This window comes from Citrus sinensis, chromosome 3 (genome assembly GCF_022201045.2).
Source record: "Citrus sinensis cultivar Valencia sweet orange chromosome 3, DVS_A1.0, whole genome shotgun sequence".
In the NCBI taxonomy this organism is placed as follows: domain Eukaryota; kingdom Viridiplantae; phylum Streptophyta; class Magnoliopsida; order Sapindales; family Rutaceae; genus Citrus; species Citrus sinensis.
In genome coordinates, this window is record NC_068558.1 from 18,709,669 (window position 1) to 18,853,847 (window position 144,179).

At 33.1% G+C, this 144,179-nt stretch overlaps 11 protein-coding genes, 1 long non-coding RNA gene, 2 other non-coding genes and 1 pseudogene across 23 annotated transcripts; 7 read left to right on the forward strand and 8 right to left on the reverse strand.

Annotated features, from left to right (window-relative positions):
* Nucleotides 1-10,400: 10,400 nt before the first annotated feature.
* Nucleotides 10,401-11,306, forward strand: LOC107178850 (uncharacterized). The gene has a single exon (XM_052435802.1). It carries the CDS (start codon nt 10,401-10,403, stop codon nt 11,304-11,306), a length of 906 nt encoding a protein of 301 aa, XP_052291762.1.
* Nucleotides 11,307-18,698: 7,392 nt separating this feature from the next.
* Nucleotides 18,699-18,895, reverse strand: MIR171B (microRNA MIR171b). Its single transcript, NR_130586.1, is given in 2 exon segments — nt 18,699-18,849; nt 18,879-18,895. It is a non-coding gene; the product is annotated as a microRNA MIR171b (primary transcript).
* A 16,603-nt stretch (nt 18,896-35,498) lies between these two features.
* On the forward strand, nt 35,499-37,350 carry LOC102628800 (hypothetical protein). Its single transcript, XM_006491898.4, has 3 exons — nt 35,499-35,722; nt 36,673-36,832; nt 36,941-37,350. The coding sequence occupies exons 1-3, from the start codon at nt 35,644-35,646 to the stop codon at nt 37,161-37,163; spliced, it is 462 nt and encodes a 153-aa protein (XP_006491961.2). The 5' UTR covers nt 35,499-35,643; the 3' UTR covers nt 37,164-37,350.
* Nucleotides 37,351-37,534: 184 nt separating this feature from the next.
* On the reverse strand, nt 37,535-40,991 carry LOC102628497 (uncharacterized). The gene is made up of 8 exons (XM_006491897.2): nt 40,724-40,991; nt 39,872-40,016; nt 39,615-39,783; nt 39,107-39,377; nt 38,653-38,918; nt 38,347-38,562; nt 38,111-38,213; nt 37,535-37,956 (listed from the first exon to the last, which is right to left on the reverse strand). The coding sequence occupies exons 1-8, from the start codon at nt 40,872-40,874 to the stop codon at nt 37,898-37,900; spliced, it is 1,380 nt and encodes a 459-aa protein (XP_006491960.2). The 5' UTR covers nt 40,875-40,991; the 3' UTR covers nt 37,535-37,897.
* A 10,661-nt stretch (nt 40,992-51,652) lies between these two features.
* On the reverse strand, nt 51,653-53,574 carry LOC127901251 (uncharacterized; annotated as a pseudogene).
* Nucleotides 53,575-54,588: 1,014 nt separating this feature from the next.
* Nucleotides 54,589-58,128, forward strand: LOC127900631 (uncharacterized). The gene is made up of 4 exons (XM_052435804.1): nt 54,589-56,721; nt 56,830-57,392; nt 57,438-57,762; nt 57,901-58,128. Exons 1-4 carry the CDS (start codon nt 54,589-54,591, stop codon nt 58,126-58,128), a joined length of 3,249 nt encoding a protein of 1,082 aa, XP_052291764.1.
* Nucleotides 58,129-60,919: 2,791 nt separating this feature from the next.
* Nucleotides 60,920-62,145, reverse strand: LOC127900632 (uncharacterized). Its single transcript, XM_052435805.1, has 4 exons — nt 61,969-62,145; nt 61,730-61,891; nt 61,194-61,277; nt 60,920-61,104 (listed from the first exon to the last, which is right to left on the reverse strand). The coding sequence occupies exons 1-4, from the start codon at nt 62,143-62,145 to the stop codon at nt 60,997-60,999; spliced, it is 531 nt and encodes a 176-aa protein (XP_052291765.1). The 3' UTR covers nt 60,920-60,996.
* Nucleotides 62,146-68,339: 6,194 nt separating this feature from the next.
* Nucleotides 68,340-70,929, forward strand: LOC102619773 (rhodanese-like domain-containing protein 14, chloroplastic). 2 transcript variants are annotated; one of them, XM_006491584.3, is made up of 6 exons: nt 68,340-68,844; nt 69,120-69,166; nt 69,752-69,844; nt 70,022-70,160; nt 70,248-70,353; nt 70,677-70,929. In XM_006491584.3, exons 1-6 carry the CDS (start codon nt 68,619-68,621, stop codon nt 70,789-70,791), a joined length of 726 nt encoding a protein of 241 aa, XP_006491647.2. In that variant the 5' UTR covers nt 68,340-68,618; the 3' UTR covers nt 70,792-70,929. The 2 variants fall into 2 exon arrangements, with proteins under 2 accessions (XP_006491647.2, XP_006491959.2); XM_006491896.3 differs by having other exon boundaries at nt 68,345-68,844; nt 70,251-70,353.
* A 429-nt stretch (nt 70,930-71,358) lies between these two features.
* LOC102627912 (vacuolar protein sorting-associated protein 26A) lies at nt 71,359-75,874 on the reverse strand. Its single transcript, XM_006491895.4, has 12 exons — nt 75,707-75,874; nt 75,404-75,463; nt 75,235-75,309; nt 75,019-75,093; nt 74,834-74,906; nt 74,401-74,445; nt 74,045-74,156; nt 73,447-73,513; nt 73,135-73,179; nt 72,812-72,867; nt 72,356-72,531; nt 71,359-72,041 (listed from the first exon to the last, which is right to left on the reverse strand). The coding sequence occupies exons 2-12, from the start codon at nt 75,404-75,406 to the stop codon at nt 71,863-71,865; spliced, it is 906 nt and encodes a 301-aa protein (XP_006491958.1). The 5' UTR covers nt 75,407-75,463; nt 75,707-75,874; the 3' UTR covers nt 71,359-71,862.
* Nucleotides 75,875-79,822: 3,948 nt separating this feature from the next.
* LOC102627619 (AAA-ATPase At2g46620-like) lies at nt 79,823-81,611 on the reverse strand. The gene has a single exon (XM_006491894.4). The coding sequence runs from the start codon at nt 81,427-81,429 to the stop codon at nt 79,987-79,989; it is 1,443 nt and encodes a 480-aa protein (XP_006491957.2). The 5' UTR covers nt 81,430-81,611; the 3' UTR covers nt 79,823-79,986.
* A 10,407-nt stretch (nt 81,612-92,018) lies between these two features.
* On the forward strand, nt 92,019-92,125 carry LOC127901611 (small nucleolar RNA R71). The gene has a single exon (XR_008053855.1). It is a non-coding gene; the product is annotated as a small nucleolar RNA R71 (small nucleolar RNA).
* A 9,841-nt stretch (nt 92,126-101,966) lies between these two features.
* On the reverse strand, nt 101,967-105,312 carry LOC102627124 (uncharacterized). The gene is made up of 5 exons (XM_006491892.4): nt 104,956-105,312; nt 104,560-104,860; nt 103,674-103,832; nt 103,192-103,487; nt 101,967-102,509 (listed from the first exon to the last, which is right to left on the reverse strand). The coding sequence occupies exons 1-5, from the start codon at nt 105,163-105,165 to the stop codon at nt 102,285-102,287; spliced, it is 1,191 nt and encodes a 396-aa protein (XP_006491955.1). The 5' UTR covers nt 105,166-105,312; the 3' UTR covers nt 101,967-102,284.
* Nucleotides 105,313-108,801: 3,489 nt separating this feature from the next.
* LOC102625694 (metal-nicotianamine transporter YSL3) lies at nt 108,802-112,885 on the forward strand. Of its 9 annotated transcripts, none has more exons than XM_052438700.1 (9): nt 108,802-109,070; nt 109,436-109,519; nt 109,594-110,042; nt 110,152-110,324; nt 110,498-110,595; nt 110,684-110,833; nt 110,995-111,184; nt 111,322-111,436; nt 111,700-112,885. In XM_052438700.1, the coding sequence occupies exons 3-9, from the start codon at nt 109,658-109,660 to the stop codon at nt 112,623-112,625; spliced, it is 2,037 nt and encodes a 678-aa protein (XP_052294660.1). In that variant the 5' UTR covers nt 108,802-109,070; nt 109,436-109,519; nt 109,594-109,657; the 3' UTR covers nt 112,626-112,885. The 9 variants fall into 9 exon arrangements, with proteins under 9 accessions (XP_052294660.1, XP_052294661.1, XP_052294662.1 ...); XM_052438701.1 differs by having other exon boundaries at nt 109,613-110,042; XM_052438702.1 differs by lacking the exon at nt 108,802-109,070 and adding an exon at nt 109,084-109,324.
* Nucleotides 112,886-131,428: 18,543 nt separating this feature from the next.
* On the forward strand, nt 131,429-139,095 carry LOC127901422 (uncharacterized). The gene is made up of 2 exons (XR_008053568.1): nt 131,429-131,701; nt 138,615-139,095. It is a non-coding gene; the product is annotated as an uncharacterized LOC127901422 (long non-coding RNA).
* A 2,088-nt stretch (nt 139,096-141,183) lies between these two features.
* On the reverse strand, nt 141,184-141,915 carry LOC127900634 (protein FAR1-RELATED SEQUENCE 5-like). The gene has a single exon (XM_052435809.1). It carries the CDS (start codon nt 141,913-141,915, stop codon nt 141,184-141,186), a length of 732 nt encoding a protein of 243 aa, XP_052291769.1.
* Between the last annotated feature and the right edge of the window lie 2,264 nt (nt 141,916-144,179).

Genomic DNA, 144,179 nt, shown 5'->3' on the forward strand with positions numbered 1-144,179 from the left:
AATTTGTTTGTGTGTGCGAAGTGTTTTTTCTAATTCAAGATCTATAGGTTCAAGATTAGGTAATAATAACCTACGACCATGCATGCAAAACAAATAAAATAAAAATAAGGATGAGAACAAAACAAAAAAAAATAAAGAAGAGGGAGAAATTACGATACTAACCTTATTGCGCTATTAAAACCTTTCTATAAAAATACATAAAAACAAATACGTGAAATAAATTAACTAAAAATTAAATTAAAAATAATAATAATAAATTACAAAGAAAAATAAATTGAAAATTAAATTACAGAATTTTAAAGAAGAGAAAGAGAAAAGAAATACTAACCTTTAAATGTAGATTCACTCTTTTTTTTTATAATAAAAAAAATACAAGAAAACAAATAAAAGAAATTATTCACAAAAATTAATTCTATTAATTAAAATTACTTACCTCCCCGGCAACGGCGCCAAAAACTTGTTGTGCAAATTTTAATGTACTCGCAAGCGCACGAATCTATTATAGTATAGATCAATGGTGACGAGTGTCGATCCCACGAGGAGGTGGATTTTAATTGTGTAGAATTAATTTTGTGAATGGGTGATTGGATTTGTGGTGGAAATGATTTGGAATATGCTACAACTTAAATTAAAATGGCGAGAATAAATTCTAAAATTGGTATTGAAATGGCGAGAAGAAATTGAAGAGAATTCTATTGAAATGACGTACTTGGGTATCTGGATCCGTATGAACATGCATCATGGGCTAAATATTCCTTATTAATACCAATTAAATCATGAGGGGGGAATCCACACCTCATGAACCACATCTAATCAATATGGTGCTAAGGGCTTATCGTGCCAAATAATAATAACCTTATACTAGAGAGTCGGTGTAACCAAGGCGGTATCTAGACAAGATTATTATTATTTGTCGACGAGAAGTCAAAACATCCACAAAAACTAGAGGGGAAGAAAAAATAAATTTACCAAATTAAGCCCATGACACATGTTGAGATTGCACCTTAAACCCAAGCTTAAAAGAAAATTAGCCACTCATAATTGAACTAGGGGCAAAATAGGAATTTATTAAAATACGAAGAAAATACAAGATGGAGAGGGAATTACAGAAAATGGATCCCAAAAATGGATTCAGAGATATCAAATTAGGGGGGGAGGCCCCCTTTTTATAGATACATGGAGTAAATCATGGCCATCGGATTAAAAACAGTTTAGACGCTCAGGATTGCGCCACGTCATCAGTCAACAGTCCACGGTTTGACCACGCGGATGAACAGTAACGCGGTTTGACTCGGATGAACAGTAACGCGATTTGGTTGAAAATAATCCTGTGTGATGCATGTACCGTACGCGAGATTTTTCATCAACTGATATGCTGCCACGTCACCATCAACAGTACATAAGAATTTTAGTCCAACAGGATCGTGACACCTCATCAGTCAATGCCACGTCATCGATCCGTCTATGTGAACAGTGCTGTGAACAGTACCGTATACGTGAATAGTACCATACATGTGAATAGTGCCATTTTTCCTTTTATGCTCCTCTTAAGGTTTTCGACCGTCCTGAGTTTAAAAGTGATGTCCGTTTTGCCGTCTGATCTCTCCTTTATTGTGAAATGACTATAATGCCCCTAAAATACATAAAATACTTAATTAAAATAAAGCACATGTAATTAAACCACAAGAAGGTTAAATACATAAAAGTAAGGGTTGTTAGTAAGACTTGAAATGTAAAATGACGGTTTTCTCCTTTAAAAATATGCATTTTCTAACACTCAACAACTTCTAAAACCAGTCACACACCTCTCTCATTAACAATATAGGATATTACAATTACATTATGCAACCTTAAAAAAAAAACATGAAAGAGATGAAAAGCTTGATTGAAAAGCTCTCTTTCATCTGAACGTACACTTGAGTGGAAATAAAAACAAAAGAATCCTTCAAATTTTGACAAACAGTGAAGACCCTTCCCACAATGAAAGCACCGATTCAAGGAAAATTCTTCGATGGCTTACCTTATAGTATCTCCTATTGCCAATTTGTCATACGAGATATGTTGGCACAACAAGGTGACACTAAACAGGAACACCTTGTATATCATTGGGATATAGTGCCCCTAATTCATCTTTTTTTTTTATTTTGTTTATTTTCTTCTATTTTTAGCTTTAAAACTGAAAAATATAAATAAATTGGGCAATACAATGTTTGAAGGTATAATGAAGCTTATTTATGTGTTATCAATGAGAGAATGCATTGTTTTATGTAAGAGATAAAATTAATATATAATCCATGATGCAATAGAAATGGAATAAAAGAAAGATTTTATAAGAAAATCTAATATACAAATAGTTTATGTTTATGTCAAATTTCTAAATTAAAAAAGTTTGGTAATTTAACTTATCAACAATCATATCACATATCACAATTTATTAGATGTTATGGTTTGTAAAATAGTTTAAATTGATTAAATGTATTTCAGAAATTATATTATAATTTAACATATATCAACTGCTATTAGTGTGAGAGGGTAAAGTGTGCCATTTTTAAATTTGAAGGAATGAGTATCACAGTCCATTTAAATTTGAGTGTAAGTGTTTCTTACCTATATTTGAGGGAGAAATCTATTAATTAATTACCAAAAGCATTAAACATAAAAAAAGATACAAGATTTTGTTATATAGTTACAAAGATCAATCCATATAATTAGCCTCTATCGAAAAAAAAATCTATACAATTAAGGCCACAGTAAATGTTGAATTATCCCAACTTAAATAACTATCTTCAGTTTTAACAATTGATTGTTTACTAAAATACAATATTACCCATAATAATAACATATTTCACTGACAACTATGTTAAGGATCTTCATATCAAAATTGGCAGATGGATTAAAATATTAAAAAGTGAAATGTAATAATATTTAAATGTTAAATATTAGAACTGAGTTAATGGTAAAAACAAATATTCTTATTCCATTAGGGCATTTAAATTAAAGAAATTACAAGATATACCATCCATTTAAATTTGAGCCTCAATAAAAGGAAAAAGAAATCATATTTTTAATTGTAATTTCTCGTTTAATTTTTTTTCCGTTCTTTTTTTTTATTTCTGTTCTTTATGCCTGTTTGGTATGGCTTGTCTAGTGATTATAAGTGTTTATATGATTTCATAAACTCTTATCAAAATTTTTGTCATTGTTTGGGTTTTTTTTTTAGTAGAGCTTTTAAAGATTAAATAAGATATTTTGCCTCTACTAGTAAAAGCCCAAATTTTAGGATTTTGGGAGTAGAAGTTGATTTTTTTTAATTATTAAAATGTCCAAAATATCTTTTACTTATTTTACAATCTTATTTCATTCTTTTTATAACATAACTTTAAAAAATTTTCCTATTAGGGTAATTTTATAATTTTTAATAAAAGCTCTCATTGACAATCAAACAACTAAATTTTTTTGGGGTAAAAGCTCTAGTTCGATAAGCTCTATTTGAAAAGTTGTACCAAACTGAGCCTTTGTCTTCTTCAACCTAGTTCTTCTCTCCTTTTTTTTCTCTATCTTCCTCTCTAGTGTTGGCTCATAGCAGCTACAACTAACAAGCGATGGTGGCAACATGAGGCTGCAATGTCGGCACGGCAACATCGCAGATCAATGCTGCCATGACGGCAGCAATCACTCTGGACTGTGGCATCTACTACCTACTTGCCATCTTCCTTTAATTTTTGTGGAATTCTTGGTTTAGGGTTTTGTTGGTTTTTTTATTTTTGGGGGTTTTTATGAGTGTTTAACTAAACGAATGTTCATTTGGGATTGATTTTTTTGTGTTTGAGATTCTTATGTACTAGTCCATTGTTTGTAATTATCATAGTGTTGCAATATATGGCGTTAAGTTCCTTAGCTTGTTTCCTAGCTCTATTACTGTAAGCAAAATTTGTATGGGGGTTTTGAGGTTTAGTCTTTGAAAAGATTAGGATCTTATTTGGTATTGAAGTGCAAGAATTTTTAAATCAAAATTATTGTAGAAAAAATTATAGTTATAATATAAAAAATGATAATGTCTAGTGTTGTAAGTGGATTTTGGGTGCAAGTGAAAGAGGCAAACCTCATTAAAACAATGAATTTATTTTTTGGAATACAAGGTACCTCACTTAATCGAAGTATGTGGGTTTTTTTAGGACTTTTAAAGAGATGAAGAAGAGTGGGAGAAGGATAATAATGGTGAGAGGTCAGATCTGGAGTGTGAGAGCTTGAAGGAACGCCTTTAGACCTGCAAAACAACAAAAAGAGATTAGAGGTGAAGCCAACGGTGGTCAACGACCACACTCCGATGCTCAAGTTAGTTACTTAAACTATTTATGGAGTTGAGAGCTTGCAAAGTCTCTAAAATGGAGGCTAAAGGTTGAACTCCGATGCTCAACAATTTTAGTGGAGTGTGTGTGTTTTGTTGTGTGTGAAAAATAGAACCTTAGTGTGCCTTGTATATGGAATACCCTGGCTGCCCCTGCCATGTGGCACCTTTCTAGCGGTGATTTGATTGTCCTTTTCAAAATTCTCCTATCCTTTTACCTTTATCATGATTTTTTGTTTGTTAAGAGAATGCTTGGGGAGTAAGAAAGATGCTATAAGGCGTGGGTTATTTTCTTGTACATGTGGTGTATGTTGTAGTGTGGTCTAGGACAACTTTACAAACATTGTTTGGGCAGCTTTTGAGCATGGCAGCTGAGGAGCACTGTCCTTGATGTGTTATCCTTTGTTTTTTGCAGGTGTGATAGCTTGCTGTCCCATTTTTCCAGCAAGATATTCCTCATTTAATCTTGCCAAATTAAATATTCTTTATGGGCGATGGAGATATTTTACATGATTGATATTTTTGGGAGGCTTTCCTTTACCACTTTAATTATGTCATGGCATAGCCCATGTATGGGCTCAACATCAGGTGTATATGGGCTCAACATCAAGTGCATCTAGTATAGGTTGGGTACCTCTTGAAAACTACCAACAATCTTAAAATCTTAATATTAACACGTGGCACTTCTTTTCCAATTTCTTATTTATTCCCAAAACATATAGTAAATATAATAATTTCAACAAAATAATAAATATATAACAATTTTTTATCATATAAATATGAAATTAAATTATTTTAACTATCAAATAATTTCAAGAACAAACAAGCTTATGGTAGTGTGAGATTTATAGCTACTGCGTCTGAATAGTTATGTGGGTGGTTGATCGTGAGATGAGTTGAATTTATTTGGTCTATTGTTTGCATGCTAAATTTTCTTATTGTATCAACAAAACTAGGAATTATTGCTCTTAATTTTACATTTTTTTTATTTTGTTGGTTTCTTTTTTAATTAATATTTCGCGTATTATAAATTCCAATTTTACTTATTTTTTTATTTAAACAATAATTTCTTTTATTAAAATTCGTTTGGTATATTCATCTTTAAATCATGAATTTAATGGGTAAATAATATAATTTATAATGAAATTATAATTTTACAATCATATGAATTAGAAAAATAAGCAATTCAAAATAAAATAAGAGAATTAGTAATTTAGGCGCCAAGTGAAATTTTAGTGAAACATTTGAGGGCATGTTGAAATTTGTTGAAACACTTGGGCTCAGTTGAAATTAGCCTATATAAAAAGGTTGAAAAGATAAGAACTTTGATATTTTTCAGTTACATGACCGTTGGGACATTTGTTCAAATATGAATTTATCCTTTTGGTGGTTAAATTTCATGAAGAAATCATGGTATTTGGGGGTAAATTGAAGTTTTGCGTACTTTTATGGAGTGTCAAAACACCCAATCGAAATACAAGCAATGTGTTTATGATGGACCTAGGCCACTATTCCAAAGTATTTTACTTTAGAAGGCACAGAAGTGTATAAATGAGGCATAATGTGCATTGAACTCTTAGTTAATCTCACTTGGTGTATACTTGGCATATAAGGGAATATCTTGTTCAAGCTAGTGGAAAACCTATAATTGTAGAAAATCCACAAGAGATCCAATCCTATACAATGGTGCACAGGCCCACAAATGAGTTTAAGCAAGATGAGTGTCTTCGATCTTGCGGCAATCTCTAACCCAGGCTTATTAAGCCTTCTAGAAACTCTGATTCCGTCCTAAACTTAACATAATTTTATAAGTGATACTACTTAGTGGATAAGTAGAACAACTGAATCCCTAAGGGAATCATGATCATATCTAAAGAGGAAAACACAACTGAATTCCTTTTCATTGAAGGATTGCATCTACCTTGTAGGATTAAGGTTTACTGAGCCAAAACTTATAAACAAAGTCTTTATTCACCATTCAAAAAGAACCTTCACTCTAACAATTAGATCTTTGTGATTCTCTACAATTCTCAGCCATGAACAACAACTTTGCAACATGTGCATGATTAATCATGGAGAAAATATCTCTTTTGATCAAAACCACCATTATAGGCCTATCTTAAGCCATAAGTAATCCTAAACAAACCCCATTATGTTTCCTTCACCATCGTAGAGTCTTTTCTAGTTACGAACAAGCTTCCATTCTTAATCAAAGTCATTGAAGCCAGTGATCTGCAGCCCTATTACCAAGAATAGTTACAACCATATTAGGTAAAGTCAGCCACTACAATTTTTCAAAATCACTGTCCCGCATTAGAAACACATCCAAAACTCTATAATTACATATTTCAATTACCAAAACTCTCAAACACCATCTTTAAATTCAAGTTTGCAATTAGAGTTTTCACTAGTTTACAACCATATTTTATAGTCACATTCCATAATAGTATTCTCCATATTCCATAACCATGTTTTAAAACCATATCAACCCTAGGTCACCAACACAATTGCTCTTACACCACTATTCTATGCAAAAAGTGCCTAGTCTTCGCAAGTCAATAAACAGAAGTCAAAGTTGCAACATGGGGTATATTTGGGCCATACTAACACTTGGATGCATTCTTGGACCTTATTGTGGATTGTAGACAAAGCCTATCAATCCAGCCCATTTCTATCCTATTGAAGGGGACCTTGTAGCCAATCCAGAAGTGACACTTGGCCTAGTGAAACTTTCTCCCAAACAATAGTCATTCTAACTACAGGTAATTCAAAATTTGCTCTAAGGCTAATTAGATATAGACTGATCTTTGTTTAACAATTACCAATAACAAAAGTGAGTTTTAGAGAGAGAAAGAGTTATATAGTCTTGTTCCCTATAACTTGCTCTGTCATGTGAAGTCCTTGAGTGACGCTATTAATAAAAGTTTTAGTGCAGATGTCGGTCCATAGTGACTGAACCGCTTAAATTGTTGTCTTCTTAATTTATTGCTTCTACTTTCTTGTTTTCATTGATTTTTGGTTTTGTCAACTTGTTTAATATTGATTACTTGAATTGATGTCTTGGAATGGTTAATATCTAGTTGTAACTAGGATTAATCGTAATAATAGTTGAAGATTGAAGACTCAAAGATTACAAAACCATGAAGTTTGCACCAACTCTAGTATTTAGGGAGGCACGTATCAATTTACTTCTCTACTTTTTTTCGTGTCCCCTTTTGTTACATGCCAACCTTATTGTGTGTAGCACTAGGATTTCACCTTAAAGAGTCCATAAAGCCTTAAGTATCAAATCCCGTAACAAAAAGGAGTAGGATTCTTCAATTAATGAAACCATTCACTGTTGTCCCACAAGAAATCATGCCAACTTGCTACATCTATGTCTGTCATGCTAATATCAAGTTAAGCAGACTCCTTGCGCGGCCTAAGAACCCCACACACTAATAAATACAAAACCTTATTACAAGTTTAGATAACATTGTGTTACAATAGAAAGGTGAGCAATAAGCATAGTTACAAGGATATAACTTATACATTTAGTCTGTTAAAAGAAAAAATGTATACTATATAGAGAATTGCTCAGTATGTGAGAACCATAAAAATTTGTAGTTCTCCCTAATTTACAATCGTTAAAAACAAGGTAATCTAAAAACTGCCTCCACCTGGCCCGCTTACTTATCACTCATTTTTGTCTTATTTTCGTTGGGTTATTTTTGGATACCTCCCCTGAGGTTTGCTCTTGCTACACTTAGAGAGAAAATATGCATATATTGACATATAACACCCCTAAAAGTGTATAAGCGTTAGGGAGCCGTTTGGTTTGTAAGGATAATAATGTAATTGTAAAATTTTAAAATTTTTAAATCGTTAAGAAATAGTAAACTGATTAGACTAGACACTGTGCATACTGTATGCACAGTGACAGAAAGCATGGAGCACGGTGAAAATTGAAGGGATGGCGATCCATCTCCACTTCTTCTCATCTACTGACTTTCATTCCCCCATAATACCCACTGGTTTCAACTTATATGAACTTGAAGATACAGTAAGAAACACTATGAGATTAAGCATGTTAAGAACTAAATTGCAGCCACGGTCGACGTCTGAGCAATATGTCAATGAAGAGCGTACCAGGTGCGTATTTTCATAAAATCTAGTTTAATTGCTTTAGGTTATGTTTCAATTAATTGAGATGATATTTAGGGTTATGAAAAATTGAAGTAATGATCAAAATAAGTTGATGATCATTGGAAAATTATTTGTAAAGTGCAAAAATGATTTGTTAAATAGTAATGTTTATTGCATTTTGTATATTCTTGTTTGATTTTAAGAATTTAACCCTGCAATTGGCAAAATTCCTTTGGAGATGGTATGCCAGTTTCAGGAACTTGCTGCAATTGGCAAAATTGAAAGGATTGCTTATTGCATTTTGTATGCTATTGTTTGATTTTAGGAATTTTACTTTATATTGTAAGAAAAGTTACAAAGATTTACACATTTGCATATAGTCAATATGCCCAATTACTAATAATAATAATAATAATAATAATAATAATAATGATAATTCATTCATCAGTTATGTAATGTGAGAGCTCAGTATTATGTGAACAATTTTTTTTCAGTTATTTTTATTAAGGCTAATTATTTTTGTCATTGTTTATACAGCTTGCTATACTTTGACATTAAGGCAGTGATAGATAGTAAAGTTTTTGCAGTTGGTTTAGCTATTCCAAAGCAGTATAGCTTGCACAAAATGTAGGTTGATATTAGAGATGCTTGCTGGGGTCATCCTATTAGGAATGCAAATGGGATAATGGTTCAAGTGATGTTTCCATGGCAGACTGAGCAGCAAACAATTCTGACTGACAAAGACTTGTTAGAGGCATTTGAACAGTTAAGAGTAAAGGGGTACATTTGGGTTAGGTTTGCAGTGACTCCTGATGAAGTGATTCCAGATTTGAATAGGGTTGAAAGTTCAGCAGATAAGTGCACAAAACAATTGAATTATGATGTGGAAAGTGGAAATGAAGAGTTGGATAATTGTTATGATGCATCTGGAGATGAATTTGAGTATGATTATGAGACTGATCCACATAATTTTGATCCAATTGGCTCTTATCCAAATGATTCTGATCCAAATATCTTTGATCCAGATGATGGTCTTGGAGATTGAGGTAACAGTGGTAATGATCTTGATGACTACGAATCTGGGGATGAGAGTGGAGTTGATTCAAATGATGATGTTGTCCAAGAACAAGCTTGCATCACATATGAAAAACATGCAGGTGGATTTGAGTTTAATTCTATTAGTGATGAGATATTGTTGAGGCCTGGACAACTGTTCGTTAATGTGTGGGAGTTTAGAAAAGTGTTGAAGGTGTTTGCAATTAAAAATGGATTCAAACTGAAAAGGTTAAATAATGAAAAAACAAGAGTGACATGTGTGTGTGTGTTGCACCAATTGCACTTGGAGAATCCATGCAAGTCCTAATTGGAACAAGAGATCATTTCAGATTAAAACTTACTGACCAGATCATTCTTGTCTTAGAGTTGATGACAATTATGAGGCAACTTCAGATTGGATAGCAGCCACATATCTGCATCTGTTCAAAGCAAATCCTGACATCAAGATTTCTGTTATTGCTGCTGCTTTGATGTAGAGGTATGGAATTGAATGCAACAATCAGGGGTTGTACAGGGCTAAAAGGAAAGCACTTGAGTTACTTAGTGAAGACCATAAGACCTGTTACAGTAATTATTGAGGTACATGCACGCTTTATTAATTTCTAATCTTGGTTCTACTATCTCTCTTGAAAGGGATTGGCTTGGTGGTGCTCAATTTCTGACATTCAAGACGTTTTTCTTCTGTATTGATGGCAATAGAAGAGAATTTTTTGAAGGGTGCAGGCCATTTATCGAGGTTGATGGTTGTCACTCAAGAGGACCATATAAATGAGTACTCTTAACGACTGTCAGCATTGATGCAAACTATATAATTTACCCCTTGGCTATGTGTGTAATTGACACTAAGAATAATAAGTTTTGGCAGTATTTTATGGAACAATTATATGACCAAGTAGGTTGTAATGGTGGTGAAGGGTTGTGCTTCATGAGTGATAGGCAAAAGGGTGTCCTCGATGCATTGGATAAGGTGTTTCCCCTGTCATTAAAGAGGTATTGCTACAGACACATCTATACAAACTTTAAGAACAAGTTTCCTAGATTGTTATTGAAAACACTGTTCTGGAGGGCTTGTAGGAGTTCTAGCGCTGTTGACTTTCATTTTCACATGGAAGAATTGAAGAAGATAACTCCCGATGGTTATGAATGGCTGATGAAAATTTCCATTGCATGTTGGGCAAAGCATTTATTTCCCCCACACACGAAATGCAGCCATATTACTAATAACATGATTGAATCTTTTAACAATTGGATTAACAACTACAGAGGTTTGCCAATTGTGAGGAAGTTTGAGGAGATACGAAGGAAAATCATGCCCTTAATTCACAAGAGGCATGGGACAGCCCTTGGATGGAATGATGAGCTTCCACCAATTATGAAAATAAAGGTTGTTCAGGGAAGAGTAGAAGTAAGATCAATGTCTATCATTTTCGGGCATAATGAGACATTCAAGGTGGTTGAAGATGTGACAAAAATTAATATTGTTGATTTGCCGAAGAAGAATTGTGACTGTGGTGAGTGGGGAATCTATGGACTTCCTTGCAAACATGCCCTTTGTTTTATAGATGCAAAGAGATATCATGTTGAAGACGATGTGCATCCATATATGAAAAAGACAGCTTTTATTGGGACTTATAAACATCAGTTTAGACTAGTTCCAGATGAAAAAAAGTGGCCGCTTGTACTTCACAATAATTTGCAGCCACCAACAGCTATAAAATCAGTTGGTAGGCCTCAAACTAAAAGGAGGAAAGAGGAAGGTGAATCTTCAACAGGATAAAAGAGGACTTGCCTAAAGGCGACTCGTGATCATGAGAAGAAAAGAGCCAAGACCAAGGTAAAACAAATTTATTGAAATTATTCTTAATGAAGACTACTGCAGACAATTGATTTATGAACTAATTACTAATTTTCATTTTCTAGGCACCAATTAGTAAGACCAGTTCACAAGATTTAGGTAATCGACTGTCATCTGCCCATGATAATGGTAATAATGATTCTGGAAACATTTGTAGCCATTTAATTTTCTTAATTTTGTGGTTTTATACTAAATATGCAATATGCTTTTAGGGCATTTGACTCAAGAATGAAGTCTGATTATTGAAGTTAAGGCATCCAGCAGATTCAAGAACATAGAGCTGAAAGTATATCATAAGGCAGAGCACATATCTAACCCCATACTCTATTTTTTTCTAGGGATCGGATGATACAACACCTTTGAAATGTCCAGACCATCAATAGATGATGTATCATCTCTTACTCACCTAACATATGGGTTTGAGTTCTTTTGATTTATATTTTGATTTATAACTATCTATATACGGTGTGCTTCTGTCACTTGTAAAGGCTAGGTGTGTTGTAGCCAAAGAATGAATGTTCAAACTGAGTTTCTGCTGGAATGCCAATTATCCATATGGCCATGCTTTGTGGTTTTATATTATATATTGTGCTTTGATTTACATTTGTTGTTTTAATGCTCTGATGATGTTGAGATGGAGTTAAGTTAGCTTGGAGCTGAACAAACTTGAATGGGATAATTACCAACTAATTAAAGTTTATTTTATACTGATTTAGTTTTAAAATCTTTGATCATGTTTTCTTCTGATTTTGTTGACTTTATATGTATGAATTTTTATAGTGAATTGCATTCTTATGTAAAGAACTTATCTTATATGACTTTTGAATATGACTTCTCAAAGCAAACTTGCAAAGGTCAATATATGCCCCCCAGATGGAACTACAAAGGTCAAGTAGCAAACCTGTTCTGTTCTAAATGTCTCTTGTTATGTGGTTTCCTGGAAAGCTGCGGAATATTATTCTCCCTTCTAGTTTCTTTTTGGAGGCTGGTAGCTGCTGTCAATATCCTACAATTCTTTAATTCTTGTGTTCATTCACACAATTCTTTAATTTTGGAAATGTTGTTTTTCTACTGATTGTGTATTGAACTAATCTGGATAATGAACTTGAATGTGACAGTTATTTGTATCTATATTCAAAAGTCATACACATTAGGAAAGCTTATTTTATATTCATATTGATGTTCAACTAGTTATAATGGATATTTTATATTCATGGTAGTAATAATACATGCATTTGTTGCATAATGGCTACTTTGCAGCTAAAACTACACCCATTATTAAAACTACAACAACACAGATGAAAAAGAACATGTTTAGGAAACATATTGTCTTCATACCCCAGAATTTCTCCTTTGTTTAATGTGTTTTTTGCAGCTGCAATTTCAAATCTGTCAACTTTTTTTGCATGGTCAGCAACAACTCATAATTTGCTTGACATGTTCCTACACCTTCAAATATTTCACCTTTGTTGAAATCATTAGAGGATGGAATCCAGAACTTGAAGTAGCCACAGCCATGTCTGTTGTCCATACAAAAATAGTATAACTTGTATGGGTTGTCATCTGATTCTGAAATCTTCACACTAGCTCTTTTGTTGCACCTACAGATCTTATTTGCAAATCGAATGAAGTTGCCGTTAATCTCATCCCTCCATCCTCTGCATTCATAGCTGCTTGACCCTCTTGTTTGTTGTGAGCTTGCTGAATCCATACTAAGTATTAGGCAGTGGTGAATCTTGGCAAAAATATGAGTGTTATTTGCCCTTAAATATAGCTCAAGAGAGCTGATATTACCGTTGGTTTCCAACGGTAATATCAACCTTGCTTTGTTACTTTTAAATTGTTCCTTGTTGAAATGTTTCAGATATTCAGCAACTGTAAGTACATCTTGTTGAAATGTTTCAGTTATTCAGCAACTATAAGTACATTTTTAAAGGGGTATATTAGTATTTCCACCTATCACATGAATTTTGTCTCATTATGTCATTTATTTATTCTCAAATTAAATTATTATAAGGGTATAATTGCCTTTTCAATGCTCTTATGCATTTGGCGCCAAATAACAAAGGATGGCTTGACAACTCCGGATTGTAAGAACAATTGTCAGTTCCTGTACTTTGGAATGAAGGGCATTATTGTATTTTTCCTTACAAACCAAACGGCTCTCTAACGCTTATACCCTTTGAGGGGTGCTATATGTCAATATATGCATACTTTCTCTCTAAGTGTAGCACGAGCAAACCTCAGGGAAGGTATCCAAAAATAACCCTATTTTCGTTAGTTATAAATTAAATTGTGCGTTTGCTTCTTCGGACTCTAAATAGGTAGAAATTGAAATGTTTTGCAATCAAAATGGGAAATGATAATCAAAATGAATATTTTGGAAACAAACATGCACATATTCCCGGTGATGTGTTTACTTTGTCTTGTAATTGGATTGGATTGTTTCAAGTTATAATGCCCTTAGTTAAAATTATGAATTTGTTCGCTAACAAAATAATAAGCAAACATTTTAAAATAAAGAGTTGAACTATTGGCACCCCTTCATTAATCTTATAAAACCCCTGTTATATTGCAATTACATTTAAGGACAAATATAAATAGGATTAAACCCATTTATGTTTTCTTTCTCTCTTCAATTTTATTTTGCTTGCACAATATAAATTTCTTTCATTATCATTAAAATAATATGAATTTAATAAGTAATCCTCTAAGCCAAAATAATATTCTTGGAATATACATAGCAAAAAATTAGGATACAACATAGTGGGAAAATAAATTAAATAAATTTTATCTTACAACAAAATTTTTTTAAGGATTCTCAAACTAATTGTTGCACCCAAAGTTTATAGGTACGATAAAATTGTATTAGATTCATAAAATATTCATTATGTTCTAAGGTTTTTCTTATTTTTCCTTTTCGATATTTTTCTTTAGAAATTAAATAATAAAGAAAGGAAGAGAGGAATACAATTATTAAGACGGAAAGAGTGAGAAACTTATTAGAAATTGCAAGACTTATAAATGAAAAGAGTGTTTATTAGAAAAAGGGTATTTTTGCCATTAAATAGAATATAATTGAAAAGGGGGTTTTGAGAGGATTTTAGAGGGGTGCTAATAGTTCGACTCTAAAATGAAATATGTGGATGTTTGCTTTAATATTGAGCTTAATATTATTTTTTAAATAAATTAGTTATTATTACTATTACTACTTATCATTATATTTGTAATAATAATAATAATAATAATAGTTGTAGTAATAGTTGTAGTAGTAGTAATAACAATACTTTTTTGAATAATCCTATCTATTATTATTATTATTATTATTATTATTATTATTATTATTACTACTACCACGATGATGATGATGGGGTAAAAAAATAAATTTCCTATTTTATTTAAGGATAAAAATATTAATTCATTCTCAATTATCATTCCTACATCCCCATTGATTCTCATTATTCCTTACCTCATTTCTAAATCTATGGGTTCCACCCAAAATTCATTCTCATTTTTTATATTTTTAACAAATAAACATAATTAATCATTCTGCTTCCTCATCCCAATTTTTTAATCCTTAGTCCAAGAAATATAAATGTAGTAAAAATATACCTTAGGAATTGCCTTATAGAATAATAGAACACTCTAAATGTATAGATAAGATGCCAACATTAAATATCCTAATAATATATAACAATGTAACAAACAAAACCAAGGCTTTAAGGAAAACAAATAAACAATATTAATAAAGAACGAAACGAAGAGTTGTCGGAGACAAGATGATAAACATTGATAATGTAGTGGTCGTTTAATTCAATTAATAAATCCACAGATGCTTTTACTTGGGAAGTTACCTTGTGGGTAAAACAAGAATCGAGGGAAGTAGCGTGGGTGAATAGTGAAAATTTTTCTCTTCTATCACATGCTTTGAACAGTACAAAATAATAGCAATATATAATAATAAAAATGGCTTTACTTCAAAGAAAGTTTAATTTTCCAGGTTACGAAAAAATATAATACTAGATAAATAAAAGTTCGATTAAGGTGTGTTGAATTAAATCCAAGAATCTGTGCTTTATTTATTTAGTTTTTTAAATGAAAAAACTACGGCCTAACAATAAGAAAGAAAGTCTATGTTATTAACAAAATTAGTCTAATTCTACAGTTAATGCTAGATTCCAAGCATGGCCTAAGGGGACATGTAGTCTCAATAAGTAAGTTATATTATATGAATTATGATGAAAAGTGAGAAACAATATATATATATATATATTAAAATAGATTATCAAAAAAAAAAAAAACTCAAATAATTTTAAAGAACCAATTAACCAAAGACTCACGCAGAAAACATTAATTTTACTTAATTATAAATATCTTTGTGTAACAATTTTCTTTTCTACTAGAAAAGAATCCCAACGTAGGAACTAGGATGCAGTATTTGTAGGGGTAATAAAACACCAAAATGATAAGGGGAAAAATTTAAAATTTGAATTATTAGTAAAAAAATTTATTTTTGATCGGCGTGCTCTGTCTGTGTCGTATTACACTCACCAAAATTTATAGTAGTCCAATCATTTTGTAGGAAAATGAGGATACTAAGGGAAGAAACTCATGGACCCAAAATGTAATGTGTTATTTATTGTCCTACTTTTTTCCCCCTTTTCTTTCTTGAGAATTTTAATGTTGTTTTTTAATTCAATGAATAAGGGTGAGCCGAGATTGGCCCCCTGAAAGTTTAGTATTTTAACTGTTTAACCTTATATTCAAGTACTTTTTTTTTTAAAGTTTTTCTTAAAATTCTTAAGCCTATGAGTTCTACCTAAAATTTTTTTTTATTTTTTTATTTTTAACAGGTAAACATAATCAATCATTCTATTTCCCTATTTCAATTTCTTTAATTCTTAATCCAAAAAATAAATGTAGTAAAAATATACCTTAGGAATTGCCATATAGAAGACTCTAAAATGTAGACATAAGATGCTAACATTAAACATTCTAATAACATATAAAAATGTAACAAAAAAAACCAAGGCTTTAGCGGAAAAATGACAAACACACCTCCAACTTTTAGGTAAATGACAAAAATTCCCCTTAATGTTTCAAAAAAAACATTTACACCACCATTTATTATAATTTTAATATGTAATTACCATTATACCCTTCTAGTATATAAAACAAATATTAGATTATTCAATTTGTCCATATATTGTTAATAAAATTATAAATATACCCTCATTTCCCCATTCCTCTATTTAATTTTTTATCAATAACCAATTTTTAAAAAAGACATCTACACACCTAAAAACAATTGTAAGTAAATTATAATTTTAAAAATAAAATTGGTTATTAATACCATAATAAATAACATAGAAAATTGGTTATAAATGTACAAGTTTAAATGATTGAAATGTGAAAAATTGTTAAATATACAAGTTTAAAGTTTATTATTGATAAAAAAAAATTTAAATAGAGGAATGGGGCAATGAAGGTATATTTATAATTTTATTAACAATACATGGACAAATTGGATAATCTAACAATTTTTTTATATGCTAGAATGGTATAATAGTAATTACATATTAAAATTATAATAAATTAGGGTGTAAATATCTTTTTTGAAATATTAAGGGAGTTTTTATCTTTTTGTCTAAACGTTAGAGGTGTGTTTGTCTTTTTCCCTTAAGGAAAACAAATAAACAAATTAACCAAGAACGAAACGAAGTGTTGTCATAGATAAGATGATAAAAATTGATAAAGTATTGGTCATGTGATTCAATTAATAAATTCACAGATGCTTTTACTTGGGAAGTTACCTTGTGGGTAAAACAAGAATCGAGGGAAGTGGCATGGGTGGATAGTGAAATTTTTTCTCTTCTATCACATGCTTTGAACAGTACAAAATAATACCAATATATAACAGCAAAAATGGCTTTACTGCAAAGAAAGTTTGATTTTCCAAGACATGAAAAAATATAATACTAGATAAATAAAATTTCTATTAAAATGTGTTGACGTAAATCCAAGAATCTATGCTTTATTTATTTTTTTTAATAAGAAAACTACGGCCTAACAATAAAACATAAAGTCTATCTTATTCATAATATTGGTCTAATTCTACAGACAGTGCTAGATTCCAAACATATCTTAAGGGGACGGTTAGTCTCATTAAGCAAGTTATATTATATGAATGGGTCCAACTATGGTGCAATTGTGGTACCAATTATTATATGAATTATGATGAAAATGTGAGAAATAAAACATAATTTAAAAAATATAGATTACCAAAAAAAAAGAAAAGAAAAACTCAAATAATTTTAACGAACCAATTAACCAAAGGCTTACGCAGAAAATATTAATTTCAATTAATTATAATTATCTTTGTCTAACAATTTTCATTTTTACAAAAAAAAAGAAAAAAGAATCCCAACATAGGAATTAGGATGCAGTACTTGAAAATTTAGGGGTAATAAAACACCAAAGTGGTAAAGGGACCAAATTTAAAATTTGAATTATTAGTAAGAATTTTATTTTTGATCGGCATGCCGTGTTTGTGTCGTATTACATTCACCAAAATTTTTAGTAGTCCAATCATTTTGTTGGAAAATGAGGATACAAGGGAAGAAATTCATGGACTACAAAATGTAATCTATTATTTATTGTCCTACTTTTTTTTTCCCTTTTCTTTCTTGAGAATTTTAATTTTGTTTTATAATTCAATGAATGAGGGGGAGCGGAGAATTGCCCCAGCAAGTTTTAGTATTTTAACATTTTAACCCAATAATTATGTACATTTCTTTTTAAGTTTTTCTTAAAATTTCATTCTTTATCAAATTTTGGCAGCACTAAAATTTTAATTCGAGCTCATCCGCCCCTCTGAATGAGGGAGAAGGATTGCCAAAACAAATTAAATCAATAAATCTCTTCAAGCTTTTGACGATGATAAGGCATATTTACACTCAACAACTTATTAAAACTTTTTAATTAATTACTAAAATCTGAGAAAAACAAATGTACATGATGAATGTTGTGTGATTGTGATAAGGGAAAGAAATCATCTGAGTAAAATATATAGTTTTTTATTTTTATTTTTATTTTTACTTATATTTCTATTTTTTTAATTTTTGGGATAGAAGTAAAATATATAGTTAATAAAAAAGAATTAGTTAAATAAAAATGGAGATTAATTAATTAAAAAAAAAGGTGCTTTTGCATGTACATATAAATCAAAATTAAACCACGTACCGGAAGAAAACAAAAGGAATGAAAAATCTGCAAGGCATGCATATACAGCATATGTATATAGAGATGGTGCAAAATCAAAAGAAAGAAGCATACAAGAGTGATATTGATTCGGCTCGTCTAGATATATACATGTAAGAACCTTAAGGGCTGAAATATGAATCTATTAATTAAGATGAGCCGAACCAATATCACACCATGTCTACTTCTCCAATCGCCAAGAAGTGCTTTCTCTGCCTGCTGCTTCCTGCTTTCTGCTTTTGCTCTCCATGGAGCTAGTCCCTTCTCTTTATATACAAGCTGGTGGAAGAAATAAAGGGCTTTTCATCTAGTCTCCGCATATGGAATATTGGAACCCAACCCCATTATTATTTATTTTATTTTATTATCATAGGCTATCTAGATATCTTTATCTATCTATATCTAATATCTTGATTTTCGGAATCCCACCACTTAATAATCAATCACTTTCATCGTCTGAATACATTGGTCGTGGCACGGGAATGTGATCTATACTTATTGTAATAAGTATATATAGCAATGACATGTCATTGATGTCGAAGACATGCTAATGTCATTCATAATTCTGGTTAATAAATGTAAACCATTCAATTCTAAATTTGGTTTTCCTAAACAATTTTCCAATTTTAAAGCATAAAGCAAGCCTTTTATTATAGAGTGGAGATAGAAATTCTAAAATTTTGTCCGCTGAATAATGTGACATTAATTTACTAGTTTATGAAATAACGTGATTAATTAATTTAAAATTTATGAAAAATTATCAATTACTTAATGAATGACACCTCACATACTACATTATTTGAGATAAAATTTATAATAAATTTTGGAATATCAACATTATTATTTAGTATATATCTCAAGGTGGATTACATTTCTCAAGTTTCAAAAGTTATTAAAATATGAAATAAATAAATTATGACTAGAACAAAATGTTTCAGATATGTAATAAGAGACTGAGAAATGTAATAAAAAGATTTGGTGTAATGTATTGGCGCTTTTGATTCGTACACTGTAGCCTGACTCATATCATTTACTTAACATGATTCTTTCAAAAACAAAATAAAATTCTTTTAAGATTTTGATCTTCACATTAAAAAAAAAAAAAAAACACTTGCTATAAAAATTAACATACTGACTTCACCTCAGATAAGCCACTCACATTTATCTTTAACATAGTTTATAGAGGGTATTTAAATTACATATATGGTTAATTTTAAGGAACATTGCTTTCTTTTTATTTATCTTTTTTGGGTGTGTGAATTTTTTTTCATGCTAAGATACTTTATAAAGCTAAGTAGTAAACAAAAAATGTGCAACGCTCCGACCTTCAAGGGTATATAAACTTTTTACTTTGTTAATCTAACTTCTAGGCTATTGTGACAAATTGATAGTATGGTATAATTTAATCCTTCAAAAAAATTTATTTAATTTTTCAATTTCTCATAAAAAGAACAATTAGCTGGAAAGACATAAAACAAATATAATAATGCTATGTTTACTAAATTTCAATGCTTAATTAATATACTCATTAATCATTTAATATCATATGTATGATATTAATCGATTTAATTACATACTCCTCTTGTCATCCAATGCTTTAGCCTATAAGGATAAGATTACTTATTTTAAATTTTTAATTACATCCATAGGAAAGTGTGTATGTGTATAATACTTAAGGAAAATCAAAGGGTAGACAAATCTTAAAAGAGGGACAAAATCCTCTTCTCATACTTTAGGTAATTCAAATCAAGGTTCCTCTTTCTTTTGTTTCTTATAAGTATTGAACCATATTTTGGCTGAGTTTATAATTAAAAGCAAATCCTATATGTATGTGTTTACGAGGACCGCTGATTAAATTACTTTAATTAGTAATTAAGGGTAGTCTAAGATTCTCGCTACAGACATGATTAAATCCATTGATTGTTTTCAAGCACGTGCCACACATAATCTTCATCTTCATCAAGTGGCAACCGAATAAGATAAATTGGATTACATTGTAAAGTAAATCTTACACTAGACAAAGAATTGAAATCCCTTTATTCTTATAATGTTCGGTTAAGATTTTGCTTAACAGCCATAGTGTTTGTAGTAATGCTAGACATTCCAACATCCAAATCTCAATTTGAGTAATAAATGATGTGACATTCATTTACTAGGTAATGGTTAAGCAATTTTATAAACTATAAAATTCGTTATCTAATAGATAAATAACACATGATATTAAAATTTATGTTAGGACTCAAATGCTAGGATCTCCAATATTATTGTAGTCTTTGAAGTTTGCAGTATAAATATTATCAAAAGATAAAAGCTACTTCCACACAAAGAAAATTTTTTCCCCCATAATATGAACTTAGCCATGAAAATACATATATGCCCTTAGCTGAGATGGAAAATCGCCGATCAGATTTTGCTATGAATCCTAAAACATTTCCTTCGTATCGTCGAGGTTTGTGAATAGTTCAGAAAAAAAATGGAGGAAGAGAAAACAAAAGTTCAAAAAAAAAAAAAAATGGAGGAAGAGAGCCCATACATACCAGTAATAGAACTCTGCCCTTACGTTACAATATTATTAAGAAAGTTGAAGAAGCAGCCACTTAGTCACGTCCATAATTTTTATTTTTGGATGAAGATTTAACTTCTTTATTTTTTTATTTATTAACCATTAATTAATTTATGAATTTCTACTCAGAACAAGCTTAACTTGATCCATTATTTTTAAGGCAGGTAAAAAGTCATTAAAAATTTGCTTGCTTTGTCGTTAATTGGGGAATTTAATTCCACTCTAGGGTCTAATAGATTCCATTTCTCATTTGCTATCAAATTTTTATATATTTTAGTACAATAAGATAAGATTTATAATTCGATTACCGCACGTTAGCTACTCACACTCACCATTTTTATATCTATTAGACTTTTTTTTCCCCTTGAATATATGTCTATTAGCTAGATTGACTACAAATAACTTATTGAATAATTTAGAGGACACCGAATGGGCCATGCAGTTATGCTTATTCGACAATGTTTACACAAGTCAGGTGTTATATGTGATTAATATGACATAGTAATGCCATTAATTTAATCTGTGTCGCCAATTTAACTGCAATTTTAGTTATGTATTATTACTAGTTGCAAAATAAATTAGTAAGTTCTGATTTTCTATAACCTTACCATGCATAACCTGTTTTTAGTACCACAATTGAACACTGTTTTATAGGTTTTTAATTATATTGTTTCTGGGGATTTGTCTATTTTGCTTCTGTTCTTGGCCCGATTTTAGGTGAGAATATTATGAGAGTAAGGTTGGGTTTTTTGAAACCCTAAAAACAATTTTTTTTTAATTAACCCTAAAAACAAAGTTGAAGACGAGTTCAAAGTATAAAAAGAGACCTACTATTTGGGTTATTGCCTAACCTATATATAGGTGTCCCTGAAGGCATCTTGGTGTCCTCGTAACATGTGGCATGTAGTGGTTGGTTGTTTCCCTCCTAATTAGGCGCATATGAGTAATTTCTCGTTTGATTTGAATTGATTAACCTCAGCTGGATTCAATACGTGGCGGTGCTTGGGGAGGATATCCTTTGTAGGGATTGTCCTTTTGATAGCAGGTGTTTGTCCATGATTGCCTCTTTTATAGTAGGTTAGTAGAGTTGAGAAGCAGTTGAATTTTTTGTTGTTACTGTTTATCAACTAGTGTAGTCCCTCTCCCATGTATGTCCCTCATGAGCATTAGAGATATTTTTGAGTGTTATTGGACTAGCTATCATTTTACAGACAAGATTAGATATCGCGTTGATTCAAGTGGCTTGACAAAACAAATGTCAAGTAAATATCCCATAGCAGAAGTAAAAAAATTCATTGAATCAAATATGTTGTTAAACAATAAAAAATCATCCATGTTTATAATAGGATAAACCAAAGTTCATTGGCTTAAATAAGAAAGACGAATCATAGTCAAACAAAAAATTGAAAGTCCTAAATATATACCTAATTTCACTCTAATTAAGATGATAAATATCAAAAACATCCAAAACAATTAGAATCCTAAACTTGTTCTGGATCACTAATCAAGACAACCATGAGAGCCACTCAGTAGTTAATATCTGAAACGAAATAAAATGAGCCTTTTGATTCCAAGCATTAAATATCCACAAACTTTATATAATTAAATTGTAATGTAAAAAAGAAAAACTCAAAACAACCTTCAACAAACGCCCAATCGATCATGTCGGCTCTAGAAAACAGAAATAAATAAAAACGTTTTCAGTTTCTATAGAAAAAATATGGTAAATAAATAAAATATGTAAATAAACTTAAGCCAAATGGTTGATAACCCCACTAATTTAAGAATATTTTAAATATCTTATAAAGTATGAAGATGCATTTAATTTTTTTTTCATACTAATTTAAGAATATGTTCTATTCGACACTTTGTTCTAGTTATTGTCACAGAAACTCATGATTCGAGAGCAAAAAGAGATGAGGGAGCTGTATTGACTTTGTTTGGAAGTGGAGGTCACTGTTATATTATTACATACACAATCCTTAAAGAATCTGGACCATGGATAGCTGGCCTAAATCGTTTATAAACAATTATTTGCCCGTTAATGTCAATTTCTGCATTTTGACTTCGATTTTTGTGGGGGAATACTCTATTTTTGGATAATGTTTAGTGGGGAGAATGAAAATGGAATGGGAAAGAAAGAAAAATTCTTATGTCTTATTAAGGTATGGAAGAGTCCAAGTAAAGAAATCACATATATTTTAATTAGTTTGATGAATACAAATCTCAAATTAAATTAAAATATTTCGTTTCTAAATATATATAACTTAACATAATTCTAGAAATATCATAATTGAAATCAATGAAAATAAATTACTTTTGTTTCAAGTTTATTAATTTTTTTTCTTAACATTACAATATAATTTTATTGACATTATAGTTAGACGTGTAACGAGACTTGGCTTGACTTACATCCATCTGAAGCCTAGTTCAAAAACCTACTAAATACAAAGATGGGCAGACCTCTTGAATTAGAAAAAATTCTAATCCAACAACCACACAAGAGGAGACTTAAATCCTTAACCTCAATTTTGTATTTTTTTTTTTTTGTGATTTCTACTTATATCCTTTAATTTATGCTTACATCTTCAATATGTTATCAATGGGAAGAACTCTATTATAATAAGTATCATATTCTATTATAATCCTATTTTATCTTACTATTTAATTCAACTACTCTTGCAAGTATTACTGGAATTTTCGGTTGGAAAACAACGAAAATTTGGATGGAAAACATGTAACAATCAAGGCGTGTGACAGCACTATCCTTAAGACCAAATTCCGCTTCTCAAGATACAACATCTTTGTGTAAGAAGGATTGAAAATGGTGGTTTGATCTCTAGGACATAATGACTACTATCATGATGTTACACTTCAATACAATAGTTTAGAACAACAAAACGTACAATGATGAAAGAAAGGAAAATAGAGATCAACGAAGAACAAAGAGGAGGTTTTCAGATGATCAAAATGTGATATATCAGTTCTTTAAATAGATACAAGGCTTAGCCCTTTTTTCCTCTCTGAATTCAAATTATAATTATACAAAGATTTAGTAAATCCTAATTCGATTAGCAATCGAATTCTCAATATAATTCGAATTAAAATAAATAAAAAATAAACCAAGGGCAAAAACATTAAAAAAAAATGGCTAAGCGTACACATAGAGACGATACCCCCGTGGATGGGGGGGTCCCCTCCATGAATGAGTTATTGGGTGCAAGCAGCCAGTTAATAGATTCCCCGAATAGGTTCCTCTCTTAGTCTTAGTATTGTGCTCATGAGCCTCCTCTTTATAGGCTTATTACACGCTATATTTGGCTTCTATATATAATCCAACTAATGTTCTCTTGTATAAGCAATGTTGGATATTGATACAGTGAAATACTAAATCAATCTCTAACAATCCCCTGCATATTTCAAAATATTCAATTTTTTTCAACTTCATCATTGTCTGTAGAGCATATGAATTGGTGCTTTTTGGGCTATGAACGAACCATTGAACAATTAATTGTGTCTTACAGATACTTGCTGAAACGCATAGTTTTTATAAACCAATATTCTTTTTGTATAAGGCAAAAGACTAACAGCTCATATTAAACTCTCTCAATAAGTGCTCTAAAGAAGCCTGTCTAACCCTTATAGGAGCCAGCCCAATTCCACAATTATATAAGTGAACCTCCATCAAGTGTGTCATGGAGTTTTAACACATTATTATACACAAAATGTGGGCTATGGAATTCATTAAGAGCTCAATTGTTTAACCTAAATCACTGCACTAAGCACTATCTCACCATAAAGATGACCTATAAATAAAGAAAATCTTTATTGAATAAAAAAAAGATTACACAATATCGTTAGTGTTACAAGACAAAACTTGCTTTACCCTGATGAACCTACTTTATGGTATCTTTAATCACATAGGTAGAGTTACCATCACTTTTGTCTTCTGATCTAGACAACAGTCCCATCCCCCTTGACATGATCTCTAGCTACTAAACTCTGTTTAGTGGTTTTGTCAGAGAATTGGGCAAATTTAACTTTGACATTATATAATCTAGCCTCACAATACCTAATTTGACCAGCTACTTAACAATACTATCTCTTATACATATGCGTCTATTCTTCCCATTATATATTTTACTTTTAACTCTCATAATAGTGGCTTGACAATCGCAATGGATCGGCACAACAATAAGAGGATGAGCAATAATGGGAACATCTACCAAGAGGTTTCGCAACCACTTAGCCTCAGAACATGTTTTTTCTAAAGCAATTAGCTTGGACTCCATTGTAAAATGAGCTATACATGTCTGTTTGGATGATATCCAAGACATCGCAACTCCACCAAAGGTGAAAATATAAGCACTAGTAGATTTGAGCTCATTTAATTCGAAAATCCAATTTACATCGCTATACTCTTTAAGTATTGGCGGAGATATACCATATTTAAGCCCATAATCAATCGTGCCTTCCAAATATCTTGCCAGCTTGGCAACTTTAATCCAGTGATCCTTGTTTGGATTTTGAATATACCTATTCAATCTGCCTACAACGTATGTGATGGCAGGTCTTATATTATTCATTAAGTACATTAGGCTATCAATTATTTAGGCATATTTCACTTGATCGACACTACGTCAAGCATTCTTCTTTAGGTTAGTATTACCATCATATAAAGAGGAAACTGTCTTGCAATCATAATACCTATATCTCCTAAATAGCTTTTCAACATACTATTCTTGTGATAACATGAGAACATCATAGGTCTTTATGATTTTGATTCTTAAAATCATGTTTGCCTCTCCCATGTCTTTCATATCAAAATTAAAGGCAAGCATCTCCTTAGTCTTATCAATAGTCCCAATATTGGAATTTAAAATAAGCATGTCATTAGCATAAAGACATATACTGACATAAGTATTGGTGTCAATGGATTTAGAATGAATTTAGAATAGATACATTTATCTGAATCATTAATCGTTTATCCATTGGACAATAATTAGGGGTGGGCACCGGTTTACTTTGGTTCAGTTTGAGAATTTAAAAATATATTTGGGTACTTCTATTCAGTCTGTTTCGATATTAATCAATTCTGTTTTTTTTCTTATAAAATATCAAACCAAAACCCAAAAAAATGAATTGAGCCAAAAAAAATTCAAACCAAACCGGTTTGGCTTAGCCAATCCGTAAATGCCACATGGCATTTTTAATTTAAAAATCATTTTTTTGAATTTTTTTTTGTTCAATTTTTGGATTTGAAATTTTAAACGGAAAACCAAATTGAAATATTTGGTTTTATTCGGGGCCTAAACATTTAGTTTTTTCTAAGAAAAATACTGAATCGAACCACCAAAAAACCAAACCATACCAAAAATTTTTTGGGTCCGGTTTAGTTCTGCTCACCCCTAAAGAAAATACTTGATCAATTTTTTCATGTCATTGTTTCGATGCTTGTTTTAAGTCATATAGAGACTTTACCAACTTGCACACCTTGTGCTAAGAACCTGAAACCATACAACCTTCAAGTTGATCCATATAGATCTCCTCATCCAAGTCTTTATTGAGAAAGGTAGTTTTAACATCCATTTGATGCACATGTAGATTATGAATTGTTGTAATAGCAATCAAAACTCTAATGGTTGTAATTTGAGCTATAAGAGCATAGGTGTCAAAATAATCTATATTTTTCTTCTATATGAACCATTTGACTATTAATCTTGCTTTATATTTATCAATAGATCTATCAGGTTTTAATTTATTTTGAAAACTCACTTGCACTAAATAGGTTTTGTGTCTAAAGGTAAGCAATTAACTCATATGCGTGATTGGTCATGAAAGATTCTAGTTCATTGCTGATAGCTTCTTTCCATTATCATTATCTCAAGAAGATATAGCTTCTGTGAAGGTCTAAGGACCATTCTCAGCAAGAAAGACACTGGAATTATCACCAAACTAGTGGCATTTCTCATCCTTGTGCTTTTTCCTGGTTCAACATTTGAACTTTCAAAAGAATCAATTGTTGACTCAGTATAGGATAGTTGTTTCTCAATGCTAGTCTTTTTTTGGAAAAATAGATTTAAAGAACTCTTCATTCTTGGGCTCAATGATAGTACTAACCTCAAATAAGATACTTTCACCCTATAACACCAAGAACCTATAGGCAACACTATTGTGGGCATACCTTATAAACATATAGTTGATAGTCTTTAAACCCAAACTTATTCTTTAGGAATCTAGTTTAAGAACTTTGGCTAAACACCCTCACACCTTGAGGTGTGATAAGTTAAGCTTATAGCCTCTCCACAATTCATAGGGTGTTTTATCTATTTTCTTATAAGGTATTCTATTTTGAACATGACAAGTAGATAACATAACTTTCCCAAATAAGTTCAATGATGGCCCAGAACTTATTATCATGGCATTTACTATGTTCTTCAAAGTTTTGTTTTTCCTTTTTACTACACTGATTGACAATAAAATGTGTACATTCAATAAGGTATTATTAGTTTTTTACTTACAGTATTGATTAATGCATTCATAACTTATAAACTATTTTAATGCTTCCGTAATAAATTTTTATATTAAATTAATTTGCAGTATGTTAATTTTATGTTAATCTTTATATTGTAAATATTTTAGGAATAAATAAGGAATTGGAACTGAAAGCTGGAAACAAAGAAGATCAATTACTGGAGTCATTTGGAATACATTATTGGGAAGATGTAATTAATAAAAAGTACAAAATAAATAAAAGTGAACCATGTATTATTATAATAGTCAAGTGGCAGTTGCCACTTTGCCACTTGATTATCACTCCTTTTTCTATGTAAATAGATAAATAAAAAATAATAATAATAATAGAATAAAAGGTGGAGATGTTTGTTGCCTATAAAAAGTGAGGAGAGGAAGAATATGGGATACTGAGAGAAGAGGAGAAAAGAGCTGAAGACTGAGGCTTAAAAGATTTCTTCTTTTGTGTAGTTATTTGTTTTGTAATAAATTGCAGAAGTTTTGTTAAATAAAAATGAGTGCTTTGTTTATCAATATGAGTGGCTAATTTTCTTAGTTAGCTAAAGGATTCAAATTGTTGAATTAATTTATGTCTTAAGTGAGACTTAAGGTTTATTTTATTTATTTGTATTTCTTCTTTACTGGTTTCTTTTAGATTATGTTAATTTATATATCTAAATCTCCTTAGATTTATATGATATTTTGACATAATATTGACACTTTAATATAGTTGTGGCACATTAGATGCCTGATTCCAAATTTATCCACACAAATGGTTAGTTAGGAATTAAATGGCATAATCACTAGCAAAAGAAATGCAAAATGCAAATATGAGAGAGTGTTATAATCATAGTTTGAAACCCGAGAGCGGATTTCGTAACCTTAGCATTTTTTTTAGATTGGTCCTTACTAATTTCTTTTTCTGCACCTAATTGTTTTTTTAACAATTCACTACTAGATTTTTAAATTTTTTGTGATTCGACCTTAAGCTCATCGAGTTATATTATGACTAGACATTCTTATACTTGGGAATAAACAATATTTTTAAGCTATGTCATACACCATTATATTAAGATGAATAGGGGAGTGTCACTTCATGGATGACACTATGATTTTTGCAATAAGCATTTAACATGTTTGAATCATATTCACCTCCTTTATTAATTTTTAATCTTTTAATTTTCTTGTTAAATTGATTTTCAACTTTACTTTTATAGATTAAGAATGTTTCACCTGCTTCATTTTTATTTCTTAATAGATATATTTTTCTATACCTTGAGAAATCATCAATAAATGCATTATAATACATTTTGCCTCTTCTGGTCATAGTATGTTTCAAATCACCAAGGTCCCTATGAATTAAATTGAGAGGTTCTGTTTCTCTATGTTGAATTTGTTTACATATTTTCTTAGTGGATTTGGCTTCCACACATATCTCACATTTGTCATTAGACAAGCTCAAATTAGCCAACAAACCAAGTTCTCTTATTTTCTTAATATAAGAAAAATTCATATGATCAAGTCTTTTATGCCAAAGATCAATAAAGTCAACAATATAAGAAAAAGAAGAAGCTTTTTCATTCACTATAACATTGAATACTTTGAGTTTGAAAGGTTCTCCAAAACAATACTTCTTCCCAACAAACATCTTATTTTTGGTAATTATAATTTTATCATCCTTAAAGGACACTTTGACTCCAGCTTTCCCCAGCATATAAACAAACATTAGATTATATTTGATCTTAAGAACATTGAGTACATTACTCAGTGAGAGGATTTCTCCATATGTAAACTTGAGAAGAATTTTACCCTTCCCTGGGACTGGAGTAGACCAAGAATCGACAAGGTAAATGACTTCCTCTCCTCTTTTGACTGGAGTATAGTCAAAGAAAGAGTTTTTGTTGTCTCATCTTCTCTGAGGTTTATGCCTACATTGATTAGCATAATGCCCTTTTTTTTTCACCAACAAAAAAATGACCTTTCTTTTTACCAATGGGTCCTTTGAGGTTATTAAGGTGTTTATTATTAGGATTGATCTACCTTGTAGTAGGTTGAGGAGTGTTCTCTATTAGATCTGCTCACATTAGAATGAAATTCCTTTGCTTTATCAGATGCATCTCTAATTTTATTCCTCTCCTCAATTCTAATATGTATAATAGCATCCTCAAGACTCACTTGCTTCTTCATATGCTTTGAGATTTTAAAATAATCTTTTTATGACTTTAGAAGTTTCTCAATTAAACAACCAGTTACAAATTGTTCAGGGAGAAGTATTTCCTCTTTTTTAAGATTATTTACCAATATGTTATATTCATGGATTTGGTTAGACATAGATTTATCATTGACCATTCTAAAATGCAGAAAATCACCAATATAATATTGTTGAGTCTCAGCATCTTCAACGACATTTTTTTCTTAAGTAGTGCCTATGTCTCATATGCATTCTTATGAGGATAATAAACATCGTAGAGAGAACTAGCAAGAGTTGGTTAGACATAGATTTATCATTGACCATTCTAAAATGCAGAAAATCACCAATATAATATTGTTGAGTCTCAGCATCTTCAACGACATTTTTTTCTTAAGTAGTGCCTATGTCTCATATGCATTCTTATGAGGATAATAAACATCGTAGAGAGAACTAGCAAGAGTATTTAGTATTATGTACTTGCAAACCTTATTACCGGTATTTTAATTCCAGAGTTGCTTTTCATAATCTTCAATGCCCTCTTCTGATGGTGATGATTGTAGATAATCAATATAGATCCAGTATGTTAAAGACCTTTTCTTGCCAGTGCTTAAAATTTTTATCATTGAACAATTCAATCTTAGAGGTATCTAGCAAGTTCTTCCTAGTGATGATAGTAGAAGCAACTGCATGAAGATTGGCAGCAGAAGTAGTAAGTCAAGGGGCTGTGAGAGCATCATGTCAATCAGCTGATGAAGACAGATTTTGTAGTGGAATATCACTCATACTTGGTCTCAAGATTGTTGGCATTTTAGGTCGGCAAATAGAAAAAAATTGGATGAAAAATAGGTAATAGCCAATACTGAAATTCTAAGTGTGCAACCCAAGAGGGGGTGAATTGGGTTTCTAAAACTTAAAGCAAATAAAACCATGCAATAATATAAACTAATGCCTTAATGAAACCAATAACAATAATTTAACAATGCACAAAATTAAAAGGACAGGGGAAGATAAATCAAACACAAAGATTTTTACGTGGTTCGGCCAACCCTGCCTACGTCCACACCTTCAAGCTCACCGGGCTTGACGATTCCACTATCGAAACCTCCAAGGCTTCAAAAACTTTTACAATTGACTTCACAGGTGTCAATCAACCTTTACAACAAGAAATTATCCCAAATCTGTTAACCCAATTGTTTCTCACACTCACACTTTCTCAAATACAAGATTTTTCTCACACACAATCTATATGTTTACAAATATATGCCCAATGTGTGATTTAAAGAATGAATGAACAAATTAAAGCTCAAGAAATATTGTATTCTCAATAATTTGCTCTTTAGTACTCATTGGATTCACTTTGATTTGGATTTAATGTAGTCTTTTTATAGTTGGAGCTGAAAACTAGTCGTTAGTGACTTTCTACACAAAGTCGGATCGCCGTTAAGCATTATCGGATCATTGTTTTAACTTGAGCAAGTTACCATTGTGCTATAATTTCAAATTGTCGAATTACCATTAATTTTCAGAAACTAAACTCTAATTCTGTTCGATGTCGATTAGCTGCTATCTTATAAATGGTTAGTCGTTTGCTACAGTGAAACTATTTTAAAAATTATAAATTTGTCTCAAAACTTTATATAATTATACTATAACCCAAATTTTCATAAAAATTTACAAATAAGTCCATCTCCAGAGTTTCGAAACAATACTTGTTGATTTCCAAAACTTTTTAAAATTATACTATAACCCAAAACTTTATAAAATATTTCAAATAAGTTTATTTCTGGAATTTCAAAATAATACTTGTTGATTTCAATATTCTCAACACTTTTTCAATTTAGACCATTAACTTGAAAAACAACCAATTTCATGAAATCACTTTTCCTTTAAATATAAAACTTTTATACTATTGAAATAGTGATTTATTTAAAATGTATGAAAAATAATTTGAGCTTTTAAAAGCTTAATCATTCTTAATCTTCTTTGTTATCATTAAAATCATCATTATAAATACCTATATGTTAACAAATGCGTGTGACAACACTGTTCTTAAGACCTAATTCCACACCTCAAGATATAATATATATCTCGGTACAATAACGACTGAAAAAGGTGGTTTAATCTTTAAGATAGAATGACTACTATCACGATGTTGTACTTCAACACGATAGTTTAAAATAACAAAACTTACAATTATGAAGGAAAGGAAATCGGAGAGCAACGAACAATAGAAACCAAGTTTTTGGATGATCACAGTATGATATATTTGGCTCTTTAAACAAATACAAGCCCTATCCCCTTTTTCCTCTCCAAATCTAAATTATTATTATACATGGATTTGATTAAAACCTAATTCGATTCGGATTTGAATTCTCAATATAATTTCAATTAAAATAAGTAAAAAATAAACCAAGGCAAAAATGAAAAAAGTGGCCAAGCCCGTGCTCATCCACGATATCCCTCTGCGGTGTACCCCCTGCACTTGAGTTATTGGGCACGAGCTTGGCCTCCTCTTTTTGGACTTGTTACCACACTATATTTGGTTTCTATATATAAACTAACTTATGCTCTCTTGTATAAGTAATGTGGGATATTGATATTTTAAAATACAACTCAATCTCTAACAAGTATCCTATATACGATTACTAATAAATTATATCTCCTGTATTAAAATAAGGATAGTTTTATTATCATATCTATCAATATGCTTTATGATTACGTTTCCAATTAACGTTGTAAACTCAAGCTTTAAGAACAAAATGAGGATCGAAGAATTGAGAGATTGAATGTGACAATTTTCAAGTTATTCTCACAAACTAGGAGTCAATATAGTGCCAGTTGTGGCACTAGCCTCAACTGACTTTGGAAAATTTTGAAGCGTAAATTAGTGATAATACCCTGTCTCAGTATTAAGCTTATTAAAATTGCTTAGATAATTTTAAAGAGTTTCAAATTGAAGCTTCATTAAAAAAAAAATTATTATTAGTTACTTTGATTGTGTAACTATGAATTGGCCACACCTAAACGAAGACAAGAAATTTAACAAAACAAGAAAATAATTAAAAAAGGGTAAATACTTGTTTCATCTATATATTTTGACTTAAGTGCTCATTTAGTCTACATATTTTGAAAAATATATCAAAATACCCCTGCTCTTAAATATGTTTTCTTACTTTTACTTTTTATTAGCTTTTACAATAATACCTAACTACAATATTCTTGATATTAATTTATTTATCTATCGAAAAAAATTAATTAAGAAATTAACCAATAATTATTTATTAGCCAATAAATATTGTTCTTTTAGAACTGGCATTTTCTATGTTGTTTCAACAATCTTGCTAATTATTATTTATTTAATACCCTCTAACTTTAAACAATGTTTAATGCCCTTACAACAATTTTACTAATAATTATTTATAAACAAAATAATTTGCAAAATCAATCTATAAGTAAATTAAAAAAATCTACACTCATTTTTATTTAAAGCCGATTTGATAATTAATATTTTTTCCTTTCATTAATATCCCCAAGAATTTGTTACAAGGGTATTATTATAAAAATAAAAATAAATAAATATAAGAGTGTGATATATTTAACAACAAGGGTGTCTTGAGATGTTTTTTAAAATATAGCCCATCAGGAACCCATAATAAAGAGTCGGATTATTTGTTCTCAAAGTCTCGATAAAACCCCACAACTAGGGATGACAAAAATCCCCACGGGGACGGGTACCCTCGGGGATTTTCCCCATTCGGGGAGGGTATGGGGATAATTTCATACCCAATTTCTTATTTGGGGAGGGGACAGGGAAATTTTTTTACCCAATTTCGTATTCGGGGAGGGGACGGGGATGAGGTGGAATCCTCATCCCCTACCCATTTCCCCATTTAATTTTTTAAAATTAGTAGTAAATAAATTATAAAATTTAAATTATAAAATTATAAATATTGGTAAAAATAAAAAATATCAAAATATTTATATTATTAAACTTTTAGGCCTAATTAACTAATTAAAGTCCTAAATTTTTATTTAGGACATTAAAAAGACCGAGTAGATTCTAATAGCCAAACATTTTTTTAAATTTTAATATTCTTTAAATATTTTAAACTTAAATCTATTTTTTATTTATTTTTAGATGTTATAATTGCCCACAATGAATCACAATTTTAATATCTAATCTAATATTTACTTTTGATTTGCTCCGATTTAACTATTGTGTTGTAAAGAGAATAGTCCACATTTATAAAGTGCCCACGCCACCATTGAAAAAGTTAATCTTGAATCTAAATTCGATTTTATTTGTAACAATTTTGTATTAGACTATTAATTTGTTCATGATAGTTTGTAAAAGAAGTTTGTATCCCTTGCATGTTGCGTTACTTACTAATTTAATGTATATGATTTTTGTAATAGATATTAATGTAAGATATATTTCGAACTTTACATTTATTTAAATTTTTTATTTTAATATGATTAACTCAAAATCGAAAAAAAAAATGTATTAGTTATTCGGGTATCGGGGACCCTCGGAGATCCCCTGTTATTATTCGGGGAGGGGATGAGGATTCTCTCAAGTAATTCTGACGGGGACGGGGACATACGCAAAATATCGGGGATGGGTACGGGAAGATCGGTCCCCTCCCCTCCCCTCCCCATTGCCATCCCTACCCACAACCTCCCAACCCCACCCCCCCCCCACCCCCCCCCCCCCCCCCCCCCCCCCCCCCCCCCGCCCCCGCGGGGCGACATTGACTTGGTTTGCAAGTTATTTCTTTTACTGGCCACCTTCTCTGCTTCCCCTCATAAAACAAATTCATTTCAAATTCGAACAAGATTAAACTGTTATACGCAGATAAAAGATGTGAAATAGCCACAGCAAGCATTCCCTCGTTTTTCGAATTTGATTCCATGCAAAACTTTGGCATTTTTCTATACAAATTAATGAAGAGGAGAAAGGAAATGATGGTGAAATATAGTATATGATACAAACCTCTATTTAAGAAGACAAAAAATCGCCATTTGCTGGGGTCGAGAATAATAATTTATCACCTTATCATCAAATATGGAAAATTTTGAATTTCACATTTTTGAGTGGTGAAATCGACATATATAATTCAAAAACTCACTACTATTTCATTCACCATTGAACTTTTTATGTTAATCAGCGCTTCTTTAAATAAGAATCCGAAATGAAATATTACCAGCTGGACACAATTGTGTGAAACAACATCATGTTCTTGTTGCCTAATTTCTATTTAAAGAGGTCATTGATCCTCAATAAAATGCACAAATTATCTTGAAATATTAACTTTTTTTTAAATAAGTAAAAAATATTGAGTTATAACAATCATAATTCTAGGGCATCTAATGAGGGTATTAATCATCACCAATCACAATAAGGGGTACTATTTAAAGGAATGGCTAGAAATCTTAAAGATATGGCGGAATGATTTTCAAAGAGCTTTATCTAACAGACCACCCAAGTTTGTATCTGCACGAGGTAAGGGGCTGAAAAATAAAAGGTTACTACGGTGGGAATCCTAATTTTCTGTAAAATAAAACTATGCCCCTCATCTCAGAAAATATATAAAACTTTAAGGACCCAAATGTTATTGCACAACATGACGTAAGATGCCCTGCTTTCGAGTTCTATCGGGGACGCACTTTTCATGCCAGATTGTTGCAGAGATTGATCACAAAGAATCTATAAAGAAAATTTAAGTAAAAGTATGGAGAACTTACCAGAAGATTTTCTTCTTAAGATTTTTTCTTTCTTGGATCATCAGAACCTCGCCACTGCTCAACAAGGTTAGTATAAGCTTCTAAATTTTCTTTGATTCTTTTACAGAATTTTATGTGTTTTGTTTATAAGACTCTATCTAATCAGTGACTTGTCTTTAATTCTTCAAATTCAAATGTTGTGGGAATAATTTTCGAACCAAATTTACATCTTGTATTTGTTGGTTAGTGTTAATTTTGTTATAAGATCTGCTCTGAATTATGCAAGTGCATGCCCGTGATTATCCTTAATTTTGGACCCCAGATGCTGGTTTATGTAAATTGAGTCAAGTTTATGTTGGATTAATCTTGTTTTTCCCTCTCCCTTCCTGGAATGAGTTGGGTTAGTTTATTTGGAATCCTTATGTGGTGAAATATTTAAGATGTGGGTTGTTGCCTTATAAAAATCTTCAGTTCCATTTTAGAGCTTTTGAATTTTAGCTGAATTTTTGGATCTAGTATATGCCATTGTCAACCTTTAATCCCTTTAGATCCCGCAATCGAATCATTTCCATTTCAGTTTTGGCCTCTTGACTATTATTTTTGTAAATTATCCTCCTCTAATGTCACAATTCCATTTGTGCTTAATTAATTTCTTGATTTCCATTACTAATCTGCTTTTTATTTTTAAACTCTGTGATCATGAGGAGCTTTGTGCTGAGCTTTTTATATTATTGTGATTGATAGTTATTAGATAAAAATAATAATATGTAATTAAATTTTAACCATATACTACTCATGTAGTAGAAGATTATAAAAAGCTCAGCACAACTTAGCTTAGCACCAGATCCAGTTGGATCAAGGGATACAAAATTGTGGTTCCCATGTTTCATGTCTTTAGTCATAATTTTACAAGTCGACTTATTTGTGCGCAAGAGGTGGCTTGTTCATTACCTTCACGCTCTGTATTTTTCTTTTCGCCAGATTTAATTGGGTTCCCATATTTAACAAGCTAGAGACTGTGACAATTTGCTGTAAAGTATGCAGGAATTGGAAGGTCCCTGCATCAAATGACATGCTGTGGCTGAATCTATTCAGGGAAAGATGGGGAGAAGATGATGCTGCATTCTATGCCCCTACTGGTTCAAAATCATGGAAAGATGTGTACGAGGTGCAAGACCGATGTGGTCGTGTTGGACTGTAAGTTTAAAATCCTCAATCAATGTCATCTAAAATGGGTAATTGCGGTATCTTTTGTTGGGATGTATGTTCAAATAGACGTTGATGCATATGTGTATATGTTTCCAGGGGGTTGAAGATAATACGAGAAGGTGTCGACTACTATCTTGTTCACCAAGGTGAAATCCAACGCCATTTGGGTTCAAGGCGACAAAGGAAAAGGGATGATATTTGTCCTTCGAATTTCACAGAAGAAGAGAAATCGAGCCAAGGTATTCTGGATAGAATCCTTTTCTTCATTGGAGACTTGGAAGTGGCTTCAGCAGATGCCAAACGTGGCCGATTGCTGTGATGTTAATAATTAAGGTACCATTGCACAAAAACATGCATTATAGGGAAATTGGATGTTGTGTTTTTGTATATTTATTGCTCCAACTGTAACGTGAGCTGATGTATTTTTTGTGCTTGTAATTGCTTTGACCATTAATAATTTGTAAAGATCTTCAATTAAATATCAAATGTTGGAAAGTTCTCGAATAGTCACAGTTCAGGTTTCTTCGTTTTTACAAATATAAAAATGTAGAAAAGATCAAAAGAATGAAGAACTTGTGAGGACTGTCCCAAATAAATTTATCTCAAAAGGATGCAACATCTTTGAAAAAACACACAATTATATGTTACTCAACAAATATGAAGATGCTTTAAGAAAATCATTACAGCAAGTTAAGTAATTGGCAAATTTTATTATGAAATATCACTGTCGGTACAAATTATAAAGCCAGCATTAGGGAAAAAAATTAATATTCGTATTACAGAAATAGACATTTAATTTCCTACTATGAATTCTAGAAGTAGATGTCGAATAGCGGCCAAAAAACAATTATAAAGCTCCAGTGATCTATCCCCCACTCTTTCTATCCATTTGCTGGGCAGACCACTATTTTGCTAATACATATTCATCTTCACCAATAAATTTGAATACACCCACCCCAGGTCCAACGGGAACTGAAACTCTATGGAACAAATTATGTGGTTATTTTCAACCTTAACAACAATCACCGGTGGTTTGTGTCCTCAGTCCACCAATTAAAGGTTTAATGGCTCTGCCTCAGCGTCTCTTTCTTTCATTGCCCATTCTTGTGTCTCTGTAACCAACACAAATATTACCAACTATACGCACCAAGAAGTTATGAAGTTCAGTGTGTCGGATAAACTGGGATGTAATGCAAGTTTAAGAAGTCTAGATGCAAAATAGAAGCTATTAAATGGCAAAAAGGATAGTGCAAGGATTAAACTCACTGGGTTTGTCTGCAATCACCATCAGCCGCCTCTGCAAGACTGATGCCACCAAGAGGAAAATCGAGCACATGCCGAACATAACAGTAATGGGGAATGCATCGACCTTAAGAGGCAAAACAAGAGAGAGAGAAAAAATGAGATTCTAAACTAGGTTAAGTGCATAGCTCTCTCCAAAATCCTATATTCTTAGACCAGATAAATTAAGGACAATATTTAAACGTCATGCTGGAACATACATTGTACAGCACAACGCACACAAAGATATTGAGAGGAATGCGGAAGAAGTTCATGATGGTGCTTCTGGCCTCCTCTGGAATGTACTGGGACCTCATCTTCATAATGGATGGCCAGAATATGCCTACACAAGCCTCAAAGGTACAGAAGCCAAGAAGCTGGAGAGAGCCTGAAAATGAGATGCCTCCACTTTTCACATTGGAAGGTGCTACCAGGAACTGTTTTAAATCATTAAATTAGATATCATGACAAAATACTTCTAAAAACAAGAAGAAGAAAGAAATAATTAAATGCAAGCGGTAACATACACTGGTTACAATTGGAAGCAATAGCGAGACAGATGACACTACAAAAACTATCTGCATGTAGCTCTCAACCCTTGGTGGTGAGCGTGCCATCAAACGAGATGCAAGGGAACTTCCCAACATTGAAGCCAACATGAAAGTTGCAAAAATAAAACCATGGGGAATTTCCTCATCATTTGGGCTTAAAGCAGGAGTCCAGAGGAACACAAAGGTATACATCGACCCTTCAAACAAGGACTGGATAGCACCCAGTAAGGCAATTTTTTCATCTGCGGTGTGTAAATGATCACACTAAATATTAAATGAGAAGGACAGCAAAACATATTTAAAAAAAAAAAAAGTTCAAAAAACCAGAGATATAAACATTAACAGGCAGACAAAGAAAAGAAGGATAACTTGGCCCACCAAATGCCAAAATGATAAAATTTAGAGTCTAAAGTACACATTGAACTCCTACCAGAAGCGATTGCCACAGCAGCACCCCTGAATTGGGTAAGCAAGTCCTTGCTCTCTGACGGATCTCCATAGTTTTCGGTCCAAGATGACAAAATAATGACCATTCCAATCGCGAGAAAGCAAGCAGCAGCATCAAAGGGGGCCACAGGCCCGAGAGAAAATGAATCAACAAGAAGGTTTCCAAACAATCCAGACAAAATAGCAACAAGACCATTTCCAAGAAATATTGCCTTTGAGAATGTTATAGACAGCCATTGTTGCTCAAAGCCCCTCTGCAAAAATTATGTCAAAAAAATCATTAAAATACGACAGAATCTGATGAAGTACTAGTAACTAACAAGGCAATGAAATGGTTGTAAAGAAGGTAAGCAGAAAATTTTCAGTATCTAGGTAATCAGAATGGTAACAGCAGAGGATTTTTAATAAATAACAAATCAACAATAAACAATTGTTATAAAAGAATAACCAATTTATTTCCAGTGCACGAACAGAAGAGAGCAATCCCTCACCTTGTTGTGCTCTGCAACAAGCCATGACTCAAATGCTGAAAATAAGAGAGAAGTTGCGATACCTCCCAAAATACGACCTATCATCAGAATTTTGTATTGAGGAGAATGCTTAGTGATGCAGCTTAGAATGTATGTTAGGCAATACGTCACGCATGCCCTCTTTCGACCCCTGCATTGTAAACACGAATGCATTATTAATTTGAATCGAAATACACCATTAATCATGGACCATGAGAGCACAAGAAAAAAAATCTCACTGTTTGTCAGCTAGAGATCCGACAATTGTGCCGAACAACATGGAGGACCCAAAACCAGCTATAAATAGCTGCCCAATCTCCCCTTTTCCAAATCCATAAGTACTATAGAGGTAGTAGACATAAGGACCCTGCAACCAATCCCCAGCTATTGCCAAGTAAACAGCAAACTATCAGACAAAAAATAACAAATACATCAAGAAATTTCAATTCAATTCAAACAGATTATTTTATAAAACAACTACTACAACAGATAAGTAGAGATCACAGCTAAAGGAGGAGAATCCCAGTGCAAAAATGTGGCATAAACCACAAAGCTTAGTGATATATTACCATGACCCATGACTGGTGTTGATAGCTTCTGGAACGACTACCCATCAAAGTCAAATTATTTAGAATGGCAAAGTGCTGACCCAATTCGTATTCCAGAGTAAACATCTCTCGTTAGCAAGAAACATGACTTTACATGATCCTTTACTAACTAAAGAGAAAGCTGATGATCTAATGTGTAAATACCATCAAGAGATCTCTCCCACAGACGTGAATCACACACAAGTCATGACAATGTATTTATAACAGACACTAAAGCAACCTCTTGGCTCCTACAGAATGGTAAAATTAATAACCAAACTTGAGTACATTCTTCTAACCAATCAAAGAGAAAAACAAACGTGACCCAGATCCCAAATCATCCAAGCAGATTCAAACCGCAAATCTAAGAAATGGGTATTTACATTACAATAAAGTGCATAAAGTTCTAAAAAGTCAGATCAGATCCACGAAAGTTCAGTGTGTGAGTGAGATCTACAGCAATTAAAAGAAGAAAATGATTCAGATCTAAGAAAAATGAAGTACCCATCATGAGTGAGTAAACCAAAAGGTAATTGTTCTTGAAAGAATTGAAAGCCGATGAAGTATTGATTCTATCTTTGTTGGTTTTACTCAGCTCCAATGCAGCCACCACTGCACCCAACGCACCAAACACCAGATAAAAAAACATCTCCATTTTTGCTCGCCGAGGGATAATCGAACAAAACCCGCAAAAATACTTAACAGAGATTCTATTTTCCGAATCGACAGAGAGAGAGATTTCTCTATTTATATGGGTTTATGAGCCCACTGGGTGTGTATTATCCACTGCTTTGGTTCGCTTTTCTGTTAATTTTCAAATGTTTTCTCTTCTAATTGTACGTTTGACTTTTGCGTTACTTCAAGTTTGGATAAATGACATACGGCTCCTAGTCTTTTTCATCTGTGACGAATAGGTCCCTCACGAGTCACGAGTATCACCCACCGCCGTGTAGTACGAATATTTGCTAATTTAAACCACTACAGGCTGCTTCTAGTGTCCCGCACCACTCTGCATTGAATAAATTATGATTGATCCATATTGTATTTAGGGGTATTAATTTTTATCATAATATCATATATATTATGTAGGATGAACTAATATAGTTTTTCATCTTTCATTATTTATTTCAATTCATATTATATTTAATTCACTAGTAAAAATAAAGCTTTATTACTAGCCATCATTGAAGATAGTTATGTGGTATTTATTTTCTAAATTAGAGTGAGAAGTAGGGATTCCTCCCACGCTAGTGTTTGCTTACACGTTTATAGGAAGGATTGAGAATACCATTTTGTGAGTCCCACATATTTTTAGAGTGGGGGTCCCACTCCCACCTTTCTTTTTACCCTCTTTTTTGTTTAATTTAATATAATTATATTTAATAACATAAAATAAATAATATTAAATTTATTTAAATAATAGTATTGATCCTAAATTAAAATTACTTTAAAATGATATTATTATATTAATAGAGAATTAATAATATTACTATATACTATCTTTATTTAAAAATATAATATTATTATATTTAACTAAATAATAATTTGCATTGATTCTAAGTTAAAATTACTTAAAAATAATATTATTGTATTAATAGAGAACTAATAATATTGCTATATACTATCTTTATTTGAAAATATAAAAATATTATATTTATTTAAAAATAATAGTATTATATTTATTTAATATTAATAATAAATAATTTATTCTAAGAAAAAATTAATTTCGTACTATGTTAATAGTAAAAATGTTTCATTTATGTTGCCCTTATCAATAATTGTTAATTTACATAATTAAAATTAAAATTAATAAAAAAATTTGATGTACATAATTAAGAATATTAATAATTATTGTAAATTTACAAATATAATAAAATAAATATTTTATTCTTCAAATATTTTTTTTAACTTTGTAATTAAAAACTACAATTCTTTAAATAAGGGTAAAATTATAATTTGAAATTATTTGCTCCCAATATAAGACAAAGTAAACACATAAAATTAGATTCTAATCTCCATTCCATACTTTCATTCCAGTGTAAGTAAAAAACATACTCCCACTCTCAGTCCACACTCTCAATCTTAGGATTCTCACTCCTTAGGATTCTCACTCTAATCCAAAATGTAAACGCTACCTTAATGTCTTTCAAATCAAATTTGTTGTTAACGCACTTCCATTTAATGAGGATACACTGCTAGTACTAGTAAAGTTATAATATTATTGCTAACCAGTTTGATAAAAAGGTGGTGAAATGCCTTCATTTGCAGCCATTTAACGATGAAATTACATGGAGGCTAATTCTTTATTCTATTAATTTTTAGGACCGTAAAGCTCATTTATCAAAAATATTGGAGTTGTTTCATAGATCAAATGAAAAAAATTTCTAATAATATATGTGAAATGACTTTAGCAATGGATGTTAATTTATAGGTGGGTAAATGATTGTCAATGGTCACAACAATAATAACTAGTAAACATTTTTGCATACCTTTAAATATAAAATCATAACAATAAATTTAAGAAAGAATATCTATTAAGATAAATAAATGCGAGAATTTGATAGATTTGAGCTAAAGGAGGTACATGTTAAATTTGAAGAACTTACACTAAATAATTCTTTCTTTTAATATATTTGATCCATTCTAAAAGTTCCGACTAACTATAGGCTTTTTTTTTTTTTAATGTTGAGCCCATCTTTTATGTTGTGCCAACTCGTCCCCATTCCCCAAAATGGTTCAAAAGCTACTTAGGTCATTTCAGTAGAGTCAAGGACTTATGTGATAAAAATAATAACCTATATCCTTGATTCATAAACCATAAAAGTTGAGGGGACCAGCAATCTTAGCGCCCATTTCAAAGGGTACAATGAGAGGATGCGTAAGAGTGTAGCCTTTGAACGTGGATTCTATTGTAGAGGATGCAACGCTGATTAACGCGGTTTGCATCCGTTGTTTTGGAGATTGCCACGTGGCGCGATTATACATGTCTGTCTTTTGTTTTAAGAAAATTGGCCTGGCTGTCGGTGGTTCTGTAGTACGTATGGCACGTCTCGGATCCGATAGTACTAGTGGGAACAGATTGAGGACCCCACTTTTTTATTTTGTCTGTCAGCCGTCTGATTAATTAATTTTAATGGATCATGATAGAAATTCCTTGTATTATTGTTACAAAATCTGTTCATGCCTTAATTGTTTTTGACCGTGGAAAAAATACGTTTGCATTAATAAATTAGTCGGGCACTATAACAATGGCAGGCATATCATTCTCGTGCGGCTGCAGCACCAACGAACACGATGCCTACGACTTGTAGTTTTTTTTATCAAGATCTTGCTAAATTATATAATAATGTAATTGTATTAAAATAAGAGTTATTTTGAATAAGTTTTATGTAGTTTAATTATCAAATACTCTTTAAGTTATTCGACACAACTCTTATCCTAAGAGAAGAGTAGAGGAGAGGAATGGAAAAGAGAGATGGGGAAAGAAAATGAAAAAAAAAATTATCAATTTCAGTTTTATTATTTAGTTTCATATAGAATTCTTCTCTTCGTCCTTTTGTTTCTTTATAGTTACTGATCTCTGAATTATTAAGTCAGATAACATTAAAAACATATTTAGTCAGAAGAAATGAAAGAGATTAGAAGAATAAAAAGGAAAGAGTGAGAGAGAAAATAAAGAAAAAAGCTGGTTAATTATAATTTTATTATTTGATTTAATATAGAATTCATCTCTTTTCTGGTTATTTCTTATTTCTTTTTTTTTTCTTCTCATCTCATTTCCTATTATTTCTTCAAATCAAACATGCAATAAGTGCATCCATTTTGACAGCCATCAGAGCAAGACTAACATCCAAAGCTACTATTTACTGCTCACATACTTCAAAATAATAATAATGGTGGAAACTTAAAGTCAAGGGGGAACATGAAAGACAAAAATGTAAAACAAAATGCCTATCCAACATAATATAAATGAATTTAACCCTCCAATCAAATTAATCATTAATCATGATTTTTGGTCAATATGTTCCAATAATAGTATTTAAAGTGAAACAACTAAAGAGATCTGGAGATCTGGAGGAGTTTAGATCTGACATTGGTTCATTTAAAAAAGGCAAAAAAAAAAAAGAAAGAAAAAGAAATAGCAATGGAATATTGTGAAGTCAAGTTCAAGTAGTAGAAAATGAAGAAGCCTGGGAGGGTGAATGCGGAGAGCACAACGTTGACAGAAGAGCTAAAAGCATGTGCTGGTCATGCGAAGTCGTGACACGATTGAATATTGATATTGACTCAGCAACAGAAGCATTACTTCACATGAGCATATATGCCATTAAATAAAGAGCAAAGTCATCTCAATATCTAAGAATCATTTTGAAATTATTTCTGAAATAAGAATGGATCAGTCTTATATTTAACTAGGAAATAGAACCGCACTTCATGTGCCTTTAAAAAAAGAATTTAGTATTATCTTTTTTTATTACTTTGCACATGATGAAATTGATAAAAAAATATGAATTGATTTTTTTTAAAGATGACGCAGTCTTATAAAACTAATGTTATTTATGAAAATTAATTATTTTTTTTGTTAATTTTAAAAATATATATTAATGTGTATAGTTAAGTGTACACAACATTTTCATCAATAAAAATTATGTTCACATTAATCAATTCTCCATTCTTCTTGGTATTAACAGACTCCCAAATCTTACAAAGCCTAACTCTTATCATCCAATTATCTTTATCATTATTTAACTCATGAAGAAAAGAATACTCCATGAAGCATACAATACAAAAAATTTAAATAAGTCAAATAACATTTCTAAAAAGGATGTTGGTTCAATAATAAAAAAAACTCAAACATAACAAATCTTAAATACTTAATATTTATAGAGTTTGAAGAAGCCAAAAGACACTAAATAAAAGGTTGCATAATTAAATATGGGATTATGACATTAAAATTAGGTCCTAGTGGCATTGGTGAGGGAAGATGAAGGAACCTTCCTTCCTATATGAATTAGTTGATGTATTTTAAACCACTAAAGTTTAGTTGTTGGCTTAATAAAATAAATGAATGTTTCAAAACTATAATTAATTTATTATTAATGGTTACATATTGTTGAATTTAAATAGAAAGAAGAAGAGACATGTAATCTTTTATAATCTACTAATTATTTTCTCTTTTTAATATTTTGTAATGTAATTATTTTTTAATCTCAACCAATATATTAGATAATATAGAATATAAAAAGATGAGAAATAATAATGCCACAAATCTTAACTACTTAATATTTATAGAGTTTGAAGAAGCCAAAAAGCACTAAACAAAAGGTTGCATAATTAAATATGAGATTATAGCATTAAAATTAGACCCTAATGGCATTGTTGAGGGAAGATGAAAGAACATTTCCTATATTAATTAATTGATATATTTAAGTCACTAAAGTTTAATTGTTGGCATAATAAAATAAATAAATGTTTCAAGACTTATAATTAATTATTATTAATGGTTACTTATTATTGAATTTAAATAGAAAGAGGAAGAGACATGTAATATTTTATAATCTAATAATAATTTTTTATTTTTAATATTTTGTAATGTAATTATTTTTTTAATATCAACCAATTTATTAGATAATAGAGAATACAAGAAGATGAGAAATAGTGATATCACATCACTTCCTCTAGTCCCAACTTTATATATATATATAGATAGATAGATAGATATAGATTTTTAATATTTTGTAATGTAATTATTTCTTAATCTCAACCAATATATTAGATAATAGAGAATATAAAAAGATAAGAAATAATGATGCCACAAATCTTAAATATTTAATGTTTATGGAGTTTGAAGAAGTCAAAAGGCACTAAACAAAAGATTGAATAATTAAATATTGGATTATGACATTAAAATTAGGCTCTAATGGCATTGCTGAGGGAAGATGAAGGAACATTCATTCCTATATTAATTAATTGATGTATTTTAAGCCACTAAAATTTAATTGTTGGCATAATAAAATAAATGAATGTTTCAAGACTTATAATTAATTATTATTAGTGATTACATATTGTCGAATTTAAATAGAAAGAGGAAAAGACATATAATCATTTATAATTTAATAATTATTTTCTATTTTAATATTTTGTAATGTAATTATTTTTTAATTTCAACCGATTTAGTAGATAATAGAGAATATGAGATAATGAGAAATGGTGATGCCACATCACCTCTTGTAGTCCTAACTTTATATATATATGCTAGGGAAAGGTATATCGGCAAACTCAATAAAGCTCTCTATGGTCTAAAACAAGCTCCACGAGCCTGGTATGAAAAATTGAAGAGTTGTCTTACAACTTGGCAATTTCTTAATTCAAAAGCTGATACATCTCTATTCATTAAACATGATACAAGGGGCTTAATCATAGTATTGATTTATGTGGATGATATCCTAGTCACTGGACCAGATTCTGCTCTACTAGAGGATTTTATTGTTAAACTCAGTCAGGCCTTTGCCTTGAAAGACCTGGGATTAGTTGCTTACTTCCTAGGTGTTGAAGTTAGTTACTTAGATGAAGGAATACATCTATCTCAAACAAAATATATTAAAGACTTGCTGAGTAAAGCATCTATGGAGAATTGCAAAGGGGCTGATACTCCACTTAGTACTGGTTTAAAGCTAGAAAGAAATGTCAGGGGTCCATTGGGTCAGGAATTCGAAAATCCAACACTCTACAGAAGTATTGTTGGAAGACTACAATATCTAATTCTCACCAAGCCTGATATAGCTTATTCAGTTCATAAACTCAGTCAGTACCTCAGTTCTCCCACTGTACAATACTAATTAGCCTGCAAAAGAGTTCTTCGATATCTCTAGTCAACTATCACTTATGGTCTCTATCTTAGAAAGGAAGCAACTCTGGAAATTGGGTTAACAGGCTATTCAGATGCAGACTGGGCTTGTGATCTTGACCTAGGTAACAATTTGATTTCATGGTCCTCTAAAAAGCAAGCAATTATAGCAAAGTCAAGCACAGAAAGTGAATACAGAGCCCTGTCAGCAGCAAGCTCAGAAATTTCTTGGTTGCAGTCTTTATTTTTAGAACTTAATATTACTAAACTACCTACTCCAGTTCTTTGGTGTGATAACCAAAGTGCAGGGGAGCTAGCTCGCAACCCTGTATTTCACTCAAAATCTAAGCACATAGAGTTGGATGTTCATTATGTTAGAGACAAAGTGCTTGGAAAAGAATTGGAGATCAAATACATTCCCACTGAAGAACAAGTAGCTGATGTTCTTACTAAGCCCTTGTCTTTTTCTAAATTTAGTTTCTTTAGATCCAAGTTCAATGTCGTCAGTAGACCTTTGAGCTTGAGAGGGGATGTTAAGGAAGCTCACATCAGTAGCCTAGACTGTAAAGCAGAGGATAGCAGCAGCTCCAACTTACAATTAAGAGTTGATGACATGGCATGCCAGCTGGCACCTGGTGGTTATGTAATCACTTGTTCACGTAATGATTAGTTGAAGTTGTTATAGATGGTTAGAATTAGTTTTATAATTAGTTAACTAATTGAGCTGAGCATCAGCTGTGTATATAAACAATCTCTGTGTACAGTTTTATGAGATTGGTTAAATGAATAAAATCGTGTGAGCTAGAAGTTTCTAATTCTTAAATTTTCTTTTACTTTCTTAGCTTCCAAACATCCTTATTCTGATTTCTCACTCAATCAACCCACATGAATTGGCCACCTAGATCAACCACCAGGTTTACTAGCAACAGTGAAGTTCTCTGGTTGATAGTGCTCACATACTGAAGTGTGGAAGCATCTTTTGTGACGGGAACTACTACAGCTTTTGGCCTGAAAGATTTATGAGCGAAAGAGGGAGGAGCAATGGAAAATAAAATGAGACCAGAGAAGAGAATGCACACTAAATTCGTAGAGAAGATGCCGTTTTAATTTGTTTGCAAGAATCAACAAGTTTGTAGACGTTGGAAATGAGATGAGCGTGGACAGACTGTGGCAATGCCGCCTCCATTTATAGTTCCTATAATTCATATTTATTCATTATTAATATGCAGAGCATGCGGTGGCTTGGCTCTGACCGCTGATGTGCTGAGACCAAACGTCTTCGAAGACTGCTGTAATTTTATATCACTGGATCCAAATCCATAGATAGGGTCCCCAATAATAGTCTTACTTACATTCAAGCGCGGAGACGATATTTCTATTCTTTATTTAGAACACTGGAATAAAGATATCCAATAATTACACCATGTGTATATGACAACATTGTAACATAATTTATATTTTTTTCCAAATAAAAATCATTTAAAACATAATTCCTCTAGGTTTTTGAGTTGTCGATGGCAATAGCTACCAGTCTTTAAGAAATTAATTTTCTTTGCTTGAACAGTGAGCCAATGAACACAAAAAAATTGTTGTGTAGAGATAAAAGAAATATTGTAGCAGAATTAGATAATTGTATAATTGTATTAAGGGAAAATGACACAGAGACCCCCAATGTTTGAATAAGGGACACAGAGACCTCCAAAGTTTGAAAAAGGGACACAAAACCCCCTAATGTTTAAAAAAAGACACTCAGACCCCCATTTGTTAACAGAAATTATAATTTGAAAGTGCAATTACCATTATACCCTTATAGCATATTAAAAAATAATTGTTCATTGTCCAATTTATTCCTATATTATTAATAAAATTACGAATATAACTTCATTATCCAATTTTTTCATTTAATTTTTGTCAAATTTTCTCTTCAACTAAATAAATTTAATCCATTGCTCAAGAATAAAAATAAATTAAATTGATTACTAATATAATAAAAATAACAATTCTCAATAACAATTCTCCATTTAAACTTATATAATCAACAAAATAAAAAAAAATTGGTTACAACAATAATTACAAAATCGTAATTGTACTAAATAACATATTCAATAAATTGACATATGGAGAATTTTTATTTTTATTATATTAATAATCAATTTAATTTATTTTTATTCTTGAGCAATGGATTAAATTTATTTAGTTTGAAGAGAAAATTTGACAAAAATTAAATGGAAAAATTGGGTAATGAAGTTATATTCGTAATTTTATTAATAATATAGGAATAAATTGGACAATGAACAATTATTTTTTAATATGCTATAAGGGTATAATGGTAATTGCATTTTAAAATTATAATTTCTGTTAACAAATGGGGGTCTGAGTGTCTTTTTTTAAACATTAGGGGGTTTTGTATCCTTTTTTCAAAACGTGGGGGTCTCTGTGTCCCTTATTCAAATATTGGGGGTCTCTGTGTCTTTTTCCCTTGTATTAATTATACAATGTTTGATTCTTTTAAAGCTTTTAACAAACTTGTCAAAGGGATGTCAAAAAGTTAATTAATTCTAGACTTCATATCATAAGGTTACATTGAAGATTTTCGGAAAAGAGAAATAACTTAAGATTATTGGGAAAAGGTTAATAATTAAAGAAATTTGACTTTAGTGAAAGGAAATTGTTTGAACCTGGGTTGTGAACCCATCGAATCCTCAGTTGGGGACTTTTATACCATATGCTCGCGATGGTGAGAATAGTAACGTGTGACCCGCGGGCATTTGAAAAGAATTAGAGTACGTAGTTGAGCCCATCGAAAACTTTGGATCAATAATATCCAGTGGCATTAGACAAATGCTTTCGCATATAAAAATCGAATTTAATTTTTTGTTCAGCGTTGTTCATTAATCACCTCCAAAGACTGTATAGTGTCAACCCGAAAGTTCGAAGAAATACAGATGTTCAGTGGGCCTAAAACTACCCAAAAGTAAAGCCATTAGCTGTCTAAATACTCAATGGCTCAATTCCAAGCTCTGTAGTTCACATCACAGCACATTCACCGTCATCATTATAGTTCACATCCCCATATGGGGCATTCCTCGGCTGTATCCCTCGATGATGATGAGTATAATAACTTGGTGGTGTAGTGAAGGGATGAACATAATTTGGCACCGGTGGTGGCCCATAATGGGGCATCGGCTTCATAGGCTTCTCCACGAACCCATTGTCAAATCCTGAAGCCCCAGCACCATGACAACATCTTTGAGTTGCATTATGTTTTGCTACATGTCCATTACCACTCTTTGTATTCAGTGAATTGCAACGATTTGCATGACCACTGTATCTCTGTTGCTCTTCATTGTGCAATTCAACTTCACGCTGACCATTCAGGTTGATTTTCATGGCATGATCATTGTTATTAGCATGGCTCATGTCATTGTTATGGTTCTTGAAGGTTAATTTTATGTTTTCAGAGCGGCGTAGCCCTATATGTTTTAGTCCTTTAATCTTAGCCAGCTCTTGCAACTGTGCATGGTCAAACGTAATTGCTCGATGGCTGCCTCCTGTCGGTGCTGCTGGTTGTGATTGTGGTGATGGTGCATTTTCATTTTGTGGCTTTTTGAGTAGCTGCTCGACGTGGGGATTTTGATTTCTCCTAGGGGTTTGTATAGGATCCCATAAAAGCTCTGCCTTTTTCCCAACCTTTGCTAGCTTTGCTATGAACAGATGTGGGTCTACTGTACTCGAGACTGCCACTGTTCCCTCATTTGCATCTATGCTGATTGTATGCACGCCTGCAAAATGATAAAAGACAGTCCATAAAATTGAAAAGTGCAACATATATCTCTGTAGGGGAAAATGGGAAAGTTACCATGAATTTTCTTCAACACTTTCTTCGCCCTCCGTTGGCAAGTCTCACACTTTAGTTGCATTTTTATAACACAGGTCTGCAATGGCAAAATCACAGATAACATTTTTGTCTCAACCATTACATCCATGTGATTGTATGTAGAGATTGATATGCTTTGAATGACAACATGTACCTGGGGAGAAACCTGATTGTTGTCCATTGAAGTTGACTTTCAGATCTCCGAAAACAAATGCTAGTTGTTAGTGTGCTCACCAAATGCCGGATACTTCACTGCTGTTCTTAGAAAAATGCTGAGGGGGATGCCTTAAACAATTTTCAGGTTTAAAGAGTGATATCTATACGCAAGTAATATCGGGCTTAATTTAGAAATTAATTTCTGATTTAGTGTCATGTAAGAAATTTAATACAATAATTTCAAGGAAGATATTCTGTATAAATGCCATAATTCGTATTGATCTCTTTTGAGTCATGATAGTTAGATTTGTATGAAGAAGTCATCTTGATTTGCTAGTGCGACATCCAAATTTTAACGTCAAAATTAGAGATTTGGGGCAAAACCAGAAGAGAACATTTTAAAGTGACTACTTATATATTTTTATATTTTATAAACATAGGATATCAGATACTATCAAATTGGATGGTGCCAATGTGAATTTCATATTAAAGATATCTTGTACAAGGAATTGAAACGTGATCAAGAAACACTCCATGGGGGTCATTAATTACACATTATGATTGCCACTTATTGGATTTAATCACACGTGCAGAATGGAAATGACTTGAAATCTAAACTAAAAGAGAGCCTTGCATCACAGTAATAGCTTTCCCTCGCAGCTGCACTCTCTGATTCTGCTCATCTAAATGAATGTTCAAGATCCCACTTCTAGGTGATGCCTGAGTGAAGTATAAAGTGTAATCAATATATAACAATTACAAGAATATGAACAAATGCTACTTAGACCGAAATGGATGCAGAGAGAGTACCGCATATGCCACAAAATCACACTTTCCTAGCTTTTGACTCCAATAGGTTGCCAAAGCACAATATGCGCTCCCACAAACAGGATCCTGATATAAACAAGTCATGTACATAAGATATTGTTCATTAGAATTGTTACAGTCCTGAGATAGTTTTTGAAAATGACTTCCGTCTTACTTATTAGATCCTAAACTACAATACCATACATAAAAGAACGTTCTTTGGTCTCTTCCATAGACACATTACTTCAAATGCCAAACATCCTTCATTGAAAACAAAACAGAGCAGTATACGTTAGAGGCACTAAATGTTTCAAAGTTGGCAAAAGGGGGAAAAGGCAGTAGAAAATGAACATTTTCAGCAGTAGCATTTACACTCAATTTGCAGTCCTCACTACGCATCAGATGCTCTCAAGACAGGAATGATATTCAATGCAGATCTCTTCGTAGCATGACTTATCATTCAGTCATGTTTATGAGAAATGTCCATGCTCATAATAGTAGTATATGAACTCAATCATTAAAACCAATGAGTTATTACCTCATTGACACCAAATTTAGGGCAGAAGAATCGGCTATAAAAATCAAATCCAGACTCTGGGGGAGCAAGCCCTGAAACAATTATGCCTCTTGTTCCAGGACATTTTTTCATTTCATCAAACTTTGGCTGCAAGTCTGTAACAGACTTTGCTGATGGGAGCACCACCTGCATAATGTAGCCAACTTTATTCAGAACAACTATTAAAACTATATCCAAATGAGTGAAGGGTAAAAAGAAATTACAAAGATGTCTTCACAGGTAGTTGTTATCTTCATATCCACAACTGAAGAGACGCCCAAAGCCTCGAGAATTAATGAAACCTCAGAAAAATTAAAGTCGGCAGTTGGAGCAGCAGGAAAATCCAATTCAATAAAATAGCACTCTTGTGCTTCACCATTTTGTGAATTGGAGTCATTCATTGCCTTAACATCTGGGACCTTTTTGGCTATTAGAATGCCAGACAGTGTGGTAAATTCAATTGTGTTGGAGTTTACCAAACCTCTCGAAAAGAGTGTGTGCGCAGCTGCTAATGCTGCATGACCACAAAGTTCCATCTGCAGAAAATCTTATCCTGAAGATCAAAATATACACTCCTTTGTGGTGAAGTGTCGTATATATAAATCACTATAACATGAATACATGAAAATATTAGCATGATGATCACTCCACAAAGCTTTAGTTATGATTTCCATTCAGAAATAAAAAGATGCATAGCCAAATAAATAAGAGTGAACATTCAACAATGATTAAATCATAACAAAACTAAAACCACAAGGAGTAAGATAGATCGTGAAGCTTCCGAACTAAGCCAAATAGCTTCGTCTACAATTTGTAATTATGCAAACTAAAACTGACCTCAGCAACAGGAGTGAACCATCTAAGACGGAACCTCGGATTAGGAGATTCAGCATCAGCAGGCGAGTCAAGTAACAGGTCTCAGAGATATTGAACTCAGAAGCCACAGCTTGTAGCCATTCTTCATCTCTATCTTCCTCTAACAAACAAACCGCTGCCGGGTTCCCCTTGAAAACTGAGTCGGTAAAAGCATCCACTTGTCAAAGCAACAAAAAGAACCCAGTCCCATTCAACCACAACGGAACATCAGAGTATTGTACGAGCTTCTTGGCCATGTTGCAGAATAAAGAGTGATAAGTGAAACTTGAAGTCGCAAGAAGAGGGATTGACTGAAAGGTTCTGGCAGGAAACTCTCTCTTTTGGGGATTGGGCTCAAATTAAGTTCTGCTACATTATTAATTTGAAAATGACATTGTATTAACTATCTCATATTCTACTAAACTCCTTACTGCGTACATAGAAAATTAAAATTAAAGATAAAAAAAAAGAAAAAAAAGAAAGATGAATGATGTTTCAATTTTTTTTAGAGATTGTTTTTAATAGTAAATTGTTCTATTATTATTTTAATTGAAAATGAGTGTTTAGACTCTATTAAACAAGTGTAATTCTCTCATCCTCCTTTTTATTTATTTTTTTCATTCTTTTATTTTTTTAAATTTTCTTATAAGATTTCTTATTACCCGCATACATTCATGAAAGTAGAAGAGTAGAATTGACAGAAAGAGAACGTATATAAATCCCTTGAAATCAACAACTTCCAAAAAAAATTCAAGCACAGTAACTTATCTTGAACAGTTTTTTTATAGATTGGGAGATTACAGACACCTCAGTTTAACAAAATCTACCGGTCAACAAATAAATTTTACAACCAATAATTGAGACCCAGAATTACAGACCACTTCATCAAGATTACATGAAGTTGGTACATGATATAATGCACAATCTTTTTTATGCACAAGAATGAGGTCCCGACAACTGGGAAAATTAATCAAATCCCTTGGACATTGTGTTAGAATCCTAGTCTTAGATCTACTTTATTTCCTTTTCCGTTAAGAATTAGTTATTAAGTTATTATGTTATTAGGAATTATTATTTTTGTAGGATCTCTTTGGCTTATATAAGGAACTGTTGCTACTTTAATAAATAATAAGAATTGTTGCTAAAAACTCTCATTCTCCCTCTGGCCACTTCTTCTCATTATTCTTCTCATCAATTCGTCGCTTCTAAACTGCTATCTCAAAGCAGTAGCCTAACATCTGGTATCAGAGCAGTTTTTTTTCTTGGGCATAATGACTGTTAAGGAACTGGAAGAAAGAGCGGAGCAATTATCTCATCAATTCAATGAGAAAGTTGAGGTCTTATCCCAACAGTCCAACGACCTCCAAGAATTAATCTTAAGTCTCCGCGATCAATTCATCCGGTTTCAAGAAAATAGAAACAACAACCAACCGTTACAAATCAATAATCAACAACCCGAACCTGCAGGACGTATTGGAGGAGCACTTGTGCAACCCCGCCATATATGGTTGGATTTCCCAGTTTTCAGCGGGGAAAATCCGACAAGCTGGATCTTTCGTTGTGAACAGTATCAGCGATTGGCTGCCTTGCCTGAGATAGATGTGTTGTCACTTGCTATCGGACACCTCGATGGAGATGCGGTACCTTGGTATCACTGGTTAGAGCAAACTATGGGTAATATGACTTGGGCCCAATTCAAACGAGCTCTAGTTACTCGATTTGGAACATTCGAAGACGGTGATGCAGTCGGGTCCATTACCAAACTACAACAGACTGGGACTGTTATTGAATATCAACGCCAATTTGAACGATTGGCTGATAGAACTCGGAATCTACCAGAATCATTCTTCATTAGTTGCTTCCTTTCGGGATTACGAGAGGATATTAAAATTGGAGTGCAGATGTTGAAACATGCAAGTCTCCTACAAACTTTTGAGCTTGCAAGATTCCAAGACGAATACGCGGTTGTTTCTAATCGAAAGATTCCACCTCGACCTAGTATGAGTAGGCCATCGCCACCACTCCTTAATTCATCTCCCACAATAACCAAAACTGAGGGGTCATCACAGCCCTCTCTATTAGGCCCACCCCCTCCGGGATTCCCACCATTTCGACGTCTATCAGTTGCCGAACAAACTGAAAGACGAGCCAAAGGATTGTGTTTCAATTGTGATGAACAATTTAAACTTGGGCATCGTTGTAAAGCTCCTCAACTTTTATTACTGGATGCAGATATTGACGATAAAGATGAACAAGCTGAGGCTTTCGAGGAATTCCTAGAAACAGTAGAAGTCTCTTTAAAGGCTCTCACTAGAGCAACCCCACAAAACACCATGCGACTGAAAGGGACTTTAAAAAAACATGGTGTCACTATATTAATAGACTCTGGTTCTACTCACAATTTTTTGAATCCATCTTTGGCTAAGCAATGTGGGTGCCCTGTCACTACTACAACTCAGTTTCAAGTTACTGTAGCTGATGGTGGAGTGATCAGCAGCTCGAGAAAATGTTCTCACGTCCCAGTAACTATTCAAGGCTTCCAATTTCACTTAGATTTTTTCTTACTTCCAGTAAGTGGCTGTGACATTGTGTTGGGTGCTGAGTGGTTACGTTCATTGGGTGCTATATTGTGGGACTTCTCAAAGCTAACTATGCAGTTCACTTGGAAAGGCCAAACTGTTCAACTCACTGGATATGATTCCCTGCCACCGGCTTTGGCAAATCATGGTGAAATTAATAGGTTATTGCTTCAAGAAAAGCAAGGCATTTTTTTCCAGATTATGGCAATAACTACTTCAGTAGCTGATATATCAGCACCTTCAATTATTACTAAGGTCCTAGAGACATATTCTGGCATCTTTGTGGAACCCACCGAACTTCCTCATGAACGCTTAATTGATCACCATATTCCATTACTTCCTGGAAGCTCTCCTGTCAATGTACGACCTTATCGTTATCCTCATTTTCAGAAACAAGAAATTGACCGCTTGATTCGTGAGCTGTTGGATGCCGGGCTCATTCAGCATAATGTTAGTCCTTATTCCTCTCTGGTTTTATTAGTTAAAAAGAAATATGGTTCTTGGCGTATGTGTATCGATTATCGTGCTCTCAACAAGGTAACCATTAAAGACCGTTATCTAATTCCAGTTGTTGATGAGCTATTAGATGAATTACATGGTGCATCAGTTTTCAGTAAGCTGAACCTTCGCTCGGGCTATCGCCAGATTCGAGTTCATCCCTCCGATATAGCAAAAACAGCCTTTCGTACTCATGATGGCCACTACGAATTTCTTGTGATGCCTTTTGGCCTTTCAAATGCGCCAGCCATATTTCAGAACCTGATGAACGAGATTTTTCGGCCCTTCCTTCGCAAATTTGTTTTAGTTTTCTTTGATGATATTCTTGTCTACAGCACTTCCCTACAGGAGCATACTTGACACCTCTCTACTGTCCTTCAATGTTTGCAACAAAATCGACTTTATGTCAAGCTTACAAAATGTTCTTTTGCTCAGTCATCTGTTGACTATTTGGGTCATATTGTTTCTGCTACTGGAGTTGCTGTCAATCCTGAAAAGGTTCAGTGCATGCTTGAATGGCCTAAACCTACCACTATTAAAACTTTACGAGGCTTCCTTGGCTTGACGGGATATTACCGTAAATTTGTTACTGGGTATGGAAAAATTGCTGCTCCTTTAACTAACATGCTTAAACAAGATTCTTTTACTTGGAATCCTACTGCTGAAGCAGCATTTGATGAGCTACGCCAAGCCATGGCTTCCACTCCAGTTTTAGCCTTGCCGAATTTCACCAAACCATTTTCTATAGAATGCGATGCTTCCGGCCGGGGAATCGGAGCAGTCCTCATGCAAGAGGGCCGTCCACTCGCTTATATTAGCAAAGCCTTATTTGGAAAAAACTTAGCCATGTCCACATACGACAAAGAAATGCTTGCTATTGTCTTTGCTGTGCAAAAATGGCGTCCGTATCTTATGGGACAGCATTTCAAAATTCTTACGGACCATCGCAGCCTTAAGTATTTCCATGATCAGCGCATTTCCTCTCCGAAACAACAGTTGTAGTTGTCTAAACTCTTAGGATTTGATTATGAAATTATTTATAGGAAGGGAGCTGAAAATTCAGTTGCGGATGCTTTGTCCCGTCGCTTCGAAGACTCTCATTTCCATGCCATTTCTTCCCTAATATTTTCTCATCTTACCGACATCAAGCAAGAGTACAAAGCCGACCCAGCCCTGTCACTTCTTATCGACCGTTTTCAGTCATCCCAATCTGTTCTTAATTATTCCTATGATGACTCCATTTTACGATACAAGGGTCGGATTGTTCTTCTTTCTTCTTCCGTTAAGTGCCAGTACATTTTACACGAATTTCACGCCTCTCCAATTGGCGGTCATTCGGGATTCTTACGCACTTACAAAAGACTCAAAGTTAGTTTATACTGGAAAGGGTTAAAAAGGGCTACTAAATTATTTGTTGCTGAATGTGATGTCTGTCAACGAAACAAGGCTGAAACTGTGCATCCTTCCGGGTTGCTTCAAACTTTGCCCATCACTGATAAAATTTAGGAAGATATCTCCATGGATTTTATTGATGGTCTTCCACCTTCTAAGGGCAAAACATCTATTTTTGTTGTGGTAGATCATTTGTCCAAGTATGCTCCTTTTAGTGCCTTATCCCATCATTATACAGCCGCTCTTGTCGCTAAAATTTTTGTGAGGGATGTTGCTAAATTGCACGGAATGCCTCGCACCATTGTCAGCGACCGTGATCCTATCTTTCTTAGTCAATTTTAGGAGGAATTCTTTCAATTACAGGGCAGTTCTTTATGCCGCAGCTCTACTTATCATCCTTAAAAGGATGGCCAAACCGAAGTCGTTAATCGCTCCTTGGAAGGATATTTGAGGTGTTTTGTTGGTCACCAGCCTTCTACATGGACTAACTGGTTGCCTTGGGCTGAATGGTGGTATAATACTACATTTCATTCTGCTATCCAACTGACTCCCTTTGAAGCAGTCTATGGTCGACCCCCCTTCAAATCTAATCTTATTTGCTTGGCATAACTAATGTTTATGTTGTTGACTTGGCTCTCCGCGATAGGGATTTGATTTTACGTCTTCTTTAAAGATAATTTGGAAGCTGCCCAGTCACGAATGAAGTTTTTTGCTGACAAAAAACGTACAGAACGAGTATTTGTTGAAGGGGATTGGGTGTACCTTCGTCTTCAACCTTATCGGCAGTCCACTTTGCATCCTAATGGTACTCATAAGTTATCTCCGCGTTATTATGGTCCTTTTCTGATTCTTTCTCGCATTGGCACTGTGGCTTACAAATTGAATCTTCCAACTACAAGCAAGGTTCATCATGTTTTTCATGTTTCATGCTTAAAGAGGAAACTTGGGGTTCATACACCATCACAACAGCTTCCTGATTCTCCTTATGTTGTTGCTTGGGAATGGCAGCCCTTGGCCATTTTGGATCGTGGAATTTTCAAACGCAACAATCGCCCTGTTACTAAGCTCCTTGTTCAGTGGCAAGGTCAGTCTAAGGAAGAGGCTACTTGGGAGGAATGTTCTGAGTTCGAGGCCCGTTTTCCTTCTTTCCAGCTTGCGGACAAGCTGCCTTCTTAGGGGGAGGGGATGTTAGAATCCTAGTCTTAGATCTGCATTATTTCCTTTTCCGTTAAGGATTAGTTATTAAGTTATTATGTTATTAGGAATTATTATTTTCGTAGGATTTCTTTGGCTTATATAAGGAACTGTTGCTACTTTAATAAATAATAAGAATTGCTTCTAAAAACTCTCGTTCTCCCATCTGGCCACTTCTTCTCATTATTCTTCTCATCAATTCGTCGCTTCTAAACTGCTATCTCAAAGCAGTAGCCTAACACATTGTCAGGAATTAGGAAAAGGTAATGCTGGGAATCTCGGCTAAACCATTTTTTCTTCTTCTTAATCATTGTCATCTTCAAAGATGTCACATCCTTTGATTACGTAACTGTACCGGTGACCAAATTATAGAGCTGTTCAAAGAAAAAACTTATTACGTATTAGACGGTCTGTCTTAATCCTCAGTAAACAATCAATCAACAAATGCACATTCACCACTAACTTTACTATTATCTAAGAGGTTTCTAACATCATCATCTGATTACATGGCTTTAAATCCAGCATGAAATGCAGCCTCCAAATGAGAGAACTTATGAGACAAATTACCTCACGGACACCATGCAGCAACAGACAACCTATGAAATGAATCTTGAACCCGTAGCACAACCACATCTGCATCATTACTCTCCTCAATGAAGGTACAAAGGAGTTTAACTCCTAACAATAAAATCTATTAACATGTTCTGCAGTAAAAAGATAAATAAAGAGCAGATATACCGAATGGTTGGCACATAATTAATACAGAATAAAGATGAGAATTGAATTTTTTTTTAATCCTTAATAAAACCAAGCGAATACTCGTTCCAACTTACTTTTTGGATAATAAAATTTTTATGCCAAACAGGTATTATGATGCTGGGTACAGAGAGCAGAAAATGAATTGTAATTAACAGAGTGAAGAACAAAAGGACATTTATATATACACATATACATATACATACATATGTATGTATATCTACCTTGTAGCCTTCAACAATCAATTCTACACCATGCATTCAAGACAGCTATCTTATCAGCATCAACATGAACTTTCCTCCTCAAGGTCGAGCCATTCAATGCTTTAATAATATTAGCCTACTACAAGCAAAAAATTACTGCAGTTGGAGCATTTGGGCTAATTATATGTCAAATTAACAGCAAAGCATTATGTTTTAATAAGAAATTAAGATTCAATCTGGACTCCGCTACTGCAACATGTATGCTGCATACAGCTCACCTCAATACTGACTGATATGAGAAAGACAACTTCAGTGTAAATGTAAAGATTATTATTTCATTCTACTGCATTCCATGTCAGCAAATTTCATATTGGAACAACTTAAATCAAACTAGTATGCTTAGTAAATGCTTGCCCTTTGGCACCTTAAGAAGGCAGTGTGCTTGAATGAACCAAAAGCACACACAGACACATACTGATAAAGATAGCAGTTATTTGAGAATTATAGATAGGAAAATCAAGGCAGAATACTACCCCAAGGTGGTGGAGCAAACAAGCCTCTAATTTCATCGGCATCTAACCGTGGAACAAGTTCCATCAACAATGATCATTTAACCACACTCGAGACTGCTGATTGCTAACCTGCAACAAAATAAAATGAGCCCCAATATGATTAATGAACTTGCACAAATTATATGGATTCTTTTCTCTGAAAAATGTCTTTGTTCTGAAAAACATCAGATCAAAAGGAACCGTAGAGAAAATACACGAACAAAAACACCTCAAATATCTTCAGCAGAACAAGTAGTGATCAACAAAATACACTCCAATGAAATTGGCTTACTGTTTATTGTATTACAATGAAGTGATTTTATCTTATAACATTGGATATCGGATACCACCAAATTGGATGGTACAAATGTAAATTTTATCTTAAAGATGTCTTGTACAAGGTATCGAAACATGATCAAGAAACACTCCAGGGAATCATTATTTGCATGTAATGATTGACATTTATTGGAGTTGATCACACACGCATAATGGAAATCACTTGAAATCTAAACTAACAGAGAGCCTTCCATCACAGTAATAGCTTTTCCTCGCAGCTGCACTCTCTGATTCTGCTTGTCTACATGAATGTTCAAGATCCCACTTCTTGGTGATGCCTGTGTCAGGTAAAATGTAATCAACATATAACAATTAGAAGGAATATGAATAGACATAAATTAGAGAGAAATCGATGCAAAGAGAGTACCGCATAAGCCACAAAATCACACTTTCCAAGCTTTTGACTCCAATAGGTTGCCAAAGCACAATGTGCACTCCCACAAACGGGATCCTGATATAAACAAGTCATGTACATATAAGACTGTTATTAGAACTGTTTCAATATTGACAGAGTTTTTGAAAATTACTTCCATCTTACTTATTGGATCCTAAACTACAGTACCAAACATAAAAGAAAGTTCTTTGTTCTCTTACATAGACATTTTACTTCAAATGCCAAAAATCCTTCTTGAAATCAAAACAGAGCAATCTACACTAGACTTTGGAGGCACTATATGTTTTGAAGTTAGCAAATGGGTGAAAAGCTAGTAGGAAATGAGCAATAATTTTGTTCACTTTCAGCTGTAACATTTCACTCAATTTGCAGGCCTTATTACTCATCAGATTTTCCAAAACATAAATGATATTCAATGCACAACTCCATGTAGCATGACTTATGACAAATGTACATGCTCATAATACAGTAGTAAATAAACTCATTCATTAAAACCAACGAGTTATTACCTCATTGATGCCAAATTTAGGGCAGAAGAATCGGCTATAAAAATCAAATCCAGACTCTGGAGGAGCAAGCCCTGAAACAATTATGCCGCTTCCAGGACATTTTCGTATTTCATCAAACTGTGGCTCCACGTCTGTAACAGATTTCGCCGATGGGAGTACCACCTGCATATCGTAGCCAACTTCATTCAGAACAACTACTAACACCATATCTAAATGAGTAAAGGGTTAAAAGAAATTACAAAGATGTCTTCTGAGGTAGTTGTTATCTTCATATCCATGACTGAAGAAACACTCAAAGCCTTATGAATTAATGAAACCTCAGAAAAATTGAAATCAGTAGTTGGAACTGTAGGAAAATCCAATTCAATAAAATAGCACTCTTGTGCTTCGCCATTCTGTGAATTAGAGTCATTCATCGCCTTAACATCTGGATCTTTTTTGGCTGTTAGAATTCCAGACAGTGTGGCAAATTCAATTATGTTGGAGTTTACCAAACCTCTCGAAAAGAGAGTGTGTGCAGTTGCTAATGTTGCATGACCACAAAGTTCAACCTGCAAAAAACTTATCCTGAAATTAAAATACACTCTCCTTTGCGTTCGAGTCAGTGTCATATATATAAAAAACTGTAACATGAACACATGAAAATCTATGAAGCCTAATGATCAGAAATAATATCACTCAAGATAAAAAATTTAGCTATAATCTTCCTTCAGAACTAAAAGAAGCATAGCACATAAATAAGAGTAAACATTCCACAATGATGGAATGATGACAAAACTAAAACCCCATGAAATAAGATAAATCATCAAGCTCCAGAACTTAGCCAAATAGCTTCATCCACAACTTATAATTATAAAAACTGAAACTGACCTTAGCAACAGGAGTGAACCATCTAAGACGGAACCTCGGATTAGGAGAGTCAGCAGCAGTAAGGCGAGTCAAGTAACAGGTCTCGGAGATTTTGAACTCAGAAGCCACAGCTTGTAGCCATTCTTCATCTCTATCTTCCTCTAACAAACAAACCGCTGCCGGGTTCCCCTTGAAAGCTGAGTCAGTAAAAGCATCCACCTGTCAAAGCAACAAAAAAAGAACCCAGTCCCATTCAACCACAACGGAATATCAATCTATATACAAAAGAGGAGATTAATATTAGTTACCACAGAGTATTGTACGAGCTTCTTGGCCATGTTGCAGAATAAAGAATGAAGTTTAGAGTTTGACACGTGAAACTTGGAGTTACAGAGCTGAAACCTGAAACTGAGATGAAAGAAATGGTCAACCTAACAGCCGCCAACCTACTGTCTTTTTCTTTATATTTTTTCCTTTCTTTCCACGCTTCTTCCCCTTTCGTTAATCACGGACGCTTGGCACATTCGATTGGACTGTGCATGACACAATAAGATTTGTTTTTCTTATAATTATCTTGTATTCTGCCTATTACAACCAACTGATTAACTTAATTTACAAGAAAAGAATTTTCTTAAATAGTAGAATCAAGTGAGGCAATGAATAAATTTTATTTGACTGTGAATTATATTAAATATAATTTAGAGAGACTCATAAGGAAATTAAATATACTAATATCAATTTATTAATTATTAAATAAATTTTATTTAATAATAACATTGATAAATAAAATTTTTATTTAAATTTTATATATGCCATTTCATTTATAAATTCACTAGAAAATAGAACCGCGTTTTACACGGCTTTGAAAAAAGAATTTAGTATTATCATTTTTTCTTACTTTACACTTGATGAAACTGATAAAAAAATATGAATTGATTTTTTTTTTAAGATGAGGCAGCCTTATAAAAAACAAAAAAAAAAAAAACTATTAGCCAGCAATACAAATAAAGAAGCAACGCAAAATAAAGAATAAAATGAGAGAATATATTATAGAGTGATTTTATTCATTCCAATTGTGTGTGTATAAAATAAAAAGATGAGCTCTCCTTTTATAGTTACATAATCACTCTATAAAATTAATGAAAAATTATGGATCATAATTCCTTGTGAGATAGTAGGAGCTATAGGAAAGCTAAAGGTTGCTAATGGGAGATAGTAAGGAGACTAAGAGATATATGTTATGAACATCTACATTTATTTTAATAAATTCATAACACTCCCCCTTGGATGTTCATTACAAAGAATATACCTCATTAAAACCTTTACATAATTGTTATTGTGTAATAATAATCAAATTAATTGTGAGAAGATAAAAGCTAAATGTAAAAGAAAATTTCTCTATTTATTAGATAATAGAGAATATACAAAGATGAGAAATAGTGATGCCACATCACCTCCTCAAGTCTCAACTTTATATATATACTAGAAAATAGAACCGCGCTTCATGCGGCTTTGAAAAAAGAATTTAGTATTATCCTTTTTTCTTACTTTACACTTGATGAAATTGATAAAAATATGAATTGATTTTTTTTTTTAAGATGAGGCAGCCTTATAAAAAAAAAATTATTAGCCAGCAATACAAATAAAGAAGCAACGCAAGATAAAGAATAAAATGAGAGAATATATTATAGAGTGATTTTATTCATTCCAATTGTGTGTGTACAAAATAAAAAGATGAGTTCTCCTTTTATAGTTACACAATCACTCCATGAAATTAATGAAAAAATATGGATCATAATTCCTTGTGAGATAGTGGGAGTTATAGGAAAGTTAAAGGTTACTAATGAGAGATAGTGAGGAGACTATGAGATATATGTTATGAACATCTACATTTATTTTAATAAATTCATAACACTCCCCCTTGGATGTTCATTACAAAGAATATGCCTCATTAAAATCTTTACATATTTGTTATTGTGTAATAACAATCAAATTAATTATGAGAAAATGAAAATCCAAATCTAAAAGAAAATTTCTCTATTTATTAGATAATAGAGAATATACAAAGATGAGAAATGGTGATGCCACGTCACCTCTTCAAGCCCCAACTTTATATATATATAAATTCATAACACTCCCCATTGGATGTTCATTACAAAGAATATACCTCATTAAAACTTTTACATAATTGTTATTGTGTAATAATAATCAAATTAATTGTGAGAAGATGAAAAGCTAAATGTAAAAGAAAATTTCTCTATTTATTAGATAATAGAGAATATACAAATATGAGAAATGGTGATGACACACCACCTCCTCAAGTCTCAACTTTATATATATATATATATATATATATATATATATATATATAATTTAATATATATCCTTAAATATATATTATAAAAATCCAATCCTTATTTAATAAAAAAATAAAATTATTAAATTTATATAGTTTATTATTATTACCAAATATTAATTACATTGAGATAACAAAATAAAAAATAAAATTAATAAAATAAAAATTATTTTAGTTATCAGTTATGAACATGCACAAATATATATGTGTGTGTGTGTGTGTGTGTGTTTATAAATGTGTAAATAAATTGTATTTAATATTATATCTATTTTAAATAGTTTCTCTTGCATCAGTTCAATAGTAAGATAGTAAGATTTACTAAATATAAATTATTGTTTTTAAAACTCCAGCACTTAAAAAAATTTACTAAATATTTAACTGATTCTTTTTATAGCAGATTATTTATGCAGCATAGCTAACAATAACTATTTTAAAAATTACAACATTACCAAATTAGCTCTAACTTCTAATTTGAGTTTCTAGCATCTCCAAAATACTCTTCAAATAAAATTATACTACTTATTTAAAGAGTCACATTAGCATTTAAGACTCCAAAAGACACTCCAATTAAGATTCTTCAAATAAAAAATGATTCTTTCTCTTCAAATTTGTAGAGTTGCTTTCTCACTCTTCAATTTATAATTTATTAACTTTTAATAGAGAGACAAAAGTGCTTTAATTACCATTTATTTTTTCTTTGAAAAATATTTATTTAGTTAAAATAATATTAACTTATTTATATTTAAAGAGAATTTTAGAAAATAACATATTTTTTCACTCTCCATTTCGCCACATAGATTAGCAAATAAATATTTGAAAACTAAAATTAATAGAATCTTTTGGAGATGCTCTAATATGACATTCATCAATTAGATGTAGTTAAGTAACTTTACAAGCTATGAAATACATAAATGACACATGGCAATGGGATTCATGTAGGGATTCAAATGTTAAGATCACTAATCACTAGCGTTATTGATAAAACTAATTCCAATAAATAATGATGAATAATAATATCTAGATCTCCATTGTTTGATGAAATTAACAATTTTACTCTACTTAATAATTTATCAACCATATTCTTAATCGTTATTTTTGAGTTTTGACTATTAAATACTATTTAATTTGACCTACATATATAATGAGTACGCTTAGGTTCGCTTGGAATTGAGGTGTTGTGACTTTTAAGCTACAGTTGCTGTGGAAAAAAAAATTATAATTATGAAACAAAACTTAATAATATATAGTAAATATAAATTTTAAATAATAATTTTAATAAAATTATTAAAAATATAATAGATTTTCTATTATACAAGTGAAAAATCATATTAACATAACTTTAAAATTACAACAGCTAGTGCTGTAACTTTTAAGATATAACTGTCCAACCTCAATCCCAAACGTACTCTATATATACATAATAAATTAAAAAATTATGTAAAATTATTATACATTCATATTGCATCACATGAACTATTTATTTGAGATGTAAATTACTCATAAGATCTAATAAAGTGATTTTCAAACATTTTTATTTTGTTAAACATCAGTGTTCAAATTGGTGTGAAGTAGAGAGTTAAAAATATATTTAAATTTTGTCCACTCTCCTTTTTTTTTTGTGATATTAGTTTTGGGTGCTTAGCATTGTTGATATAGATTTACAATGTAAATGAATTTAGGACAATTTATGGGTGATTATGAAACTGACACAAAATAGATTTTATTAAAGTTTTATAATAAAATGAAAGCATGTGGCTCGTGGATAGTCGCGATAAACATATAAGAGTAGTGATGCCTGACTCTTTTATTTCTCTCACTAGATCCCATTTTTAATTAATCTATTTTTTTTAATAATTATCATCGTTAAATAATAAAACATAATTTAAAATAGAACTCCAGAAATCCTAACTGCCTTCCACCACCATTATCACAACCTCAGGCCATGCACTACTAGCCTTTAATTGTTGATTGACCCTATTAGCAAATTCTCCAACAACAGTAGACTAAATCCCCTCATTTATTTTAATTGATTTTAGCAAAATTGATATGATAGTATCAAGATCAACATAATATCAAATGAAAAGAGGCAAACAATAGTTTTAATATAAGAATTAAGAGATTATAAATTAATTGGAGTAAATGATAAATAATAAAAATAGCTAGCAATAAAGTGGTTGAGATTGAAATGAATGATAAAGAATGGTGGCTTGAGGTGATAATTAAGGATTTTAATTTCGTGAACAATGTAGGGTTGAATTTGTTAATTCTCGAACACAAAGATATCAAATAAGATACATTAAGTTGTGATGCCCAATAACCAACAAAATCTAGATCCAGATCTGGATGTAGGTGTATCCGAATTTAGATCCGTATTCAGATTTGGATCCCTATCATATTATTTATTGTGATTCGGATGCGGGTAATATCCGTATGGATTTTGGACGGATATTTCGAGTATCTGGATCATACATTTATTTGTAAATTTATAATATTTTAGCTATTTAAAAAAAATAATCATCTAATATTAAACAAATCTAAAATAATCTTCATGGGTACTTGGATATATTATAATGTTTATGTGTGATGTTTTTAGATTAGGGATTGTGTTTTCTTATATAAATTTTAATTTTTAAATTTGCTTTAAAAAATATAAAGATCCGATATTTGATTTTTCAGATGCAAGTGCATAAGAATCCACATCCAGATCCGTTTGGATCGTCAATTTTTACATCCGAATCCACATTTTTTTATTATGCATATCCAGATATTTTTTGAATCAGTTTATCCAGATTCTTACAAATGCAGGCCAGATCCGAATTTATTTGCCATCTCTAGTGGTGCCAATAGTAGTAAAATTTGGCTAAGGTTTCTAGAATTGTTTTCATTTTTAATCAAATTTTGATCTATTAATAAGAATTATTTTTGTAATAAAATTGAATACTAAGGACTAGTGAGAGAAATTAAAGGGTTAAATATTACTACTTTATTTATAAATTATAATTCTATGAAAACCTAATGTAATCACAATATTTGGACTTAAAATGTATTAAATTTACTTTTAAAGGATACATGGAATTTTTTTTCTTTTAAAGAAAGGTATATATAGCCCTACGAAGTTGGAGTTTACTTTTAAATATTTAAAGAGATTTAAAATCTCAAACCTTGAACGCCAAGAACAAGGTAAAAAAGTAGTTTGCAGTATTTTTTTTTTTTAATTTTCCTAAGCAACATAAATATAATTTTTTTTCTCAAAATATAAAATATTTGAGTTTACGGCGGGGGGGGGCGGCGGGGAAGTTTTGAGTAACGCGGAGATATTTTTGTAGTGGCAGCACACAAAAAGTCTTTTGTCGTACAGCGAGTGAACTCTACATAAAGCAAACGTTCCAGATGAGAGAAATCCAGAATGGGAAGAAAGTCCTTGGCTCCTTGCAATACCAACCACAAGTTAAGATTTTAAGAGAGAGAAAGGAAAAAAAAAATCCACTTATGTCCTATTCACTATTCAGTAATCACTTCATACAAAGTCAGTCTAGAGTTGACAACACAAGTACTTCCCGGAAGCGCTTCTACAGGAGCAGGAGCAGGAGCAGGAGCAGGTTCACTAAATCCCACGTTGGGGCAAGACTAAAAATAGAAAATTCTTAGCTGCTGCTTTTTGTCTATCCAAATCTTTCAGACATTATGGCTGCTATTACTTCAGTCAGCCAATTACACTCTTCTTTATCTTCGTTATATCCTAATTACCGGTCTTCACCGTTGATCCTTGCTCCAAAAACTAATCAAGATACAACTCTTTGCTGCTTGACGGTAAGATCATTTACATTTTCAAGGAGAAGACTATCTTCACAGAGTGTTCCAAGGGGTCTCATAATCCAAAATGCAGCAACAAAACCTGCAAAATCACCAGGTAATATTTAGTTAATTTTTTAAAAGATTTTCCATAGGATTTTGAAGATTCCAGAAACAACTGGATAAATCTATGCCATTAGTTATATTATATTTAGAATAATGCTAGGAATCTCAATTATAATCTCAGCTTTCGAGTCCCTACTGGTAAGAGTCACATGACATCACTCAGTTATTAACTCTAATGATGGGATAATAGTTGGGATCCTAGCATTATTGTTGTATTTAAGCTCAACTCTGACTTGGGTTACTTTTACTCTCCTTTGGAGGAATCAGCTGAAGAAGATTGGAAGACTAAGAGGGAGTTACTGCTACAGAAAAGGGTACTTATCAGTTCTGTGTCTCTCTGTCACACACACTAATTAAGGCATGCCTGCTTAGACAGTAATTTGCTTTTATCTACTGCTTTTATATTTTGTAAACATGAATTTTCAATCAAATATGGGACTTTATAAAGCCTTTACACACGCATGCATATTGATACATGAAGGGATTGCGGTTCAAATGTAAAAGGCAGTCAAAGCTTACAATTTTGAGAACGTCAATTTTGGGAATATCTCAAATGTCAAGTAGTGACATAGGAATTCTATAGTTTGATTTGCAAAATATAATGCAGCATTCTGTACCATTTATTATCTTTCAAAAGAAGTTCAGGGTTCAATATAGACTGAATTACCGTCTCAATGCATTTTTGTTCTGGTCCATTGATCTCGAATAGACAATCGCTGACAAGTAATAACGGAAAAAATAAGAATGAGATAAAGAGAACAACCTATATTTTTCAGGAAAGGAAGGAAACGGATTATTCACGAGCCAGGTTGGATGAACCTTGACAATCAGGATATGTTTTGGTGATGATTAAATTGAGTCTTTGGATAAAATCTGTTGAAGTGTTTTATCTTCTGCAGGTAAGGAGTGTGGAAGCGAAGGAAGCTCTTCGTCTTCAGAAAGAAAACAATTTTGTGATTCTTGATGTACGACCTGAAGCAGAATTTAAAGAGGTCAGTCTTTTCGTTGTATTTAAATGATTGTAAGTAATCAAGGATGATAGCTTGGGAAAGTGGGTTAAAAAGTTCAAAATCCTGTCTTCATTTCAATTTTCTAAGTTTACACAATACTAATGAACAATGAACCTCATTTCACTTCGGAAACAAGGTATTGATGTTTCAATGGTGCAGGCTCATCCACCAGGTGCTATCAATGTGCAAATATATAGGCTTATAAAGGAGTGGACAGCATGGGACATTGCTAGGCGTGCTGCATTTGCATTTTTTGGCATATTTTCTGGCACAGAAGAGAACCCAGAGTTTCTGCAAAGTATTGCAAGCTAACCAGAATTCATTCATGTTGCTTCGTTTTTGTAAACATACAGATATATGTAACCAAATGTTTGGTATCACCCAGCAGGCGTGGAATCACAATTAGATAAAGATGCAAAGATTATTGTAGCCTGCGCAACTGGAGGTACAATGAAGCCATCTCAAAATCTCCCTGAAGGTCAACAATCAAGGTAATTTAATATGATCCTCTGACTTCCATTTTGTCTGTATTACTCTCTAGTCTATACTGTTATTAGACCTCATTGCTATGCAAAAGGACGCATCTAAAAAATATTTTCAACTTTAGTATCATGATAGCAGTCAGCACAATGAACACTTTGTCGATAAAACATGATGAGGGATTCAAATGAACATAAGATCTGTTAAGTTTTGGGATAGAAACAAGCTAACATAGTTGCATTTTGGTTCACCGCTGAATGAAAAGAAATCACTCCTTATTGCATTTTACCGCCGAATGAAAGAAGTCACTCCTAATTGCATTTCTCCACTGCAGATCGCTGATAGCAGCCTACTTGCTGGTCCTCAATGGTTACAAAAATGTCTACCACTTAGAAGGAGGGCTCTATAAATGGTTCAAGGAGGAATTACCAGAAGTTTCTGAAGAGTAAAGATCGACGGTCTTTTAAGCCGATACTCCACCAAATGCTAAATTTTGTTGCCACTCCAATGTTAATGTATTATTTGTAATTTGTATCGTGACTGACACCAACTTTATCCATCAATTCAGAGTGCACTTTAATGTGAAATTCTGTAGCAAATAAGAGTTCACTGATCCATGACCTATCTACCGTAAACAAGAACAGCATATCTTCAGGTAAATGAATAGACGGACGGAAATGGGTAAACACATTAGCTTCTATTAATTTGCAACAACAGAGGGTTTCATTAAGCAGTTAACAAGAAATTGTTGTTAGCTAACTTTTATATTTGAAATTACTGGTACTTGGTGCACTTAAACTGCTCGACAAGGTACTTATAAACCGAAAAAGAAAAGGTTGATTAACAAGGTTGACATTTTTTTTTAATGCAAAAGGAATCCCAGTTCGCATACAAGCTCAACACACTGAATAGCATAAACAATTAATTACAGTTAAAATTCAAATCCAGTGAACTTAAATCTGAGTCGCCACCTTCCCAGCAACGGCAGCCAGAAAAGATTACGCGAAAGCACATAGTTTAATAAGCAAATTAACTTCATTCAAAGCACCAAGTTATACAATCCCTTCCCCAAAATTTACTACTGAAAAAAAAAGGCACAAAGTACTGTTGCAATTTCTCATTTTCTTGCACCAAAAAGTAAAGGAAAAAAAAAGGGCCTACAATTTTATAGAATCATCACCTAAACAACAATAGGGAATAGAGTTAACATAGAAACCCAAAACAATCGACATGAATGAAAAGTGATCACAGCATGCATTCCCAGAGATCCTTACCAAATAAGAGATCAGTAATAATCACATGGAAACCTCAACGAGAGGTCTTTCCCAACTGCAGCTGTGCGCATAACCGTGACAGATCAATACTGAACAAGCAAGTATACAAAGCCACCGTATGAACCACGCTCCTCATTCAAGCAATTTGCATCCTAAGCTTTAAGGATTTACAAAGTGTTATCAACTAGTCATTTATGTATTCTCTTCGCACGAGCTGAAATGCCAATTTAATTGCGCAACAATCAATCAGGAATTTTCCTGTAGCCTGTAAATGGTAATTTCCTGCTGTTTAAAGTACCGACGGTCCTCTTCATCAACCAGAACTAGGTTCAGATAATACTTCACGCTAAATTTGTTGTTAATATTACGATGAGTTGGCGTCAGCTCATAGGGGCTAAGAAAAAGTCTGATTGGAATTGATTCACCTATACAAACAAGAATGGACCTGTTAGCAACTGCACACTGACAATTGAAACAAATGACACATCAAAACTGAATAGTGAATTTCAAATCGAGGCAAACTCTGAATACTAGATATGACCTCACAATAATGGGGGTCAACATGTTTTAAGTACTATAATGACTTAATTTTGCCTATTCTAGACCATACTATTAAACTAGATGTGAAGTAATTGTATTTCTTCATTGGTATATAATAAGATGACTAGATCCCTTCCTGATGCTTCTGTGCGAGTCATAATTTGATTTGAATCCACAAGAAACTAGAGCTCCAGCATACCTCTGACAGGAGCACCATCCATTAACTCAAATTTAGCTAGTGTCTCAGTTTCAACATGCGTATTGGCCCCTGATCCAGTTGATTCTCGGCGCCTAATCTCAAGGTCCATATTCTTAATTTTGATCCTCACAAGAAGAAAATATATCTTGCCAATAATAACATCTTTCAGGTGATACCTGCAAAATTCAAAAGTCCAATTAGAAGGATATATTCTCTTTTAAGCTACAACCAGTAGAATGCCACCAACACCTATTAACCACAACGGCATCAATTGTGGACCACAGATCAAAATGCATAAATCTCAATCCAGGTCAAGCTAAAGATGGTATGAAATAACCGTAGTCCACAATCAAAGCACTTGTATATTTCAAGCCTGACTATTGGTTGATGCCTGATCAAGAGGCCAACAATCTTGGAAAGACAATCAAACCTAGTTACAAGATATGTCCAACTCACTTGCTTTTATTGTACTCAAATTCAATGTGTAGGCAATCTTCGATTCCGACTTCCATCTGAACAAGGAATAAGAGTAAGGATAAAGCTTAAAATAATTACTCACTAAGACCAACTGTTTTGCAGTGCTTTTGGCAAATGTGACATAAATCTAAAGCAGCTAACATCAAATGAAAGGAAGCTAAGAGTTAGTTTCACGTTTGTTACTTATACCCAAAGGAAAACAGCCAAAGAAATTACAAAGGAAGGTTGAGATAGCAAACACAAAATGAGATAGGAATTCATTTTTGCATGTATTCCCGACAGAAATAAACACCAAACCTCACCTTGATGCTATTATTAATTGACGGAGGTGGTGTATAGTTGCGAACCTGAGGAATAGAAAAAGACATCAAGAAAAGGAAGAGATGATAAATTAGAATAGTGTAGCAAGTATAGTTAATGAAAAGAACACGACATTTGTGACATTTTAATCTTCCAAAACTGTCACACCTTGAATCTATAGTATTTCAGTCCTGCTTTTGGCAGGATTACACAAATTCAATCATAAGCTTACAGAATTTCACATCATCAATCATAGGTACTAATGGAAAAGAGAGAGTGTTTGTATGAGGAGAAAGATCATAGAAAAATTTTACCACAAAATCTTGGTATTCAACTACACTTCCACCATAACCACGGCTGACAGTCACTTTCAGAACATACCTACATAAAGCACATACACACCATGTAAAATGAGTTTTCAGCCATAATAAATACATCAATTTATCCTGCCGACTTTCATACAGCTTATAGTGAAGTAGTTTTCAGGTTCAACATGATTATTCTGACCTGAAACGTTTGATTGTTATTGGCATTCCACTTCCCATGTCACAGTATGGAGAGGCTAAAAGAGAATGGCAGAAGTGCCGCTTTTCTTATTTATTAATAAATTACATAAGCAAATTACTTAGGAGATAATTGAACGTGTAAAGACTATTATTTTACTTCTAGGCAAGATTACACATAAGCAGGGCTGAAAGATATGTAAAACTACCCAAAGTTTATGTCCATGCTGTTTCATATGGTAAACCAATTTATAGAGGCTACAACATAGCAAGGTGAACTGGAAGCAGGATTAAATTGTCCAACAGTGTATGACCAAAGTAAATCATTTAAAATACAGAAACATTATCAAAAAAAATGATAGGCACATAGATTTCCCTGGAAAACTTTAAGATGAAATCATAAACATACCTTAGCCTTACATTCACCCCATTGTATGTCTCATATGGCATTTCAACAGTAGAAAATTCAAATGGGTATGTTTTTCTTTCATATATTTCTCCAGGAACATCCAATTCGCGGACTGCAAACAAGACGATCAAAATCACAATAAAGATAAACAGTCAATGAATTAATTTCAAGTAACTTAAAAGCAGAAACTCTACCAATATTTGGATTTTTAAGATTATAAAAGAATAATAGCAAAAACATTTTGAGGTTAACTTTCATATTTTCTTGCCCATAGTGTTAAACGATATGCAAATACACTGTTCCATGCATCTAACTCATAATCACAAAGAACAAATGGAAAGAAAAAGTATACTCACCAAGGGAAGTAAAGTCATAAAAATTGCCTCTGTCAAAGTACATCTCTGGAAAGCGAAACAAAATTACAAAATTACCATCTCCATTTCAATAGATAAGAAAGGAAAACATCTCTTAAGGCAGATGAGCCACAAAATATTGAACACTGAACAATAACAGCAGATCTTTGACACAGGATAACAAATGAATTATGTACTCCCTCCATTGCCCATTACCCAAAAATCTCTCAGTCAAATCAACTATGAAACAAGTGATGAGAAATAATCGTATCAGTAGCAACAAGTGCGGGCAAACAATGGATATGTAGCAACAAGTGCAGGCAAACAATGCATATTTAACAAAGGACAATAATACCAAAAATAAAATATATAGGTAAAAGGGCCCCAGGACTCCCATCTCTTGTTCTACCAAAAATGTACTACAATGAGAACTCACCAATCTGACCAAGGAGTTCAATTTTCACACCATTGTGTTCAACCTTTTTCCCCAGTACAGGTTCTATAGAAATCTGAAAATTAAATGAACAGAAATTTTCAATCATCAACATCCAAACAAAGAACATCTGGAAATGTATAATGCTGTAACCCTCAACATTCAAACTACACTATCAAACAAATTACCTTCCCAGAGATATTTTCTTGACTCTGAAAAAGTGGAACCATGATTGTTTGGCCATTTTCCTTCTTCAGAGGAACCTTTGAATACACACATATTGCAACACACTCATCACCATTAGCAGAGTGAACATTGTAAATCAATATCAATACTTTCACAGATTTCATACAGCAAGCAAATATAGAAGTACGCAAACACAACCACATCAACTTCAAAATTACCTGCTTGCGATTTTTTCCATCAGCAAATGTAATTGAAATATTGCAAGCTGGTTTGAAAGCTCCAATGAGATAATTCTGATAAAAATAAATGCATAAATAAACCATCAATTTTACCTACAAAAACACCGACCAAATAACAAGAATTTGCAGCCATGCTCATATATCTTACCATGTTTGCTCACAATCTAGTGCTGATTACAAAAACCCCTTCAATTGCAAAATAAAACACCTGGAAAACCCAAAAGTTACTTTCAAATTCAAAACAACACTCTGATTCAACAAATTTGAATCCTTTAAAACCCTAATAATATGCAAATACTCGCAGACTTGCATTATAAGTTCTTAATTTAGTTACAAATATTTAAAAGTGAATCTAATACCTCCAAAATGGCCCCGGATTAAAGATTGTTGATTAGGATCAAATAATGAAATCTAAATAAACAAATGAAAAGTAATTGAAAGATCTCTATACCTTAGGCAGTTAACTGAAAAGTGATCGAGGGAGGAAAAAAAAAAGGCCTAATTTGCCCGCAAATCGAGATTTGTTTAAACGGTTGATAGTTTCATCGATGTAAAATATACGACACTTAGGAAGCAACAGAAACGAAGACTATTACTGCCGCTGGGTTTCCTAAACGCATCGTCTAGCTGGGTCAGGCGTGCAGCGCACGTGATATACGGAAGGGCTAATATCTTCAAAACCCTTTTCCTTTTGATTGAATTGTAAATTTATCCCTTTTGTTTCCTGAAGAGATCCGTCGACAATGGATAATTGTTCAAATTAAAATTTTAACCCTCTACTCCTTTTAAGATTCAGACTCGTTTAGTCATTCAAATAACACTACTTAAAAACTAATTACCCAGGCCCATGAGTCTCTCAAAGCACTTAAAATAAAGAAAAAATTATCAGTCATCCACATTAATTTCACCATGTTATTAAAAAGATTATAAAAGTTTGAATTTGTTTAATTTTTCATCCTAACTTATAACCATCCAATAAAATGACATAATTACTCCTTAATATTGATAAAGCAAAAGCAATACAAATTATAGTAATAGGTATTCTGTAAGAGCGATTCTTTCTTTTTGGTAGATGATTAATTCATATTGCAAACATAAGCTAAAAATTTCAATAAATTAAAATTTTTATAGTACTTTTTATAACATATGATAAACTTAAGGTGGATGACTGATAATTTACCCAAACTAAATGATGTTTTCAAAAATAACAAATAACCCTTGAAAAAGTCCAAATTACTCTTGGACGACTCTAAATGATATTTTTTCACTCTAAAATGAGTGATAAAATGCTGATTAATGTTTTATGTTATTATGTACTTTTACCTTAAAAGGTTAGTTATTTTTATGGTAACTTCACTATTTTTGTTTGAGCTCATATTAAGCCAATTTTAAATGTTAGATATTTTAGTAGATTTAGCTATTAAATTGTGACCAATTGACCTTTGGCCGAGTGGTATAACCCATGAAAACATTGGTTCCAGTCCCTATATTATAATATGGGAACTTAATTCTCTTTTTCGGTCATGAACTAATCAAGTGGAGGCAAGTAAACAATATCATATTTTGTGAAAGCTAGTAATTACAAATGGTATTAGAATTGAATTTACCTCACAATGTGGGCCAATTGAACCCATTTTGGGTATAGTTAATGCATATGAACCATGTGACGGTTGGGCCTTATTGGGTGATAAACAATCTTTTTGTCTAATACTGGAGCTCCTAACACCCCTTTAAATCTCTTATGAAATCTCACTTAATATATTCATGGCTCTTTCTTTAGTTAATTTATTTCATCATTGTTTTAAAACAATATTGAGTTTATAGAATAAAAAGTAATTATATCATAAATTATGATTTAAAGATAGTAAGGTTTATGATTCGTAGGTGTAAAGACGCTAGTTTAGTTAAATTCATATTTATTTATTTTGATGTAATTTCTATTAGTAAAAAAAAACCATTGTTTAAAAAAATGAAGTTTTATAAAGATTTTAAAAGCCTACAAAAATATTTCTCTTTGTCTAATTGGGTATCATTCCCTCACTTTCATCATTTTCTTTCTCTTGATTATTGAATAGCCACATTTTCACTTTCTAGTGCATTTTCTTATCCACCACTATTATACAAATTTATTACTTACATCATTAACTTAATGCACCCATCCTCCATATTTGTGATCTTTTCAAAGTATCATTATTGACTTGAGCGCCAAAAGATTTTTATTGGCTATCATAATACCAACACCAGCTGATTGAATTCCAAAGATTTTGAACAGCACAACAGTAACAAGAAGTATTTTGATGATTTAATTTTCAGTTCCGGTCAACCATGCTTGCTAGGTTTCTCTTATCTTTTTTTCTGGATGACTTTTAACATATTTTGTTTTTACACTTTGCAACAAATTAATATTTCTTTAACCCGATCGAGTTTTGAAATGTTTGTGTGTAACCATACCTTTATTAAAGGTATTTAGCCTTTTTCTAGTGGTATCACCATTTTATCTCCTATAACGACTTAAACTTAAGACTAACGTTGTGAGAAAAAAACAAGCCTGACAAAACAGTGAGCCTAGAAACTTGGCCGTTTTGACCGAGCCTTCGTCAAGTTTTGAACAGCCGACAATGTCACACTGGTCCCCAACCACTGCCAGAGTCTTCTCACCTTGCCAGTGATCACCTCCAGTCCCGAGAGCTCCCAAATCGCCAGCCACCAACTTCACGTAATCTACAAAACTCACGATTGTTGCAAACCAGCCACCACTACAGTGCCGTCGGCCATTCCGCCTGTGTTGCCCACCACGCTCATGACACTGCCATCTCTCTTGACCCATTTCAACACCATGCAGCCACCAACACAACCGCGGCAGCCACAAAACAGTAACCCCAGCTTGTTTTTTTTTAATCTTCCAGCTGCTTCACCACCGCTGCCACGTCTTTGGCCACAGTTGGCACCACTGGAGTGGGCGTTTTCCGGTTCAGTTCAGTTTTGAACTAGAACCGAACCGAAACAAAACCGATCAGTTCTAAATAATACGAACCGAATTCAAATCGAAATATAGACCGAACCAAACCGAGCAAAAATATTTCTGTTCAGTTCCGTTCGGTTCTAAACTTTGGGTTCGGTTTGGTTTGGACAGCGGCACTGCAGCAGTAACTGAACTAAATAAGCCTCTTCTGGGTCCTCATTTCATTTACTTTCAAAGCCACTGAGTGGCAATGATTCTTTTTTGATCTTTAGAACCGTGATCAACAAAAGGGAACACTACCATAAGATCTTGACCTTCCGCTTCTTGTTCTTTGTTCGATATCCATTTCATATCTAAAGCTAGAAAAGCCTCAAGTGAAGATTAAAATCATGCATAAAAATTGGAACTTTCTCAGATTCAAAAAGAAAAAAAAAAAAAAGGGAAATAATGAACTCCAACTAAATTATGATTGCCTACAATGTTTTGCGTGATTCAAAAGAAAGCAAGCAACTTTCACAGAAAAGAAACGATTTTTTAGAATTCAAGACTTAAACCTTTATCAAACTCAAGAGAGACAAGCAAAGATGGAAAGCAAGAACCTACCTCAAAATTTCCAGAAATGGGGATTATTAGTTTAAAAAACTAACAACAGAACACACTAATCATGTTTTCTTTCAAGCGTGAGATTTTTTTAATCTTTTTTCTAATAAATTAAGAGGAAACAAGACAAAGTAAGAGCACGTTCACCGTTTTTTTTTTCAATAAAAAATACAACTGCAACGCTACATAAAAAATTAAGCATTGACCCAGAAAACACAACACAAACAGCGAAGCACAACAGAGCGATGTCAACGGCTGAACGAGGCTGTGACGGCAATAGCTGAGATTGGAGGCTGAGATGGCGACCGGAGACGGGGAGAGTAAGAATTTGTATAAAAGGTTTGATGAGTCATCAATAGTCTATAAAATAGACTATGTTATATGTATTTCACATTCTTTAAAATTATGAGTTTAAGATATTGAGAGTTCCTAAAAATTATTTTATCTTATTAACTCTTAATTACAGGTGATTTTTAATTTAACGACAATTCTTTCATGGTTACTTCTAACAGGACTAACACATTGAACCTATAAATATTTAAGTATGGAGACCATAAAAATAGGGTTTAAAGAATCTGTAGATTAGGCTCAAGAAAAATATCCTAATCACATAATTAATATTTATTTTAAACTTATTTTGTAAGAAGGAGATTGAATTGTATGCTAAACAAATCTTGTGTTTTTTTTTATTTTTTAAAGATTAACATGCTTGAATCACGTTGTGTTGTAATTATCATCACTATTGATTCACTCCACTGCGTTGTGTGTGTCATTTTGTTTGCAACTAAGCGAGAGACTTGAGTTCCTCTATAAACAAACTAAGTTCTGGAATGCTTAGTCCAAACCTAATTTTTGCCATAATCATTTTAATAGCTTTAGGCATTTACCTCGAAGTTGATCATGGAAGCACTTTATCCTTTTTTTTTTATACAATATTTTCAAAAGAATTCAATACCAAATAACAATTGTGAATATATTAAATCAATAAAAATATAATAAATAATATTGTGGAAGGTCCAAATGGAGTAAAACTAATATATATTAATGACAATTACAGTGTAAAAGAATATTAATTGATAATATTTATGCATAAGAAGAAAATAGAATATTAAAAAAAATCTTATACTAAAATTAAAAAAAAAATTAACTTAATTTCTTCTATCTGAAAATCATGTTTGATCATGTCGGGAACCGGACTTCTCAATCGAACTTAAATCCAACGGCGGCTCCTCTTTTCTTCTACTCCCCTTCAAAAGTCCGTACAATTTTCTAAATTCTCGTACGGTGTGAACACTCTCTCGACACAACAACCCATCATCCATTGGCTGACCCGACCCGTGATCACTCGATTTTGCCCCGACTTTTTCAACTTGTTTGTTTGGTTGGTGTTGTTGTAGTGCCGTTATGACCGATTTGAAGGCCCGGGTGGGGGAAGTCCGATTTGAAATCAAGAGCTCGCCAATCTGGGCCGGACTCAAACTGGACCCGTTTTGAAACCCCTCTTCAACTTGACCGAAAAGCTTGTGATCCTTCACACCCAAGTAATTACCTGCCAAATTCTTGAACGTTGAAAAATCACATAAAGGAAACTCCACTTTAACATCAATCCTCCCAGGCCTCATCATCGCCGTCTGATCATCACCATCACCATCACCAATCCGATCCTTACCATTCATCGTAAACACCAACACGCGTTCCTCCCCACAACATGACGTAACCCCATCCATGAAATTCAACATCCCAGCCGCCGTTGACTTTTCGGAACTCAGTAAGAATTTGTCAATCCCCTCCACCAAAATCAACGACTTAGATTTAGTTTGTAACAAGAGCAACTTCAAGTCGGATACATCAGAGACCGTTGATAAATCAATATCATAAACGTCATAACACAGGAACCGAGCCATTGCCGCAACGAAACTCGATTTTCCCGTACCGGACGGACCGTACAGAAGATAACTCCGTTTCCAAACGCGACCGAGTTTGTTATAGTACTGCTTGGACTTGAGAAACAGTTCGAGATCAGACTTGACCCTATTCTTCACGTCGCCGTCGAGAACCACAGAATCCATAGTCGCCGGATGGGTGAAGGGAATCGATCTCCAGCAGCACCGTCCGTTATCATACAAATTAAAGTGCAGCCTAATCTCTCTTTGTTTCGACTCGTTCTCTTCCGCCACAGAAAGCACGTGCTGCAAATACGGACGTAGGATTCTTCGTTTATCTTTCTTTCTGAATCTCATTGTGAGTTCTTTGACGCCGTTAGTCCAATAAACCCTAGCGCCGAGGAAAGTGTCGACTACTGTCTGGTTGGCGTCAAGATTTAAGATTATATCGTTGCACTTGGAGCCGGTGAAGAGGTTGGTGAATTGGGAGTCTTCGAGGGAAGCAAGAGAGTTGAGGTAAGTTGAAACTTTACCATACAGGAGATTTTCTTGCAAGTTGTTATTTTCGTTGTATTGTGGGATTTTGTATGACTGGTAAACATGGAACCAATCTTCGAAAGATCGATATTTGTTTAATAGGATGTGTAGAAATGATGTTTTTGATAGGAATCGAATGATCAAGATTAGGGTTACGATGGCCAAAACGATCAAAAGAAACATTTTGAACATGTTACTTGAGATGTGAGTAATGGGGTTGTTATTTATTAGTCTGGCTTAAGCCAGCAGCAAGTAACGTTATATATATAAAGAAGATGAGCTCAGAGAGGAAATAGAAACGAAATGAAGTTTTTTTTTTTTTTTTTTGGATTGGCCGCGAATGTATTGGACTGATGATTTTAGATTATTATTTTGTGATGATGATATGTGCATATATGTGCAGTCTTCTTCTTCAATCGTCTTTCTTTGACTGAATCGTTTATTACTAATTAATTTGATTATTAGGGAAATCTTTATTCAATATTTTGCTTAGCTGGCTTGGCTTATCTATTCTTTTAATCTTTGAAAGGAAGGTTGTGTTTATTGTGATCTTAATTTAATTATGATGATCGCATTCACACTTTTCCTTCTTAATTTCTTTGCTAGAACATACTCTTTGAAAGTTGAATCTTCAACATAAGCCCACTGTATGTAAAGCTCCATATAACAAATTGGGAAAATGATTAAAAACACCTGTTGTTTATTGAAATTAATTATTTCTTCATTTATACTTGAAAACTCATCAAACTCTTTCTGCTATTAAAAAAAAAAATTCTTTTTTTTAAATGTATTTTTTATTTTACCTTTAGAAAAGATTAACTAGAAAAAAAAATTCATCAACTTTTGGCACCCTTCCCAAAAGTTAACAATTGATTCCAAATTGTTGTACAACTAATACAACATAATTCAATTGGTTGTATTAACTACATATTGGCCCCCACGTCATTTTTTTATTTTTTTTATCCAACTAATAAATTTATGTCATATTAGTTTGTATAAAATAAATTTATATAAGAATTTATAACTCTATTATCACTCATAGAAAAATTAATCTCAAGTATGATCCTAATAAAATGATAAAAGGTAGAGAGTTGAAAGTCAATAGAAACTTTAAAGTTTGGAGATTTTGATTGAATTTGAAATATATATAAAAAGCGAAAGTTTAATTTATTGCAACAAATAAGGTTTCGATCATTTTCCCTTTATTTTTAGTTTTCAAAGTAAAATATTAGAAAACGATTGAAAACCTATATGAGTCTTTCTTTTTTATTTCTTTTCTATTTAAGGAAAGCCACATGATTTTGAAAAGCTTGAAAAATGACAGTATAGCATTCCAAAAAACACTTCATTTTTTTTTTCTCCGGTGTAATTTTCCGTCTATAAATTTTTATAAGTGATTACCAAAATAAGCCTCGTCTTGAACGAGTAAAATGTGATTTTTTTCAAAGTTTGGTATGAGCTGTTTAAATATTCCATGTGGGCTAACCAGTCAAGAGTCTTCTTAGCAACTTGAATCTAATTAAAATAATCAGTTGGCAAACACCCAGATGTGATGGCAACTCTCCGTTCCGAGAACACAACCATATACCGAGTCAATATGTTAGTTAAAACTTACATAATTCATTAAAATTTTATGTTGAAAATTTTATTATAAAAAATCTCATTTCACGAGTTTTCAAGCAGTTTTATTTGACCGATCATCTAATTTTGAATCATAAATAAAAAAGAATTAAATTTAAAATATTTTTATCCCACTTTTTATAAAGTGTAGATCCTTATAATAAAATTACGCGCATACCTCTTTTATAAATTATGTAAGAAAACTCATTTGACCAAAAATAAAATAAAATTGACGTACAAGAAAACAAACAATTCCTTCACATTATTGAGTCAAAACTTACGCCGTATCATAATAAATAAGAATCATGTGGGTCTATCTTCAATATATATAATTAGGTTTATTAACCGACGGTACAATTAATTATCGATATTGAAATGTGATGGTTTTAATTCATAGGCATCACATATAATTATTGAATCACTAGTTGCTATCAAGCATACATGGATGGGTAATTAGCAAATATCCGTTGTAAAATTGGTGTTTATCAAACATGCAAGATGTTGTGCTTTAAAAAACAAGCAAAAACATAACTAGTTAAAATACGCTTATTGCTCATTAATTGCCATCAACATTCAACAAACGACAACTTCCAATGGCAACGCCAATATGTGATGGTGTCGGCTGGGAATGTGTGAGCTAGTACATGATGTGGAGAAGGCAAAGCTCTTAGTTTTGGGATTTCAAAGGCGGCGGGTTCTTGTTTGCCTCTATTGACGGTTGAATATTTAGTTATTGCACCTTCCTGTTTGCCTCTGTTGACGGTTGAATATTTAGTCAACTGCAATACTGATGTGTTTCATTTGCAATCGTAATTTTTTTTTTTTTGGGGGTCAATAATGATTAGTCGCATTTCGATAAATTGACAAACTTGATTAAATAATAATCTTTTTAATCTCGATTTAGAATTAAAATGCTAATAAATTAATAATTCATTAAGTTTACATAATACTTTTGTTATAATTTTTTTTAAAATTTTTTATATAAGACCCACTTACATATACATTAATAATTAATAAATTTACAACTAAATGAATTTAACATATACTGCTACCTAAAAATCGTTACTCGGCTCAAGAGCATCAATTGCGGATTGCGATTTGGAAGGTACGGATATGTATAAGTGAGGTCAAATGTACATTGAGTCCTTAACCAAGCCTACTTGACCCACAAAAAAATGCCTTGTATAAAGACTAGTAGAGAACCTATAACTACAGAAAGCTTATAAGAGATCTAATCCTGCCCAATTGTCACAGACTAGCAGGATCGATGTCTGCAATCTAGTGGCAATGTCAAGCCCAGGCCCATTAAACCTCTTACAAACTCTAATTTTGTCTTAAGCTTAACCCAATCTTATAAGCCACGTTACTTGGTGGTCAAGTAAGGAAACTCCATCTTAAAATAGTCATGACCTTTTTATCATGGAGGAAAACTAATCTCTTTATGACCAAGATTGAGTAAGATTTCGATTACATTCCTCTTTTCGCAAGAATTCCACCTGTCTCATGGAAATAGGTTTTGCCCAACGAAAGCCTATAAATAAAGTCGTTATTCACCATTCAAGTTCATAAAAATGAGCCTTTACCTTGGCAACCTAGCTTGCAATTCTCAACCATAAACAGCAAACCTAAAACCTGCAATCGCCATTAATAAGAGAGAAAATCTCTCTTTTGATCAAAACTGCCATTTGAAGCCCTATCTTAAGCCATAAGTAAACCCAAACCAAAACAAAATCCATCACCATTCCTTTATTATCATAAAACCTATTCTCATTATGAATAAGCTTGTGTTTCTGATTGTTCATTAATACCAACAAATCCATTTTTTTTTTCACATAATACAATTGGCATATGGGGATAATGTAGTCATCAAACCATTCTATAATCACATTTAGTACCAAAAACACATCAAGAACCCCATAATCACATTTTTTTGTCACCAAAACCCTCAAACACCTTCTATAAAATCAACATGATAATTAAGGTTTTCATTATGTCACAGCCATATCAATCCTAGGCCACCAACACAAGATTCTTTGTTATTCACTTTACAACAACTACTCATGCCCCACCATTCTTAGTAAGAATCTTTTTATTCCAAAAAAGAGCCTAGTCACTGCAAGTTAACAAATGAGAAGTCAAAGTAGCAGTAGGTATATTTGGGCTATACCAAAGCTTGGATACATCCTTGGACTTTACTCTCCAGACCATACAATAGTAGACCAAACCCAAATTTCAATCTATCCCAATCTTATCTTGCCGAGGCGACCTTCTAGCCAATTCTAAAGTGACATGTGGCCTAGTGATATTCCTATCCAAACCATATTGTATACGAGATTTCCGTAAAATATGTTTGAGTAGTGCTTGTCTCTTCTTGAAATTAAATAATTAATATTGACTTAGATCTCATTTCAAATATTTTATATTTGTGAAAAGAAGCCCTAGTGTAACATTCTCGTATGGCAACAATAAATTATTTAACATCTGTTGACCTAAAAGTTTTATACAAATCTTAATTTTGATGACAACAAATCACATATCAAGGATAAAATGAGAATTTTTTTTTTTAAATCTCCCTATCTCTTGAAGGAAAAAGATTATTCATGTGAAATCAAGATAAAAAAATTCAAGAACAAATTAAGTTCATCAAGTAAAGATCAAACATTAAGGATACTATTTTACATGATTTTCTCAATTGTTTTTTTTAACTAGTATAAATGAGTGTGTGCATAATTAAATATTTAAAAGCATAAAATTTATCATGATCATGATATTTAAATTTTTTTTGTTTCCATAAAATATGTTTTCTATACTTGAATAAAAATGGAGGTTAAATGTTTTATCAAAATAAATTTCTTTTGAAAAACACTACAAAAGTTTTTATAAGTCTAAAAATATTGAAAGTACTTATGGTCTTAATGATATTTATGAAGATTAGATAAATGACATATTTGTTATGTTTCAAAACCTTTATAGGCACTTTTGAAACAAAGTTCCAAAAATAGGGATCAAAATATAAAATTTGTAAAGGCTGGCCTGGAAAAGGTGGCTACTGCTTTACAATTCGTTGAGCTACTGTCTCGAAATGGCAAATGATTTTGCACCCACTATCCTAAAATTTCTTCGATGGTCAAATGACACATCAACAAATAGTTAATCGTTTTCTTTATATTAGCTTAAATTAACATACTTAAAAGAGCAACGGCTAGCTTTTGGAGGGATCTATATAAACCCAACTCTAAAACGACTTTTTCAAGGTCTGAATGAAAACTTCATTATTCTTAATATTATTGAGCTTTCATTTTCTTTCTTCACAAATCCATACATCATCGAGCTATGTTTTGCTTATACACTCTTGTGAGAGTTGTAAGGGATACATTCATTGTTATAATAGGTTTTGACGCTCTTAGGTTTTTATTATTGACATCATTGTGTCAATAATATTGTCATTTATTTATTCATTTATTAGGAATTTGTCTATCTTGGGTATTTATTAGATTAGATTATGTGAAATATTAGAGAATACTTTTAGAGGCATAAAAAAATAAATTGTTGTAAATATAGGATTTCATATCAAAAAGTTCCAAATAAAGGTGATTGCTACATTGATAAATGTATCAAGTATTTATGGAATATTGGACTATTAAAATACTAATAGGTTTTGGGCGAAAATCTACAAATATATAAAGGGAAGTATTTTACATATTGAAGCAATTGAAGACATATAGTATTTTATATCAGAGAAGCAGGCAACGAAGATAACAAAGAGAAACCTTATTTGGCTGCATATGATGTTTCATATACTCATAGAGTTTTAGTCTTTGAGTCTTCTTTATATCAAGTCTTTCATTAGATATTCTTTGATGATTACTTTGGTCTACTCAAGATTGAGGGGTCATTTGTTGTGCTAAGGGGATCTTAAGGAAGTAGTAAACATAATTGAAGATGAGTGGTGCTCTTTGAGTAAGGTCATCTAAGTTAGATTTAACAAGGTGGCGACAATAGTAAAAAGGAGATTGAAATTTTGTAAGATTTTAATAGGTTGTAATTTTTTTCATTACTTAGTTAATTGCTTAATGTCTGAGCATGGTCTCATGAATGTAGGATTTTGATTCAAACCACGTAAAAATCTTTTGTGTTCTTTACTTTTTACAATTTACTGTTTCTAATATATTTGATATAATTAAGGTGAATGAACAATAATGTGAACATTGCTATAAATAGTGATGATGATCATTACTATAAAACAATGACTAGTAGATAGTATTGTGTGAACAATAACTCATAAACAGTAACTACAAGTAGTATTGAATGAATAGTAATATATGAATAGTGATTTTAGAATTAATTAATTAGATTAATTTATTTTTTTGGGTTTTAACTTGTGTATACTTGTTAAAGTGGATCTAAGTTCTTAACAAGACACCTTTAAAGTTAATGCTCCTAAAGGTTGTTCAACCTTGAGAGTTAAAAGTTAACTTATGAAAAGGTCACTATTGTTGTAAAGACCAAGGCTTAGGACATAGAATGCTATATGTTCATCAAGCTCGGTTAGCTTAGAGGCATAGATATAATATGACATCGTCGATCCAAGTAAAAATCTAAATGAAATATTCTTTTTTTTATAATAATATATTGCTACATTTATTGTTTAAATGCAAAACATCGATATTAAGGGAAGTAAACAATGCAAAACTAGTGCATAAATTGCACTCTAACAAATTCCCCCACACCAAGATGATGCTTGTCCTCAAGCATATAACTCAAGATTAATCTCAAATTTCCACTCAATTCTCATCTCAACTCATCCAAAAACAATTTTAAGCAAGCATACCTCAAGAAATTAAGTCGTTCAACGTTCGAGAGACAAGGATTTTAAAGCATAGAATTTCGTAAGATAGAATAAGAACATTCAACCACCAAGAAGATCCATTCAAAACTCAAGTGCAGCAAGATTTAATAGCCCTCTCAATAACTTCACTCCATGCACTCAAAGTGTTTAGGGTGTCATTTATCCACTCAAATCAAATCAAAGAATGCTATTACCATAAGCTTGCTCATATATCACATCTCAATCCACAAAACATGAATAAAATGCAAAAATCTAAGGGTCTTAAAAGGGTTGTAATGGGGTTAAATTGGAGAAATGAAAAAGAAAGGTTTATGAAAGAAAAAGAGATCAAAATGAGAAGAATGAACTCATTGAATGAACTTATGATATCAAAATGCTTATTTCTACTCAAGTCACCAAGAATGTAAAAAAAATTTTTTCGATTTTTCTTTTTCTTTTTCTTTCTTTTTTTTTTTCTTTTTTTTTTCTTTTTTTTTCTTTTTTTTTCTTCTTTTTTTTCTTTTTTTTTGTTTTTGATTTTTTTTTGAATCAAACAAAAGAAACGAACCTTGCACAATTTAATTCAAGCATAATGCTTGTTGATCTAATTGAGAAACTTTAATACAAGGTAGAAAAAGCAACAAAATATATCCACATAATGAGTCCAAAAATCTCCTTAAATTGAGGCTCAAAAAGAAGAAAAATGGTTAAGTCGACGGAGAGAATTAGATGGGTAATGGTTAAGGCTCAAACAAAGGTAGCAAATAAAGGTCTTCGGGTAGAGAAGGAAAAAAAAATGCGAGAATAGAAAAATGGAATATGGTTTGCCCTTATCATTTTAATGCATAAAATCCCGTAATGTGGCTTCAACATGCATAACAAAGCAAGTTCTAGAATAAACAAAGTAGGATTGATATTCACATAACAAAAATAATTAGAGCAAAGTGGTTGCTCATAGGCTCAAATCCTCACAAAGTTGGTAAATTTGCCATCAAATCATGTACACTCTTCAAATGAATCAACCATCAATAGTGGTGTAGAATGAGAAGAAGGTATGAGTGAGATATAAAAGGAAAGGTAAAAATGATAAGAAGTGAGAAAGATGTATGTAGTAATATGAAAAGTGAAAGATAAAATGTGAGTGATGAAAGAGTATGATAGAATAAAAATAGATGTAAATAATTTGAGATAGATGGGAAAAGAGTAGTGAGAGAGAGAGGAAAAGAAAATTAATAATATATGAAGCATACTGCAAAAATCATTTAAGGATGAGTAGAGTGAAAACAATAATTCCAGACATCAATAATGCAAAAATCCCTCCCCCACACTAAGAACTGACATTGTCCCCAATGTAAGATAATCAAAGCTCACATAAAAATTAAAGCGTAAGGATAAAAGATTAAGGGCAAAAACTTCCCTGAATTGTGAGCTTTGATCCTCATAACGTCTATGGGCTTGGCGGGAATGGTGGGATAAATCCCACACTCTTGAAGTATGCGGCCAAATTCTGCTCCATCTTGTCACGGATTTCGATTCACGGGCCTGGAATGCAGGTCGTAGGCTGGTTGCGTTGCGATTGCTGCTCGGCTGGAGCTTGCTTGATGGACGCGGGATGGCACTGATTGTGTTGCGCGCGCGCGCTGGGGCTGCTGGATCTGCGCGTTGCGTGGGCTGTGTTGTGCGCGAGAGCTGGGCTGACGCTGGTGCTGCGTTGCGTTGCGTTGCGCGCGCGGGACTGATGCGCTGCGTGATGGTGATGGCTGGAGCTTGCTGCGTTGCGCGTGGCTGGTTTCGCTGGTGGGACTTCGTTGCGCGCTGCTGGGCTGCGAGACACGGGATGCTGGTGCTTGCGCTCACGGGATGGTGCGTTTTCCGGCGGGCTGGTTTGCTGCTGGTGTGCTGCAAGCGGCTGGAGAAGAAAACAAGTTCTGGAAAATTAGGGATTTTGTGAACAGTGAATAGTGAACAGTGATTTTCGATTTTTGGTTTTTTTTTAATAAATAAATAAATAAAAAGAAAGAAAGGAACGAAAAAAGAAAAAGAAAAAAAAATAATAAATAATTTTTTTTTTTTATAGTGATGAATCACTTTGAGACACTAAAAATTTCAGAAGTACTTTTCTAATAAGTACATGGGCACGCCTTATAAAAAATTTTCTTCTGACCAAAATAAGCAAACACATTAAATTTCAGAAGTACTTTTCTATTAAGTACGTGGGCACGCCTTAAAACTATGTTACTTTAAAAATTACAGAAGTACTTATTAGCTAAGACGTGGGCACGCCTTATCAAAAATTTTCTTCTGACCAAAATAAGCAAAATTTTTCTTTTTTTTTTGAATCAAAATTAAAAGAAGATATAACAAAAACCAAAACAAACAAATCATTTGGGTTGCCTCCCAAAAAAGCGCCTTTGTTTTATGTCTTTGGCTAGACACATTTATGCATCAATCTCCATAATTGGGACTCTCGAGAGCCACATCCTCCACAATATTCACCGAAAAATCTTCATAAAAAGGTTTTAAGCGATGACCATTAACCTTAAAAACTTTGTCAGAGGTCGGGCTCCGAATCTCAACTGCACCATAAGGAAAAACATTAGTAACAATAAAAGGTCCAACCCAACAAGAACGTAATTTACCCGGAAAAAGTTTAAGCTTAGAATGAAAAAGAAGAACTTTTTGACCAACAGAGAACTCCTTTCTCAAAATCATTCTATCATGAAATGTCTTCGTCTTTTCCTTGTAAAAAATTTCCTGCGCTATAGGGTTAATAACATCCACAGAAAATACCGAATGTTCCTCACTAGGATATTTCATGGCATCATTCATATTGAATTCTATAACCTCTCCATCAAACTCCATAGTGAGAGTCCCTTTATGTATATCCATTTTAGTCCTAGCAGTCTTAAGAAAAGGTCTTCCTAGCAAAATTGGGATAGAATTAGAGGAGTTATCATCTTCCATATCAAGTACATAAAAATCAGCAGGAAAAACCAACTCATTAACTTGTACTAAGACATCTTCTAATACCCCATCAGGATATGCATTAGACCTATCAGCTAGTTGAATTATCACACAAGTTTCTTTTAATGGACCAATATTCAAAGATGAATAAATGGAACGAGGCATGACATTAATAGAAGCTCCTAGATCTAACAAAGCCTTTTCAACTCTAACACTACCAATTTTACAAGGGATAGTAAACATACTTGGATCCTTGCACTTAGGAGGTAGTTTCTTTTGAAGAACTGCTGAAACATTCTCCCCCATGTAAACTTTTTCATCTCCTCTTAATTTTCTCTTGGAGGTGCACAGTTCCTTAAGGACTTTAGCATATCGAGGTATTTGTTTTATAGCATCTAATAAAGGAATATTTACCTCAACCTTGCGAAATGTCTCAAGGATGTCTTTCTCTTGTTCCTCCTTCTTGGATTTTGCAAATCGGCTTGGAAAAGGAGGAGGTATCACAATAGGTAGGGGTTTCGCTTTGGTGGGTTGCGCATCTTGAGATTTAGGTATCAATTCATTCTTCTCAAGCTCATCTTCTACATGCTTTGTCACTTTCTTACTAGACTCTTGCAACTCCTTCCCACTTCTAAGGATGACAGCACTAACGTTTTGCTTTGGATTCACCTCAGATTGTGAAGGCAATCTTCCTAATACTTGAGACTCCAGACGGCTTACTGTAGTCGCCAATTGACTCATTTGGTTCTCCAAGTTCTGAATGCTTGTTGTAGTTGCCTGCTGAAATTGTTGAGTGTTAGTCGCAAGTGATTTAACAATTTCTTCAAGAGATATACCTGACTTGGAGTTTGACTGTGGAGGTGTTGGTTGTCTTGGTGGATACTGTTGTGGGAATCCTGACGGCCTAACGCCATAGCTGAAGTTCGGATGATCCTTCCATCCCGGATTGTATGTTTGTGCATAAGGATCATACCTCCTCTGAGGCATGCCTGGAAATCCTCCAACTGCATTGGTTTGTTCAACGGGTTCTTCTTGAAGTGTAGGACACATATCAGTTGAATGACCCATATTGTAACAAATACCACAAGTCTTCACCTGTTGCACATTACCTACAACAAACTTTTCCACAAGAGAAGTGAGTTTATCTAAACGTTGTTCAACAGAAGAAATATTTACCTCATTCACATTCCTTAAGGTGGCATCTTGTCTGCTGCCAAATTGTTGTGCATTGGCAGCCATATTTGATATCAACTCCCTTGCTTGAGTAGGAGTCTTGTTCACCAACACACCTCCACTAGCAGCATCTATCATACTCCTATCCATCAATGATAGTCCTTCGTAAAAATATTGAATAAGAAGTTGATCAGAAATCTGATGCTGAGGACAACTGGCACACAATTGTTTGAATCGCTCCCAATACTCATACAAAGTCTCCCCAGGAAGTTGTCTGATCCCACAAATATCTTTTCTGATGTTGGCAGCTCTTGAAGCAGGAAAGTACTTCTCGAGGAACTGCTTCTTCAAACCATTCCACGTTGTAATCGATTCAGGAGGCAAGTAGTACAACCAATCTTTAGCTAGCCCATCTACAGAGAACGGAAAAGCACGCAGCTTAATCTGCTCTTCAGTCACGCCTTGTGGCCTCATACTTGAGCACACAACATGAAACTCCTTGAGATGTTTATGAGGATCTTCACCTGCAAAACCATGAAACTTGGGTAATAAGTGAATAAGACCAGACTTTAATTCAAAATTTACCTCCAAGTCTACATATTGAATGCAGAGTGGTTATTGATTCAAGTCTGGCTCAGCTAACTCTCTAAGAGTTCTTTCTACAGGTGCAGGTCTATCCATCACTTGTTCTTCTGAATCGCTAGATGATTCAACTAAATCAGGCACCGTATCTGTTTCAGAAAGCAAAGGCGACGAGGATCGTTGCTTAGCTCGTTTTGTCTGCTGTCTCAGTTGGCGAGCTGTCTTCTCAATTTCAGGATCAAACGAAAGTGTACCTGTACGAGAAGAACGAACCATACACCAAGTAAAACGTAAAAAGGATTAAATAAATGACACCAATCCCCGGCAACGGCGCCAAAATTTGATGGGTGTCGAAGCCAACAAAAATAAATTCCTACTCTAAATAAATTGTGTATAGTGATTGAGCAGGGTCGTGTCCACAGAGATCGGTAATTATTTAAATCCTTTTGAAACGTAAAACGTAAAATGGGGGAATTGTTGACAATAATAAAAATCAAATTAAAAATAACAAGAATGCAAATTAAAGTTGTAATTCAAATTGGAGAAAGCTCTGGTTGAAGGAATTAACTCAGCTTGATTCGACTACTGATCATTGATTCAAATATAGATGATTATTACTCATGAATAGACTGGTTATAGCTATTGAGACCCTCTAATAGCCAATCTCTCCTTAACTAGTCGATAACCAAGGTACGACCATTGGTTATTTCCCTAATCAATAGACAACCCTAGATACGATCATAGAATTTAATCAATTGACAGCCTGAAAAACCAGAGAGACCCAAATCCTAATCAACACATATGATGATTCATTTAAATTAGATTGTTTATTCTCACAACACAACTCTCTGCTATGTTATTTGTCACAAGCATTAAATTCTTCATACGATGAATCCTTTAATTGACAATAGATTAAGTTGATAATTAAATAGTGGCCAATTACCTAATTAACAAACATAATCATGAAAATAATTTAGAGAATAAACAAATACCCAAAAAGCAATAAAACAATTAAAGCACAAGAAAGATCTCACAGTAGTGATGAATCAAAGCTTCGTTATCCTTCAACTAGAAAAATAGGTTTAGTTCTTCATAGAGAGAAGAGAAAAATTAAATCTAGGGTTTCTTTCTTTTTCTCCAATCCAAAAAATCCCCCTTTTTTCACAATTGATTCCTCCCTTAAATACTCTCTCTCTCTTCTCTTTTAGAGTTCTATTTAAAATAAAATACTAATATCTAAAATATTAAATTCGTAATTACAAAAATAGCCAAAAATATAAAACACGTTAAACTAAAAACTGCAGGTCCGCAATTGACAGCACGCGCCCACGCCTTGTCAACAAAGTTCTTCTGCCGCTCATAATTTCTCCAAGGGAACAATCATCCCTAAACATCATCTTGTAGCTCAATTTTATCACCAATCAATAGAATTGCACCTACAAAAGTAAATCACAGGTAAATCACTATTATTAAATGCAAAACATCGATATTAAGGGAAGTAAACAATGCAAAACTAGTGCATAAATTGCACTCTAACAGGCAATTTGGTCATTTTATATTATAAGGATAAAATAGTCCAATAAAATTTATCTTAAAGGAACATTAATGGTCAATGTTGCTTATAAGGTGAATTAAAGCACCTTACAAGCAAAACAACTGCATTTCAACATTCATAATAGACTCCAAAGACAAGTGAAGGGCATATGATCACTCAATGACTGAAATGATGTCGATTGGCAGCGTTTTGGTTTTAGTTAAATTGAAGTAACCACGTGATCAAGCTCGTGAATACTTAAGTGAAGCCAAGTACGTTATAATGGCCTCTTAGATACGTGTCAAGCATCTGTGCATCTTGGGTTGCTAAAGTTGATACATGTCAAGCATCTGTTGCTAGTTTATAAGCTGGGTTTCAGAGTGTTTGAGGGATTATTCTAGAGAGTTATAGCAAGAGAATCATAAAGAGAAAGATGAACCTTGCTCTCTGTAGTCTTAGTAGCATAGCTCTGTAATTCAATCTTTGAATTATCAATGAAAGCTTGCGCAATGGCTTCACCCATGGATGTAGGTTTTGTAAAAGATTGAACCACGTATCTCTGTGCGTTTACTGTGATTAGATTTGCTATCTGCTCTCATTTCGTTGATTTGTTTAGATGTTGTTGAATATGAACTGCAAATCAGTTTATAGTCAAGTGCGGCAAGTCGGTTGAAGATTTGTCAACACCACGACATGTCGGTTGACAGTCCTGAGATAGCTATATGACAAGGATACCGTGTCATCTGTGTATGCAAAGAAGGCATGTGGTTTGCACGTGATTCGCTTAACCAAAACGGCTGCCTGAACTGTCGTTTTGTTACTTAGAATATCAGAGATGGAGACACGTGTAAGAAGGCTTATCAGAAGTCTGTTAAGCCGTTAATTAGCGCGGGAAGCTGCTGCTCTTCGTCACTGAACACAGGGGAACTTGCTGGTGTTTGATCGAGCAAGAGCTTGTATATATAGCTAGATACTCAGGAATAAAGTCAGGGGTTGTTGGTTGTTATATTCTTTGTAAAAGCTTGTTCTCTGTAGACAATCGATTCAATAAAACTTGGATTCATTCTTTCACAATGGACGTAGGCTTCCATAGCCGAACCACTATAAGCTTTCTATGTATTGTTCTTTCTTATTCTTTTAATCTTTTCATTGATTAGCTTTTGTTGACTGGGCTGTTATGACATCCATTAAACTGAGTACAGATTGATTAGTTTTAGATTCAAGAACCATTCTTGAGTGAGTCTTGGGGAGCCATTATCAGTTCTTTACTGGTATTTGGCACAACAAATTGGTATCAGAGCCACTCTATGAAATTCTTGATCTAAAGATGACTGGTCCTAAACTTGAAGTAGAAAAGTTTATTGGTGAAAATGACTTTCACCTATGAAGACTCAAGATGAAAGCACTACTAGTACATTAAGGCCTAGATGAAGCCTTTGCCGAAATCACATCATCCAAGAAACCAAGGAAGATATCAGAGGATGATCTTCCAGATGTGCTTGATAGGGCTCATAGTGCAATTATCTTAAGTCTCGGAGATGGTGTACTCAGAGAAGTGGGAGGAGAGACAACTGTTGCTGGATTGTGGAAGAAGCTTGAAGACTTGTATACCAAAAAGTCCATGGCTAAGAGGTTAGCCACTAAAAAGAAGCTTTACACATTGCAGATGGAAGAGGGTTCATCAATCTCTGATCATATTGATGCCTTTAATAAGATCAATTTGGATCTTGAAGACATTAATGTAAAGATCGATGGTGAAGATAAAGCCATGATTCTGTTGTGCTCTCTACCAAGCTCTTATGAGCATCTGGTTGACACTCTCATGTATGGAAGACAGTCCCTTTCGATGGTGGATGTAAAAGAGACATTGAGCTCCAAGGCTGCAACCAAGAAAGAAGCAAGTCATGGGGAAGGATTAACAGTAAGAGGGAGACCAGAAAAGAGAGAAGGTGGTCAAGGGAAGAAGAAAAGATCCAAGTCCAGACCCAAGAATATGAAGTGTTTTCATTGCCACAAGGAAGGCCACTTCAAAAAGGACTGTCCAGAGAGGAAATATTAAAGCAAATAAACAAAAGAAAAGACTGGAGATGCTGCTGTTGCATTAGAAGGATAAGAATCTGATGGTTATGACTTTGCTGGAGTTCTCATAGTCTCTGATGGTGCATCTAGAGGTAACTGGGTTTTAGATTCTGGTTGTTCATTCCATATGTGCCCTAATAGAAATTTCTTTAAGAACTATGAAACCTATGATGGTGGGATAGTTGTAATAGGAAATGATGCTAGTTGTAGGGTAATTGGCAGGGGCACCATTAAACTGAAAATGCTTAATGGCACAATAAGAGAATTAACAAATGTCAGACATATCCCTGATTTAAAGAGGAACCTAATTTCTCTTGGCATGCTTGACAAAATGAGGTGTGTTATCAAGCTTGAGTCAGGCACTTTGAAGGTGTTGAAAGGGTCCATGGTGTTGATGAAAGGAAACTTAGACAATGGTCTATATGTGCTCCAGGGGTCTATAGTCACAGGAGATGTTGGAGTTTCAAACCAGAATCTAAACAAAACTTTATTGTGGCACTTTAGATTAGGCCATATGAGTGAGAGAGGCTTGAGAGAACTATCAAAACAGGGAGCCTTGGGTGAAGATAAAATAGAGCCCTTGGAATTTTGTGAGGAGTGTGTTCTAGGCAAATCCTCAAGAGTCAAATTCAGCAATGGTGCACATGTTTCAAGAGGGACTCTAGAATACATACATGCTGATCTGTGGGGACCTGCACAGACAACATCCTTAGGAGGTGCAATTTATTTTCTATCTCTGATTGATGACCATTCCATAATGGTTTGGGTGTATGTGCTGAAGAACACAGATGAAGTGTTTGAACAATTCAAAAACTGGAAAACACTGATTGAAACTCAGACCAATAAGAAGGTTAAGAAGCTCAGAACTGATAATGGATTAGAATTCTGCAACAAGAGGTTTGAAGAATTTTGTACCAAGCATGGAATCATGAGGCACAGAACAGTAAGATATACACCTCAACAAAATGGATTAGCTGAGAGGATGAATAGAACCTTAGTTGACAAAGTGAGGTGTATGCTCATTCACTCTAAGCTACCTATGTCCTTGTGGGCTGAGGCTCTGTCAACAGCTTGCCACATTGTGAACAGAAGCCCTTCAACTGGAATTAACTTTAAGACACCATACGAACTTTGGTATGGTAAACCAGTAGATTACTCCAATTTGAAGATATTTGGTTGTCCAGCATATGCTCACATCAAACAAGGCAAATTAGAACCCAGGGCATTGAAGTGTGTGTATTTCTTGGTTACCCTGAAGGGGTAAAAGGGTTTAAACTATGGTGCACAGACATGAAGCCACCAAAAGTAATTATAAGCAGAGATGTGGTATTTAATGAAGCTGAGATGCTCCAACACTCAGTATCCTTAAAAACTACAAATGCAGAACTGAAAGATAAAGATGAGACATCTTATCTTGAGGTGGAGCTGTCAAACTCAAACTAGAAACAGAAATCAAGATCAGAGGCTGGAGACATAACAGACATGGAAATACATGACACTGAGAATGAAACAGCAAGTGATCAAGGGAGATGTGAAGATTATCAGTTAGTGAGGGACAAAGAAAAGAGAGTGATAAGACCTCCTAGAAGATATGCATATGCAGATCTAATTGCATTTGCATTAACAGCAGCACATGAAATAGCAACAGATGAACCTAGAACATACTCAGAAGCTATTAACAGTGATAAGGCAGAAGAATGGATCAAGGCTATGGATGAGGAAATGATGTCTTTGAAAAAGAATCACACTTGGAATCTCATTGAAAGACCAGCAAACAAGAGGGTAGTAGGATGCAAATGGATTTACAGGATTAAAGAGTGAATTCCAGATGTTGAGCCATAAATATACAAAGTCAGGTTGGTTGCAAAAGGCTTCATTTAGAAAGAGGGGGTTGACTTTACAGAAGTTTTCTCCCTTGTGGTGAGACATGCTTTCCTGAGGATCCTGTTATCTCTAGTGGCTGTACAAGACATGCATCTTGAACAGATGGATGTGAAGACTGCCTTCCTGCATGGTGAAATAGATGAGATGATAGTAATGTCACAACCTGAAGGGTATGAGGATCCAGAAAAAAGCTGATCATGTATGTCATCTAAGGAAGTCACTGTATGGATTAAAACAGTCTCCAAGACTGTGGTATCTAAGGTTTGACAAGTTTATGTCAGATCATGGTTTTTAAAGGAGCAGCTTTGACTGCTGTGTTTACTTTAAAACCATAGAAGGTGGTGACAAGATCTACCTGCTGCTCTATGTAGACGACATATTAATAGCTTGTAAGGAGGTGAAGTTCTTCAATGAATTGAAGCAGCAGCTGAGTAATACATTTGAGATGAAGGATCTAGGTGCTGTAAAGAAGATCCTCAGAGTTCAACTAAAGAGAGACAGGAAGAATGGTATCCTAAGCCTAACACAGCACAAATACATCAAGAAAGTACTTGAGAAGTTCAATATGGATATATGCAAACCAGTACAGACACCACTGCCCTCTCATTTCAGACTGTCCTGCCAACAGTGTCCAAACTCTGATGCTGAGAAGGCCGAAATGAATAAATTTCCATACTCAAGTGTTGTTGGATGTTTAATGTACGCAATGGTCCTGACTAGGCCTGATCTCTCTCACTCTCATGCAGTGAGTGTGGTAAGCAGGTATATGGCTAACCCAGGGAAGGATCATTGGAGGGCTGTTGTGTGGATCTTAAGATACCTTGCTGGTACAACTGGTTATGGTTTGATCTATGGAGCTGAGAAATATGCAGAGGTTAGTGTGGAGGGTTATGTAGATTCAGATTATGCTGGAGATCTGGATAAAAGAAGGTCCTTAACAGGCTTTCTGTTCATGCTTAATGGATGCACCATAAACTAGAAGGCTTCACTGCAGAGTGTTGTTACTCTATCAACAACTGAGGCAGAATACACAGCGGCTGCAGAGGTAATCAAAGAAGCTATCTGGCATAGAGGGATGGTGACAGAACTGGGATTTGAACAAAAACAAATCACAGTTTATTGTGACAGCCAAAGTGCTATATGTCTAAGTAAGAACCAGATTCACCACGAAAAGACCAAGCATATTGATTTCAAGCTTTACTTTGTCAGATTGGAAATATCAAAGGGTGTGATTAAGATGGCTAAAATACACACTGATAGCAACATTGCTGACATGCTTACCAAAGCTGTACCAGGAGCTAAGTTTGAGTTCTGTTTGAACTCAGCTGGCATCTGGAGGATATAGACTGCAGGAAAGAAGTGGAAGGGTGAACATGAGGAATGGATGATTTGAGCTCAAGGTGGAGAATGTTGAATATGAACTGCAAATCAGTTTATAGTCAAGTGCGACAAGTCGGTTGAAGATTTGTCAACACCACGACATGTCGGTTGACAGTCCTGAGATAGCTATATGACAAGGATACCGTGTCATCTGTGTATGCAAAGAAGGCATGTGGTTTGCACGTGATTCGCTTAACCAAAACGGCTGCCTGAACTGTCGTTTTGTTACTTAGAATATCAGAGATGGAGACACGTGTAATGAAGGCTTATCAGAAGTCTATTAAGCCGTTAATTAGCGCGGGAAGCTGCTGCTCTTCGTCACTGAACACAGGGGAACTTGCTGGTGTTTGATCGAGCAAGAGCTTGTATATATAGCTGGATACTCAAGAATAAAGTCAGGGGTTGTTGGTTGTTATATTCTCTGTAAAAGCTTGTTTTCTGTAAACAATCGATTCAATAAAACTTGGATTCATTCTTTCACAGTGGACGTAGGCTTCCATAGCCGAACCACTATAAGCTTTCTGTGTATTGTTCTTTTTTGTTCTTTTAATCTTTTCATTGATTAGCTTTTGTTGACTGGGCTGTTACGACATCCATTAAATTGAGTACAGATTGATTAGTTTTAGATTCAAGAACCATTCTTGAGTGAGTCTTGGGGAGCCATTATCAGTTCTTTATTGGTATTTGGCAAAACAGATGTCTTTGTTACATTTTCTTTGTGTTAATTGGATTGATATTTGTAACATGATATTGGATAAAATAGATAAAAAATAATAATGGATATCTTCATCAATTAATAATTTATTTATTTTTTTGGTTACTAAATATTCGTTAGTTCATTAGGTTTTTAGGGATGGCAATGGGGTAAGGTGGGGATGAGGAGGCCTACCTCATTCCCCATCCCATTAAAAATTTTGCTTCCATTCCCCACCTCATTCCCCAATAAATTTAGTGGGGTGAGGATATGGAATCTCCACGTGGGGGATGGTTTTCCCATCATCGCCCCATTCCCCATTTACTAATTTTATAGTAGGTAAATACATGATTTCAGTAAATTAAATATTAAAGATTTAAATAAAATCATTATCATATTATAAAGTATTTAAGTTATTTTAAAAAATCTCTAAAATTTTGAAACAATATCTTAAAAATGATATGAAAACTAAAAAAATAATTGAACAAGAGGAGCACCTTAAGATAAAAAGAAAATATAATAATGTTTTAGAATGAATAAGAAATATATGCTAGGGTTTTCTTTTAGTTATAACTCATTTATATTAGGTAAAAATAAAAAAAAATTATTAACCAACATTGTAAGTAATAAAACAAAAATTATTAAATAAAAATTAAAAAAATATTTATATATAATAGGATTGGGGCGGGTAGTACAAAATCAAACCTATCCCATTAAGAATTTGAGAATGATTTTTCTCCCATTCCCCATTCCATTTCTCGGAAATTATTAAAAATTTACTCCCATTTGAGATGGAGCCTCATAAGCCCTAAACCCATGAAGGATTTTGCCATCCTTATAGATTTTTCTCAGTCTCCGACTACTGATTTATCAAGATTTTTATTGTACAAAAGTGAATGTAAGCATATCTGTTTCATATGTGAATCGTGTATGTCAACGTGTAAATCATCAGGCACATTATACAGCGAAGACGGCCTTGTGCATGAATTGGCTCTGGTTGGACGATTATCCCACAAATTTCCTAAGTTCTTTGTATGTAATCATGTATCTCGACACGCAAATCAACAAGCATATTATTTGGCTCGATGGCTGACAAAGGCGTGCTTGTCAGCAACAGTGTGCTAACGCGCCTGTGCTTGAGGGCTGAGGCGAAGGTGCAATGGTGTTGGTTGCTTCGGCGTGGCTCACGTGGAGATGGGTGTGGCGATGATGCTTGGTGCGGCTGCTCGGTAGAAATGGGTGGCTAGGGTTACTTTTCGTTGCATACATTCAGCTTTTACTTAAAATCAGTGATGATACACTCACTGAAAGTAGCCCCGACCAGGAAGACAATCATTTCTCTTACTCAAGACATGGAATCAAGCACCAAAGTGACTCAATTTTCCCCCCTAAAATTCAAAACTTTTTATATAAACTGAATCAAATTGCAAATCTTATTATAATTTCATTAAAATTCTTTCATCAGATATCATGTAAGCTCGTTTCATTAAAATTTCTTTTGCCTCAAGTTAAAACATAAACTTGAAATGCAAGTTTCAAGGATAAGATTAGCTTTATTCATGATAACGTCTGGACCTTTGGTAGGTTACTCTACCACTAGCTGTTTACAAGAGCTTTAATCCTTTCATGGCTGTTTCAGCTTCCAAATCAGATGACTTAGATGGGAAAAATACATTGGACGCAAATTATTACCTTCCATCTTAAATACAAGTACTCAGCTATGGAACATCAATGCAGTTGTACCTTCCTAACATCCCGTGTCTTCCATCGTGATCATCACTGAACAACAGAACCTCAGATCCACAACAGAAGTTTACAATTTGAGATCAATGCTGTGAAATTCAGACAACACCGACACAAAATATCTATCAGACAATGTGGAGTTGAGGGTGAAACTAAAAAGGGCGAAGCAATAAGCAAAAGGTTGTTTCAATTAAAATTCTAAAATTCTATCCAAAAGAAAATGAAAAAGCTGTACAACAATCCAAGTCTAAAAGAACATAAATTTTTTACTCACAAAACTGCTTCCATCACATCATTATGAGCTATATAGTGTGGTATATATTGGAAGCAGAATGCAACAAGCAAGCATTGGAATGGAAGTTCTTGTGCAGTCAAGAATATGTAAGTGGCCCAAAAATCATAGCCCAAGTAGACGGCTGCCTAGAAAGGACAGTATAATCTATTTGTAGGACATCAATAAACAAGTACTTCAGAAATGATAAAAAGTAGAATAGAATAGATTTTCTAGGCATAATATTACAAAACAGAATATTGTCTCAGGGAAGCTGGGGCACAGATGATAAATCTCAAGGGTCCTGTGTATCTGGTTCTGATTGAATATTCATTATTTGGGAAACCACAAGCCTAGAGAGCTCACTGATAGCAGCTTGAACCTGATAATCATTGGACTCATTATTCCTTGACCATCCTGATGACTGTGAGTTTAATGTATATTCAGTTGCAGCAACCCTCGTCTTTCTAGATGTGGTAAGAACTTTCTCCAAATCTAACCGTGAAAGTGGCCTTGGAGCCTGAGAAGAAAACATGGACCAACAGACTCGTTAAGAAATTAGCATGAGTATCTGGCTATTGCACATATGTTTAATTAATAAAGATGATGAACTTCACCTACTATCTGCACAAATATAAAGTTTCCAACCATCGATAGTTTCTAAAACTGTCTATTTCAGTCCACCTATTTAGTTAAGACAGACAAATAATTTGAGTCGTATATTGAAGCTGATTCACTATTGACACCAAGGATGCCCTATAAAAGAAAAAATAGCCAGATGAACCAAAAACGAATTTAAAAGACTTTTCAAAAATAAGTTTCATGATGCAACAATTTGTTGTTCTCACAGAAGTTGTCATACACAGAAATAAAGCAGGTCTTTAGGTCATTTGCGAAATATGACAGCACCAGCAGAGTTAATGTATGACAAACAAAAAAAGAATTGATATGCAGATAGATATATGATATACAAACGGAAGCTTGTGGAGGGGCCCAATGCTCTCCCCCCACCCACAACACACAAAAAAAGAAAAAGAAGCAGATTCGTTTAAGGGATATAGAAATTTGTTTGATACCACTAGTTTAAAGTGTGATTAAAATCTGCACCAATCTACCCTGAAGCTGATAATCTTTGACAAAATAAACAAAGAGAAGAGAAAACAAGGAAAATATGAGGGGAAAAAAAATGAAGATATCCTTACAGCTGCTGGTTTCCCCTTGCGTTCCTCATCTAGTAGTTCCCTAATAGAAAAGTAGGCCGCTTGCTTGCAAACTTCAAGAAGGTCTGAACCCGTGAATCCCTCACACAAACCGGCTAAATAGTCAAAGTCTATGTTCTCTTCGACCTTCTCACCCTTTAAAATCACCTTCAGTATCTGAGCCCTCTCCTTGCGGTCTGGCATCCCAATTTCAAAGGCTTGAGGGAGACGCCGAAGTATTGCTTCATCAAGTTCTGACGGACGATTAGTTGCCGCAAGAACCATCACACGGGCATTTTCTACAAGAAAAAACATAAAATTAAAAAACCGAAATGCTCTGGCCAAAACTAGGTTGACTAAAGAAAAACAGTATAATTGGGACAATCAGTTGAATAGAAAGTTACAAACATAAAGTTGCTTAGAGAAAGTTACAAACATGAAGCTGCTTAGAGATTTTAATGTTTTGTTGAAAAAGAAATACTCACGATCTGTTGTAAACCCATCCCATAAAGCCATAAACTCAGTCTTCATATTTGTCAATGCTTCATGGTCTGAAGTACGACGCTGACCCAAAAAGCTGTCAACCTCATCAATAAATATAATAGCAGGCTGGAGTTTATAGGCCAAGCTAAATACAGCAGCCACTGCAAAAGTGCAATAAAATATCAATAAAAACCCACAATTAAGCACCAAACTTTGCAAAAGGAATACAAACATTGCAAAGGCAGCTTCAAAACTCACTTCTTTGCGTACGTGTAGTCAACAATTGCTCAATAATTTATAAGAAATTAAATAAGTACAAAATCATTAATCATACGACCCAGATGATGAAACAAACAATGAATTAAGAATCAGGAAGTAAACCACTTAAAACGAACCACTTTGATAAGAAATCTTTTCCATCTTTGTGTACCGAGTCCTATTTCACCTTATAACCAAAGACATAAATTCATATTCACTTTAACCACAGATATTTGATAAATATAATAGTTAGACTAGCAGAAACTTAATGTAATTTTTCATTCCCTAAATTTAATAATCCTAAAGATTACAAACAAAACCACGTGAATATTCAACTAACTATGTAATACAGTAATGATTTCTTAAAATGCGTTGTTTGCATGTCACATTGACAGTATCATAGAGATCAAACTACAAATAATATCCACAGTATCCAAAAAAATCATATTCTTGTACAGTATCAATGTTGTTTAAGCAAATAAACTTGCAAGTCCCATCCAATCATAAAATTTTTTAGTCATCATCAACATGGAAAGATAGCTTGCTTTTTATCAGTGTTGCCAAACTGAATTTCATTACATATAATCAAATGGATAAATTGAAATAACAAAGCATCTCTTGTGTACCCACCGAGTTTCTGAGCATCACCAAACCACTTGCTCATCAAATTCGATATCCTAACATTAATGAAAACAGCACCGGACTCTTTTGCAATAGCTTTGGCAAGCATGGTCTTTCCGGTACCAGGAGGTCCATACAACAGAACTCCTTTCTGGGGACCGAGAAGCTTCCCATGAGAAAACAACTCCGGCCTTCGTAAAGGAAGAATCACCAATTCATACAAAGCTTGCTTGATAGTTTCCAATCCCCCAATAGATTCAAATTCCACATCAATGTGGTCCGGATTTATAACATCACACGCTATTACATCCTGCGTATATATAAATTATCTATGTTATTGAAAATAAACCCAATAAAAAAGAAATCGATTTTGATTTTCTATTAGAAAGAAAAAGAAAAACTTGCCTCGTAAGGATTGGTTTGAATGAGAGGACGACCCAAGCGTTTGGAAATTTCCTTCTTGTGTTCAAGGGCTTTCTTGGAGGCTTCACGGTTCGGGTCAAGGTGCCGGAGTCCCGCGAAAAGAACCAAACAGCTTAGGGCTGCACTCGCGGCGTATAATATCAGTTCCTGCAAGAACTTTGTCTCTGAAGAATTTCCCATTCTCTTCACCATGAAATACTAATAATAATAATAATAATAACAACAATATTACTATCACTTTTATTATTAATTTAGAAGTTTCTCGTTAATAATATCTCTGCAAGTGAAGAAATGAATTAGGGTTTGAAATTTATGTGAAGAAGAAAGAAGAAGAAGATGACACAGGAATTTTATTTACTTGTTGGGGATGGCAAAACCTTTTCCAAGGGCGGTAAATGGGCTGGCCTGTGGACATCTGGGCCTCGATTAAGCTATAAGTTTTATGGGCCGTGCCGCCAAATCACAAAGCATTTGTACACGTCCTCCCGAAACCTTTTAAGTACACCCATTGGTGCTCTTTTGGTCAGCATATAAACTGGAACATCGGTCAAGAATTGTTCCGGACATATGTGAAAAGACAGATAGGCCCATATAAGGCAGTCGAAGTCACAAGATTATCCATAGAAGATACACTTCTATGACAAAAATCATGTTCGTCGGGCTCTTATTGAATGTTTCGTTTTCGGGGAAATGAAGGAAAGGAGAAGAGACGAAATGAGGAAAGGGGAAAAAAAAAATAAATAAATAAATAAAAGAAAAAATAATTTTATGTCAAATTAATTAATAAAATTGAGATTAATTCTTTTTTTTTCCTTATTTTTTTCACCCACTCCTTTTCATTACTCTTTTCCTCTCTTATTTCTTCTAATGAAACTTATACTTAAGGTGGCATTTGGTGCACCTTATTATGTTAGTTTGTAATAGATTGTACTTAATTGTATAATATTGGATTAAAATAAATTTAACATATTATTGTATTTGGTGTAATATAGAGTCTGTTACATATTTTAATATTTCTATTCTTATTTATATTACAGTAATATTATTTTGATTTATTAGTTAAAAATACATTTGTTTGTAGCCACCACCAATCACTCTCTACAGAATATAGATGTCATTTTTTGAAGTCCTAATAAGTATTGTTTGACTAGAATTTTGACAGAAGATCTTAGACGAACGGGAGCTTTCTTTTCAATGATATTGTAATGGTGTGCAAAATCAAGATAAGAATTTTAATTATATCAAATATGACATTAAAAAAATCATCAAAATAAGATGGCCATTGGTGACAAGCGATTTTTAGTTGTGGTAATTTGCGGACACTAGTTAGTGACGAATAATTAAGCATGTCCAATCTAATGTCCATAGTAATCGGATTTCCGAGGACCGAGACCTCAAATTTTTATGAAGCAACAAAATCAGGTAAAAAAAAAAAAGATATGAAATTGAAAATGCACCTGTGCATCTAAAGGACGAAAAAGCCAAGCAACCGAACCAATCGAAAGAATTGACGGTTCAGTTTGGTTTTGATCGGTTTACATATCAATAAAAAAATCGATCAATTTAATTAATTAAATAAAAAACATAATAAAAATTCGAGCAATTAGAAAAAATTAAGATTTTAAAAGTTAAAAAATTAAAAAAAAAACAAATCGGAATCAAACTGACGATTCAATTTATATTTTTTAATTAAAATTATTCAATTCAACTCAATTTAGTAAAAGAAAAAAAAAAAAAAAGAAAGAAAGAAAGAAAGAAAGAACTGAATCCAACCGAGCCACCGAATAACTCCTACCCCTCGTACGTTATCAATCCCACTCAAAATTCAAAAGCATCCAATTTTCGGTAATTTACGAGCCCACACGCTAAGAAAAAAGTTTGATTGATTGAGTTGAACGCATGGTAGGCCCCATGCTTTCAGATTCTCGCATCTAAATGGATGATTGAAACTAACAAGACCCCATGAATAGTACCGAGTTCACTCAGCTGTCCCCCCTGAAATATGCTCTCCGTCTCCACGGTTTACTCGCAAATAAAATTCCATTGGCTCTGCTCACCTCACGTACATTTTTGCTTTTTCATCACAACATCGAATCATTTCAACGCCCAGGTTCCAAAATAATAATAATAATAATAATAATAATAAATCCAATACCAACGGGCTCTCTTAGTGCGAGCCTCAGGAAATTTTAAAAATCTGGACTAGGAAATTTCAATTGATATTTTTTCCCAATCGCTCTGGAAAGTAGAAAGTAAGCAATGTTCTTAGCTTTCTTCTTGATTTTTTTTTTCCATTTTTCATCAATAATAATGACAGATAAAGACGTAGTATATAAGTTAATGTGTCAACATACTATTAGATGATGCTCAATAATGACAGGAATAACAATTTTTATGTATATAAATTAACGCGTCAACATTCTATTAGTTGGATAATTATCAAATTGGCTCACTTCACTGAGATGCTTGTTTTTTTAATTTGAAGTCTGAATTTAATTTTTTTAGGTATTTGTTTATTTTAAAATTGTTTATTTTTTTAATTTATCACTTATTATTAGACAATTTTATCTAAATAAAAAAGTAGAAAATAATTCACTTTTATCTGAAGTCCGAAGTGTAAATGAAAAATTTTAATTTCAAATTTAAAAAATACCCTTAACAATTAATGTATTTTCCAATATTATGTATAAACCTTATATTTTTGTATTATTCTTGAAGTTAGTTTTTTTAATTGCTTTAAATTTTTATTCACATGATAACATTAACTAAGCTGAAATATTGAACAAATCAAATTATGTTAATTGTGATGAATCAAAAATAAAATAACAGTGTTGATTTTATAATAAAATTTGATGTTATAATTACATCTTTAATTAAAAAATTGAATTAAGATCAACAATGATAGTATTTTTTTAATGTTACCAACCTGTGAAAATTATAAATTGTGAAGAACAAATATATGCACCGCTTAAAAAGATATTTATGTCAAATTACTAACTTTTAAGTTTTTTTCTTCAGATGATGAAAAATAAAAAAACAATCATGTCATTCAGATATTTTTATTCAGACCTCATCTAAATTAAGATATATTCAAATTTCAGATTAAAAATAAACGCAACCGAATTACATTAAGTTTAAATGAGTTATGCTTTAATGTGAACGACTTGACTTTTTTTTTTTTAATTGTCTTTGATATTCTTTGTTTGTGAATTGTAATTAAAAAACCATTAGAAAGAGATTCAAGGTAGTAAGAGTATTGGGGAAAAAAAATTCGTCGAATCAAATAACTTCGATAATGTCATTAAATGAAATGAAAACAAAAATGACATTCAAAGATATGGCACAAGTCTAGTAATCACCAACAATATATAGAGTGTGAAAACTATTTAAAGGGTGTAGAGAGAATAAAAATTGTGCAGTGAGAAATGAAAATGGTTTCACACATTACTGTGTTCGTAATATTAATGGTGTGTTGATTAAACTTTATATTCCAAATTTAACCATTAGAATGTTTAGTCTAAGAGACATTGTTCAATTAGTTTGAACCTTGCGGGTAGTAAAAAATTAAATAATCGATTCTTTAAAAAAATTGAAATTTTAGTTCAAGTATTAACCCAAATAGTACAGCATGGGTTCCGATACTGATTCCCGCCAGACAATGAAATTGAGATGTAAGGCGTTCATTGATGAGATACCATTGGATCAAACTCGCCCATTTAGGGGGCCCCACGAAGGCCACTGAAACACGAGCTTTTCAATCTCACAATCAAATCATGATTTGTCCTATGCGCATTTGTGACTTTGACCGTTAAAAAATTGATGCGCTTTAAGATTCAATGCGCCATTTTTGAAGCTAAGCCACAGCCACACGCCCAAGTAGAAAAGTATACACACTTTGAAGTGAAGGAATAAAGGTTTTAAGCTTAGCACTTCATTCTTCCCACTTCTTTATTCTTTGAAACTTCCATTTTCATAATCATACATGCCCACCCACCTATGACTTGGCTCTGAGATGGGAGTCAACGAGAAGGATCAATGATTTGTGACCAACCATGTGTTCAAATGTTAAGTTATGCGGGTTCATTGAAACTTGAAAGGTTCGTTTAGTAATTAGTGTACTACAAAGTTTTTTTTTTTTTTCCCACTTTTTGTACTTTTTGCAGTACACTTATATGGGTTCGTAATTCTTTTGGTTGGTGGGCTGTTGTTAGTGCTTTTTGCTAATACCTCTATAAATTTAGAATGTTTGAGCGTATTTTTGGCATGTAGATTTTAGATTTGTTGTATGATCATTTAATAAGGTAATTGAGATAAGAGTTACCCGTTCTGTAGATTTGGTGGACTATTCAAGGTTTTTGATCTTTTGCATTGAATGGATGTTTGTGGGGTTTTCAAGGTTTTATAATCAATTGCTATCTATACTGTTTTCTTTTATCTTGTTGTGTGTGTCATTATGTTGAAGGTTCATGCTGAGTCAACTCAGAGATTGAAGAAGTGTTTCGGGCAAGAAACAAACAAAGAAGAACAACTCATCAAGGCTATTAAGGTAAGATCATCAATGGGCATTTTATGTTAATACGATATGTTCATTCAGAATTCTTGTTTTTTCTGTATTTTTAGAAATGGGGTTCGATTTCAGATTGTCGATAGGTTAAGCTGGGAACAGAGATTTTGATAAATCAAAATGGAGAGTAGGTACGGGGAGGAAGAACTGAAAGAGATTGAGAATGTTAATCATCACGTGAAAGAGGAATTGGATTTGGAAGAGATCAAAGACCAAACAGAGGATGTAAAGAGAATTCCCCCATGGACAAATCATATCACAATCCGTGGTCTTATTGCTAGTGTAGCGATTGGCATCATATACAGTGTGATAGTGATGAAGCTGAACCTGACTACCGGCTTAGTCCCCAATCTAAATGTTTCTGCTGCCCTCCTTGCCTTTGTATTTGTCAGGACATGGACTAAGTTGCTACATAAGGCTGGAATTACGGCAACTCCATTTACACGACAAGAGAATACTGTAATTCAGACATGTGCGGTTGCTTGTTACAGCATCGCTGTTGGAGGTCTGGCAATTTTTTTTCTTTCTTGTTTGTTCTTGGCTTGCAGTCCTAATGCGTCTATTTGCATGCCAATTCACTTGATGCTGTTTGTTTGATAATTGTGAGAGTGCAGGTGGTTTTGGGTCTTATCTGTTGGGTTTGAACAGGAGGACGTATCAGCAGTCCGGGGTTGACACTCCGGGGAACAATCCTGATAGCACCAAGGAACCTGAGATCGGTTGGATGATTGGTTTCCTCTTTGTTACCAGCTTTGTTGGGCTTCTAGCACTGGTACCTCTTAGAAAGGTATCTTCTGTTCCTTCTTAATTACCTATTTGATAGCGGATTGATTTGTGGTAAGCTTGATGAGTATTACTTGGAAATTAGGGTTGCTGAAGTGTAACGATATTCCTAGTTTTGCATTGAGGTTTGCTCGTAAAACTTGACATGGGACGATCACACACTTTTTGTTGTTACAGATCATGATCATCGACTACAAGTTGAGTTATCCAAGTGGAACTGCTACTGCAGTTCTTATCAATGGATTTCATACTCCTAAAGGAGACAAGAGAGCAAAGTAAGAATCTGACATCCTCAATTCTATGTTTTTCAGATCAATTACCAAGTAGCATATGGAGTTGCTGAAACGAATTTCCTTCTTGCAGGAAGCAAGTACATGGGTTCACAAAATTCTTTTCTCTTAGTTTCCTGTGGGCTTTCTTTCAGTGGTTCTATGCAGGAGGAGAGCACTGCGGATTTGTTCAATTTCCTACGTTTGGACTGAAAGCTTGGAAAAATTCGTTCGTACTCAATATGTTGCTCCTTATTGTCTTGGCTGTGAATGATCCTTTCATCATTATTGATTAAAGAAATTGAATTTTGCAGATTTTACTTTGATTTCAATATGTTGCTCCTTATTGTCTTGGCTGTGAATAATCCTTTCATCATTATTGATTAAAGAAATTGAAATTTGCAGATTTTACTTTGATTTCAGTATGACTTATATCGGTGCGGGAATGATCTGTTCACATCTTGTGAATTTGTCTTTGCTTCTTGGTGCTGTTCTCTCTTGGGGAATTATGTGGCCATTGATAACCGGGCTTAAAGGCGATTGGTTTCCAAAAACTTTACCTGAAAGCAGTATGAAGAGTCTAAATGGTTACAAGGTTTGTCAGAGCACATCTTATTATTCCCTGTATCTTTAGTAGCGAAAGTCCCTCATTTCTGAAGTAACTGACAATTTCAAAGTCGATGACACCCAGTAAAGCACCAATATCTCATGGCTTCCATACTTGGGCTGCAGGTTTTCGTTTCTATTGCTCTTATCCTGGGTGATGGACTCTACAATTTTCTCAGGATTCTATACTTTACTGCCACAAACATCCATGCCAGAGCTAAGAAAAGCAATCTCAAAACAGGTAACTTCACAAATGAAGTGAGTGGCCCCAGATTGTTACATTTCTTACCTCATCTTCTCATGTCTTGTGGTAAAAGTGGTCAGTGGTATCTAAGCAAGGTACTTCAGTTTGTCTTTCCAGTAAGATGCCGGCATGGTGTAGAATTTTACTGAATGGTGATGCCCAATAAGAAAGAATCCATACTAGAGTCTGGGCATCATAATTTCAGAGTGCTTATTGTGATCAGATTTTACTAAGTTAATTTGTCTTACCTTTTAATGTAGATTCGGATAACCAGGATCAAGCACTTGACAATCGTCAAAGAAACGAAATATTTATTAAAGAGAGCATTCCAATGTGGACGGCGTGTGTAGGGTACACTGTCTTCTCCATTATTTCCATCATTGTGATCCCTCTCATGTTCCCCAAGCTGAAGTGGTACTATGTTGTTGTTGCTTACATTCTAGCGCCCTCTCTTAGCTTTTGTAATGCTTATGGTGCTGGTCTAACTGACATGAACATGGCCTATAACTATGGAAAAGTAGCCCTCTTTGTTCTTGCTGCCTTGTCCGGGAAAGAAAATGGCGTGGTTGCTGGACTTGTGGGTTGTGGTTTGATCAAATCCATCGTTTCCATCTCTTCTGATTTGATGCATGATTTTAAGACCGGTCATCTCACTCTCACTTCACCCAGGTCGATGCTTGTGAGTCAGGCCATTGGGACTGCCATAGGTTGCGTTGTAGCCCCTCTTACATTCTTTCTCTTCTACAAGGCTTTTGATGTTGGTAACCCAGATGGTGAATACAAAGCTCCTTATGCTATCGTCTACCGAAACATGGCAATTCTTGGTGTTGAGGGCTTCTCTGCCCTGCCTCAGCATTGTTTACAGCTCTGTTATGGGTTTTTTGCCTTTGCCATTGCGGCAAACTTACTAAGAGATCTTTCTCCTAAGAAAATAGCAAAATGGATTCCCCTTCCAATGGCTATGGCTGTTCCATTCCTAGTTGGTGCCTATTTTGCAATTGACATGTGTCTCGGAAGCTTGGTTGTGTTTGCATGGCACAAGTTGAATAGCAAGAATGCGGATTTAATGATTCCTGCAGTTGCTTCAGGCTTGATTTGTGGAGACGGATTATGGATCCTCCCTTCATCAATTCTTGCTTTGGCCAATGTTCGTCCTCCAATCTGCATGAAGTTCTTGGCATCCTAGTAGAATTTCTTTAAGTGGCGGGAGGCAGAGAGAGTCTTAGAGTAAGAGAGAGCAAAAACTGTTGTTGATAACAGACAACTAGATCATAGTAAGATGAAGTTACAAAGAAATAGAGAAAGCACAGCAACTAAAATAACTGTACTGAAGCTGCTTTAGGATTATGTATCTTTGCGAGCTGTAGTGTCAATCAATTAGGAATAATTTATACAAGCAGTTGTAAAATTTACTCCTTGTGGTTAATAATATATGAATTCTGCGAACTGTTTGCAATAATTTATACACAAAAATATGGGATTTTTTTGTTACACAGCAAGTTTCAAACCCAGACATCAAAATGTATCATATTTAAGGGTTTTATTCAACAGCCATTCAAAAAAACGTGTAACCAATTCTCCTCATTGCTGTTTGACTCGGTTATTTTTTTCAGTAGTAACTAAGCATGGTTACATAAATGGGCAAAACTATGTTGCAACTGTGGTATGGTACCACAGTTGCAACCAACCATTGGATCCATAATTGTACAATTGCATTAGTTGGATCCAATAGCTGGTTGCAACTACATAAATATAAACACAATTAAGATAATTGATAGTTCTCTGAAAATAAACTTTGACAATTTGATGGATTGATGAAGGCAGAGCGCAAGGCAAACCGTTAAACAATGTGAAAAAAGTCTAACATGTGTGTTTCATATTTTTTGCAGGTCTCTGTTAAATCTTCTAGCTAGTGCTCTTTTTGGATTGGAATGGGAGATTAGCATACAATTTTGTCATTCTTGAGGCTTTCATTAAGAGGAAAGAGGAAAGGAAAGAGGAGAGTGGAATTAGATTCCTTAGTTTAAATATCACTCAAGGCAAAGGAATTATATATCTTTATTTGGAAAAAATACCTTCCAATTTTGAACTATTAGATAATTTCTTGTACAAATTTAAATTGAAATTGAAATATTATTTTTTAATATAAACTAATTGAACCATTATTTGAAAATACTAAAATATTAATTAAATAGTTAAACTTTTATTGGGTAGATATCTATTTTAAGTTTAAAATTTACCACTAAAAAACTAATAATGAGTTTAATAAAAGGGTGGTGTTATTTGAACAAACCAAAATACTCTACAAACCCGAAATTTCATGAAAATATTTATTACCATAACTTCCATTAATAACTTTATTATTTAGGACAAAATTATACAATTAAATGAATTTACTTTCTACACCCATCTCAAAATTATTATTTCTTTATCATCTATCTTTATCCCTTAAACCTTAGAATTTAACGGGTTTCTCTAATATTTTTCACAAATATCTCATCAATTTACAAATAAAGCCAACTCTTGGAAAGAAATTTTTATGTTGTTGTAAAATGCTTGATTTTCCAATTGAGTGAGAGTCTTAAAGTTTTAAGAGCAAGGGAAGTTATATTGTATGGCTAATTGCAAAACCTGCGGGATGGCTTTAAGCCTCCAACAGATAAAATGGATTTTGATTACATGTATATATGTATGTATGTATGCATTGCAAATGATCTAATATTAAGTTATAGTTTAATACGATGACTTTGATTCGGATTTGATTTTGCTATTTGGGTATAGATTGCTCTGTAAATGAGGACTAAAGAGAGAAACATAGACAGAGAAAGCTATTTATTCCAAATTTTTATTTGATTTGTTTAAATTTTCTATTATATGTACATTTGTTTGTATAATTAATTGATCAAATTCAATCCCAATGCTTGATTTCGTTAATAATAAACTGCAATATTCGTTTGGCCTAAAAGCTACACAACTTAAATTTTGTTGGAGTGATTTAGGTCAAACTTTATTTTCACGTTTTTATTAAAATAAATTGAAAACTCTAACTAGTTATGTTAGAGATTTTTAATGCGTATATTTAGTAATTAGATTAGGAAAAATTTTGTTCTAGTAAGGATATGTTTGGTATTTATGCGGCGTTGTGTAACATACTAATTTTCAAATTTTAAAGATGGGTTTAAAAAATAAATGAGTTTAAAAAGTATTTTGATAGGTGCAAATAACCTCATCCTTAATAAAAAGGATATGTTTGTTGGTCAACTGTCATGAAAATTACAAGTATGTATCCTGCATCTCTAAGAATGATTAGATAAGAAAAAACAAGTATGAGAACTTTAACTTCTGGGACCTTTGAGCTAGTTTCTGAGTATTTAAGACTTGATTTTACTTGATAATAACTTCTTAGTTGAGTTGATTGATATGTCAACCTTTTATTTATAAGGTGTAGTGTTAAAAAAAATGATTGATTTCACTTAAATATCTCCTTCATAATCCTTCAACACGTGGTTAACTTAAAACTAAAAGATAATTGCAAACCCATTTCCACAAAGGCACCTATTATTTTAATGAGGAGGATCCTTTGTTACTCTTGTTGCTTGACCTATGTTCTTCTCTTTGGAAAATGATGGTGAACCTCCTAATATTTGGAAAAAAGAGATATAAAATTCTTGAACATTCTAAAAAAAGGATGTGCAACATCCTTTCTGTTAGTAAATTCTTTTGTTAGTTTAAGCGGTAAATCTATTTTTAATTTAAAATTACTATTATGTCCCTACAAGAAATAAATCAATATATTAACCAAAGACAAGTCATTGACTCATTGATGATGTGTATAATGAAATCGTCAACTTTTTATTTAAAATTTAATATCCCATTTTGCCTAGTTGCTTTTGAACAAAACAAATTTGGTTTTTATTTTATTCATTATTTATCATCCATAATCCATTATCTCATTGAATATTTGTACCCAAGTAAATACTTGTTTAATTCATATATTTTGAATTAAGTGTCCATTTAATCTCTATATTTTGAAATATATCTCAAAACATCCTTATTGTTAAAATGTTGCACTCTTGCCCTAACTTTTTCTTTATATTTATAATAAGACCTTTGCAACAATCTTTACAATAATTCTTTTTTATATATTTTAAAAACATCAAATTACTATCAAATTAACCTTGAAAGTAAAAAAAAAATTAAATTAATTTTTATTTACTTTTATGATAAATTAACACTTGTTTTTTTCTTTGTTAATGTCCCCAAGATTATTGCAAGGATATTTTTGTAGTAGTTGAGAAAAAAAGGACAAAAGTGTAACATATTTAACGACATGGGTGTCTTAAGACATTTTTCAAAATATAAGAACTAAATAGCTACTTAACCCAATAAACATAGGGACTAAATGAGTATTTACCCATTTGTATCAAATTTAACTATCAATACAAAATCCACGGAAAGAAAGTCATCGATGTCAATTTTGCATTAAAAAAAGTTAGGATCATAATCCTTTTACCATGGCAAATATTACAACATAACAAACTATTATACAAATTATTGAATGGTAACATTTCACTAAATTGTTTTTTTTAAAAAAACAATTTACTATACTTTCTTCACCGTTATTAGTCTAATGATGATGTCATATTGACTTCATGTGGGCAAACTTGTATTTTCATCAAATGAATCCAAATACATAATCAAGTCTTACTATTATTATTCTTTCACTATTGTAAATATTGTGAAATAATAAATTAGTACACGAATTATTGAAAGGTAATACTTTACGGCAGTAACATTTTAAAAATAACAGTTTACTACATTTCTTTCAATTTGCAATTGATTATGCAACAAAAAATTTTAGGGACAATATTGTCATCTAATTATTATAATAAATTTAAGAGACAATGATATGTTGTTTCACACTAAGATCCGGAAAAAATAGTAAATTCACATGGCTTTGATTTGAATCATTGTCGTTTTATTTTATGAGTTTTCTATTAAGGGTAAAATTGATATTATATAAGTCAACTAGTGAGTCAACCAGCGGAAGTGATATAAATGTAATAAATTGATATTTTTAATAGGATAATGTAGTAAAATATCATCTTTCAATAATTCGTATAGTGTTTTGTTATTTCACAATACTAGGTATAGTGAAAGGATAATAATTGAAAAATTACTAACTAATAAGATCAAAAGTTGATTAACAACAATAAAAACCATAGCTTAGCAACAAACATATTTGATTAAATTTAGTTAAAAAAGCTGATAAGCAATCTCTAAGTTACATTTGTTATGACTTACAACCAACAAAAAAATAATATAAGAATGAGTTACATGCAAGTGGCCATGTAAGGCCAATGTCTTATTTTTGCCTTGCTTTTTGGTGGTTGTAAGTTTCATTAAATGTAACTTGGGGAGACCTTAATAATAATTCATATCTCAAAATGATCAAAAGACAAACAACAACAACAACAATAATAAACTAGGCCCTCCTAACATATACGTATATAAAGGATATTAAACCTTGTCATGATGTCTAATGTACTCACATCCATCCTTGTTGCTAACATGAATAAGGTTGTTATCGATTTCTATTGGGCTAATGCTGACTTAAAGAGGCGTGATCATGATCCTAACTTGAAGAAACCTGATATTACTCCTAAGTTGAAGAGGACAGATGTTGATGTTGACTTAATGATGGAATACCACAATTCAAAATAGATTGTTAGAGTGAAGCATGTCTTTTCGAGATGCTGCTTTGAACTAACAAATTTCTTTTTAAGATATTGCTTCGAGTTGGCAATTTTGTATTACAATTTTAGTCACTAGCTTGTTTACATCCTCATCTCAAAACTTGCGTGGTTATTGTTGCATTATCATTCATAGTATAGATAGTGTATAAAGATGACAATCATAAAGAAAGAAAAGACAATTTTAGGCTTACCTGATACATGTTGAAGGTATTATGATGCAGATATGCTCTCTGATGCATTTGTATTTCTTGGCTTAGGGTACCTATAAGTGCATATGATAATATAAGCTATTGATTAGTGGAACTAAAAGAGCTTATACATGAAATATAAAAAGTCAAATACAAATAACAAATAACTTGATTAGTTGTAGTGACGTGTGCATTTTTGCATGATCTTTATTATGAATGAAATTCCCGTAATTTCTTTGCTTGATTTTTCATTTCCGCCATCAGTTTTTGGTCTATATAATCGGTAGCATGCTCGTACCTCTAGCAATACATTTTCGCTATCGGTTCTGCAAGTTAACTACAAAGATTTTATATTTTTTATGCATTACCTCAAAGTCATATCCACTAGCCATAACCACCCTTGCAAATCTTTCTTCTTGTCTAGATACATTAAAATTTCTCCTTACAAATGAAGGTAGTTTCTCAATTCATTTGTTTTGCCTTAGAATGCCTTTTGTGCAATCATTTCATACTTTCTTTTTAATAAACTCTATAATTGCTAGTACATGCTTGTCTTTACATTCATTTAACCAACTGTTCCATGACTTACTCATGTAGAAAAGGAAAAATGATAAAGAAGCTGCAGGTACAACACCTCAAAAGAAACAACAAAATAAATCGAATGATCCAGAAGCCACTAGTTGTTTCTTTTACGGAACTGAAAGGCATGGTTTGGTTTTTTCTGAGATTAATTTAACTTTGGTATCTAGACACACGTGGTTGATAGATTCTGGTGCAACCACTCACATCAGTGTGTCTATGCAAGGTTGCTTAAATTGCGGAAAGCCCAATGATGGTGAAAGATACATCTATGTGAGTGATGGCAAAAGGTTGAAGTTGAAGTAATTGGAAAATTTAAATTATTATTAGAGACCAGATTTTATTTGAATCTTGATGAAACATTTGTTGTTCTGTCTTTTAGACGGAGTTTGATTTCTGGTTCCGCTTTGGATAAATATGGTTATTCTTGCTCATTTGGGAATGAAAAATTTAGTTTGTTTCTTGATTAAAAACTGGTTGGTTCCAATTCTTTGTCAAGTGATAATAATCTGTATATACTTGATGCAATTGCTTTATTTTATGAATCCCTGCAATTAAGTACACGGGGTTTAAAGAGAAAATTAACCAATGAGAATTCAGCTGCATTATGGTACATGAGATTGGGTCATATCCCTAGACGGAGAATAAAGAGACTTGTGTCAGACGAAATTCTCGACTCGTTAGCTTTCATAGATTTTAACATCTGTGTTAATTGTATCAAGGGAAAATAAACCAATAAAAGGATATTTGAAGCCAACATGACTTCAGATGTCTTAGAACTCATACATACAGACATTTGTGGGCCATTTCTTGCGGTTGCTTGGAATGATCAACAATATTTTATGACGTTCATAAACGATTTTTCTAGATATGGCTACATATATCTTCTTTATGAAAAGTCACAATCCTTGGATATGTTTAAAAATTTTAAGGTTCTCAACTCGGCAAGAGAATTAAAAGCATCATATCTGACCGTGGTGGTGACTACTATGGTAGATATGACAGTTCAGGTGAACAACGTCCAAGAACATTTGCTAAATTTCTAAAAGAATGCAGTATCGTCCCACAATATATTATGCCGGGTTCACCCACTATAAATGGTGTTGCTGAAAGACGAAACATGATGTTTAAGGACATGGTGAGGAGTATGATTTGTCATTTTACTTTATCAGAATCACTCTGGAGAAGTGCTTAAGACTACAACATATATCCTGAACATGGTTATAACTAGAGCGACTACTAAAACCCCCTACGAGCTTTGGACAGGCAAGAAGCCAAGTTTAAAGCACTTGCATGTTTGAGGATGTCTAGCTGAAACAAAACCTTATAGGCCTAATGAGAAGAAACTAGACTCATTGATGGTAAGTTGCTATTTTACTAGATACTTAGAACGATCCAGGGGGTATAAGTTTTGTAGAACGATCCAAGGGGTATAAGTTTTATGATCCTACGACTAAGTCGATTTTCAAGTAGGAAAATGCTCGGTTTTTTGAGGATGTTGAGTTTGTAGGGGGAGATACGACTAAATACTTTGTCTTTGAAGAGAAATATGTTGATATTCCCATATATGTTATTGACATTGATCAAGGTCTCATTCTTAACTTTGTCTAAGACACAATAAATCAAGACAATGTTAGAGAACCCCCTTATACATGAAATTGTTCTAGAAGAACAAATTCTACCACCTCAAGAACCTATGTCATTAAAGAGATCCACCAGAGAAAGGAGAAGTGCAATGCCAAATGACTAAATTGTGTTTCTCCAAGAACATGAGGTAGACATTAGAGTGATAGAAGATGATCCGATCAATTTCGGTCAAGCCATGGAAAGTTCAAACTCTCAGAAGTGGATAGATGCCATGAATGAAGAGATGAAGTCTATGAAGGACAATGATATAAGAGATATTATCTCATTGCCAGAAGGTGCGAAATTTGTTGGTTGCAAATGGATATTTAAGATCAAGAGGGATTCGAAAGGTAATATGGAGAGGTACAAAGCACGTCTTGTCGCTTTACGTAGAAAGAAGGAATAAGGGCTTTACGTAGTAAGAAGGCATCGACTATAAAGAGACTTTCTCTCCGATTTCTTCCAAAGACTCTTTCAGAATTATATTGGCATTGATGGTGCATTTCGATCTTGAGTTACATCAAATGGATGTAAAGACGGCATTTCTTAATGGTGACATTGATGAGACGATCTATATGGTACAACCAGAAAACGTTGTATCAGGAGATCTAAAGAATATGGTTTGCAAACTTAAGAAATCCATCTATGGGGTTAAGCAAGCATCTCGACAATGGTATTTCAAGTTTCATCAATTGATCATTTCATTCGGTTTTGAGAAGAATTGGTCGATGATTGCATATACTATAAGTTCTGTGAGAGCAAGTGTATTTTTCTAGTTTTATATGTCGATGACATTTTACTTGCCAGCAGTGATATAGGCTTATTACATAGCACCAAGAGATTTCTAATTAAAATTTTTGAGATGAAAGATCTTGGTGACACATTTTTTGTATTAGGCATAAAGATACATTGGGATGGCTCGAGGTATCCTTAGATTATCACAAAACAACTATATCAAAATAGTTCTCAAGAGATATGACATGGAAGATTGCAAATCAGGTGATACCCCTAAATGGTGACTGATAAGTTAGGGTTTTATGTTTGCTTATATATAATTTTGCTTTTTATTTTAATATTGATTTTTATTTTTTAGTCAAAAGAAATCAAATGATAACTTGTTCCATAGTGGTTTGATGCTTGAACTTAAAATGATATGGCTTAGAGGTCTTGAGTTTGATAACTAATAGTAACAAGTTTAAAGTTTGCTTTTTTCATTACCGATACCATAATGTCATGGATTTCTGACATTTAATTTATAGACACTATGACAATTGTAATTTATGATACTTGTATGTTAAACATGAAAAATGCTAAATTTATATATATTGATACTTTGTAATAAAGTGTCATAAGGCAAGTATCATTAAAGACCATTTTTATTATTGGTGAATATGTCTCATCATCTTCAAAATATCCCTACTTGTCAACAGGAGGCTGTGATAGGCCTTCTTCAACTTTGGGACTAGAAGTTACTATCTTCAGTTATTGATGTGACATATTCATTTTCAATAAAATGGGATGTGCTAATATTCTAGTTTTAGAAGGATTGATCAACTTGAGAATAAAGATTTAGATCATCAAAGTCGCTTTCAACTTCAAATGGTTTTTCAATTGTCCTTGTGAAATTTTTCTAAGCTACAATCTGCACATGCATTTCATTAGTGATGTTAAAAATGAAATATACATGCTAGCATAAAGATGAAGATGAAGACAAATAGAAGATTAATTAGATTAATTAGATCTTTGAAGTCAAGTTCAAAGAATATGGAAAAACTTAATCATCCATATCAACCATAAGATGGAGAAAAACCAATTAATTGTCATCTAGAAAAACCAAGTAATTGTCATCTAGATAGCTTGTGCTAGAATAGTTCTTTTGACCAAACTAATAAAGTAAGGCTCCATTTGGGATTGATGTTAAAACTCAATAAGTTGCTTATTTATAATTTGTGACAAAAATAGTGTTTGATAAATTTTATAAAAACTACTTATTTAATAATTTTTTTCATTTTGACAGCAACTTTTAGAAGTAGGTAAGAGGTTGCTTTTCATAAGAAACTTATTAAATAAGCTACCATACTTTTTAAAGTTTCTTTTAGAACCTTGAATTTTAAAAAGAATAATTATGTATAATTTTTCTATACATCCTAATATATTAGCCATTAGATATATATCATATTACCACCACTATCAAATTACTGTTACAACTACTGTACATTCTCTCCAGTATCAAAGTTTTGATCCAGTAAGTTTATATTTTTATATTTTACTTTTATTTTCTATTATAAGATTCAATAAGACTTGCATATGATTACATGTATTTTTTGTGAATTATACATAATTTTACATGAAAGTTAACCATGATTTTAAAAATCAATTTCATAACCATGATTTTTAACGTTCAATTATTTATATCTTTTTATAGTTATGGTGTTTATTGCAACAAGCTTAATGTGAATGTAATGCATATTGTTTTTTTTTTTTTGAGACTATGTGTTAGTATGAACTTTTATCATATTTTATATAGCAAGTTAAGTATGAATTTTTATCATATTTTATATAGCAAGTTATGAAGTTCATTAGAATTTATTTATTTGATTTTTTTCACTTTATATAATTTTATGTGTTTTAAAAAAGAAAAAGACATGTCTAAACATTATTAAACATACTTCAAAAAATATAAGGTAATTTAAAATATGTCTATTTTGGCCATTATATAAGAAAACAACATGTTTACAATAAAATTTGTCAAATACATACATACTATTTTTAAACTCACAATAACTGTAATAACTCAGTTTATCAAACACTAAGTTGCTTTTTTAATTAGCAGCTTACTACAACCGCACAGTAAAAGTAGCTTATTTAATAAGTAACTATAATCCAAAACTAGCCTTAAGTAAGGTTGACATAATTCCTTTTGTCTCGATCTACCCCAAATCCTGATTGAGATTTAGGATCCTAGCCCGTTCCAAATGGGATTTGATACAAAATTTTATCTAAATTTACTATTTGAATAAGGATTCAAGACTCAAATTTGTCATTATTCACTGTTCGGGACGGAATTCGAGACATTTGAAAATCCTGATAAGGATTCTGAATTTTCCAAAATCTGGATTTCCAAAAATGTATGACAAGTCTGTTTGATTAATCAAATAGATCTGACAAGTCAGTCATATTTATATGATAAGTCATTTTGATGAAGCGCGCGAGCATACATGTGTGTGTGTGTGTATCTGCATAAACGTACGATATGTCGGTTATAGGAGTATGACATATCATTTATGACAAAATGTGTGGTTTTTATAGAAAATTTATGTCATTCAACATAATATGGAATCCCAACTTGGATTAGGTTCTTGATCATGATAGGATTAAAACATATTTTTGTTCCAATTTACTGTTCAAAACAGGATTCAGAATAACTTTTTTGTCCTAATTGATCAACAAAGTTAACAAATCCCGACATGTCCTATTCCGTTGCCAATCCTAAAAGTAAGACATCTTATGGGCATATCAAAGAAGAGTTTAGCTTGGAAAATCACCAAGATGTCAGCCTCATCGTCATTTATTGAATGCCAATATTTATTTTTAACTAATTAAATTTATTTGAGATCAATATATTTCCAACCAATTTAAGATCATTCTCATTCGTAGTAATTTGTCTGGTAAAATCTACAATGTTAAGTAGCAAAAAATTAATTTTCTCTACGTTTCTTGATCTAATGTATATTAAATATTAACTAATTCACCAACACTCGTCTTAAACCAAAACAAACAATTAAAAAAATCATTAATTTTCAACACCAAAACAAAGTACCACAACAAACAACTCAGGCGCCAACCACATACCCAAAATCCCACAAACAGAATACCTATAAACCCAAAAACAAACCGTATAATACTACTCAATATTTGAATATAGATTATTTGCATGATAATGAAATCATTCATGTTTGGTTTCATGATTAAAAATTTTTAAAAAATAAAATAAAAATAAATATCGCAATTTGATGAACATGGATACTAACAGAAGTTTCTTGCTGAGGACATAATAGGACTCTATCTCTCGCTATAACTAGTATCGCCATCACGTCAATCTAGTATAATGCCTCATCAGTTCTGACTTTTCCAAAAAGAAAGGGTTTAATGAAATTTCTTTCAATAACTGTCTCTGAAAGGTTTAATCATGGATTTTGAGAAATTATCTAATCAAGCTCTCTTATGATATGTGGATTTCTTTTTAAAATTTAATATATGATAATTTCTCTGACATGGAAATCCATGTCACCCTTTTTAACAGTACATGTCATTTTGTAAATATATAATATTATCATTTTAACCATTAAAACAAACGGAAAGAGGTTAGTATTTATTTTTGCGATATTAAGGAGTTTTTTGTCCATTTTTCTAGACGACTGGGAGCTTGCTGTCCTTCTCTCTTTTTGCCTTTATTTTTTATTTGTTTATTTTTTTTGGACCTCTACTGATAAAAAAACAAACTTGTGTTGAAATAGTGGGATATTGTATTGATTATGAGTGAGCTGGGAGAGCAGTAGATCCTATTTTAAGATCTATTGATTTTTTAATATTAAATTTAGTTGGCCACAAAGTGAGGTGATTTGACTTTAAAACCTCCTATTGTGCTATATAATAAAGTATTATTAAACTGTCTCACTAGTTTAATATGCTACCGATAATAGGAAGTGCTTCACCTATGAAAAAGGAAAAAAATTGCTCATATCCTGCATATATACAATTTTTCTAGCTCTTGCTGTCTCCTATATAGAGATGGTCAATGGGCCGGGCGGCACGAGGCACGACACATGCCCGCACAGCACAGCACGACATGCGCACGTTTCGGTAGGGCACGAGTCACGGCAAGCACGTGGGCCATGCCGGGTCTAAAATTTTAGGCATACGGGCCTTAAAAGCACGGCATAAAGATGGGCCAAAGCACGGCACGCGAAAAGGCATGTAATAAGCACGCTTCATTGGTGGGTTAAGCACGCGGCCCGTGGGCCAAAGCATATCAAAATAAAATTTTTAATGAAAAATAAATATAAAATATCATGATTTTATAAATATCTTGAAATTAAATTTTTTAATATATTTTTTTAGCATAGGCTTTTTAAAATTAATTTAAGTCCTAGTTTAAATAAATATTCTATTATTTTATGTTTATAATTTATTAAATGGATAAATAAATATCATGATTTTATAAATGATAAATAAAAAATTTTAGGACATTAATATTTCATTTATGAAAGCATAACATAGTTAATAGTTAATGGAGATATGTTTCATTTGTGAATGAAATATTTTTCATATTTATGCACAAAAAAATAAAATTATAAACAAAATATTTTTATGATAAATTAAAAATTACATTTTCATTCAATGGAGTTTATGTGCAATTATAATATTAGTAGTTCAAAATAAAATTAGATATAATTATTATTATAGAATTGTAATTTTATTTTTCATTAATTATTACTATGATCTATGAAATTATTATTATTATTAGGCTGGCGGCTTAAAAAAGCACGCTAGGCACGTGAGCTTGAATAAAGCATGCCAGAAACGTAGGCTTTTTTAGGCACGCTGGACATGTGGACAAAAAAAAATGTTAGTTGGCTTTTTTTGGGCACGACCCACTGCCGGGCCTTTATAGAAAAAAAGTGGGCACGACACAGCACGACCCACCAACCGGCCCACGAGCCCGCATGGGCTGACTTTTGGTGGGCTGGCACGGCCCACTGGCCATCATTACTCCTATATAAGCGTTCGTATATGAATTGAAAAAGGTTTAAGGTGGTAGGAACAAAGTGGGACTGGGAACTGTGAAGCTCATCAAACACGACTTGGTCAGTGGTACTAGTTGTCCTCATCAAACGAGGGTGAGTCGGTCTAAGTTTTAAGCTAAATCTTAACATGCCTTTCTTATTAGGATCCAATTAAGTTACAGCTGGGTATAACTTGCTCCTCTCACATGAACAGTAACACAACAGTGGATCCCATATAATATTTGTGAGAGGAGTAAGTTACAGCTACCTGTAACTTAGCATTTGCCTTCTTATTATATATATTTATAGTATTATTATTAAACTATCCTCCTTTAATTTAATTTTAAATACATATTCTTCTTTAAATACCAAGAATTTCATTTTACAAAACACAAGTTTTAGTTTCATGTACATTTTTTGTGGCAGTGATTTCTCATACTATAGATAACATTCATTTTTTTTTCTAATATCTTGTAAACAATAACTCATATAGTAAATAAATAAAGGTCTTCCCAAGATATAATTATAAGAATTTTGTTAAGTTACATTTGTTTGCAACTTATATTCCAACTAAAATATGCAAAAATATGATGTGAGTGATGGATCATATGAGTATTTTTATACTATTTTAGTTAGAATGGAAGTTTCAATAAATGTGACTAATTATAAAGGAAAATGATGTTCTCACAAAGTTACGCACAAAGGTTTGCACAAAACGCACCGTTTTGTGCAGGCTTTAAAGGCTCTTCGTACGTGCACCAAACAACACACTGTTAGCCTATATGGCTATAGATATTGATTTTGATGATAACAACCATATGTGTTGATTAAACAAAGATTTATGAATTGTGCTTTTATAATAAGAAAATGATGTTATGGAATTAAAGTGTTTTGGACTAAAATGAAAGTATTTTAAAACCTTTGATATTGTTTTAAAATTTCAAATTTAGACCTATTTGAAAATATTTAAATATTTTGGGTCATTCTATAATTTCACATAGCTTGGGTGAAATCATAATTTCAGAAAGTTTTGGGATTGACAAAGCATTATTTAGAAATTCTGAAATTGGACATATTTGAAAGCTTTCATAACGTTTTGGGTCATAATATAATTTTATAAAAATTTGGGATCAAACTATAATTTTAGAAAATATTTCACTGCAGCAGTTACTGTAACAAGCGGCTAACCAGATATGGTAAGCGGCAATTCGAATTTTGGGCAGGCAAGCCAGTTATCATCAGAAAACACATAACGACTAGTTTTTTAGCTCAAATTATATAAACTCAAATTCAATTCATTTTCAAGTCCCCTAGCAAGCATAAACAAAAAGCACACGAGTTATCTTGAGCTCTCAATTTGCAAATCATAAAATATTGAATCATCTCATGTTCTTCATTTTGAATATCTACTCTTTGAGAGAGTTTTGTTGTAATTTTTTATTTCCTCATAAAGTTGTGAGTGTTTGGGTGTGTGAGACACTTGAATGAAGAGATTGGGAGATAATTTCTTAGTTGTAAAGGTTCATTGACACCTTGAAGTCAATTGTAAACATTTGAAGCCTTGGAAGGCTTGGATAGTGAAATCCTCAAGCTTGGATTGCTTGGAGGCGTGGACATAGGCTAGGATTGCCGAACCATGTAAAAATTCGTGTGTTTGTTTCTCTTCTCTCTTACTTATTTGTGATTGTGTTTTTATTGAACTTATTGCTTTCGAATTTATTAAGGCGTTAGATTGGATTATTGTGTGGTATTGTTAGGATTTTTTTAAAAATACCAATTTACCCCCCTTTTGGGTTGCACATTTGTATTTCATTTGGTATCAGAGCAATGTGCTCTTGTTTAGATTTAACCATCTAGAGCTAAAGATCAGTGGCAACTCATAATGATTCTACATTTAGGGAAGGACAATCCACCACTAGACCACCATATTTTGATGGAAACGATTACCCGTATTGGAAAACTAGGATGAGAATTTACTTGCAAGCTTTAGATTACGAAATTTGGGAAATCGTTAATGATGGTCCTTTCATGCCTTTGACTAAAAATGAAGTCGGGAAAGATATTCCAAAACCTTCGCGGGAATGGAATGAATTGGAAAAGAGAAAGGCCTCTCTAAATTCCAAAGCTATGAATGCCTTATTTTGTGCTCTTGATAAGAAAGATTTTCATATAGTGTCTAGTTGTGAAAGTGCTAATGAAATTTGGTACAAACTTGAAGTTGTCTATCAAGGCACGAATCAAGTGAAAGACTCGAAAATTAGTAGGTACACTCGACAATATGAATTGTTTCAAATAGAAAAAAATGAGAGTGCATATTCTATGTACATTAGATTTATGGATATAGTGAACACTCTAGGAGCCCTAGGAAAAACTTTTTCTAATAATGAGAAAGTTAAGAAAATCATTAGGTCACTACCTAAAGAATGGAGACCAAAAAGGACTGCCATTGAGGAAGCCAAAGATTTAAATGTATTACCTATTGATGATTTAATTGGTTCTCTCATTTCATATGAAGAAGATTTGGCAGCAGAAAAATGACATGAGGAAAAGAAGAAAAGCATTGCTCTCAAAGCCTCAAAACGTGAGAGTGATGAGGAAAGCAAGATGAATGATGAGGAGTTGGCTATATTGGCTATAAGATTCAGAAAATTCTACAAGAAGAATAACGAGCAGAGAAAGTTTAGAAGTCACAAAAATAAAAAAGAGAAGAAAGAGCCAATCACTTGCTATGAATGCAAGAAGCCCGGACACATACGACCGGAATATCCTCTCCTCAACAAACTTAAGAAGAAAGCTACGGTGGCCACGTTGGATGATAGTGATGAGGAAACAAGCGATGATGAAGAGCAACAAGAGATGACTAATCTAGCTCTCATGGCCTTTGGGGAAGAATCATGTAATGAACTTGATGAGGTAAGTGTTCTTCCTACATATGAGGAATTACATGATGCCTTTAAGGATTTGCATGATGAATTCATGAAGATTGGTAAAAAGAATATATATCTTAAAAAGAAAATGACATAATTTAAAAATGAAAATGAATCATTTAGTGCAAAGATTACATGTCTAGAATTAAAGAATAAAATATTGCATGATAGAGGTGCATTATTTGAGAATTCTAGCACTTTACATGAGCATTTAGAGTCACATGTGAATGATTTAAAAAATAAAAATGAAATAATCAGAAAGAAGAGCAATGAACTAAATGAGATTGTGCTAAAATTCACAAATGGGCAAAAGATGTTGGATAACTTGCTAAACTCACAAAAAATGTGTATTTGACAAAGGAGGCATTGATTATAAGCCAAATTTGAAACAAAAGTATTACAAGAGTTATTTTGTGAAGAATACATCTATTAACAATCAAATTGTATGTCATTATTGTAATCAAGATGGTCATATGAAAAATAGATGCCCAGTGAAGAGAAATACATATTATGGGATGAAATATGTTTGGGTTCCGAAAGGAACCATTGCTAACTCTCAAGGACCCAAAAAGATTTGGGTACCTAAAACTTGAGATTTTCTCTACAGGGCTTGAAGAAAAAGAAGAATAATTGGTACTCGGACAGCGGTTGTTCAAGACACATGACCGGGAATTATTCTTCGTTTTCAAGTTTTACCAAGATCGAAAATGGTGGAGATGTATCGTTTGAAAATAATTCAAAAGGAAAAATTATTGGCATTGACAATGTTGATAATGTATCCTCTTCTCTCATTGAAAATGTATGTTTGGTTGAAAACTTAAAACACAACTTGCTTATCATTAGTCAACTATGTGATAAATGATATAAAGTTATCTTTGATGAATCAAAATGTGTTATTAAGAATGCATGTGATGGCAAGGTTTTGTTTGTAGGAAAAAATATGTGTTAATGTCTATACCATTAATATAGATTGTGCATCTACAAATGATAAATGTTTCTCCACTTGCATGATGATGGTTGGTTGTGGCATAGAAGATTAGGTCATACAAGCATGGATTTGATTTCAAAAATCGTGAAAAATGATTTGGTTAAAGGTCTTCCAAAAATCAGTTTTCAAAAAGATAGAATTTGTAAAGCTTGCCAATTTGAAAAACAAATCAAAACCTCTTTCAAAAACAAAAATCATATCTCTACTTTAAAACCACTTCAACTTCTTCACATAGATTTATTTGGTCTTTCTAGATATGCTTATTTAAATGGCAAATATTATGCTTTTATAATTGTGGATGATTACTCTAGATTCATATGGGTATTATTCTTACCTAATAAGGATGATGCCTTTGATGCTTTTAAAGTTTTCTGCAAAAAAGGTTCAAAATGAAAAGGGATGTAGTATTTCTTGTATTAGAAGTGATTATGGTGGAGAATTTGAAAATTATGCTTTTGAGAACTTTTGTAATGATTTTGGCATTGAGCATAAATTTTCATCACCTAGGACTCCTTAACAAAATAGAGTTGTAGAGAGAAAGAATAGGTCCATTCAAGAAATGGCTAGGACCATGTTGAATGAAAATTCTTTACCTAAGTATTTTTGGGCCGAAGCCGTCAACACCGCTTGTTATGTTTTGAATCGTGTGTTGATTAGACCTAATCTTAATAAAACTCCATATGAGCTTTGAAAATATAGAAAACTCAACATTGGTTATTTTAAAGTCTTTGGATGCAAATGTTTTGTTTTGAACACAAAAGTTAATCTTGGTAAATTTGATCCAAAATCTGATGTTGGTATTTTTCTTGATTATTCAAACTTAAGCAAAGCTTATAGAGTTTATAATAAAAGAACTTTGGTTGTGGAAAAATCTATGCATGTTACATTTGATGAGTCTGACCCCTCTTCTACGGAGAAAATCGTTGTTGATGATAACACAGAAGAAGAACAACAAGAAGAAGCATCAAATGACAACAAAAAAGATGCAGCACATGGAATTTAAGAGGAGCATCATGAGGAAACATGTGCAGAGCAAAATGAAGGTACTTCTCAAACACTCCCCAAGGAGTGGAGGTATGTTTCTTCTCACCCTAAAGATGTAATTTTAGGAGATCCCTCACGAGGTGTTACAACTAGATAATCTCTTAGAATACATGTGAGCATGCTGCATTTATTTTTCAAATTGAACCAAAATCCTTTGCGGATGCGGAAAATGATGAATCTTGAATTATGACAATGCAAGAGGAATTGAATCAATTTGAGAGAAACAATGTATGGGAATTAGTTCCTAATCCGGAACATCAATCCATCATAGGTACTAAATGGATATTTAGAAACAAAATGGATGAATCCGGTGTGGTTGTAAGAAATAAAGTTAGACTAGTGACTCAAGGTTACAACCAAGAACAAGGAATTGATTTTGATGAAACATTTGCACTTGTAGCTAGACTAGAATCTATTAGAATGCTCTTAGCTTTTGCATGTCATAAAGATTTTATTTTATATCAAATGAATGTCAAGAGTGCTTTCTTAAATGGTTATATTATGGAAGAAGTGTATGTGAAACAACCCTCTGGTTTTGAAAATGAAAAATTTCCAGATCATGTGTATAAGTTATCTAAGGTTTTGTATGGATTAAAACAAGCACCTAGAGCATGGTATGATATGCTTAAAAACTTCCTGTTAGATAACGATTTTTCAATGGGAAAAGCGGACACAACTCTCTTTATTAAGCATAAGAAGCAAGATGTACTTATTGTTCAAATCTATGTTGATGATATTATCTTTGGTTCTACTAATGAATTTTGTGTAAAGAATTTTCATCTTGTATGAGCAAAGAATTTGAGATGAGTATGATGGAAGAGTTGAAGTACTTCCTTGGACTCTAAATCAAACAAAACGAGGAAGGAATTTTTATAAACCAAGCCAAGTACGTAAAAGATCTATTCAAAAGATTTGGCTATGATAATGGAACGACAAAAAGCACTCCAATGAGTACTACCATCAAGCTGGACAAAGATGAGAAAGGTAAGGAAGTTGACATCAAGACTTATCGAGGTATGATTGGATCCTTACGATCCTTACTCTATTTGATTGCTAGTAGACCTGATATTATGTTTAATGTATGCTTATGTGCTAGATTTCAATCTTGTCCTAAAGAGTCACACATGCTTGCTGTCAAACGAATTTTTCGATATTTGATTGGCACCATCAATCTTGGCCTTTGGTATCCTAGGGGAACTCATATTGACTTAACTTGTTATTTGGAAGCTAATTTTGCCTGTTATAAGGTTGATAGAAAAAGTACGAGTGGAACATGTCACTTCCTAGGCCATTCACTTGTCTCTTGGTTTAGTAAGAAACAAAACTCGGTTGCGCTTTCAACCACCGAAGCAGAATATATTGCTGCAGGTAATTGTTGTGCACAAATTCTTTGGATGAAACAAACCCTTCGAGACTATGGTATTAATCTTGATCAAATACCTATCTTGTGTGACAATACTAGTGCTATTAATCTATCTAAGAATCCTATTCAACATTCTAAGACTAAGCATATAGAAATTAGGCATCATTTTCTAAGAGATCATGTTCAAAAAGGAGATGTTGTGATTAAATTTGTCTCTACCGAAAATCAACTTGCGGATATCTTTACAAAACTTCTTAGTGATGAGCATTTTATAAAGATAAGACATGAGCTTGGAATGATGAATGTTGCATATTGAATTATGATTTGTTGACTTAGTGAATATGTTTTATTCTTGTATGCATTTATGGTTCTTGTATTGAATGGCTTATTGAAAAGTTTTAAATCACAAAATGATTTAAAATTGATCAATTTTTAAGTCAAAAATAAATTGGTGTGTATAATACAAGTATAAGAGCTTGCCAAAATTCGATTAGAGGCAAAAAGTTTTTCAAGTCTAAACCGGTATATCGCTTCCTCTCAACCAGCCAAACGTTTTCTTATTGATTGCTCTCGAGTCAACTTTCGGATAACCGAATTTACAAAACCAGAAAGTCGGATGTGTTTTGGAGTTCACTGGACGAAAACCGGTCATCCGGTTATTCAATCTGGAAAGCCGGATTTGCTAAGCTTCCTCTCTGCCTCAAAATTGGACAGCCGGTTCTTCAAATTCGGAATACCGATCACGGTTTGCATGGTTCTACCTCACAACCGGCTAACAGGTTATTCAATCCGGAAAGCTGAATTCGTGAAGCAATAACACTGAGTTCTTGACACATTCTAGAAACTATCCGGAAAATCGAATCACGCAACCGGCAAGCCGTTTTCAACTTTTATGATTTTGGACACTAATCGGCTAACCGGTTAGTGAAATCCGGCAAGCTTGATTCGAGGCCTTTGAACACTGTTCTTCTTCCTCTCTCTTTTTCGGCAAACCGGTTGTGCTCTCTCTCTAAAGACCGTTTCTTCATCACTCGTTTTCTCTCCAAAATCAATCTTTTCCACTCGTTTTTTATGCAAATCAATCCATAAAACCTAATCCCCATCTATTCTTGTGTCCGAAATCTTCTTTAAAATCCGTTTTCCACATCATATTCAATAAATCCAAAATTTAGCTTAGGGCTTCAAATGAATTTTTCTCTCTCTAAAATTCTTCCTCTCAAGTCGTTTTTGAACCAAATTGCTTCTCAAAATTTCTTTCAATCCTCATCATCTTCCTTCTCTTTGCTCCTTTTCTCTTCAAATCAATCAAAATCACAATGTCAAGCTCACGTCCAGTTTGAAGAAAAGGCAACGAACCGTTTCAACAAACCAACCGGTCACGGCAAGCAGGGGGCACCTCCAATCAATTCAATTTTGAGTCTACACACTTTCAGAACAAGAAACATTCAGTAAAACAGTTTCAACAAAGCTTCAGGACTCGTGAGGTACTCAATACGTTTTATGTTTTACCAGATTGGATTAATACTCTCAATATTAGCCATAGAAACTTATTTCAATTGTTGGGAGATGTTGGTTGGATTGATGCACTTATGATTGAGGAGAATCTTTATCCCGACTTGGTGAAAGTGTTTTACTCGAATATGGACGTTTCCGCGGAGAACAAAACTCGAGTAATCACCAATGTTGGAGGAGTTATGATTGATTTTGATATTTCCCTGTTAAACTCTATCTTAGGATCATCCGTTTTTGGCCTAGAAATTTATTCGCCTAGGAAATCTTCTAAACTTGATAGTTATGTTCATGTTGACGCCGTTCGTAATATTTGTCGGCGTAATGATCTTTCTGTTAAAGATTGTACCATTCATTTCCGTACTCAGTGTCTTTGTCTTCAAACTCTCATTTTGCTCTGTTTTATTCAGTCCACTGTTCATCTTAGATCAGGATATTTGGATGAGGTTTCCCACGTGGATGTTGCTTTGATTGATTGTATTCTTAGACGTCGTCCGGTTACCTTGGGCTATACCATCATTCGAACCATGTTGACCATACCTGCCTTGATTACCCGCTCCCTTTCATATGGTCACTTCACAACTCGAATCCTTAAATATTTTGATGTACCGATTCAAGAACCGTCGTGTAGACTGTCTAAGGATATTGGGGATGACGCTATATTTGGCTTAGGCTTCGAGTGGAAAAATGGCACTTGGGTCAAATTCACTAAAAACAAGTTTACCTTTCTTGCTCCAAGTGATGATCGACCACTTAATGCTGTGGTTCCAGCCGATCAGCTACCCGTTTTCTCACTCTCATTTCGGGGGCAGCGTAGACGCCGAGATCCTCCCGTAATTGCTTCAGCTCCTGGTGCCTCTGCTTCTTCTTCATCACCTCCACAACCTCCTACCTCTGAGGAGGTTACTCCTCATCAGCTTATGGATGAGGTGCGGACACTTTCTGTGAGGCAGACTGATTTTCAGCAGCAGCTCATTCATGGACAACGCCTCATTTTTTAGCACTTTGGCATTCCGTATCCGTATCCTCCTCCATCACCACCATCCTCACCACCTCAGTAGTCTCTTATGCTTGTATTTGGACACACCTACATATCATTTACTGCTTTATGTCCTTTTATTTTTTACTATATGGATGATTATTATGCTTTTGGATATGTATTTGTTTTGGATGATATGTATTTATTTTGATTGTTTGTTATGGATTATATAGATTTCCTTATGCTTATGGATATTTTTGAACTAATGTGCTTGTATTGCGACTTTGATGATTAATAGGGGGAGCTTTTATTCTTTTTTATGATGAAGGGGGAGAATAATCTAATGTGTTATAAAAAGTGTTATAAAAATATGTATGTATGCAGGGGGAGTCTTTTAAATAATTTTCAAATCAGTTTTTTAACCTTGCATTGATTAAGGGGGAGCTTTTGATAACTAGATTATATTTTTATAATGTGTTTTTTCATCATAAAAAAGGGGGAGATTGTTAGTCTATATGGCTATAGATATTGATTTTGATGATAACAAACAAAATGTGTTGATTAAACAAAGATTTATGAATTGTGCTTTTATAATAAGAAAACGATGTTATGGAATTAAAGTGTTTTGCACTAAAATGAAAGTATTTTAAAACCTTTGATATTGTTTTAAAATTTCAGATTTGGACCTATTTGAAAATATTTAAATATTTTGGGACATTTTATAATTTCACATAGTTTGGGTGAAATCATAATTTCAAAAAGTTTTGGGATTGACAAATCATTATTTAGAAATTCTGAAATTGGACCTATTTGAAAGCTTTCATAACGTTTTGGGCCATAATACAGTTTTATAAAATTTTGGGGTTAAATTATAATTTTAAAAAATATTTCACTGTAGCAATTATTGTAGCAAGCGGTTAACCGGATATGGTAAGCGACATGCCGGATGTTCTGAAATTCAAATTTTTATTGTAACGGTAACATAAAAGTGGCTAACCGGATTCCGAAAACGGCAAGCCGATTATCATCAGAAAACACATAACGGCTAGTTTTTGGGCTCAAATTATATAAACTCAAATCCAATTCATTTTTAAGTCCCCTAGCAAGCATAAACAAAAAGCACACGAGATATCTTGAGCTCTCAATTCGCAAATCATAAAACATTGAATCATCTCTTGTTCTTTATTTTGAATTTCTACTCTTTGAGAGAGTTTTGTTGTAATTTTTTGTTTCCTCATAAAGTTGTGAGTGTTTGGGTGTGTGAGACACTTGAGTGAAGAGATTGGGAGATAATCTCTTAGTTGTAAAGGTTCATTGACACATTGAAGTCAATTGTAAACATTTAAAGCCTTGGAAGGCTTGGATAATGAAATCCTCAAGCTTAGATCGCTTGGAGGTGTGGACATAGGCAGGGATTGCCGAATCACGTAAAAATTCGTGTGTTTGTTTCTCTTCTCTCTTACTTATTTGTGATTGTGTTTTCATTGAACTTATTGCTTTCGAATTCATTAAGGCGTTAGATTGGATTATGTGTGGTATTGTTAGGATTTTTTTTAAAATACCAATTCACCCCCTTCTTGGGTTGCACACTTGTATTTCACACACACGCACGCCAATTCACAGCATCATTTTCCCACTCACGTTTCCCTTCTTTCACAGCAACGTAAACGACACAAATCCCAGCAGCAACAAAAACCCAGCAGCTTATCCCGTCTCCACGCACCGTCAGTCTAAGCTTCGTTCTCCCTCATTCTCTCAACGCCATTCTCCCTTACTCTCTTGGCTCTGTGCTTCCTCATTCTCTAGACGCCATTCTCCCTCACTCTTGGCTCTCGGCTCCCTCATTCTCGCTGGATTTGTTTTGCCACACTCTCTCAGCTCCGATCACCCTCATTCTCGATAGCTCCATTCTCCCTCACTCTCTCGGTTCTAATCTCCCTCAATCTCTTGATCTCAGTTGCATCACTCTCTCTCCCCCAACACAAGCGAATTAATGAAGCTTGTTAAGGTTAGTGTTCAATTTATTTCTTTAATTTGTAATTAATTGAAGATGAATTATTTTGCCCCATTTCGGCCACTTGGATTTTGAATGATTATTGTTATTGTTGAGGCTATAGTGATTTTGGGTTGTATTGATATTAGATTTGGATTTTGAACGAATTGATTTATTTTTCCCTATTTCGGCTGTTGGTTATTGTTATTTGGGAATTCATTTTGATCATTCAGATTTTGCTTAAGAAATTTTACTAATTGTTGTGGCTATTAGTTCTCAAGCAAGTATTGTTACTAACTGTTGTGGCTATTAGTTCTCGGGCAAGTATTGTTACTAATTGTTGTGGCTGTTAGTTCTCGGGCATGTATTGTTACTAATTAAATAGGAACAAAAACGTGCTAGATATCAAAATCTAGATTACACAGTAAATTGGAGACATGATGTCATGCAGTAAAGTAGGCATTACCTTATACTCCACAAATTTCTCAGCATGCTGCCTTTCTTCTTCTCTGGAATCCTTGAAAAATCTATAAGTAATTGACCAATGAATTACTATGTACAATTTGATTGACAAACATTATTAGAGAGGTATTAAGTTTGCAAGAGATAGTCGGAAATAACCTTGAGAGCAACATTTTCTCTGATAAAGTAGGCATACATGGCATGATTAGATGTAGGAAATATTAAATTCCAAACGGATCCTGAGAACAGACATTTAGTAAAGAGCATGTTGTTGGTGTATAAATACTAATGCTATTGGTGTCAATGTGCAAGTGTACACAACAAGTAATAAAGTGATGAGTATTCAAGATCGTCTCCACATGGATTGATGTTATTAGACTTGCTACAGTAATCTTAACAGTGCAGATTTTGTGTTTAAATTAAGATAAACAATTGATGAAACTAATTTACTAATTAAAATAAAAAACACAATAAATAAAATGCAACAAAGTAAATTATCACGTCAATCTCAAGGATAAAATCAATGGGAATATAAAGTAGTTGAGTGAATAAACTCTCTTAATGGTCTTGATTATTTTCTAATGATTGGCTCGGTTGCTGCAGTATTTGCTACAGCACTGGGCAGAATCCTTATGTATCCTCAACCGTCGCATGTTGGATATCTTATATCTATATGTAACCTAACAATGATCAATTGTTATGCCAACATAAGATATAGCATTACACGCTTAGCTTTTATTTACCCTACAAGGTGAATCCTTATGTCTAGTTCATTACTAATTTTAGATTAAGCATGGCCCTTTTGGGATAAGTTAAACTCAATCCAGGAAACCTAATATAAAACCAAGCATTGCTCTGATGTGTTCCACTAAGATAGGCCCTTTTGCAGCTCTCTCATAACTTGTATCATTAAATGAGTGATCAACCGAAATAATGAATAAAAATAAATACTATCAAAACAAACTACTACAGCAAACATGCAACAACACATATATTCAGTCAATAAACCATTAAGATTGTTTATCACTCAACCACAAATAAATTTAGTTCATGATTTGTAAAAGAAAAATAAAGAACAAAGTTTTAGCCATGAAACACATTCCTATAAATAAATAGAAAATGAGAAAATAAGAGAAGAATAAGAAGGATTGATCTCCCAATTGATTTCTGCAAATTCTCCTCTTGTGCAGCCCTTAATCTCTCTCTTGAATCTTGTTTTTCTTTTGTTTCTTTGTGTTTTTCTCTTTGGGTGACGGCTCTCTTTAATCCTTCTAATGTGTGCTTCTTTTATAGTTAAAAATTAGGGTAAACGGAAGCTTAGGGCGTGCATAAGTCAGATTAGGAAACTGCAGATCGCAATTCTGCAAGTATCCCGCACTGAATTTTCTCTGTAGTTGTTCCAGGATTGCTACAGCAACGGCTATAGCAATGGTTGCTACAGCAACGGCTACAACAACTGTACTGTTCCAGATTTGTTTCAATTCTTTTATAGCCATGTTCTTCCTCCTTTTTGCTAGCCTATTGCATCAGCATTCCTTCCATGAATTATAAGCTTCTGAAAACCTACAATTATACACACAATTTGAGCACGAATTACTTTAAATTGAGCAAAACTTATTAAGACTGACTAAAATGATTATTTATGCAAAATGTAACAAAAATACAATAGAAATACATCATTTACTCTCTAAGTAGTATTGATTTAAGTCTAAAAGTGTCATGGTAACTCTCATTTCATAGAGTTATCACATGTGCAGAATTACTGCAGAAAAATATAGTTCTGGCCAATATAAGAATTTTGTTTAAAAACTATTCTGTCCAATTGTTTTTTCCACCTTTAGTTGCTTAATGCCTACTAAATGTTGTGGCTGTTTTTTCCTTTGAAATTGATTAGTAGCTGGTGTGTCCTATTTTTTTTCCATGTCCAGTTGCTTAAGGCTTACTAATTGTTAAGGCTTTTTTTTCTCCTTTTCAGTTGCTTAAATTAGTTGGATATTTCTATCACAATGTCCTCTAGCATGAGTGAAGTTCCAAATCCACATATAAAAACTTGTGAAAAGTGCTGCAATGATAAGATCTTACGAACTTCGTGCACAAGAGAGAATCTAAATCGTAAGTTTTGGAAGTGCAAAGGATCTGGGGCATTTGAATGGGACGACGATCGAAAGAACATTGAATCTAATGAGTTTCGAGGGGTGGAAGATCGAAATATGAGCGAGAATAAAATTGATCTCTTACTAGGAGAAGTGAGCAAGTTGGGGCATCAAATGGAATGCTTGTCTCTTAAATTTGAATTGCTTGAAAGAGAACTTCAATGAAGTTCGCAACCAAGTGTTATTGTAAAATATGTCCCACAAATAATTACATCTATTTTAATATGTCTTGTATTTAAATTGTACATTTAACTAATGTATTAACTTCTCTTATTTGCAATGAAAATTACGTTTATGGTTGAACATATTACTTTTTGTTATATTGGCCAGAACCCATTGAATTTTGTTAAGGTACCAAAATACAACAAAGAGCATGTGCAGAATTTCTGCAGAAAAATACAGTTCTTATATTGGCCAGAACCCATTAATTTGCAATGAAAATTATGTTAAGGTACTTCTAACATTAATTAGAAATCTAGTTAAAATTTCATTGAACACCGAGTAATACAATTAAAAAGAAAAACACAATTATGATCAGTCAAACATATAATTCTCCATAAATTAAAACACAAGTATAATAGCAAACATATGATTCTCCATAATTAAAACACAAGTATAATAGCAAACATATGATTCTCCAAAAACACAAGTATAATGTTATTTTCCAAAATCACGTTGAAACTCCGAATTAACTCCATATTCATTAGCTTGCTGAAAGAGTAACTATTGAAAATGTCCATGCTCCAGGAGTTGTGGGTGCTGCTATAAAAAAATCAAACATTATGTTATAATAAGAAATAAAAGATTATGAAAAAAGTATATATATATATATATATGATGAAAAACTTACATTATAGTAGTCCACAGTTCCATATGGTTATATATTCATATCAATAACACTTCCTTCAACATTTTGAAGTGTCTACATAAGTTCCACAATATATTTCAAAATATGTAAGGATTAAGTTATAAAAATTAAGAAAATTGATAAGAATCCGGCCTCACTTACCGCTGCAATATTGCTTCCTTGTGGAATTACAGCAGACACTTGAGAAGATAATATATTGTTTGCATGTCCATCCTGCAAAGTCAACAAAAAACGCATTTAAGCACCATTTATGTAATAAATTTATTTTAATTAATTAATGGTAAAACTAACCTCTGCATCCGAACGTGTTGATTTTTTTTTAGGTTTGGTAGACCTTGTTGACTTTTTTCTTTGACAAGGTGACGACTTTTCCGACGCCTCACTTCTGGATCACGTACTCCCTCAGTTGCATTTGTTGAAATTCCCATGCTGTTACTACAACTTCCTTGGCCTGAGATTCCTGCGCTGTTACCTCCACATTGAATTGGCTTTGGTAGATCTTTCCGTACATCCTCAATCAAATTCAAAACAAGATTAGAACTCTCAACATTTCTTGCAGCCATGTTTGCAACTTTCGTAAAACTAACACACATTTTCTCATACCGCTTTTGCTCATCTGTGCAACTATGCAACTTATGACTCGTTTTGACCCTACTATGGCATCTCCACACATCTTTTCTCCATCTTCGTAGGATGTACTTTTCTGGAAGTACTTCCGTGTCATTGCGTATCATGATTGTTATGGCATGTTTGCACATAATTCCCCTAAATTGGAACATTGAACAACTGCAACTAATCTCACCCTTATCTTTTTCAAAATGTACTTTAAAAAAAGTTCTTTTTTTAAACTTTTCAAGTTTAACATCTTCTCTGACTATATGTTCACAACTCATTGAATTGACGAATTCGCAATACATTTTTCCAGTCAACTCTTTCTGAAACTCTTGAAACTTTGAAATGGTGTACACATCTTGAACTTGCTTCTCCATCTCGTAAGATGTTACGCACGACATTTGTTATGAAAGACACCTGGCATCTTCTTCGACTTCTTTTTCAACCTTACTTTTTAATGCATTACTGTATTGCTCTATAAACTGCTTCAATGTTGTTTTTGAGTTTACATAATCATCGAAAAATGCATTCATGCTCTCGCTCCATTGAGTAGTTGACATTCCAGCCCAAAAACTATCCTTCAGGTAACATGGTACCCAATGATGTCTTTAATTATACAGGCCCTGTAGCCAAGCATTACCACCCAAATCATATTCTACAATCATGCGGTGCCAGATTTCCTCGAACTTTGCAGGGCTCTGTGAATCATAAACAACACAATGCAACATATCGCTAATGTCACGATATTGTTTATAACCCCCTAGCTTATTTAGAATCTTTTTAAGTATATGCCACAAACACCATCAATGTCGAGTATTAGGAAAGACATCCGCAATTGCAATTCTCATGGTCTTGTCTTGGTCTGTAATAATTCTAATAGGAGCAGAATTGGACATGCATGATAGCCACGTTCAAAATAACCAAGTGAACGTCTCAACATCCTCATGTGAAATCAATCTATATCCAAACAAAATAGAATGACCATGATGATTTATTCCCACAAATGGAGCAAATGGCATGTCATACTTATTTGTAAGGTATGTAGTGTCAAGAGTAACAACATCTCCAAACTCTTTGTATGCTTCCTTATTCATTGGCTCATCCCAAAATACATTTTTCAATCGACCCTCATCATCCACTTGCATACTAAAAAAAAAAAACCTATTGTCTTCTGACTGCAGTTTCATAAAATAGTTTTGAAGAGCAGCAGCATCTTCATCCCCAAGCCGTAGTCGTTTTTCTTTTTGTATATGTTTTCTACAGTCTCTTTCTGTGAATGTCACATTTTCATGGCCACCAGCCTCAATAACAAGTGATTGATAATTTTGGGACAATCTAATCCATGCTCTATCATTTACATCAAGCTTCTTTTTTGCATATGAACTAAGGCTGCGATTGCATTGGAAAAATTTAGACTTGGTTGGAGTCAACAATGTATAGTTGTGTTCAAGATTTAAAACTCGAATCCTCCACTTTCCGTCTTCCTCTAATCCTCTTCTCAATTTAGCATTGCAACCTATTTTTACATTAGGTTGGGGCCTTAGTGGATTACTAGATTTGCTTCTTGTTGCACCACTTCGCCCACAAACATAACTCACATATCGTATCATCCCATCAATGCCCTTACTACTAATTCTTCGCATAAATGAAAACTCTTTTCTTTTACCATATTCTCTATAATAACTAAAATGCAAGTTACGCAACCCAAGAGGGGAGGTGAATTGAGATTTTAAAAAATATGCAATACAATTCGCACAACAAATCAATCTAACTCCTTAATGGAATAGAAAACAATAAATTCAATATAGCACAATAGTAAAAGCGTAAGGGAAGAGAAAACAAACACAATGATTTTTACGTGGTTCGGCAATCCCCGCGTACGTCCACGCCTCCAAGCTCACCCGACTTGAAGATTTCACTATCCAAGCCTCCCAAGCCTTCAAATATTTACAATTGACTTTCAAAGTGTCAATGGACCTCTACAATCAAGAGATTATCTCCCCAATCTCTTCACCCCAAGTGTTTCTCACACTTGTACACTCACAATTTTATGAGAAATGAAAATTACAACAATGAAACTCTCTTTAAGAGTGGATAAACAAATTATAGCTCAATGATGATTCAATAAATGATGATTTGTGAAATGAAAGCTCAATATATGTTATATGATCATGTTTATACTTGCATTAGTTCTTAAAATGAAGTTGGAGTTGAGTTTTTATAGTTAAAGCCCGAAAACTAGTCGTTATAGACAAATTCTCGCAACCAAGCGGTTAGCCACTTAATTTATCCGGCTAGCCGCTTGTAACAGTGATATTACCGTTATTTTTGAATTTTGCTACAGTAACACTGTTCACCAAAATTACACTTTGGTCCAAAACTTTCTATAATAATATTATGACTCAAAACGTCATAACACTTTGCAAATATGTCCAATTTCAAAATTTCCTAATAACCGTCATTCCAAAATTTTCTGCAATTATGATATGGCCCCAAATATATTATTATTTCTCAAAGAGGTCCTTTTCAAAATTTAACATAATACCCATTTTTTCAAAGTTCTCAAAACCTTTCACTTTAGTCCAAAATGTTCATAAATTATAGTATGGCCCAAAATATTTCAAATATTTGTAAAAAGGTCCAACTTCGAAATTCAAAATAATACTTATTAAAATCAAATATTGCAAAATAATACTTTTCATTTAAGTCCAAATTACTCAAATCCACAAAATACTCTATCTTATAAATATAAAACCTTTTAGTTAATGAAAAGTAATTATTGAATTAATCTCTTGAGCTTATCAAATGCTAAATCATGCATTAATTAAATCATACCGGCTTTACAAGAATTTGTCGCAATAATTTATCCGTTGAGCTCTAAACTTTATTCTTGATTTCGCCGTTATCTGTTGAGTGTCTTCAACTTGATTTCACTTGCATAAATATTATCCTTCAAGAACTAATGAAATGTGAAATACAATATTTATAAAATCACTTAAGACACATGTTTGTTATCATCAAAATTACATAATGTGTAGCCCTTTAGGCTAACAATAACTATACATTTCAATCTCACTATCGAATGATATCCCAATCATTGGCTCATCATCCTGTAAGTTGTCCTCCTCAATTTGCTCAAATTCTTCAACTTCAGTGCTTTTTTACATATTCTTTATTCATACAAAATGAATATATTTCATATTAATCAACTGAATATATTTCACATTACTCATGATAAGAACAAAATTCAGGTAATCATAACCAAGACAATCAACATTAATCGGCAATTGCAGTATATGCTCTGTAAAATTTAAATAGAAAAATAAAGAACTAAATAGAATCTAATTGCTCAAAGGCTCACAAATGACGGAAAAATATGACAAAAAATAAGGTTTCACGTTAGGCTAGGTTAAGTAGCCGAAATGGAGCAAAATAATTAATCTTCAATTAATTATAAATTAAAGTAATAAATTGAACACTAACCTTAATAAGCTCCGTTAATTCGCTTGTGTTGGGGGAGAGAGAGTGATGCAGCTGAGATTGAGAGATTGAGGGAGATCGAAGCCGAGAGAGTGAGGAAGAATGAAGCCACCGAGAATGAGAGAAAACAGAGTTGAAAGAGTGAGGACGGTGCTGAGATAATGAGGGAGAACGAAGCCATTGCTGTGTGGTTTTCGTTGCTCTGTGGTTTTTGTTGCTATGTCATTTTTGTTGCTGTGAAAGGAGGCAGACGCGAGTGACAAACGTTGCTGCCAATTGTTGCGTGCGTGTGTGTTGTTTGGTGCACATACGAAGAGCTTTTAAAGCTTGCACAAAACACACTTTTTTATGCAAACCTTTGTGCGTAAATTTATGAGGATATCGCTACAGAATTATAAATATGTCAATTCTTGTTATAATTAGGTAA

Bases quoted from the DNA above. Each gene is read 5' to 3' on its own strand.
- LOC127900634 (XM_052435809.1), bottom strand. From the start codon at position 141,915: ATGCGAAGAATTAGTAGTAAGGGCATTGATGGGATGATACGATATGTG.
- LOC107178850 (XM_052435802.1), top strand. From the start codon at position 10,401: ATGGAACAATTATATGACCAAGTAGGTTGTAATGGTGGTGAAGGGTTG.
- LOC102628800 (XM_006491898.4), top strand. From the start codon at position 35,644: ATGGAGAACTTACCAGAAGATTTTCTTCTTAAGATTTTTTCTTTCTTG. The intron at 35,723-36,672 runs GTTAGTATAAGC...TTTGCTGTAAAG, and splicing joins CCTCGCCACTGCTCAACAAG to TATGCAGGAATTGGAAGGTC. The intron at 36,833-36,940 runs GTAAGTTTAAAA...ATATGTTTCCAG, and splicing joins CGATGTGGTCGTGTTGGACT to GGGGTTGAAGATAATACGAG.
- LOC102627124 (XM_006491892.4), bottom strand. From the start codon at position 105,165: ATGGTGAAGAGAATGGGAAATTCTTCAGAGACAAAGTTCTTGCAGGAA. The intron at 104,861-104,955 runs GCAAGTTTTTCT...ATATATACGCAG, and splicing joins TTCAAACCAATCCTTACGAG to GATGTAATAGCGTGTGATGT. The intron at 103,488-103,673 runs GTGAGTATTTCT...TTTTTCTTGTAG, and splicing joins GGATGGGTTTACAACAGATC to AAAATGCCCGTGTGATGGTT.
- LOC102619773 (XM_006491584.3), top strand. From the start codon at position 68,619: ATGGCTGCTATTACTTCAGTCAGCCAATTACACTCTTCTTTATCTTCG. The intron at 69,167-69,751 runs GTACTTATCAGT...TATCTTCTGCAG, and splicing joins AGTTACTGCTACAGAAAAGG to GTAAGGAGTGTGGAAGCGAA. The intron at 69,845-70,021 runs GTCAGTCTTTTC...TCAATGGTGCAG, and splicing joins CTGAAGCAGAATTTAAAGAG to GCTCATCCACCAGGTGCTAT.
- LOC102625694 (XM_052438700.1), top strand. From the start codon at position 109,658: ATGGAGAGTAGGTACGGGGAGGAAGAACTGAAAGAGATTGAGAATGTT. The intron at 110,834-110,994 runs GTTGCTCCTTAT...TGAAATTTGCAG, and splicing joins AATTCGTTCGTACTCAATAT to ATTTTACTTTGATTTCAGTA. The intron at 111,437-111,699 runs GTAACTTCACAA...CTTTTAATGTAG, and splicing joins GAAAAGCAATCTCAAAACAG to ATTCGGATAACCAGGATCAA.
- LOC102628497 (XM_006491897.2), bottom strand. From the start codon at position 40,874: ATGGAGATGTTTTTTTATCTGGTGTTTGGTGCGTTGGGTGCAGTGGTG. The intron at 39,378-39,614 runs GTGAGGGATTGC...TAATTTTTGCAG, and splicing joins TTGTTGCAGAGCACAACAAG to AGGGGCTTTGAGCAACAATG. The intron at 38,214-38,346 runs GTATGTTCCAGC...TTGCCTCTTAAG, and splicing joins TGTGCGTTGTGCTGTACAAT to GTCGATGCATTCCCCATTAC.
- LOC102627912 (XM_006491895.4), bottom strand. The intron at 74,907-75,018 runs GTAATTTGTTTG...TTTAATTTTCAG, and splicing joins AAGAAAATATCTCTGGGAAG to ATTTCTATAGAACCTGTACT. The intron at 74,446-74,833 runs GTGAGTTCTCAT...TTCGCTTTCCAG, and splicing joins TGAACTCCTTGGTCAGATTG to AGATGTACTTTGACAGAGGC.
- LOC127900632 (XM_052435805.1), bottom strand. From the start codon at position 62,145: ATGAATGACTCTAATTCACAGAATGGCGAAGCACAAGAGTGCTATTTT. The intron at 61,892-61,968 runs GTAATTTCTTTT...TACGATATGCAG, and splicing joins CTACCTCAGAAGACATCTTT to GTGGTACTCCCATCGGCGAA. The intron at 61,278-61,729 runs GTAATAACTCGT...TGTTTATATCAG, and splicing joins CTAAATTTGGCATCAATGAG to GATCCCGTTTGTGGGAGTGC.
- LOC102627619 (XM_006491894.4), bottom strand. From the start codon at position 81,429: ATGTTCAAAATGTTTCTTTTGATCGTTTTGGCCATCGTAACCCTAATC.
- LOC127900631 (XM_052435804.1), top strand. From the start codon at position 54,589: ATGACTGTTAAGGAACTGGAAGAAAGAGCGGAGCAATTATCTCATCAA. The intron at 56,722-56,829 runs GTCTACAGCACT...TCTTTTGCTCAG, and splicing joins TTTTCTTTGATGATATTCTT to TCATCTGTTGACTATTTGGG. The intron at 57,763-57,900 runs GTTAGTTTATAC...GATAAAATTTAG, and splicing joins GCACTTACAAAAGACTCAAA to GAAGATATCTCCATGGATTT.